Source organism: Stegodyphus dumicola, chromosome 6 (genome assembly GCF_044657685.1).
Source record: "Stegodyphus dumicola isolate Sdum_Otavi_A_Nest chromosome 6, ASM4465768v1".
NCBI classification, from domain to species: domain Eukaryota; kingdom Metazoa; phylum Arthropoda; class Arachnida; order Araneae; family Eresidae; genus Stegodyphus; species Stegodyphus dumicola.
In genome coordinates, this window is record NC_140773.1 from 1,616,373 (window position 1) to 1,719,389 (window position 103,017).

The following is a 103,017-nucleotide window of genomic DNA, read 5'->3' on the forward strand; positions in this document are numbered from 1 at the left end:
AAAAGAATAATTCATTTATTACATAACAGTAAATGGTTTAGAAACATGTAATTTAAATCAGAATTTTCCGAATTCATTTAGTAGGAAAAAAGTCCATATCAATCATGAAATTGGTAAATTATCAATTGTAAAACAAGTTAAAAAAATTAAGGAAATGTCGTTTTCCAAATAATTCTTATTAAAATTCTGGATTGACAGTCTCGTTAATTCACAATAAGGGGGAGGACAAAGACCACAACAAAGTTTTGTTCACATCTAATACAGCAAATGCTTTATTGTGTGCTGCTGCAAAAATAATCATTAACGGTTTTTGTAATAAAATAGTAACCATAATAATACAACATACTACGGAATCATAGCACCCATATAGTGCCACCTATTCCAACTGGGCACAAAAATAAGAAAAACTAAAGCAAGTCACAATTTTTTTTTCTGCTGTAGCATTTTGTGAACCAAAGTGGTCCTTTCATTTATATCCAACAATTTAAATATTTCCATACATTGGTAAGATTTACATTTTCATACATTGGTCAAACATTAACATTCAAGCATATATTACTACAAACTGACAAAACAGCAGTGTGTGTTATGAAGCATTTCAACAAAGGTGTGTTTCTTCGTCACACACGTATATACATACATAAAAATATCTTTCTACATTAGTAATAATAATATTATTGCAAATAATATGATTCAGCATCATAAGCATAACAGTATTTTTTTAGGGGAACAGCTTTAGTACAATACATAAGTAAGAAATTACATTAAACAAAATGGTCTCGCAAAGCAGATTTAATTCATTAATTTGAATCAGTTTTGCCAGCAAAGATTTTTAAAAGTAGAACTGAATAAGATATATTCTCATGTACTTTTAACTCAATGAATGTCTGAATTAATATAATTTATAAGTATAATATGGGCATACTATATATGTAATATATACAATCCCTTTGTTTTCAAATAATTTTCAATCTACAACTAAGTAGTTTTTGAAGCAGCTGTGTGATGCCATTTGTAATAAGCAAACTATGACTCTAATGATTGTATTCCACAAAACATAGAATTTGTTATTAATAAAATAAATATACTTTAAATAGTTTTTGACACACTTCAATCTGTGTATCGCTTCATTATGAATAAATAAATTTCTTAAACAATTTTTGTGTTAGATTAATATACAATAACAAAGTTTTGTAAAGTAGGGAAGAAACATAGTAGAGGTTTTGTGGATTATTTCTCTAAAATCCCAAGTATTCAGGAATGGTACTTTCACCTTTTATAGATAGAACTAAGAACAGCTGTACATTGACAGCAAATTTCGTGTTCAGTACTGTAATTAAAAAATGAGTTTAGATGTTGCAATAAATTTTACTCTTCACCATTTAACATGTTTTGATAAATTCTATCTAAAAGCTCTCAAAAAATTGTCCATGGTGTCACTTCACTGGCTTTCTTTGAATTATAAGCAAATTTCAGAATTATTCATACCCTACCCCAAAACATACATTTTTTTACACTTCAGTTCGTGAATTTGTAATACATTTTCTGGTATTGGTCTGAAGGTTCACGTTCCTGCACAATGAAAGAACACAACACTGCACAGAAATCACCTCTTCTTCTAAAATGCACTTTTCAGAGAGTTTTTTTTTTGGGGGGGGGGGAAACTTTCTTTTTTTCTCTTAACCACAGTAAGTGTTTGACAGCAGTTTTCGTTGCCTTTTTATGTTTTCCTTTATTCTTTCTATGATGTGTTGGTCTTCAGAAAAAGATCGCGACTGCAAAAATGCTGGAATGATGGATAAGAAGCCATTGCTAGGTGGACCAATGGGAGCACCTGATTTGGTAAGATCACGCCTCATCATCATTACACGATCAAATCATGTGTAGGGCGCCATTGACAGTTTACACATCTGGGCGGACGATACGAGCTTGACGACCTTCCCATTCCAACAACAGTTCACCTAAATTCAAAGGAGATTCAAATAAATATTTAATCAAAATTTAAATAAATACTCATTCATTCATTTAAATAGAAAGAACAAAACGTTATTAACAGAAAATTGCTAACGGAACATTGTTAACGGAACAGTGTTACATAATGAAACACTGTTACATAATGGAACATTGTTAATATTGTTATTTAAATTATTAACTTTGCTTATGACAGAAAATTAAGATATTAGCTGAGAAGCTAAATATAGAGATACTGCGAGAAAACTTGGAATATCATTAGGCTTACCAGAAGTCCTCTTTTGACTAGAAATGATCTCGTCTGGCGATGCGGTGCCTGCCTCTCAGCCAGTTATTCATATTTTTCCACTTATGTGTTTAAATTTTAAAAGTCCAGAATACACTCAAATGATATTAATACAAACCTAAAAGAGCTTACAACATTCTACAATGCATTCATTATTACACTAAGGCACAGAAAGAAGTTTTGATGGAGCAGAACCTCTTATATGGATATACAGCAGTGAATTAACATGGTCTGAAATTGAAGCTTCAGGTGTAATTAAAAAATGTTGTCTAAATAAACAATTAAAACACAACTTTGAAGCTTTAGAACAGCCATTTTATTTTATTTTTAACAATAACAATGGTAAAGCAAAAACTGGTAACCATGGTAACGCTTTACGACTGTGCAGATAGTCTCGCAGACGAATACAAAAATTTTAAACAAGGTGAAAGCATTAATGAAGTTCCCGCAAATAACGCAATAAGCATGGATCATCCTTTTGATAATTGATTAAGTTGATGATTGCAAAGGCTTTTTGGCTAACTAGTTTGAAAATTTGGAACGGGATTATTTGGGAAAATAAATACTGAGAAGATGGATGGATATTTTTCGGGCATTTCAAAGGAGTCTGATGTGTACACCACATTGCTTCCTTGTAAATATTAAATTATGCACATTTTTCTTGCATTCCATTTATACTTAACCTAAAATTAAATTAAACCTACTTCGTCGATAGCGCATAAAGCAAAATAGAATAAATGCATTCTTTAAAATTCACTGTATTTATTTACCATAGAGACACCCTGGAGCTAGTTTCACTTAACAGCGTTACATTTCATTCATTTTATAACTCGGAATGCACAAAAATGATATCATCTCAAGAATTAAATTATATTACCTGAAGAAATAAATTATATCATCTGAAGAATTACATATTTTGCCTAGGCTTTGTGTATAATGCATAAACATTCTATAGAATGACAAATGCTCTTTATTAAAAGATGTTCATTCCTCAAAAGTACAAATGTTATTTTGAAAAAGTAATGAAAGAGTCCCATTAAAAATCTGTCATTCAAAATACGTAAAAAAGTAGCGAGATGAATTTGATACAACATTATAAATTTGTATTTTTTATCTGGTCGAGACTGGGAATCAGTAAGACAACAATCTACCTGACAACGGAAATTAATTTCAGAAATAGTCATAAGTTTCACAACAATGCCCTTTATTAATAACTTTTTGTTTTTTCCGGCAGAGCTCACAAAGGTGGTTGTACAGTTCAGTATCATTTATGTGCAATGTTTTTGTATTTGGTTGAAAGTTCTTTCAACATTCTGTCGCTTCGCCCATGTCCAGTACTCAAATGAGTTTTCATGAAGTACGGGAAATAACTCGGCATCCGCAACGTAGTACTGTACAGTATTGACGCTTCCTTTAAAATGATAAATCAATGTACTTTTCTTTTCCACAAATACACATCTTAGCGATTCAGGAACCATTAGTCCCATGGTTCCTTCTTAGTAGTCATTTGGGTTTTCATACATGATTTATTAACTTCTAGTAAGTAGTTTAGGTTCTTCAAAATGAATCAAAAATGTATTTCATGCTTTGCCTGTTTCTCATTTGGTATTCCTAGGAAATGTATGAAATATGAATAATTTCATACATTCCCAGCTAGTTATAGGTATTATGTACAATGCCTTTTAATTTTTTTATTACTACGGAATTCATATTTCATGAATCATCTTCAAGAATTAGATATAAAAATATACAATTTTAAAAAATGTGTTTTAGTAATATAATGCACATGCGAAATTTCATGTGAACAGATGCCTATGAGGGCTGAAAGTTTACATAAGAGAATACTAAATCATTTGTTCGAACCATTTTAAATAAAACTAATAGAAAACAAAACAAAAGGTGCTATGCCATTCAATTGACTTCTCTACATAAAAACAAGCACTAATCTGCTGCAAATAACAGGAATGATTAAGCATTCAGCAATATAATTGAGATAAACATAGTGAGCAGGGTGCATGCACAATGCTTACTCACCTAACGGAGGCTAGTCTCCAGATATATTGCTCAACCCTGAATGCAGCACAAGAAAGATATTAAGAATGCAGGCATAATAGAATGAATGCAAATAACACTGCTTAAGGAATGATCGAAGAATATGCAAAGAAGCACACTGCACAAAATAAATAAAAAAGTAAAATGGGACAATGCTATATCTGCCGTTCTACTAGGGAAACCCGTAGAAAAGATGAGTGTTCTTAAACGTATACTCTAATATTTCAAGTCTCGTAAACTAGCGTTAGTCCTGCATATACTCTTAATATTTTCTAGTCTCATCTTCAAGTGTTCGCTACCAGTAACCAGTTCAATATGCCAAGCAGATATAAAATGGTGCTCCGTGTAAAAGTGAACCGCACATGTTTTTCAATGAACACAGTTTTCAACTCAACACGAGTGAGTACAATGAACGTGACAAGCAAATATTAAATAGGAACTCTGGAAATATGTGAATAGCACATAGGATGCACATTAATATACCCAGTTGATATTGTTCGTTTTAATGCATCAGAATAACTTCTTATATCCAAACTCTACAGTCAACATTCTCTATAAACTCACAATCACAATGCATAAAACACTGCTAAAATACTCATTCAGCACAGGCTTTCTTTAATAACCCATCTTCCAGAGTAACTTATAAATTTCGCTACAATTTTTAATACTCCACGGAAAATTTTGGCTGGGCCTAGTGATAATAGAATGCTCCATCAATTGAGTCATACAACAGGAGGTACAGCAACTGAGCTGGTGGTAAGTAAGTAAGCGTACACTCTCTCTAGGGTAGAAATTTCTTCTTTTTATGGGATCAGATGAGTACCGGTCACTCGCTGAAATAAACCGGTTCTTATTTATAACTTACAACTCACTAATAATAACCTTGATGAAAAAATTCGAGAAAAAATGTAACCTTATTCGGGTACAGTATTATATTTTAATTACGCTAAAGCCCTCCAGGAATATCTGCCTAAAGAGAGTGATGCCTTCGTGGAGGATTTTCGAAGTAAAACTGGTTCGTATACATGTTACACATCAGGAAAAGCACGAAAACGTCATGCAGCCAGCCCGTTTGCCGGGATTCCAACCTACTAATGTTCAGCGACTTTACTGCTCGGCCAAGTTAGGCATAGATATTTTCAGAGAATTTCTTTGCTCCTGATTTTATTTATTGAGATGATGGTAAAGCCTTGAGGGCTATCTAAGGGAAGGATGCCTTCATATAGAGGACTTTCTAAGGGAAACTGGCTCGTATACACATTTCAAATGGTGAAAGCCACGAAATGACTCATGCAGCCAATCCATTTGCGGAATTTGAACATCGTATCGAACTACCAGTGTTCAGCGACTTTATCGCTCGGCCGCTGGTGGCTGTTTGCTCCTGAAGAGAAGAGACTTGTGTCCGATGCTTTCAAAATCAACAGAGTTATTGAAAATCTACATCAAACTAAGGCTGAGTTTGCACCTAATATGTATAACTGAAATTTCAAATTAAAATTACAAACCACGATGTTTGGCGACATTTTGTTGTTTGGCAATTTTTATAATGCCTTTTAAATTGTTTTGGCAGCTTTATTTTTTGTTTGAGGAATTTATTTCAGTTTAAAAAATTATCCTACAATTATCTAATTATTATAATTCATATTAATATAATTATTGATCATGATAGTGATGTATTTACAGCAATGAAAATATTACTCATCTTAATTTTTGCTCAAACTCAGTCTTGAGAATTTTAGATTAAATACTGGAAAATTGCCGCGAATTCGCAAACAGATGTTTTGAACAGATACAATCGAAATTTATTAATATTTTAAATCTGTGCGTTAGCCATTTTTTTGTATGGTTGGAAAGTGCTTTCAAGCATCAAAATTCTAAGTAATAACTTCCATTATTGAGATTTTCAAGGAAGCGAGCAGAATACAGTCACTTGAAAAAAAAAAAAAAGACTTATGCGAGATTATCGCTTAAAATGCACAAAATGGTTTTTACAATCAATGTCATTTGAGGCTGCAGTTTTATTAATTAAAATAAAAATACTAAATTTCAATTTCCTTTTTCTGAATTTTTCATATTTTTAGCATTAAAAGATGCAAAATCTTACTGCAGTATGCTTCGACTGAAATTTTTAAGAGTCTGCATGAGATTATTCTCTCTTTATAGATGCACATAATCATTTTTACAATCAATGTTATTGCGATGTTGAGATTTTCTGTATTTAAACAAAAATGTTAGTTTTCAGCTTTCAATTACTGATTCAGATTTTTACAGCAACAAATGAAAACTTTTATTGCAGTGGCTTTCCATAATCCAAGCAGAATAAAGCTGCTTAAAAATGAGAGACCCATGTGAAATTATCGCTCGAAATGCTAAAAATCATTTTTCTAATCAATGCCACCCTCACGTTGAAGTTGTACTAAATTTAAATAAAAAAGTTATATTTCAAATTTAAAACACTTCGATTTCTAAATTTTAAACATTTCTATTGCTTAGAAATGCAAAAATTAAATGTGTAAAATAAAAGATACATATAAAAATATTTCAGTAGTTTTAATTGCATCACAAATACCTTTTCTCCCCCCCCCACTTTTACGGTCGGGAAGAAATCAAAGTGAAATTATGTTTACAAATTATGTTTCAGTGACTTGTTTTATTTTCCCATGTCTTATTTCCTATAGCAGGTAACAATCAAATCCTAAAAAGACTTACAGATATGATAGGACATAACACTGTTTTCTCTACCAAGAATCCATTCCTTGTTCCTATCTATAGGCTTGCTGGTGGGAGCGAAGACGATGATCAGATAACGTTGCAATAAACTCCTGCACAATTCATCCCGGTTGACCCTTTCATGGAACTGAAATGAAATGAAGAGCAATTTCTTAGATCATTTGAAAAAGTAAAAGCCGGAGAACATGTCACATCTCCTTTAAACGAAATGATTTGAATAGTCACAAATGCAGATTCTCTTTTGAAACGAATCAAATTATAGAATTTTTTTTTTTTACTTCCAACCGCAGCGTACAAACAGAACAAAACAAAACAGAATGCACACAAAACAAACAGGATATTGTACAAACAATGCAATAGAATGCAGTATTGTGCAAACAGAACTCAGTGAACATATAATGCTAAAAGCCAATATCTCATCATTTGCCCTCCTAGTGCTCCAGTAACTTTGTTGTTATTACTTATGCTCACTTGTCTGACTGTAAAATCAGCCCAAACCCACAAAATTCCTCTTGGCAAGGAGTGCAAGATACGCCTGTCGTTGGCAACAGCATTGAGCACCTTACAGGTGACGGTGCTATTTAGCTCAGTTCCACCCCCCATCTTGATGGAGAGCACCCCGGGGGGTCTCCATTCCTCTTCCCTTCCACCAAACCGCTTGTCGCATATTTAAAAAGCAGCCATGCGTTTACAAACATCTATACATCTTTTCATTTCGTCCTGACCTGCTTTCATCTCATTTTTAAGAGATTTCATCTCTTCCTTAATGGATTCCTGGCCCAATTTCATTTCTCTTTTGAGGGATTCCTGGCCCAATTTCATTTCTCCTTTAAAAGATGTTTGGCCAGCTTCCATCTTTTCTTGGAAAGCAGCAAAATCAGTAATGAGCTGTCTCAATTGTTCTTCCATCCCTCTTGTTATTGGCATTCAAATCCCACTTCTGACACCAAAAATTGTTGCGTGCGTACGGGCTCGTTATGAAATGAATGCACAAGTCCGATGAAAAATGAACAAAAATTTATTATTATCACAACAAAAATGCTTAAATTTTCTCAAATTATCATGCAGTATTACAATATCTCACAGTAGTTATCTTTTAACTACTCAAATATCCAATAGAACGTAATTCAAAACAGCTAAAGAACGCTAATCCGCGAATTCGCTACAATCAACAAGAGCAGTTTTCTAAACAACAAACTAAGCAAGCAACTACTACGAACTGAGATGTTTTCCTCCTTTTATAAGATTTTAAAATCACGCGCTAGAATTTTCCAGTACTTTCTCGAAATCAAAAAGAGATATTTATTTATTAAATGCACATGCTCTTGTATTTTTAATTTTCAGGCATAGCCTTTTCTTAATATTCGTCATGCGCTTCACTGCACGGGGAATAAAACAATTTAATTTATAATTCTACTAACATTAGCTATTTCTATACCAAATCCGTAACAATATGTAATATGTTGTACTTTAAATGCGACATGGTGTATGAACCAAAGTATTATTGTATGGCAATGTACTATCTGCCAAGCCTCTTGTATGGCACTGTATTTCAATCAGCGACTGGTGTTAAGGCCTCTCACCCTTTCCCATACCATCTTGGGATGCTCTGGATAAGGGGAATGCTAATTAATTGTAGATGTGCGGTGCCTGTCACCTCAGAGGCTCCATGCAGCACCGGGCACATTACGATAGGGGTCCTGTCCATTTTTCATTTGAGCCACAGCTGGGCAGTTTGGGTTAGTAAAAATACCAGAACAATAGAAGTGGCATGCCCAGTGCTTAAATTGTGGCGGAGCCCAGCTCCGGTGCTTCTAAATTTTTAAGATAAATTACAATTGTAGCCAGAACACACCGGAGCCCTAAATAAGATGAGCTCCAGTACTACTTTTATAAAACTAAACCACAATTTCAAGGACAAAAATTAGAATTCCTAACGTTTTAGTTTAACAATAAGCAGATCTTGCAATACTCTATTTCCCTAGAAATACGAGCTCATGAGAACATGAGACGTTCAAGTAAAGTCCTCTCACTCACAACTCACATGTGGAAACCTTTCCGTTTAAGAAGGGCAATAAATTTGGGGGAGTTTGTTTAGGAACGCGTACATTTCTCGCCATGCCATCTTATCTAGTGCATTCTTATCGATGCTTACAGCTAGTTACCCTTCCAGGAAAGAAAATTTGTGTTCTTAAATGTGCATTAAGTGACAGCGAGTACAGTAAGGGGAAATACTGAGATAAACTGCTCAAGCGCATCCTACACATCGTCTTCTCAGAGTATCCACTAATGTAACCAAATACGGAGGTGCAAAAAGCGTAACCAGCAACTTCGCATTCATTCTTAACAGATTCAGATTCATTTTACCCCTGACATACATCGCTTGATGGCTATAATTGTTGGCTTTAGTTTTTCCTTATGCAAATTTTGATCGGAGTTCAATCGGTGGTAAGCTAACGTGGTTGCCGCTGATTGGCCGAGTATTATATGTACGCCGGTATTGGCGAATGAGTTATAATGAGTTAGCATAATGCTAGTTTTCTTTCACTCAAATGATTTTAAATGTAAAGGCTACAGTACTAACTTATTTTATTTTAATTTATGGAATAAAGCATGAATTTTATTTAGATTAGTCTTAGCTTTATTTAAGGGAAGCAAAATATGATTTGCATTTATCTCCACTGCCATAAGGGTTATGGGCCCAGAGCCAACAGCTAACCTGTTACCCAGTTCAACTCAGCATTGAATGAATGTAGATGAAGAGGGCCGTTATCCATGAAAAGAAGCTGACCTGTCTTAGAAGTTTGTTCAAGTCGTTGTGCTCACGCTTAATTGAAGATGTCATTACTACCTGAAAGTTTTGAGCTGCTAAACCATGACAACTGGGATCGATGGAAAGTCGATATTAAAATGCTGGTACTGGATAGAAATTGTTGGATCTTCATAGAGGATGAAGAAGAAGAATTAGATAAAAGTACAACAAGACGTGAAAAGCAGGAATTCACACTGAGAGAGAACAGAGCCTCCACTACATTATATTATGGAATTAAAACTGAGTTCAGGCCGCTGATACAAGAATGCTCAAGTGGTAAAGAAGCATGGGAAGTTCTACAGAAGCAATTCGAACTCAAAACAAAAAGAAAGGATAATTCAGTTACTGGATGAATTTTTTAGCATTAGATATACCCCAAATGAAGAAATAGGATTATTCATCGCGAGGATAAAAATGACTGCAAAGTTGGCTGAAGCTGCACACAACTTGCCAGATCTTTTTAAAGGATTTCAGGCAATAAGGAGATTACCCAAGGAATACGCCGGCATTGTACAGTTGATCTAAGGTGGAAGGACGAAGATTTTACGCTGGAAAGAATTGCTGAAGAACTGGTAAGGGAAGAAAGCCGACTTATGGTAAATGCTGATTTAGAAGACAGCAAGGTAAGCGTGTTCAATACTATTAGTTCAAATGCAGGGAAAGATACGCAGGGAAATGGGGAACAAATTCAGAGAAATGGGGAATATGAGAATAGGACCTTGTTTCATTGTCATAAATTTGGACACTTAATCGCTCAATGTGAAGAAAATGTAAGTAAAAATCAGAAATTTAAAATAGACGATAATAATGGACAGTTTAAAGATAAAGAATTAATGTTAGTAGAAAATTATGTAACAACTACAGATAAAGGAGGTAACGCAGGTAAATTTAATTGGGTCGTAGATACTGCAGCTACAACTCATTTCTGTAATAATAGAAATTTAATGACAAATTTTGAAGAAATAGATGATATACGTATGTCTTTAGCTGTAGGAAATTCTGAAAGTAAAGTACAAGGAAAGGGTACCGTCAAATTTGCAGTAAAAGTAGGCAATCGAATAAATTGGATTGAGTTAGATAATGTGTTATATAATCCAAATCTAAAAAGAAATTTACTATCGGGAGCAAGGTTAGAAAAGGCAGGTGTTCATTTTGTGATTTCAAAAGGGAAGATGTGGATATATTTTAATAATTGGGATAGATTATGCTACGCTAAACGATATGACGGACTTTATCACGTAAAACCATTTAGATATGCAACAGATAAAAAGGAAGCTGGTTACGGTACAGAAATTGGAAAGTTAAATAAAGTAGACAATACGATGCTATGGCTTCGGAGATTTAGCCACGTAAATTTTGATTATGTTAAGAATACTAGTAAGAATCAAAGCGTGAAATGGTTACCAGAAATTGAAAAACCAATGGAGAGGTGTGAACCGTGTATTATTGCTAAATCTAGTAGAATAACTTTTAAAACTGTTCCGAAGAGATCAAATAAACCATTGCAGTCGGTTTATTTAGACGTTTGTGGCCCACTCCCAGTTTCATCTAACGGTGGGAGTAAATATTTCCTCACTATTGTGGATGACTATAGTAGATTAGTAACAGTGTATTGTATGAAAAAAAATTAATCATTCTACAACTTTAAGAATTATCATAGGCAAATGGAAAGACTGACGAATAGGAAATTAATAAGTATATGCACCGATAACGGTGAGGAATTCTGCAACAGGCAATTCGAAGGGTACTTAGCCGAAAATGGAATTAGTGTTGAACGCACAAACGCGTACAGCCCAGAAGAGAACATTGTGTGTGAACATTTTAACCGAACGGCATTAGATGCAGTTAAAGCTATGCTTAATGATGGTAAAATGGGAAAAGAATGGTGGGCAGAAGCTCTTGGCTGTTTCATACATACATGGAACAGAGTATGTCATAAAAGCAACCGAACCCCTTATGAAATGTTTCTAAATAGAAAACCCAACGTTGTTTATTTTAAAATATTTGGTAGTTGGCATGCGAAAACAGATTAGAAATAAATTACAAATGAGGTGCAAAGAAGAAATCATGGTAGGATATGTGAAGGAAACTATGGGTTATAGGATATGGCTACCAGAAGAACGCAGATTAATAGAAACCTGTAATGTGAAGTTCGTTGAAAAATTGAATTTGATGATACTTTGATTTCTGTTCCAGGATGCCATTTGCTTCCTGGAACAGAAATCAGACAAAAACTGGGATCGATGGAAAGTCGATATTAAAATGCTGGTACTGGATAGAAATTGTTGGATCTTCATAGAGGACGAAGAAGAAGAATTAGATAAAAGTACAACAAGACGTGAAAAGCAGGAATTCACATTGAGAGAGAACAGAGCCTTCACTACATTATATTATGGAATTAAAACTGAGTTCAGGTTGCTGATACAAGAATGCTCAAGTGGTAAAGAAGCATGGGAAGTTCTACAGAAGCAATTCGAACTCAAAACAAAAAGCAAGGATAATTCAGTTACTGGATGAATTTTTTAGCATTAGATATACCCCAGACAAAAACTAAGTTTAAAAGACTAGAGGAACCTGAGCTATTAGCAGAATCAGATGAAGAACAGGAAACTTCTAGAGAAGAAATAAAGTTCTCAGATGATAAATTTACCCCGAAAGAAGAATCAGACTTAAACTGGCAAAGAAAAGCAGTTAAAAGGCCAGACGGAAGATGTACAGACATATATTATTATGTAGAGGGAACAGACACCCGTTTTAGATCCTATAATGATATTGAAATGTATTGTGAGGCAAGAAATATTAAATTTGAAAAAGATAAGTTTGATTTTATTGGAAAAAACGAATACTCGGGTTAATTTATTATTTATTAATTTTGTAGAAAAGGAGACTAGCTCCGTGTCTGAAGAGGCAAATTCCGTAGAAATTGTTATATCACAAAATTTTAAAGAAGCACGAAAATCAGTAAATGCCGAAGAATGGGATAAGGCAATGAAAGAAGAAATTGACACAATGAAGAAAAGAAAGGTTTGGGAATTAGTCGAAAAGCCAGAAAATAAAACTATGCTAGGAAACAAATTGTTCTATATGCTAAAAAGAAATGAAAAGAATCAAGTGGTTAGATACAAAGCACGTTCAGTAGCACAGGGATTCAGGCAGAAAAGAGGTGAAGATTTTCATGACGTTTACAGTCCTGTAGTAAATTTTTCAATCATAAGAATATTTTTCACTATACTGGTATGTTTATATATGGATGGACTAATTGTCAGTTAAATGTAAAGAATGCATATTTATATGCAAACCTAAATGAAAAATATATATGACCTAACCAAAGGGATTTATTGAAGAGGAAAATAAAGTGTGTTTATTACACAAGGCCATTTACGGTCTACATCAAAGCGGCCATGAATGGTTTTGTGAATTTGAAAGTACTTTAGAAAATCCACATTTTAAGAAAATACAATGGTGTAATTGTGTTTATAAAAGTTCAGATGTAACTCTCTTGTTATATGTAGATGATATTGTGATTTTTAGTACAGATCAATATGGTATAAAGTAATTTCACAGCTGAGTAAGTTTTTTGATCTTAAAGTATTAGGCAAAACTGAAATGTTACTTAGAATTGAATTCTTAGAGAACGAGAATGAGGTTTTTATATATCAGCAAAAATATATAGAAGAAACTTTTGAAAAATTTAAACATTTTCTGATACCAATAACTTCACTTCCCATAGATAAAGGCATTATTCTTACCAAATTAGATTGTCCATCTACAAGTGCAGAAATTGCGGAAATGCATACATTACCCTTTAGAAATCTGTTGGGATGTTTAGTTCTTGTAGCTAACAGGACAAGGCCTGATATTACATATGCAGTGAATATCTTATCACAGTTTCAGGAGAATCCTGGAATTAGGCATTGGGAAGCATTGTTGAAATTGCTTGGGTATCTCAATAGTACTAAATTATATAAATTAAACTTATCGAAGATTAAACATCTAAATTTATATTGTTATTCAGATGCTGATTATGCAAGTAATAGGAATGACAACTTGTCCATGGGAGGATTTATATTATATTTAGATGAAGTACTGGTAATCTGGAAAACTGTTAAACAAAAAAGTGTAAGTTTATCAACCATGGAAGCGGGGTATATCGCCTTATCTAAAGCAGCGAAGGAATTAATGTGGACAAAAAATGTCTTACAAGATGAAATTTTAAAGTTTAATTTAAGAGAATATAAACTATTTTGTGATAACAAGTCTGCCATTGATTTTTCTAGATCGCCAATAGAAAATCGCCGAACTAAGCAGAGAGACATAAAATATCACTTTATTAGAAGACTAGTAAATGATGGAGTGTTTGACCTTGAATTTATCACCAGTAAATTAAATACTGCGGACTTATTTACAAAAGCGGCGACTGCTGTTAATTTAAGGAAGTTTTGTTTAGATGTTTTCAGTGTTTAAAGACAATAAGTGCTTTCGTATAATAGAATTGAACTATGAACTTCTGTAATTCTGTGTAAGTTTTGTTTTTCTATTTGCATGAGGAAAACAGGGCCGTTTGTTGGCTTTAATTTTTCCTTATGCAAATTTTGATCGGAGGTCAATCGGTGGTAAGCTAACATGGTTGCTGCTGATTGGCCAATGACGTCAAGATCTGCGGGTTGGTCGAGTATTATATGTACGTCGGTATCGGCGAATGTGTGTTTTTATGAGTTAGCATAATGCTAGTTTTCTTTCACTCAAATGATTTTAAATGTAAAGGCTACAGTGTTAGCTTATTTTAATTTACGGAATAAAGCATGAATTTTATTTAGATTAGTCTTAGCTTTAAGGGAAGCAAAATATGCTTTGCATTTATCGCCACTGCCAACACTACATATATATAAAGAAGAATGTTTGTGTATTTGTTTGCAATTAACTCAGCTACTACTATAGCTATCGTCACTAAGCTTTCTACAGTTCTTTTTTGGGTCCTGAGAAAGGTCGACATCCACTGCCTCCCCAAAAATAGCTAAAATCTGAGATATTAATTAATTCTGAAAACTCTAATTTTCGACCTCATTTTTTCGAGTAGGAACAATCTCGCACGTTGGAGATAAAAATCTGCTTTCTTTCGAGAAGTGTTGTCACTGCTTGCTTTCAAATCGTAGAGTTTGTTAAAAAAAAATTTGTAAGTTTTACGATGAAATAAAAATAGCTTTGCTCAACTTTAAATACATTTGCTAGCTTTCAAATCGCAGTTTGTTAGTCAAAAATGTGTAAGCGTTACAATATATATATATAAAGAAGAATGTCTGTGTGTGTGTGTGTTTGTTTGTTCGCATTATTGACTTCTAATAAATTATGATAAACTTTTTGTCACATTTAATGGACTGAAATTGAATATAGGTGACATATTGGACGGAACTTGAGCTTTTACGACCTTTTGATTAGAAAGACGAAAATCATTAAAAACTGTGTGCGATTGTTGCCAATATAATGGGAGAGAATTAGTTTATTTTTCTACAGAAATTTATATTATTCTAAATTTACAAGATACATTATTCTAAATTTAACTTAACTGGCATCGGATACTTCCTCTAGTAAGTAAATAAATAAAAATGACTCATTTATAGTTTTGATCTCTGAAAGAACATGTAAAATATGTAAAAAATGCTTTTTTCTCGAAAACGTCTTAGAATAGACTGCTGTTAGTAATTAAAAAGATGTAGAAAGGAAGACAAAATCTTCTCAAACCTCTTTGAGTCAAGCAGAATAAAATATTACGGTAGAATTAAAATATTCTCTCAAGAGGCAATATAAGTGGATAGCTATCTTGGTTAATTCTGACTGCTCTGGTTCATTAAGCCTAATTAGCAAATTCTGTGTTAGGTTTTTGACAAGTGAATGTCAAGCTACTAATTTCTTTTAAATAATGGCCTTCCTTTTTCTTTCCAACATTGAGTTGGAGTTAGATATTTTTCTTAATTATTGGTCAAACAGTTGATTCGAAAAAGAAAACTGAACCAGGAGTTTAATTGCCATCTTGGGGCACGTGAGTGAAAAAGCGTTACTACTATTTTTTTTTTTTTTTTTTTTAAACTGAGGAGGAAGGGAAGTAAATATAAAAATTTAAAAATCTGGAAGCTTTTAGATTTTGCATTACTCCCAAAAGGGCGTTTTTTAAAGTTTTTGTGTGTTACCATTATTTATTAAATATGTTCTTTATAATATAAACAAATTCCAAATTTGGGTATAAAACAAATTCCAAATTTATTCTTCCAGATCCCCATATAGGAATGGAAGACTACGTTATTCAAAATTGGATGTCTCTAGGTACCGTTGTTTTATCACAATGCCAGAAACATACATACATTTGTGCAGATTCGTCATTATTTAATTTTTTTTAAATATAATACAGGGCTCTAATATTTGGTGGCAACAATTTGAAAAGTGATATGCTGTTTATAGTGAATCAACACAAAAATGCCAAAAACGAAATGAATGGCCCTCCTCGGTAAATTCCCCTTTGGGACAATAAAATGAAATAAAACTGAAAGTGTTCAGATTTTAAAGTCACACAAGAGAGTTTATTAAGATTTTCTACACACTCGCTGAGTTCGCAGCTTATTAGTCTGCTCTTGAACTCACTTACATAATTTGTTTTGTTATACACATTGCTTTCTTCGCTTTTACTCCGTGTAAAATTCAATGGTAAAATGACAAAAGTATTATTTTACATTTAATGCAGCATATCTTTAGAATTTCCAATACAGTAACAAGTATTGTTATGCAGTTTCATATTTTTTTCAGTCTTTAATCAGTTCATCATATTAGTATTCAGTTTTGATAGCAAGATGGCTTACAAAACATTTTTTTAACATTTTGTTATTAACATTGTGTTATATTGCTATGTGCTAACAATATTGTTAATTTTTTCTTATTGTTGTGTATTAACCTTATCTATTAAATATAAGGTTCTTCACACTTCACCACATAAAATTCAATACCAACGACAAAATCACTAAATATTTAAAAACAGCATACTTTTAAATTGGTGATACAATGGAAGAAGACGCCATGCATATTTTTATATTTGCTATACTACTTCTATAAAAACTAGTTATCATGAAAAGTTAGAGTCGAATTTGTTTATTAAAATTGAAAGATAAATAACTTCCACTTTTCTGAATGGCAACAGCTTCGCACGCTGGAGACAAAAATATTTAGTTTCGAAGTTTCGCCGTAGGTTCCGTGGTTTCAAATCAATGAGTTCGTTAATGAAAAATTTTAAATTAAAAGTTTTTTAAAATATGAAATAAATAATAAAACAAATTTGAAATTCAAAAATCGGGCGTTCAGGTGCGAATGTTTGCATGCAGGACTACGCTATTCAAAATTTGCAAAAACATATGCTAGTATGCAGCTTTTAAAAATGTGACATTTTTCTGAAGTGTAAGCGGCGTAATTGGGAAGAAAGCAATGCTTAATAACAAAGCTTTAAAAATGGATAACTAGTAGCGAGTGCAAGACTAGATTAATAGACTACAAGCTGAGAGAGAGCACAGAAAACCTTAGCAAATTCATTTAAGCGACCGTAAAAATATTAAACCTTACCGAATTTTAATTTCTTCTAAATATATAAAAAAATTTTACACAAGAAGTGCAATATAAAAATGTAAAAGGCAGGAACACAAGAAAACACAACCACGAAAATTACAAAGCACTTAAAACTTCCTCAGAAGATATGTGTTACGTACGAGCCGCTTGCAAAATTTGAAAGCTTTTAATATTCGCTTTAATAAAGTGAAAACTTGATTGTGTTTGCATAGAACCGCTGAAATGCCATACGTTTCATTTTGAAATAACTATCAAAGAAAAACTGATCGCATTGAAGAAGGATTGGTTTCGAACAACAAACATCATTAACATTTCCCTTTTTCTTACCTAGTAGAAGCAGACTTCAGATAAGTCAATAATTTACCATAGAAACCAAGAAACTATCATGTTAAGCAATTTTATGCTAAATATTTAAAATATTACATCAATACCTCAAGCGCAGCCATCGCGGTAATAAAAATTGAGCCATTGTGCAAATAAAATCTGTGATTCTGTTTCTGAAAACTTGTGTATATTTGTAAAATCAAAAACAATAACAATACAAAAAATAATAAGGCAAGAACCTAGTAAACCATTTTTCATATTCTAATTATTAAGTTATTTATGTGCCATAATTTTTATTACATTTATGTGGTATGCTGTATATTATAGAGAAGAATATAAGGGGTTTGCAGAAGAAAACCATACTTTTAAAAGCAGTTGTACAAGTAACAAGTAAAAGGTCATTCTTTCATGGTCAAGACAACAACAATAAGTAAAAGCTGGAAAGCCTTTTAATATTAAAACATATTTTTATTTTTACTTATTACGTGCTCCGCCTTTAGGCATTACACGGAAATGAAGGAATGCCCTGTGGAGGTCATTTTAAGGGAAACTGGCTCGTATCTGCCTTATGCATGGGGAAAACCACGAAAACGACCGGGCAGCTAGCCCGTTTGCTGGGAATCAAACTCCGAAATGAATTACCAGAGTTCAGTGGCTTTTACTGCTCGGCTGCTGGTGGGCCTCTGAACATACTAAGAAGGGTTTTTATGAATTTCAAGAAGAGTTATTCTAGTCTTTTTTTATTCAAGAGAAAATTACTCAACTTCTTTCTATGAATATTTCATGAATCACTCGAATATTTAACTTTTTTAATCAATAACTGGATCTAAATTTTAAAAGTTTAAATAAAACACATCTCCCTATTCGAATGAAACTAAGAAATATTTATCATAATTTAAATTCTCTCGAAAATTAATAAAGTCTTAAATTTCACTGAGTGGTTAATCTAATATAAATGTACTATGACAAAACAATTAATCTACTAAACAAATTAATGTATCATTTAGGAAACGCCTTTTTCATGAAATAAGCTTTTATTTGACTTAAATTTATTTTTAAATCTAATGAGAATATCTTATTTAATTTAAAAAAGGCTCAATAAATATTATTTCTATTTTCAAAGCTGTACCAATACTCCTTTTGACTATTTAATTCCTGATCTTATTTTTAAAAATTATTTGCTATTACAAATGAATTTCTTATGACGTATTTTTCTTTTTAAATATTTCAAATGAAATTTTATACATTATGTGAAAAAGCATTTTTTTTTTTTTTTTTTTAATCAATGGATTTCTTCAAAAGCCCATAAATTGCATTTAAATGTGCTCGTGAAACTCTTGTATACTGTAAAATTTATTTTGGTTAGCTTTAATTATCTCATTCATTAATTAAAGGGAAATACATATTATTAATCTACTTGGTTCTATACATTTACAAATGTACACAGTTGTATATTAAGAATTTAATTTCTTAATAATAGGAAAAGTGTTAAAAATTAATATTTAATAATAATGGCACCTGGTGTCAAAACCTGAAGTATTCCTACAGAAAAAATTTCAGTCAAATGTAAATTGCTTTTCATTTGCTATATGAGATTTTTACATAGTAAATAATAAATTGCAATTTATTAAACAGAATGATTTAATGATTTGTAATTATGATTACAAATAATAATCATGCAATTATGATTAAAAATCATTAAATAATCCATAATTAAATGGAAATCATTAAATCATACATAATTAAATGGATTAATAAAATATGTAATTTAATGATTATTTAATAATAAAATGTAATTTATATTAAAGAGCATTATTTCATAAACAGGATTTTGACTTAAATGTTCACAAACTTCCCTTAGAAAAGGCTTTACTTATAAAATTACCCAGAAAAGCTACCTTATCTGAGAAGATTTTCAATAAATGTCTATCGATTTTGAGGGCGATCAGGCACAGTCCCTCATCTTCAGGAGTAAAACATTTTTGCGAACATCTCGCTATCTTAAAAATAGCTCTATAAGTCTAAACTGCGTCCTTCAAATTAATCATGCGATCTTACATAACACTTAATGTAGATGCCTCTTGCGAAATCAAAAAGATTGTAAATCAATAGCAATAATAATAAATAATTGTAAATTGAAACTTTTTCTAATTCAAACTGAAACTTTTGACTCCCTTCCTTCTTCCTCTGAATCTTTCTAGCTTTCATCCTAGCAAGACGCTGCTGCAATCATCTAGACTCGCTTTTATTGCCATTGTATCATGTATTGATTAGTGCTCCCTGCTGATGAAAAGTCAATATGGCTGCTCTCTGTGTTATTTTCCCAACATCAGTAGGATCAACAAGATTAATATTATCTCCTGCTTTCCAAAGTATGAAAAATGAGCTCTTGAATAATTTGACCAAGGACTCTTTTTATTGCTAGATTTTACTCAGATAAATACTACAAATGGAAGGATGAATTGATTAAAATTCAGGAAATTTAGTGGTACGGAGGATGCAGAAATCAGTACTCCCAATAATCATAACTCATTATAGCAGCTGAAAGGAAACTGAATGTTACCTGCTATTGTTTTTGTGAGTCAGACAAACTTCGGATGGCAGTCATGGGTACAAAAGTCCACCTGTGGTTTCAAGGTCTATGCTAGAGTGTTGCACTGGCATGTAAATATTGTCGTTTCAGTCTCTCTCCAACTGTTAATTGGTGAGAAATCTTGAACATGCATTGTGCAAAGCAGGAGTTGAACATCCTGTGTATAAAGAATATGTAGGGCAATGTGAGGAACATTGGTTTGCCCATTGTTCTATTGAAAGGAGAGGGGACAGAAGCCCTGGATATATTCATAGCCATGGGCATTAAAACCTCAGTAATATGATAGTGACTGGTAAGAGTACCAGATATGCACACTACAGGTAAACAGGATGTGCATCCAGTGCACCTCATACTGTTGCTGGGCCAGCATAATGATGAAAAATGCAAGCTTCGAATATGCATTCTCCACACATGGATATGACTATCACAACATTCTAAAAGAAATGTGGGACTTATTCGAAAAGGTGACATCACACTTTTCATGAACCTGTGTTTGGCGCTGAACACACCATCAAAGGCATTGATTCCTGTGTCAGAGTGTGAAAGAAAGCTGAAGTAATGCTCACTTTACAAATAATCTACAATGCTTCAGATGCCATTGAGCCATACTTGATGTTAAGCGATATATCCAGTTTCCTATAAAAAATTCCTAACAGTCATGTGGGCAAGATATCTGTCATTTGGGGCAATAGTGAGAGAAGACCAATGAGATTCTCAGGCCAATCTCTGTGGTTCTCCTGGAGTTATTAACTGCAAAGGCTAGCAAAAATCATTAGACCAAAATGATTAGCAGTTGGGATACACAGTAATTCACAATACTGAGTCCCCTTGCAACTGAATTCTGAGACATGTTAGTATGAATTGCTTCTTGTCTTATGAGACATTACATGACCCCCAACCTTCAAAATAACAAGTAAACATAATGTATGGATGAAAAACTGGCATTTTAGTCTGCCTTTTTAAATTACTTTGTAGTGTTATTTACTCTTTCATATAATGTACACATGCTGTGGAATACTGAACATTTGCATATCCCAGCATGTTCTACTTTTTATGCAAATTTCAGATTTGATGTATGATTCTGTCATGGTGTAATGATTCAAATGGCCAACAGCTACAAATAACAGTTCATTACATATAAATTTTACAACCTTGGTAAGCATTTCCAGATAAAAAATCTTCATCTGAAGAAAATACAAATTGCTGTTCCTCGAGCAGTGTTTTTTTCAGTGCCTTTTGATATTAGACAATGATCAAACTATTGAATACACTGAAAACAATACATTCAATACAAAAGCTCTGAAAAGGACTCAGTAGTGAATGGCATTAATTGATTGCAAAAGATGCTTCCTGACCCAGTTAAAGCAACACCTCTAACAGTTTAGAAACTCAACAAATTAAAAACAGCTTAGGAAATTATTTAGGACATTACTACTTAAATAATTATTTAACTCATAATTATTAATTTAATGCAATTCTAATTCTAGAAAAGACTGGTCCAAATTCTAGAACCAAGTGCTTTTGTTAGATCAAATTGAGTCGATTTTATGTCAATTTTCGGCAATGACTCCCCAAGTCTCTGGGCTCATTCCAATGAAGGCCAGGAAAACACTAAAATTATCATAAAAGGCACAAGGATCTTTATGTGCTGTAAGTTTTAGAAATTATATTAAGAAGTGGAATATTCCACAGATATACTTTACACTTATTGTTTTGGGCAGTATGCTAATATCCCATGTTACGATTGCCCTGTTTGTTAGTGATAAAGAATGAAAAAAAAAAAAAAAAATTGTGCTAAGTTTAAAGCTTATTTTAAAATAAGTTTCATTTCTCAGCTTGATGTGTAATTAATTTAGTCACCGTTATGGATTTAAGCACCCAGCAAGTATCTGACCTTTGGAGGGTAAGAAAAAGTTTATTTTGAATGTAGTAGTTGATTAAAATTAGCAAAATTGATTCATAGCTGTAATCAGAAAGAAAATAAATATTGGAAATCAAAGGAAAAAACTTGTTTTCCTATTTGGGTAAGAAAATGTTCAACACATTGCAGAAAAATATGTGTAGCTACTAAACATATTTTCCTGATAAATGAGCAAGAGCAAAAAATTACTTCTTTGTGTTTATTATGAATGTGCGAAATGTGAAAAAATGAACACGTGAAAAAAAATGTGTGTAGCTACTAAACATATTTTCCTGATAAATGAGGAAGAGCAAAAAATTACTTCTTTGTGTTTATTACTATGTGATTTTATGAATTAAGAAATGTGAAATATTATTAAATTACTTCAAACACTACTTTCTACCCTAAATCTGGTTTACTAATTTTAAAGATAATATTTATTACTTTTCAATCCTCTTCAGCTCCAATATGTGTCTCCTACTAACAAGAAATTAGCCACCCCTTTTTACTGCATTGTCTTCTTCATATAAATGCAATTTTATATACTAATTCCAGCTATTACATTATAAAGAATTTAGTCTACGGAAAAGTCACTTCATGTTCTCATTATGCTGCCAGAGTATAACTTTGAAATTTTAAATGAAAAAACTGAGAATGCAAATGTCCTTTTAAAACAAATGCTAACAAAATGCAAAAAAGAAAACTCTATTATAATACAGAAATAAAAAAACTGCAAGTAACTTCTTTTCTTGATATTTTCTGTCACATTGCAAATATTAAGTAAATCTTTCATTTTCTAAAGTATTAATCCTAGAAATGATTTCCAGTTACAGAAGTTTTTAAAATAAGATAGAGAAAGTTATTGAAATAAATTCAATTATGTATATCAAAGAAGTCTATAAATATAAAATCAAATATTGTATATGGTATCGGTAGCACAAAAATTCCAAGTAAAATATTCATTATGCCTAATCATGTATATATGCATGTATGTAGGTGGGTACCTATATATTTATTTAAACACATAAATATGGCTGACAAATTCACAAAAATATTCAAGAATGAATTTTCTGACTTAGATACCATTTCAATGCTTAAATTTTCAAACAAATTTAGGGAGCATTTAAAAGACAAAAATGCTTGTTCGGCAATTAATGGTTCTATATTATAAAATGGTATCATATGTTATGAAATTTGTAGCTTGCTCACTGAATTCTTACATCACATAGAATTCAATAGTAGATTCACATTTAGAATTCTCAATAGTGTGTTAAATGTTGCCATAAATTTTCCTACTTTCTATTGTCATTTCTGAATTCATCATATCAATGCATAGCTTTCTTAACAAAATGACCTGCACAACTATCTTTGTCTTTTTAACTTTATTATTAAGCATCCCTTTCTTTGCACTTACCCCACACAAAATTCAATAACAAAATCACAAAATTTTTAAAAACAGCATATCATTAGGATTCCTGATATAGTATTAAGTGTTGCCAAAATATTTTTTTTAATTCCCTATATCATTTCTTTCAAAATAATACATAACAATAACATTTAGAGGCAGTATCATTTTATTTGAAAAGTAATGTGAACATAAAAGTGGTGCGGAGAAGAATGAGAAGCGAGCACATCTGGTGATAGTAAAAAATTAAAAATAGAAACATCTACATAAACCTACCATCCCAGAGTTCAATTTTTACTATAAAAATAACCATTTCTCTCATAAAATGAGTCAATGGTTAATAATTTAACTTAAATGGGCAACACAATACCTAACAGAACTTAAAAATACACTCAATTTTCTCACCTCAGAGTATGGCCCAAACCACCAGTTTGTAGGATCAAGTTCCTTGCTCTCAAATCATCCAATAACTCAAATGCATTGATTTCAGAACCATCAATAGAAATGTCATCATCTAATGCAGGCATCTTCAAAGAAACCTGATGGTTGCCACCAACGACTTCCAGTTGATGCCATTCTCAGGAAGAACTATAGGATAAACATGAGCATGAGAATAATTCAGTTCATGTAGTAGATGCCATTGTATGCCTGAGAAATGAGCAAAATAATTGAAAATTTTAAAAAATTAATAAAAAGTGATATAACTAAATATTACTGAAATAGTGAAACCATTTTAATGCATTAAAATATTTTTTGTGCGTATGTGTGTACTTATAAATATTTATGGGGCAAGAAAATAAAAATTCAGCACTAGAAATTGATGGATGATTGTCAATCAAATGGTAACTTTAATGTACATTTTAAATTGCAACAATGTATTGTTCAGTTAATGAAGCAAAGAGAACTTGAATGATTCTTCTTTTTAGTGGCAACCAAATTGCTGATAAAAAATCTGAAATTTTAACAACTGTTTCTATGCAGTGGTTTTATTGTTATATATAAATACCAGCATTTAGTTACTTTCTTCAAGTGTCTTCTCATAACAATGAAGCAGGAAATGAAATAAGAACTGGATAATAACAAAAGCCTTCATATGCAGAAAAGGTTTCATTCACCTTTTTTGTATATTATATGCACAATGAAGTGCATATGCATATCTACACAATGCTATTCATCCCTAAGGATAAATATCATTATGCAGATATTCTGGTACTGCTGCCTCATTTTTGAACATGTGAAGATATTCCCATAGAATATGCACAAGTGTAAGTTTAGCATCTTGAAGCAATTGCTAAAAATCCTGATCATTTAAGAAGCAATCTTGAATGATCATGATCTTTGTAGTCTCAGCCATAATCATGTGTAGCCAATAACACTAAACCTTAGTTCAGGTGATCACCTAACTACATGAGCAATCCAGACAGGGCGCCTCATTTAGTTGACTCTTTACACCTGATTAGATAAATTGTGACTACTTATTTCTTTGTACAGACTTCAGAAGCCAAAGAACTGTGATAGTACCACATCCAACAGCATGCCACTGTATCAGCATCTGCCTTCTACGAGTTGTAGAACACAATGACTGGTTCATTGATGAATGGAAGCAAGTGGCATGCAGGTATGAGTCTTGATTCCAAATGCATTAAGCTGACTTTAAGGTTAGAAATACGGTACTATCCTTATAAAGCCAAACTTCCAATGTGCCAGTCTGAAAATGGACAAGGTCATGATGATTGTGATGATTCAGTGATGGTTCGAGACAGCTTCCTTGACAATGTTTGGGATCTTTGCTATTTGAACCAACAAGTATGTGAAACTGCTCAAAAGTCACATTTCTTATCACTTTTCTGCTATCTGGATGAAAATAGAGTGCTCCAAAAAGACAATTTCTCTTCTGAGGAGCATTTTACAGAATTCTCTTTTCTGAAATGGCCACCAAGAACCCAAACTTATTAAATGATTTGGTATATCTTGAAGGAAGAGGTGTGATCCAATCATCCAACATCACAGTGTTCTTAATTTATTCATGGGAAATCCTAGATGTTTGGCACGGCTTACCCCTGAAACATTTCTGCTGACTTTTTGAAAGTAAGCCTCAGCATGTGATAGACATTGTCAGGGTTAACAGAGAAATAACTTATTACTAATCAAGTATCCATAATACAGTGACACTTCAGCAGACATGTTATGATTACGTGAATACTATGTATAATATTTTAATAATTATAAATGCATTACTTAATAATTTCTTTAAAGTAAAGGAAGAATGGCATTATGTAAAAATAATGGAATAACTCAAAAACATTTTCAAGCATTTAAATAATATCTCATGTAATATTCAATTTGATAAAACATATTTACCTCCATTTGTAAAAAATTGTAAGTATGCACTGTGGTTCCTAGAAGTTGCACCAATGCATGCCAGATTGTCTCCATATCTTCCAATTCGTACAATAAATCTAATGAATCAAAAAAAAAAAAAAAAAAAAAGTTTTCCTCTTCTCCAAGTTATCCATATGAACAACTTTACCTGAATGTCTGCTTTTCTCAGTTTTTTGCTCATTTGGTCAAAAACTGTTAAATTTGGCATATTAATGGACAGTAATTCTTTCTTTGATAGAACAGTCAAAAATCTCTAAAATACAATTCATATGAATTTGATCATGTTTAGAATAAATTTTAGTTTATAATTAAAATTAAAGAAATACGTCTTAAGTTTGGCTATAGTATTTCAAGCAAGAAATTATCCAACAATGATGAGATACATTTATATGAATTTGAGATAGATTAACTGTATCACTTGTCAAATTGTTGCCACCAAATATTAGCATCCTGTATAATAAAGAAGGATCTACATGAATTTATGCATGTTTCTTGCATTGTGAAAAAACAACCGTAGAGCAACCAAATACTAAATAATGCAGTCCTCCACCCAAACATGTGCATCTGGAAGTCCAAAATTTGAATTTGTTTTATTATCTATTTCATGTTTTACAAAAATTTAATATATTTTTGGTTAACAGACTCAATGATTTCAAACCAAGCAGTGGCAACACCGTACGAGTTTGGTGTTTGGCTGCTTTTAAATATCTTGCGATTTTGCTGTCAAATTGAATTTAATGTGGTAAAACTGAATACTGATATACAGCTGATATAATAAACTGAGAAAAGACTGAAAAAAATTGAAAAATTGCAGAATGTATTCCTAATATATGTCTTTTATACTGTCTCAACAGTTAAAGCCCATTCTAAAAACAATTTGCTCAAAGTCCAGAAATGAATTTTCTGGTCTTTTATTAATACTTCAAAAATTTAATGTATTTTATGCATTTTGAAATTATAATATGCATTAATATACTATGAAAAACGAAGTTGATGATACGTATAAACAAGCATCATAGCATGATATTTGAATTATACATTTAACTTAGTTATATATTTAATTATACAAATTAAACTACTGCTTATTATAAAGAAAACTATACAGTCAAAAGTCTTTAATCCGGACTCGTCGGGACTTCGGCGATTCCGGATTATAGATCATCAGTTTAAATCTGGTAAGATGGCATGCAGAAATTATAAAATTAAAAATATGAAACCGTAATTTATAAAATAATGAGCAATTATGATCTAAAGGGTATGAAAATTTACCAAAAAAGAAGCCTAATATTTATTTGTTTACTTTATTAAACATTTCTTTCAACGCGTGGATGCGTAAAGCATACCTTACGCATAGCCGAAATTAGAAAATTGCAACCAGAAAACTATTTGATTTGTATTCATGGTATTTATAATGACGAGGAATTTGATTTAAATCATATCAAAGACGGAGTACATCGAAATTAAATACTACATTTAGTAAGGAATTATAAGCCGAATAAAATAAAAACATCTGCTCTGAAGATAACGATAGTGTTGACAAATAAACTTCCAGTTCATTGCGCGCCGGCCGCGATGTCTCCCCCCCCCCCGCGCACAGCAGCGTGAAATTGATAAACAGATTTCGGAACGGTTAGATAAACAAAGAATGTGCCTTTATCCATTTTTTGTAGCAATTCGTTTTTTGTTTGATGGACATCGAAACATACTTTCGTTTTCTAGATCCTTTGGGAGCTCCAGCATCGGAAATTCTATTTGACATAATCAAAAGTTCAAGCTTACTTTTAGAAAATTGCTCTTACAGTCTTCAAAAAATAATAAGCCGGATCCAATTCGAAGATTAAGGAACAACGCAATCATCAACATTAACTGAAATAGATAATTAGATAATTTTAGCTTATAGCGTCCGTTATACATTAAACGCGAACGCGAAAACGTATTCTGCACTTGCGCAGACGCATATGCGCAGTCGTAAATGTCTTGGGCGCACGAGTAAAACGCCTATGCGCATGCGCAGAAAGATTTTAGCTTTGAGGTCCGGATTATAGATCATTCCGGATTATGGGTGTCCGAATTAACGACTTTTGACTGTATTTAAGGAGGCAAAGAGTTGCATGTGGCTGTTCAGTTTACTGGAGGAAATTTTGATGAATTATAAAATTTCTGACCACACCCCAAATTATGACAAAAACTTAACAGTGCTTTGTATTTTCAGTTTGTTTGTTTAATGGTTTTTATGGGGAAGCACAATATTCTTAAAGTGAAGATGCCTTAATGGAAGACCTTTTAAGGGAAACTGTCTCCCACTCACATTACACAAGGAGAAAAGTAAGAAAATGCCCATGTAGCTAGTTAATTTGGGAGCATCGCATTTTCTGAACTGACGAAAATTTTAACAAACTGAAATGAAATTTCAGAAACATTTCCCTTGCAAAATGCATAAAAGAAAAATTAATCTTATCCCTTAGACACATTTTTTAGTAACTTTGCTACTCAGTCATTTGAGCAGCTTTCTCATTTTATTGGAATGTTTGTATAATTAATCAAACATTTTACTTTGTGTTATATTCATATTTTACATATTTTTCATTTAAAATTTCATATATTTTTCGCTTTTCCCATGAAAAATGAGTTCAAATCAAAATTCCAAATTGTCTCACATGTTGAACTCACAATATGATCTCACAAGCTTTTGAGATTATGTTTTAATACTATTTATAATGTCTTTAAAGCTTTAACTATTCTAATTAATGCTGATTGCAATTTATGTATCTAACACAGAAATATCAAATATGAGATTAAACTACAAAGTCAGAATGTAGCCATTTGCCATGTATGTTATGCTTGCTGTTTCATTTCATTTTAAAATAATAATTTAGAGGTATATGCATCAGTGAAATTTTTTTTTATAATTTATCCTATGAAATTTAATTTAATTAAATAACTGCAAATTAAAATGAAAGTACTGTCTTCCAGGAATAGAATTTGAATTTACTGTTGTCTAATCATTTTTTAAAATAGTATGTTGAAGACAGAAATCTCAAGCTAGCTGAATAAACTAATTACTTTTAAAACTTATTAAGGAAGAGAGTTATTTATAAATCCATGCATTTTAGCTTTCTTTAAGTTAATTTGTCTAGATTCTTTTTAAATCAAAATTATATAGAATAACATGTTTAATTTTTCCTCTTCAAGTAAGAACGCGAGTAAAATGCAAATAGAAGAAAACACAAATAGCCTGCTCTGTAGAGGCTAAAAGTTACCGCTGTTAATTAATATGCAAAATTTGGCAAATAGTTGCCAAATATAAGCCAGTTGAAGACATGCAACTTAAGCAAAAGTTAACACTCAAGTAAGACAGGTAGAGATGCAAGATATTTCCTCAATGGAAAGGTATTATTTACTTGCAACCTGCCTCATTTCCCTTTCTGTGTGTGGGGGGAGGGGGAGAAATTTCTGCTCTGAGTATACTAATTTCCCTTTCGGCTAATCTTCCACTGACTGAAAAGACACCAAATCATTCAAAATATCTCACCAATGTTCAGAAAAAATATGTTTTCTGTAATATGCAGAAACCGGTTTATTTGATTATGACAAAGCATGTCTATGTGCATATATCCCAAAACTAAAGAAACAATTAGAAATAAAATTAATCAGTCCATTTTATAAAAAGAGCCATAAAGAAAAAGGTGTTACTTAGTCTTCGGTGTCTGAAAGAGTATTGCTTGGCAGCATTGTTTTACGCCAAGCAGAGTTTGGCTTTAGTGTAACCCTAAAGTTATTTCGTTTTTGCCTTATTAGTATGTATGATTTTTGACTTGATGTGGGAGCATATGGTTGTTCGCTTTTAACTAAGTTACATAGGTAACTATAAGCACATGCGTGTGCTAGTATTCAATAATGTTGTTTTTGTTAAAATAAATTTGTTATTGTTAATATTACAGTCCACTTACTGAAGTTAAGTTTCATTAAATAAGTTGGAGCTATCTTCAGCAGGAACAGCATCTCATAAATCTAAATCAACTGCCACCAGAATTCTTGGGTCTGGACCACAGAAAACAACAGCAGTATCTTCCACAAGAACAGAACACAGGTATGCTATTCTTCCACCTACTACATAATTGCAATATGTTGGATCAAGACTTGCTTCATGGAAACTTTCTTTTAGAAATGTCTAAAATAAAAGAAATAATAATAATAAATATTTCCACCTTAAATATACAATGAAAGACACAGTATTAATAAACATTAATTCCCTTTTGTATACTAAATTTTTTGATGAAGCAAGTTCTAATCAGATTCAGCAAAGCCACACAAATATTTCCACAAAAATAATTATTATGTTATTATTATTTGCGGGTAAACAGCCTCAAATATTTAAATAAAGCATACAACTAAGAGGTCCATGATGAGTAAACCAGGTGTAATTATGAGTGTATGAGGGTAAATTTACGTATAATAATTTTTATCAGTTTTTATTTATTTACGGTGTCATCAATTACGATTTTAAAATAACTGTGTTTGTCTTATTGAATAAAATTCAGGTACACAAATAAATGATTACGACAATGCATGCAAGGATTATCCAGTCCTCGAGGCTTCCTTTTATTTAGCACTTTTATTTAGCACTATTTATTTAGCTTAAATTAAACTCATTCATGTTTGCAACATACAGAGAGAAGTACATGAGGAAAGCAATGAAAATATTCACACAGATAATATTTGAACTGAAATAGAATGAACTGCCAATGTACAATTACTTTATCCACTTGATTTATGACACATAAATAAATTTGTGTTAACAGTTGAATATTCATCCAGAAAGTTGTATTTGTCAGCAATTTTCAAATGTATTTTATTTTTATTGCACGCAAACATTTGGTCATGAACCTCAGTAGTAATTTCTGCTTAATTAATTTATTGCGTTCATACATGTACTGAATTACAAAAGCCCTAATATAATATATTTAAAAGAAACAGTAGACTACATATATAGTTGCTAATTTGTGATGCAATGAAACTTGTTAATAAATGATACCTAAATAAATTTAAAATAAAAAAAAATTCTCATTGATGATGACTAGAAGATTCAGTCAATTTAACAGTACAATTTTGTTCCTACAATCATAATTCTAGACATGGCAAAAGAAAAACTCTGGCACTTAGGAATTTTTATGATGAATGGCTTTCAAAATAGCTTTGTTTATTTATTTAGATTTATTTGCCAATGTATGCAGTAAAAGACTATACATAGGTGAATGAATCTAATAAGGATGCATTTTCTTATATTTAGTAACAAACAAAATACACAAGTTTGTTTTCAATACCTGACAAAATGTAGGCAAAAGCTATTCCATAGTGATTTAAAAAATTGACTGGACAGCTATAGCTACGAAGCATGGACAGTATAGCAACATTTAAAAAAGTTTTCTGAAGTCAATTAACTTCTGTCCCTTTAAAAGTAATCCTCTTCTACATTCATATGTCATTCTAGCATTAGAATCATGCCTGGAATGCCTATGCCAAAAATTATTTAGCCAAAAATTTCATGCTACACAAGAACGTAAATTTAACCAGTTATGATTTAGAAATTTACACTTCTCCTTTTCATTTCCCTATCAGAATGCAAATTAGTTCGAGAAAACTTGAGGATTACAGATTTTAAGACAAAGCCTGTTTCTGCTTCTCGAGGCCACATTTACTAGATTTCACTATCTCAGTAATTTATTATTATATCTATCTCACTATCTCAGATAAGATCACAATCCAAAGTCTCTGGCTTTGGATTGTGACTGCTGACATTTAAATTGTTATGCTGGTGAGAAGTTTGAGCCAACTTCCCATTAAATGAATTGTGCAATATTTGATTACTGGATTAGTTTTAATTTGAATTTGAATGTGACTTTTAAGATAGCTTGCGACAAGTCATTGTTTGACTTTGTTAAACATGAGATGTGCAGTTCAAGGATCTGATTTAATAAAAAGGTTATATTTTAACCATCAGAAGTCTTTGTCAGTATCTTCAGCCAAGCAATAATTCACTTCAAGTCCATTAGGAGTTTGAATATCAGTTTATGCTGTGAAAGAGCATCAAACTCTATACACTGAAGAGAGATTTTTTTCATTCCTACCTTCAAAAAGTGAATACAGCAAGCTACTGTGTATTGTGTAGGTTGTATTTTATGCAACAAAAAGCAAGGAAAAGGTGGGAGCATGAAACCAATGAAAATGTACCTTTAAGCACACTTCATGAAGATTTTATAGGACCGTTACTATAAACAAACAAGAATTGACCCCTGTAGATGCTTTTATAAAGTTTATCTAGCTGTATCAGTAAAGCTGACATCAGCCCAAGATTCATCTTTGGAGATCCTTTTAGAATAATTACAAACAGAGATACGGCTTTCACCTCAAAGAACTGCCTAGATGATTACTGTGCAAAAGAAAAAAAACCAGTACATATTCTAAACTACAGGCATTCTGTGAGGAAATGGTCAAGCAGAAAGTATCCATTCAACTTTCATTCTAATTCTAGTCTTAGCCAAATTGTCTACTGAAGATCCAATAAAATGACACAAGTATGTTGCAGATGCCCAATGCATGTTAAACAGCCCTAACTGCAGAAGCACTAAGAGATCAGCATTTGTCAGCAATCTGTCAGCAGATCTGTCAGCAAAATATATTTTATTAAAGCAAGCAATTCATACAACAGCAGAATATTACAAAGACTACTTTTTAAGGATACATGTGCCCTCCCCCTCTTATATTCTACGGCTTCTGGAGCCAAACCTCATGCAGACATAAGGAAGAAACAGAAATAAGTGATTATCATTTACAAGAAAATTGTTTTTAACAGCTTATTATTTTTTTCAATTCAGTGTGACCATAACATTAGAAATGTAAAATTATAAAGAGACATAGAAAGGTGAATGCATTTCAGATTTATGATGCCATCTAAACCAATAGTAGAAAAAAAATTAATGAAAATATGTCTTATAAAAAATTACTTTTATTCACCCATTAAATATTAAAACTGCTAATGACGTGATGTTTGGTTCAGCAAAGTTTAAAACTGATTATATTTTATTCATTGTTACCTCAATAACTCCTCCAGCAAAAAAAAAAAAAAAAAAAAAAAGATCAGTTGAATTAAAATTTTCTTCTAACAGATTAGCACGATCTGCAGCACTGCTTATGATGGTCTTGTCAATTGCCCAACATACCTTAAAAGTTCTTCTACCACTTACAGATTCTTGATACCACTGAATACAAATATCAGTTGATTTTGCAGAGGCAGGTAAACCCAGTATATGTATTGTTATTTAAACTGCAGGTTAAAATATGAAATAAAATTATGTAGAATAATTACTTCAAATTATTATTAAAACTCTATCTTTTTCATCTTTATACAGTTTCAAGGAATAAACATAACTTCAGGAATAGACCATCCTTAGATATACGAAATACTAATAAAAAAACAAATATTTTAGAAAATCAAAGTTTCTTACATTCAAATATTATTTTAGCTACAGTAGCTGAGAACAATGGGGTGCCCATTTGTTCCAAACTAACTGCAGCAGATTTATCTTGAATAATGCTGTTGTGAATATTTGTAAACATCTGAATCCTTTCTGATTACACTTTTTGTTTTTCTGCATTCTTGTGGTGTTCTATTCATTTATTGTTTTTAGGCTGATAATTTTGGGGTTTACTTGATTTAATAATTCATTTCCTTTATTCCTTGGCAGCAATTTTTGCTACCCATTTGGGAATAAGAACTTGTCAACTTGGTGCTTTTATGGGAGATCTGCAAAAACACATTTTCAAAGCCAGGGTTCGTACACATTTCTGCACATGGAAATTAAGTACTTTTAAAGACTTTTAAGGACCATTAATGAAAAAAAATTAAGGACCTATGAACAAATGGGAACTGAATAAATTCAATTAAAAATATTATCTATGCCTGAACTTCACTTTTGTAACACCATCCTATAAATAATATATAGATCCGTAAGTAGGATGCATTATTATTAAGCATAGCTTAATTAACATTATAATTAATAAGTGTGAGAATAAAATTAACTTTATGGAATTTATCAAGTAGCATTAAATATTTTACACTTATAATAATTGGACATATTTGAAAGAAGATAAGTGGCATTTTATTTATGTTTTACAAATAGTTAGCTTTATGTTTTTATTATTATTAATGTTTCATTTTGTAACATACTCACTCAGTCTAGAGATTTAATAAATAGTAAACAGATTTTATGTCAAGGGGCATAGGTTAAAATGAAATCATAATCAGCATGATTCATAACAAAAGACTGGTTGTTGTCATTGCCTAGAAAGAGACCTGCTGATCAAAACAAACCTGAGAGGCCTGATGTAGGCACGGTTGGCAGGTTCTGAAAGTTAGCTGGGCTCCGTCTGACGCAGTTACTGTCATAATTTCATGTAGAGTTTCAGGGGTTGCGACTCAGATAATATACTTTAAGGTTCTAATAAGCCAATAAAGCATCAGAGGTGATAAGTTATTTTTCAGTATTTTAAGTGTCACTAGATGCGAAGAATAAGTTTTACATAAGTTTTTACATTTTTGTGTTTTATGTTGTGATCACGGTAAGGGTTAATGAAAGGCAATAACTCGCTTTAATATGCAGAGATAATTTTTAAAGGTAAGCAGTTAGTTATAAGTAATTAAATTAGGTATTAGATAACCTCAGTCATTATGGATTTACATGGTCACTATTAAATTTTATTTATTTTTTAACAATATTTGTTAAAAAAGGCCCTAGTAAAATCACAATCTCATGAAATTTCACAGTTTAAAATACCTATAATTTATGACATTGATTCTAAAACGATATTAGGATAATTACACATTAAAAGCTACAAAACCATTTATATTTTGTAGCAACAACACTCAACAAAATAGTTATGCATCTTTTTAATTTGAAGCCTTCCCAGACATTTTGAGTAATTTATATCGATTTCCTTCTCTTGAACCATCTTTACTAACAATTATAAATTTGTCTCAATATGCGAAAGAATGTCCTCACTAGTTTCTGCGTGTTTTATCTCCTAACCTGTCAACCTCTCCACAATGTACTTATGAGGGTTTATTTGATCTGGTAAAAGTTAAATAGCCCCCAAACCCCTGACAGTTGTGAAGCAAATTATTGCTGTGTCTGAAAGTAACTACAAAGTCAGACAAAGGTTTAAATAAGCTTCTTATTTAAAAAGAACTTAGACATAGAGGCATGTTCTTATGCTAACAAAATCAACTGCAGCTCGTGGTAATGTAATTAAACAAGAAGAATCAAATTCAAACTAAAAATATCAACTAGCGGTCAAAGACTATGCAACTTAATTTCATTTAACTCACTCTATCGTTGTAACAAACTCAAATGTCGGCAACGGTAATGCAAAGACAAATAATTACAAATTATGAGAGCTGGCAGGAACTAATGCAGGGAGCAAGTGGAGGTCAGAAACACTCTTGTCTTACATTCCAAAAACCTCAGTTTAAAAACTGTCTAAGTGATTTGCATTCTGGTAAGGAAATAGAAATGGGAAATTAGAGTAAAGGCTGAAATTGTAAACAACTGGGTAAGTTACATAATAATAACTGTACACATCTTTGAAGAATAATTTTCTTTCTCTTTATGTATTCAGTTTATTTCTTCTCCATTTCCTTTTCATTTTAGAATTTTTAGATTTAATTAAAGATTTCTGTTATTCTAAATAAAATAAATACATTTAGAATGTATAGAAAAAGCAGCTAATTTTATTTCTTTAGTAATATGAACATTCAGAAGAAATATGAAATATAGATGATAAGGTTCGGTTACAGAGCTGATGTGGCATAATTTTCAGAATTTATTGACACACCGAGCAACAAAATCTAGAAATGGCAAAACTTTTAGCATTTAGAACAGGCACTGGAAGCAGTATTTAAGATCCACAGAAACTACATCAGGTGAGAAAATGCTTAGTGCCAGCCATGTATATGATGCATTAAGACATATTAGATGAATCTTTTAAATTGTCAGTTTTCAATTTCTTTATTAGTAAAAAACATTTTCTATAATGCCTGTCCATATGATAAGATTAGAAGCATTTCTGATATTCTCCATGCTCATGTCTAATGAGAAGTAGAGAAAATAAAGGAAGATAAAAATGTTAAGAAGATTCTAGTATCAGAAGTAAAACTTTCAACTATAAAACCAATGTTTTCACTTTTCTTCCAGACGTTCTCCATAAAGTAAGAAACTGCGTGTTAATACCATCGAGACATTTTTCATTTTGTCACATTTTTCTGGAATCTTCTGTAATCGTGGGTCTATCAATCTTGCCTTCATATCTTTCTAAACTTTCCAAGCTGCAATGTCTAAAATCCTAAAGCAAAATTACCCCTACCAATTCTGTAACAGCATGACTAATAAAATCATTAATAATTAAAAAATTAAATAATTCACTAATCAATGCTTAAAATAATTACCGTATTTGACGGCATATAAGACACACTTTTTTTCCTAAATTTGGTCTCAAAAAAGTTACCTGCATCTTATCCATGAAGGACACTTTCAATACTGAATGCTATTTTTAGCCCGGATAAAGATCTAGACACACATAACTTTTTCTACATCTACATGTGTGTGGCCTTCTAAATAAGGGTGCGTCTTATATGCCAGTGTGTCTTACATGCCGTCAAATACGGTAAATAGTGCAAATTAAAATTTAACAAAATACGAAGAGATAAATTAAAATTTAATATGATTTTTAATATAATTTTATTAGTAAAAATAAAATTTTCAAGATGTAATTTCTACTGAAATTTTGCTCAGGTACATAAAAGAAGTGTAGGGCTCCGGGTAGAATTATGATTTAACTGCAAAACTAAGAAGTACCGGAGCTGGGCTCCTGTGGGCTTGGTCGCAAATTAAGCTCTGGAGAAAACTGATGCATATTCTGAGAATTCTGAATACTCTGAGACAATTACATGGGAAAAACTCGATAAATACCATAAAAAATTTTAAAATAGATTTTTAATTAATTACATAGCTATTTTGCTTTTGCTAAGAAATGTTTCAGAAAAGGTGCTTTACAGCATTATACCTTGCTTATTTTTCACATTCAAAAATATTGCATAATAAGTGGCCAAAATGGAACTTTATAATATGACAGCGAAAAATACAAATGCTTTATTTTAATGTTATTTCTTAAATACAATTCCAAAATATTACCATTATTTAAATGAAATTTATCAATGTTACAATGTTCTGAAAAATATCATTGAAAAATTCCCAGATCTCGGAAATAAAAATTTTCTATAGAAACTGATCTTAAAATCGCCAAAATGTTGATAAATCGGCAAATTTAGAACCATTTAATAAAAAAATTCACATCCCCAAAAAGTGAAAAGTTCTTTAAGAACTCTTCATTATAAAAAATGAAATAATTTCGAAATGCTTATGTTTCACTTCGTGCTCAGAAACTTGAGTATCCCACTATTTATATTAGAAATAGGAACAAATTATAACCCATGAACCCATTCAAAAGATAACCAAAAGATTATCAGCTCCAAAAATATTCCTCCAAAATATTAATTCACACTCAAAATGGCAGTCATAAAAACAGACAGAAATTTCAGATTAAATTTCAGGACCTTCTCTCGATTTTGGTCGAAATTAAGGACTTTTAAGGACCAAAAATCGATTCAAAAAAACTTAAGGACTTTTAAGGACCATACGAACCCTGAAAGCCAATTCTTTAAGATATTTCAGAGCCCATGTCCACTGTACATAAACACAGATCAGAAAGCCTGAAAGTTCAGTCATGAATCAGCTATGATATTTAGCAGTTAGCTGAATTTTAAGTTAGGGTCCACCCTGACAGGTATTTGAGAAACTTCACAATATATTTTGCATACTAAGAAGGAATACTTAATATCTGCATTTCTTTGAGTAATTTCTAGCTATTGTTGTGTTGTGTGTGCTACTTATTGTGCTTCATAATAAATAATAAATTATTCATTTCTTTCAGCTTATCTGCACTTAGTATTTAAAGAAACATCAATAATCTATAATTCACAAATCAATTATTTCAAATAACCCATGGGCATATTCAGGGTCCATACACAAAGCGAAGAACGAAATGTCTGCATTCGGATCAGACTAACAATAAAATATCAGTTTTTCTGATGTTAAGAGATTTAGTGACCAGCATTTCTATGCAGATTATTACAAAAAATAATGATCAATATTATTATTTCCTAAATGTAGATCTTAGTCGTATAATTGTATAGAATTCATGCTCATTTATATTGGCAGGCTTCAGTATTGGCATATAGCCAATTTGTAATATTATTTGCAAGTGTTAAAAATGAAAAATACTTTAAATTAGTTTTTAACGATTATCAGGTTGTAATTGTAAAGAAATAAAACTTCTTAAAAAAATGGCTTATTAAGAATTAATCAAGTTCAAGTCAAAAAGAGGATCTGATGACATCATGATTATTCATTATCGGAGTTAACCCTTTGTGGTACGGTGTGCCTGGTCTGGGCACATCTAAAAATTTCCTTCTGTAGGCACAGAAAAATTGAATGAAAAATGATTTATAGATTACTCTGAACCTTTTTTATTTAAACTAGATGGCAGAAAACTAAATGAAAAAGGATTTATAGATTAATCTGAACCTTCTTTATTTAAACTAGATGGCAGCCCAACACAAATCAGTCCATATATTTTAGCAATGTTTAGTTTTTAAAACCCCTCATTTTTCAAAAACATCTGGTTGATCTTTGGATTATGGTAACTTAACGACTTTTTGGCGAAAATTTGGCGACCAACCCTGCTACAGCAACCTGCTAGTCATTTTTTTTTTTGGACGCCATTTTGTTTTCTCGAAGTAAAAGCACTTTCCCCCCCCCTCTCAACATTTGTTCCAACAATCTGCTAGCCGAATTACGCATATGCTCGAACTTTTATGGAACAAAAGTGCTTAATCATGACGAAAATTAGGTGCGAAATTGGGAAAAAGTGCAGAATCGCCCACTGCTTGCAGCGTTTTTAATATTTGCACATACACGATATCCATGTACACGTCGACCTATTTTCACTTAAAAAAACATCCCAGAATTGCACAAAAATGGCATTGCACACACTCTTGACTTTATCCATGTACATTGCTAAAGCCCTAGCTAGTAACCTTTATCGCCTTACCAAAATGTTGCCAAAATACCTGTTACCATATTCCAAAGATTAGCCTTTCCTTCGAAAATGAAAAACTCTCCCATTTTTCAACCAAAGTTTTATCAAGCATTATCATTTATATTTCCTGTAGTAATAATGCTGACTTACTGTGTCCGATTGCATTAAGGCATAGGATTTTAAAATTAATGCCTCAATGAGTTGTAAATACGAATTAAATTCTTTAAAAAATTTTAAAGAATTTAATTCGTAAAATTTTATTGTTTATATGAGAAAATATAAAGAGATGGAAAAAATTGTATGCAAGGAATAAAAACTGAAAGTCTCTGCTAAGTATTCATTCGATAGTAAGCTATTATGAAAATACCTGCATCAGTTTATAGTTTTATCATTAAAAAAAAATTTGGCAAGCCACGTATTAAAGTCTCCAAATTAGATTAATTTAATTAAATATCTGCATTTGATTTTCACTTTTAACTACCGATCGTTGCAATACTTTCACGTGAATCCGCAAGTTATTGCTCAAACATGTCGCCAAGCTGAGGCAGCGATATTTAACACAAATGATTATTAAATTTCATAAACTCTTACGTAAAAAATAAAATGATTTACACAAAATAAAGGAAGCACTTCCACAGAGAACCTGGTAAATGTAAACATCGCCAACTTTGGCGATAATAGTTTAAATCTGGTAACCCAGCAGATTTATCCTATTCACTTGTTTGAAGTTTGCAACCATTCCTCTTGCGTTCATTTTGTTGAATTATCACTGTCGTTATTCGCATTTGCAGATTTTCGTAGATAGATGCCGGTTCTCGGTTCGGGATGAAAGGAAGAAAATACGGTGGTGAATGCTAATTTGTAACATGGCTGTTTACATTGTGTTCTTAATTATTAACAGCTCTAAGAACTATGAGGTTTCCAACCTCTAAAATAATTTGTTTCCGTAGGCCGCAAAAATGTGCATGTGCATTTTAAATAACTAAGTAATGCTTTTATTTTTATTATTGTTTATTGTCATCTAAAATTATGAGAATAAATCAATTTTTATAGTGTAAAATTTTAAAAGGTAATATATTGTTAATGTTTTTCTAACAATAACCTTTCAGAGGATGGCAGGTGTGACATAAATAGATGATTAAATTGAAATAAAAAATATTATTGATTATCTAAGATGACAGAATAGTTTGATGTATCACCATAGTCATCAAAATTAGCAAACCACTGCTGGTGTAAGGAATATATTGTTTTCTGTGTTAAATGGAATTTAAGACAATTTTTTTTTCGCTTATCACATTTAACCGGTTAATTTCAGTATATTAATACTAATTTATATTTATTAAATGAATTTTTATTTCCGTTATAAATGCTTATATATTGTCTTATGCTTAATATATTCTTTTCTCTGCTAACTTGAATTTAATACAAATTTATTATCGTATATCACGTTTAACCGGTTAGTTTTACATCTACATGCTTATTATCTGTGAATTTTTACTACCATATGCTTAATATATTGTTTTGTCTGCTAACTTGAATTTACATGCAGTAAAAATCACGTTTACAGAATATAACGTTTACGGCTCGGCTCATCGTCGCTAAACCGCTAGCTTGGCGAGTAAAAATGCAACGGCGCCAACGGGTTCTCTGCGGATGAAAACCAAAAATAAATATTTCTAAAAAAGTATTTCATAACAAAAAAAAAAAAAAAAAAAAAAATACAATTTTGCAGGTTAAAGGAATTTTAGAAATGCGAGAAATATTCATATTTGAAACTTAATTGCAAGTCACTATGAAGTTTTTAATGTACAAAATAACTTTCAAGTATAGTTTTAACTTATGCTGTTTTTCAAGATAAACATAGCGGAATCGAAATAAATATTAAAAGAATAAAACAAGTATTTAGTGATGATAAGAAAAATGATAGTAAATAAAGGTTCAACTGTTCAACTGAAATCTGGTTTAATTATATTCTTTTAATCATGCAGAAATTCTAGACAGTAGGGTAAAAAATAATTAAACTTACTTGTCTTATGAACAACTTACTCAGAGTGGCTCTAATCAATTTTCGTATTTAAACCGCTCAAAGCATATGTAAACAAAACATCACTGTTGCCATAATAATTTTACATTATCATGAACATATTAAATTATTAGTCCAAAGAGGCTTTGTCCCTAAAGGACGATTGTTTTCGTTTTGCAATTCTGCGTTGAATGAATATAAATGTCCGTTTCACTTTTCAAAATGTTGCCACCAAATATTAGAGTATATATTATATTTGAAGAAATTAAAACATGAAAAATTCGAGTGGCTCCTAAACACTATACCATCTGGGGAAAAAATCTTTTTATTATAAATTAATTTTAATATAAAAGTTATTTTAACATATGTGCATTTAAGAAAAAAGAGCAGTGAAAATTTCCCAAAATCGCAAGCAGATAAATTTTGGCAGCATAGTTTTGTCAAAAATTGCGCGATTTGGCAACACTGCGTTGCAACTTGATTCGCTGTTTGTAGCTGCGCCAAAGAACTAACTTTTAAAATCGTGTATTTAACAGCTTTTGACACTAACATATTTTCTGAAGCAGGGCAGAATTCGAAAGGTAAATCCTCTTGAAAAACCAACAAAGATGTCTTGTAGAATATAATACAGTATTATCAATTAATTACATAACTGCTTTTCTCTTACTTGAAGCAGAACTTTATTAATCTTGTGAGATATTTAGTCTAAGGCAGTTTAATTATAATATTGTTTTTGAAACTTTTAATATTAGGTATATTTATATTGTAATAGATGAGTAAGAATTAAGGATACAGTGGATATTTAGCTGAGGTATGCTAATCAGCCTAAATGCTACTATTTATCCTGTGATCCGTTCCATTTTATTTCTCGCTTCCTGTTAAATAGTCTTAAAATTTGTTTTAATTAAAAATAAATAAAAGTTGATTGATAGAAGCTTTCCATAATGTGAAACAACCTTTCCATGAATACGTTTCTTCCCATAATGTTATGCAACTGCAACTTTAAAATATTAGATTATGTTAATTAAAATTTGGGTAAAATCCTAGGAGAGCCCTTGGCGACAAACTGGGAAAGTGCAGAATCTCTGCGTGTTTCTCAAAATTGCCAACTTGAAAATGGCAAGTAAAAAAATTGCACAAACTTGGTATCCATGTACACATCGACCTATTTTCATTTAAAAAAACATCCCAATATTGCACAAACTTGGCACTGCACACTCTCTTGACTTTGTCCATGTACACATCGATATGCGCCATATAAATATGTTATATATGGCGCATATTGTATAATATATGTTATCAAATGTGGACTTTAAATAAAATTTTTAGAGTCCACATTAATAACATTGCAACAGCAAAAATTGCAAATATGGTGCAAGTTAGATCATTTTTAAATGCATATATTTATATTAATTGCACTAATTGTATATGTTTATTATATGAATATTTTAAATGTCTGTTTTATCATTCAATATTAATATATTTATGAACATTTCTGTTTTGATTGTTCTGTTCAATGTATCTTTGATTTTAATTTCACTTTTAAATTTTAGCACCATAATTTTATCAAAGTCTTCTGAAATTTAGTCACAATTTCACTCAATCAAATCTAACAGTGTAGTTCACAGATGCAGCATAAAAACTATGTCAAATAACAGTCACTAAGGTGTATGGATTAGGTTTTTCATGCCATCTGTTTTGTTTATTTCATGCTTATGACTGCATAAGAAGACTTACATGAAACAAATGTGTCACAAGCAGTGACACTGAGATGTTGTTTCACATAAAACTTTGAAGTACAGCACTAATTAGCACTGTAATTGTTAAAGAAAGTATCCTAGCTTTTAAAAAGCTTTGTTGCATGTAATGTGAACTTAATTACTTTATCATTTTAAGAATAAGAAGGGTTTGTGTGTTTATTTAATTCATAATGCAAAGCATGCAAGGGGTGGCTGAAAAAGTCATGCTTTCGTGAATAATTTCTAGGGCAATTAGGCTCATATTTACATCACTTAAGGAAAACCATGAAAATGTCACAAAATTCACAAAACACATGCGAAAAAAAATAACCTGCACAGCCAGCTCATTTTTCAGGATTTGAGCCGAGATTTAACTACCACTATTCAGCCCTCTGAATTACTAAGACTAAATATGTAATATGTAATATCATGTAATAAAAAGTTAACTGTGTGTTGTGTGGCAGGATTGCTTTCTCAAGTATCAAGGTAGGAAATACTATTCTTTTCTAAATCTATTCTTTTTTTTTTTTTTAAGTGTTTGGTCACAGTATTATTCATTACATGTACTTTCCATAATTCATATAGAATACTAATATTTCTACTACAAGTGTTTTTTTTTTTAAGTGTTTTGCTTGTTGATATTCTCAAAATTGTATCTGATAATTAGTATAGTAATAGGTATAAATACAATAGACGTATATAATCAATCAGGAGTGGCCACAACTGCATATTTACATTATTCTAAAATAGGTGAAGTAGGTTTCAGGCAACAAGAAATGTGGATTCCAAACAATCATTCAGTGACAATGTTAGTTCAATAAGAGCTATGCGCCTGTAATAAATTACTGAATGCATGAATTTTAATACATCCATTTTACATAAACAGTTTTTCAGTATTATTTTTTTTTAATTTACTAGCGGTACAACTCTAATATATGCCCTAATTTCACCAAATGTGGCGATATGTGTTCTACGCTGGTTTTTGGCGCGATTGCGTGTTCTATGGCAACCCTGTTGACGTTGAAAAATCTTTCGCTGGAGCTCGTTGATTCGCCTCTGTGTCTGAGAAGATGGGAGGGAAACATAAAATGGTAGTTGTTGAATTGGAAGTTCGGCAAAAGGAAATATCATTGTGGCTATCCTGTTGAGGGGTAGTGGGTATTTCGAAGTGTGGAAAGAGGGTCTGGGAGGTTATTTTTAATGGCAGTGCATGATAAAAGTAGGGATTTGTGATTTTATTTATTTGTGAACCATAGTATAAATTTTCTGGATAGTGTGTCTGGCTGTCATGTAAATACGATAGTGATCACGTGGCGGCATGTTAAAGGCGGTATGAAATTTATATTTCTGCTATTCGAAAACGCATAATTCATGGTAAGTGCATTTTATTTTATCCTTGTTCTTATTTTGTAGAATGCTATGTTCATTGGTTCTTTAGTATGAATTTCTGTCGTTATTGTTGTTTTTTTAAATTGTTTGAAATTTATTTTAGTTTACTTTATTGTTTAGTGTCTAGACTGTGCAATTCGTAGATGTTTTTTAAAGTTGAAACAGAACGCTGTGTGCATGGTATTATTTGAAATTTATTGTTGTTACGTTATTTTATTAAAGCGAGGAGTGCGTAGATCGTAGATTCCTTCCTTGCCTAAATTGTGCAATTCGTAGAATTTTTTTTAAGTTTAAACAGGATGCTGTGTACATGGTATTCTTTGAAATTTATTGTTGTTATGTTAATTTATTAAAGCAAGGTCTGCGTAGTTTGTAGATTCGTTCGTTGCCTACATTGTGCAATTCGTAGATTTTTTTTAAGTTAAAACATGTCGCTGTGTACATGGATTCTTGTCAAATATTTTTGGTTAGAAACTTTACGTTTTTGCTATCTAAATTTTTTGTTTTTGTTTCGGATTTTTAGCTAAATTGTGTGTTCAAAACGTAGTTTTTGCATGTGCGAAAACCGCGTTTTTGGAGACATTTTAGGCTAAAAGTTCAAAATGTAGACAAAAAATTTAGATAGTAATATAGCAGCGTGAAGTTTCTCACCAAAAATATTTGGCGACTTGAGGGCGCATATCAGAGTAGTTCCTTACTTGCAAAACAATTTAAAGCATTTTATGTTGAAACAACTGCCTGTCTTTCATAGTATATTTGACAGTAGCAATAATCTTCAGGAGTACTGAAATTCTATTCGGTAGCATTGTTAATAAAACTAGAAAATTGTACATTTTATTACTTTTGAAGAGTCATTTGCACTTGGATTCATTACACAAGTAGTGGTTTGCTAATTTTGATGACTTTGGGGATCCATAAAACTATTCTGTCATTTTAGAGAATCAGTAATACTTTTTATTTCAATTTAATCATCTAATTGTGTGTCACACCTGAAATCTTCTCAAATGTTATTGTTGGAAAAGCTTTAACAATATATTATCTGGTTAAAGTTTTAGGACATAAATACTGTTTTTCTCGTTATTTTAGATGACCATAACCAATAATAAAAGCATTAATTAATTATTTTAAATGCATATTTTGGCGGCCTATGAAGTCAAAATATTTTATTGGTTGGAAACCTCATTCTGCTTGCTTAATGCTACGTTAACAGCCGTGTTACCAATTATCATTAACCCCCCTCCCGCCATATTTTCTTCTACGAACTAGCATCTGTCACCGAAAACTTCCTTAATTATATGAAAGTATTTCCATCTATTTTGGAAAAGTTCATAAAATATAACGTGAAAATACGAAAAAATAATTATAAATAAGTGAAGAATAATTTAAATCGGCAAATGCGAACAACGAGGGTGATAATTCAACAAAATGAATGTTAGAGGAATGGCTGCAACCTTCATACAAGCGAATAGGTTGAATCCGCCGGATTACCAGGTTTGAACTATTATCGCCAAAGTTCCCGATGTTTACATTTGCTTGGTTCTTTGCAGAAGTGTTTCGAAATTCTAATTAGATGTAAACAAATTTCATTTAATAATAATTGAATGCCCCGGAAAGCTTCAAACTTCTTTTTTATTTATTTATTTTTTTTTTAAATTAATCTTTGGATTATGGCAACTTGGCAATTTTTTGGCAAAAATTTGGCAACCAACCCTGCTACAGCATCCTGCTAGTTTTGTTTTCATGAAGTAAAGGCATTTTTTTTTTTTTTTTTTTTTTTTTTTTTTTTTACTCAACATTTTTTCCAACAATCTGCTAGCCGAATTACGCTTATACTAGAACTTTTATGGAACAAAAATGCTTGGAACTACTCTGATATGCGCCCTCAAGTCGCCAAATTTCTCGCCCTTCACGCTGCCATATTACTATCTAAATTTTTTGTCTACATTTTGAACTTTTAGCCTAAAATGTCTCCAAAAACGCGGTTTTCGCACATGCAAAAACTACGTTTTGAACACACAATTTAGCTAAAAATCTGAAACAAAAAATTTAGATAGCAAAAACGTAAAGTTTCTAACCAAAAATATTTGACAAGAATTGACGTACACAACGACATGTTTTAACTTAAAAAAAAATCTACGAATTGCACAATGTAGGCAACGAACGAATCTACAAACTATGCACACCTCGCTTTAATAAATTAACATAACAACAATAAATTTCAAAGAATACCATGTACACAGCATCCTGTTTAAACTTAAAAAAAATTCTACGAATTGCACAATTTAGGCAAGGAAGGAATCTACGATCTACGCACTCCTCGCTTTAATAAAATAACATAACAACAATAAATTTCCATGTACACATGTAATAAATAATACCATGTAATAAATAATACCATGTACACAGAGTTCCGTTTCAACTTTAAAGAACATCTACGAATTGTACAGTCTAGACACTAAACAACAAAATAAACTAAAATAAATTTCAAACAATTTAAAAAAACAACGATAACGACAGTAATTCATACTAAAGAACCAATGAACATAACATTCTACAAAATAAGAACAAGGATAAAATAAAATGCACTTACCATGAATTAATGCGTTTTCGAATAGCAGAAATATAAATTTCATACCGCCTTTAACATGCCGCCACGTAATCACTATCGTATTTACATGACAGCCAGACACACTATCCAGAAAATTTATACTATGGTTCACAAATAAATAAAATCACAAATCCCTACTTCTATCATGCAGTGCCATTAAAAATAATCTCCCAGACCGTCTTTCCACACTTTCCAAATACCCACTACCCCTCAACAGGATAGCCACAATCATATTTCCTTTTGCCGAACTTCAATTCAACAACTACCATTTTATCTTTCCCTCCCATCTTCTCAGACACAGAGGCGAACCAACGAGCTCCAGCGAAAGATTTTTCAACGTCAACAGGGTTGGCATAGAACACGAAATCGCGCCAAAAACCATCGCAGAACACATATCGCCACATTTGGTGAAATTAGGGCGTATATTAGAGTTGTACCAAATGCTTAATCATGACGAAGATTAGGTGCGAAATTGGGAGAAAGTGCAGAATCGCAAACTGCTTGCCGCGTTTTTAAGAATTGCACATACACGGTATCATCCATGTGCGCGTCAACCAACTTTCACTTAAAAAAGCATCCCAGAATTGCATAAAAATGGCATTGCGCACACTCTTGACTTTATCCATGTACACTACTAAAGTCCTAGCTAGTAACTTTTATCGCTGTTATGTCGTGGAGCAAAAACAATTTTATTTTGCACCTGACTGCCACTGGCTCCGACATAGCAATTTGAATACTCTACATCTAAAATTTGAAACATCATTCCAGAATTTTAAATGTTTATTTAATAGAAATCTATTCATATATTTGCAAGTTATACACTATAAATACAATAAACAAAATTTGAACTTATCTGTGCCAGCGTGAATAAGCCTGGCATAATATTCTGAACTCGACGCAACTTTAGCAGGAAAAATACCGCTAATTCAAACACAAGGTTTCATCCTTTCCAATGCAGCTAATTTTCTAAATATATTTTACTAATATCCGTAGCGGGACAGCGGATTCCATTTCATTCACCCAAAACTCAAATGTTATAACGTAATAGTATCGCAAAAGATGCAAAAAACATCGACTCAAAATCAAAATATTAAAATCTATAGAATATCATCCGCTGTTGCCATTCCAGCACTGCCAAGTTTTTCTTCCTGCAGCTGTTGCCAGACTTATTCTCGTTGTATGTGAGAGGTACAACAATCGCCTTACCAAAATGTCGCCAAACTACCTGTTACCATATTTCAAAGATTAGCCTTTTTTTTTTACTAGTACATAAAAGATCTAACATTGTGGTTCTCAACCTATTTTGCCCTATTCCACCCCTTTCGTCATTGCTAGAAGATCATTCTCATCATGCCCTTCCTTTTCAGTACTTGAAAAATGCATATGTATATTTATTTAGATTTCTTAACTTGCTTTATAAATTAAACAACAAAAAGTACAGAAAATGTTGATGTACAACCAGGATTTGAATAAAAATAGTTTTTTATATTCATAAACCACAGCTCCCAACTGTGGTTTTTCTTCTGGTCTCCTGGTATATTACCAAATCTCCCAGTTTTCAGTTTTTAGCCTTTATTAAGGAACATTTTCCCCAGAAATGAATAAATTTCATTGAATGAATTAAACTTAAATTGTGCTAATTCGATCTTTTCACCTTTAGTGATTTTCAGAATAATTTTTCTTATTAAATTTTATTATACTTGAATTGTATTTTTTATTAATTTTATTAAACATCATCTGATCTGAATTATCTTAATCTAATGGAGATATTTGTAGATGTTTACATCAGGGTTCAAGCTCTGTTTAATCAATTAATATTTACGTCTAATTTAATTTTATTTCGATCTACAGTACATTACCAAGTTTATCCGGATTTAAAGTACTTTGATCAGTAAAAGCTTTCATTCACTACTTGAAAATTTCTCAATTCATACTCTATTTCGATTTTATTTTTGCCATCAGTTCGTACTCTATTTTGATTTGGTGTTTAATGTGTGAGCTACAGTTGAACACTTTTTTATAAAATCTTCATTATTTTTCTGTAGATGACAAAAAAATATTTCAATTCAGAAAAACTGTAAATTTCAACATTACACTGATCGATACATTATGTAAGTATAATCAGACATCAAGCTGGTCTTTACCGTACGGTATCCCTTGGTTTCTGGAAAAATCAGAAAGTAGTATTGGTTGTTCGTGAAATCTAAAAACCCCAATGTTGGTAACCGTAATGTTGATAATGTTGGCAAAACTTGCCTTGGAGAATTTTTTTTTTTTTTTTTTTTTTTTTTTTTTTAATCGTTAAGAAGCCGTTTTTCTGCGAATATCACCAAATGTGTTGTGATAAATTGAGATTTTGGCTATTTTTTGTAATAGTATTACTTCAGTATGGACCGGGATTTTTTTATACTTACCATTCTTTTCAATTGATGTGTTCAGTTGCACGTGCATTAGTGTTGTATTTTGATGTGGGTACCATCATTTGAATATGTCTGAGGTAAGTAAGAGGATGAATGTTGATGGTTTGGGTTCTATTATGTGTATTTATCCACCATTAACAGCAGATAGCCGAAACAACCAAAAATTTAATTGAATTGCTTACATGGAAGATGGAGAAGATGGTGGTGGGAAGCTTGAAAGTATGCTCATGATAAAAAGGTATGTTAAAAAATTGACGTTTCATTTATTTATTCGTCTCCGTATGTTAATTTTTGTTAAAAGATTTGTTGTTTAATGTTAGGAAATATGCATTTTCGGTTATTTGTTCATCTCTGTGAGTTAACGCAGCGGCAAATTTTTTCTGGTTAACATGATAGTTTTAACTTTAAGTGAAAATAGGTCGATGTGTTCATGGACAAAGTTAAGGCAGTGTGAAATGCCTGGTTTGTGCAATTCTCTGATTTTTTTTTTTTTTTTTCCAAAGTTAAAATAGGTTGATGTGTACATGGACACCGAGTTTGTGTAAGTCTTTGACTTCTTGTTTTGATTTTGTGTAGTGGGGGGAAAGATCGGCACCATCTTGAAATTGATGTAGATCTGTGGTGATGGCGATAAGGAGCGCGCCTTGCGCCCTCCGATAAGTGTGGCAACCCTAGAGGAGAAGTTTCTTACGAGTAGCGAGCAGAGCGAAAGAGGCAGGCTGTCGGGCAGTGTGCGCGAAGTTCCTAAATAAGGCTTAATTTTTATTGTGCACTATGTCTTGTTAATATTTATATTAATGCAGTAAGAACATAATCTGTGATATGGAATTCGAGGATTGGTGGTAAAACATAACAGGAAATCACCATAGATCCTTCCTGACGAAGATCTTGGCGTCAAAAAAGAAATGATTCGCCAAGGGGTACTGTAGAGTAAATTTTAACCCAGAGCCATTTAAAAATTTAGCCATTTGAGCATGTTGCATATTTTTTTGTTAGTAGCATTTCAAGGGTGTTCCCCAAGACATGACTTTCCTAGTAACTTTCTGTATCTCCACTTGTAAGTTCAAGTGTTTTTCTAAAAATTGTTAATGGCTTTGTCGAGACTCTGCTGCTGTTGGTACAGGACTGGAATTTCATCTTCCAACTCACTTTCATTTTCACTGATTCCTTTGTTTTCCCTGATAACTTGGATGATCTCTGCATCACTCTTTTCACAGCCTGATATTTTTTTGGCAGGTCTCATCATGCATTTCTTCATCGCCACCCTTGTCTTCTGGCACATCTCGAGAGTTTCCAGGAATTTGCTTTGGATGAAAGCTGGCTTTTTTAAAGCAATTTGAAATCAATTGGGAGTTACTTCATCCCATGCATTTAAAATAACATGCATAGCATCTAAAAGAGAAATCGACTTAACAGCTTCTCTAGAAGAACAAACTGTGTCAGCCATATCAATTTCATGGTACTTTTCTGTTATCAGGACCAGATTGAGAGATGTATGTATGAATGTGTTCATGTATGTATATATGTATGTATTTGTCTATACACACATACACATGTATGTATATATATGTATGTGTGTATACACATATTGTGCATACATACATAAATCTGGATTGGATAACAGAAGAGTACCAATTTCATTAATAACATTTTAAACCACTTCCTTCCTGTAATGGGTCTTCAATGCTTATATAACATCCTGATCAGAATGAAAATTGTAATAGGAGGAAGGAAAACTAATTTTATATTCTTCAGTGAGAGATCATATGGATGGGCAGTGCAGTTATCTGACAAGTGTACCACTTTTTCTTACTGAAGTTCTTTTTCCCACTTCATAAGTAAATCTCTAAAAATCCTTCTTGTCATCCAAGCATTTTTATTGCTATAATAGGCACCCTTCGGACAACGAGATTTTCTACTTGCACCGATGACTAATGGAGTCTTAATTTTTCTGTCTGTATTACACGTTAATAACATAGTAACACATTGTTTCATATCTCGCTGATGACTCACTTTTTAATATTAAAATGTGCTAAGGTAGGGCTTAAAAAATATATTTCTATTTCAGGCAAAAAAAAATTTGCTGATTTGTTGGCACTGTTCCTATTTCCAAGTAAAATAACATCCAAAACATAAAAAATTTATAAACTCAATAAACTGCATTTTAAATCAAAATAAAACAAGGAAATAACATGAAAATAGAAATACATGATGTCTAATATGTACAGTAACAAAAAGGAAATATCGACTTACTTATTTAGAAATTTCTGTGTCTAGTAGCGCATAAAATTCCTTAACATCCCAAAGAATCTGTATACTGCCGTCGCCATATAAATTCACAAAAGTGAAAATAAAAAATATCCTCTGTACTGCCGGAGGCTTTCAGATATTAATTAAGGCTAATTGAGTGTATGAGATAGGATTCAGTTTCCCTCATCCCTTCCTTAGCAGGTAGACTTAGCTTTGCTATAATTAAAATGAAAAACCAGATATTGTTTAGCTTTTTAATTCATTTAATTCTTTAAAAAAGTACTTTTCTTTCTGTATATTTTCAGCATTAAACAGTGATTTTTGTTGCTCTGATTTTTTTTTTCTCTCTGAGGAATCCTTTTTTTTTTTTTTTTAAATTGATAGAATGGGTGATTTAACAGAAATTTTGGATTTTTGGCCTGGAATTGAGTTTAATGAAGATTGGACAAGTGAAGATGATCCTCATGACAACAACGATGAAGAAGTTCCTCCAAATAGGTATGTTTTAGCTGAGCCAGGAAGATTTCTAGTACATCTTATACATATATGTATTAGCGGGCTGCAGCCAAAGCAAAATTTCTAAGTTCTATGTTCAGCTGAAGAAAAGTGTATAAAAACATTTCAATGTGATAAAAATTACAGTCAAAAGTCGTTAATTCGCACACCCATAATCCAGAATGATCTATAATCCGGACCTCAAAGCTTCAAACTTTCTGCGCATGCGTCGGGTTGACGTAAGGCCTTTACGGCTGAGAATATGCTTGTGCGCGTGCGCAAAATACGTTTACGAGTGCACGTTTAATGTATAACGGACGGTATAAGCTAAGCTAAAATTATTTAATTATCTATTTCAGTTAATGTTGCAGATTGCGTTGTTCCTCAATCTTCGAATTGGATCCGGCTTATTAATTTTTGCAGACTGTTAGAGCAAATTTATAAAAGTAAGCTTGAACTTTCGATTATGTCAAATAGAATTTCTGATATATATTTATTAATATGTAAATGATCTACAAAGCGAAAGTATGTTTCGAAGTTCATTAAACAAAAAGTGGAATTGCTACAAAAACTGGATAAAGGCATATCCTTTGTTTATCTAAACTTTAATGTTTGTTTATCTAAACTTGCAAATTGTTATTACCAAATATTATCGCCCTGTATTATATTTAAAAAAATTAAATAATGAAGAATCTGCATGAGTACATGTATGTTTCTCGCACTGTGACAAAAACGGCAGAATCTAGAGCCATCAAAATTTGAATAATGTAGACCCGAACATGGGCATCTGGACGGCCGAATTTCGAATTTGTTTTAATCTATTTCATAGTTTGTAAAACTTTAACGAATTTTTGATTAACAAACTCAACGAGTTGAGAGAGAGCACTGTACGGAAAATAACAGTTTTATCTCCAGCGCGGAGATTCTAAAGATATGCTGTTTTCAAATGTATTTGGTTTACGGTTGAAGAACCTGATATTCACTAAATATAGATAACACATAAAACGTTAAAAAAAGGTTCCTTTTGGGCATAATATAAAATCTGAGTGCTTCTAGATTTTACTTTAGCTTTTTTTTTTTTCTTTTCATTACACTTAGAAAATTTAATGCTTCGAATTTTATAAATTGCTAAAATAAATATTCCACTTTAATGTCAATAAGTTAATGATGATATAATCAAATAAATGATTGTTTTGCAATGTTATTATAGTTTTGAAAATCACTGCCTGAAAATGGTCGTTAAATTAAAAAAAAAAAAAAAATACGGAATATTAAATTATACGCATTTTTTCTTGCATTTTATTTAAAATTATTAGATTGAATTAAACCTACTTCGCCGACAACGCATAAATCACAATAGAATAAATGCATTCTTTAAAATTCACTTTGTTTACCATAGCGACACTCTGGCGCTAGGTTTACTTAACAGTATTATATTTCGTTCATAACTCAGAATGCACAAAATTTATATCATTTAAAGAATTATCTAATCGTTGCCACATGTTCTATTCAAATACTATAATAAAGCTAGAACTATGTATTAAAGAAATTAAGCAAACAAAACAAAAAAAGAAACAATTTTTAACAGACTATTGAGTATTTCTCATTCAATTAATTCAGTTTTTACTTCGCGACAAGGCAAAAATACATAAAAACTCAAAATATCTGTATTAAAAATTACGAAGTAAATCTTAAACGCTTATTTCCTCGAAAAAATTCCAGAAAGGATTAAGCATGATTTAAATAATAAATGAAGGCGTTATCTTTTTTGTTGCGAAGCTAAGTTTCTCTAGATTGGCAACAAATCCGCTACTCAGCTGTTTCAAATGTAAACAAGAGTAATGGCCGCCATCAAATTAGGCTTAGCGGCACTTAAAGGCATAAAACCCTTAACCGGAAGATAAAAACAACATAATTCAATCATTTTTAAAGCCAAAAATGTACAATTTACAAACATATAAGAGTAAAGAAACTGAGATCACTCAGCTGGGTAACAGAGTAGATATATTTATAAATATATTTATATACGTTTGGCGCGGCCGATTGAAACCAAAATACGAGTTGCACGTCTACGTGTTATATTAGTCTTATATACAAAATTTCAACGTTCTGAGGCTACTCTTTTTGAGAATCTTATTTAATTTTACGTTATTTGTACGCAAAATTAAGTTCATAAATTTTGTGCTTAGAGCTTTTACCGTTTTACCAAAGTAAAGATGTTTGTACAAGAATTACGCGTTAAAAAAATGCGCGAAATGCAGGGAAAAGTGCTTTAATGAGATATATTAAATCTTATTTGGAAAAAACTGTGGCTTTACAACTATACAACGTACCACATTTAATAATTAAAAAGAGTTATGTGATATAAACGCCACAGGTTTCAGTGTTAACGTAAACCAGATCGTCCGAACTCTTTCTTGCCGACATGTTGGTGACGCGCGCCCCGCCCACTGGGTTAGTCTATCTCTTATAAGTCCATGTACGAAATATAGGTATGTAGATATTTTCCCCGCCCCTTGACCAATGCATGATTAGCAAGATTAAGCACGTACTTTCTAGGTACACAATTGGACCATGTGACCCAGTAGCTCCACCCATGTCACCGAAGTTCTACCCTCTTCCTTCTCCGCCCTGTTGAGGGCTAGTCAGCTGTAAAGGTCGCATGCGTCTGCCAAGATATGCGATATTAAGACTTTCGCCATGACGTTTGGTTATTCTTCGAAGCATCTCCAGACATCAGAAGTAACTGACACGAAGATACGTATAAGCGCAAGGCTCATTAATGCTTTTCACGAGATTTTTATTCTCAGATAACCTTTGCCATGTTATGTTAGGGAAGCCATGTCACTCCTTATTACGGCACTATACGCAGGTTGAGGCCTTTTAAGCCCAGGAGCCTGACACAACATAACCGCACCCCTGAGGCATCAACAGCAATATTACAAAATAATCTTAAAATAAGCATATCTTTGGAATTTCCCGTACACAGTCTCGCGCGCTTAATTTTCCATACGAATTAATCCCATTTATCCATACGAAAGATATTTATTTAATACGTAAATAAAGTTTTAAAATAAATCCTTCCGTTAATTATCACTAGATTGATATATTTATATTAATGCCATTTATTCAATTATTTTCTAAATAAATTAATTACATTCGTAATTCGAATAAAAGAATTATATTTTTATAATAAGAAATTTACAAAATAAGCTCCTCTTCCTACTTATGGCTCGCATTACAGATCATTCGAATTTAGCGATAATTAATTTTTAATTACAATAATTTTTTTTTTAATTATACACCTTACTATTTGAATATGTGGGAATCACTAATCTAACCATGAAAAGTAGCCATTAATTTCTAAATAAATATATTGTACTTCTAATAAGAACGCATTTTTTTAATTTATGGAAGTCATCATCGTCTAAAAATAAATTGAATAAAGGAATTAGAATTTCTTAATTATCATCTTAAATAAATTAATACCACATTAAAACAAAATAAAGAGATTTTATAATCATAGCGAAAATATATTTTTCCTACTTATCGCTATCATTACAAATGTCTCGTCTTAAGTGATAATTACTTCTTAATTAGAATGAAATTATTTTTAATTACCTACTTAATATAAAAATGTATGTCATTTATCTAGCCACAAGGCGAAATTAATTGTAATTCAAATACGAATATATATATTTTTTTAATTTTTGGAAGTCATTTGTTAAATCGAAACAAACGCAGTTTTTCTAATTATTTTCATTTAGTAATAGGATTCCAGAATAAGCAAATACACTCGCGGGTTAATTCCTTAAGCAGGAAAAAACCATGTTAGCCGTGAAATGACTCCGGGACGAATTACCTGTGTGCTGCAGGTTTACTGCTAGGCAGAGGATAAACAACATGTATCATAAAAACAATTTTTAGCTCGTATAATCGATTTTATATTAAGATTCAATTATTAACAAATTCCACAAAATGCCTATCAGACTTTAAATGCGAATAAGATAGCATAAAATAATAAATAAAAGTTATTCTGCTATTTCTTGATGTCAAGTACATTTCGCAGATTTCTGTAAATACACATTATCGAGGATTCTTTGTCCGGTATATCAGTAAAAATCTAAATCAAGTAATTAAAAATATTGAATTATTAATGCCGTATTTGTAGTATATTAGCGGAATATAATTGATCAAGTTAGTGGTATATACTACGGCACTCCTGTAATACAGTAAATTCCTGCATTGATTTTTATCATTAACTCAGGCAGTAGCGTTTTTAATAATTTATGTATGTTATTATGAAATGCGTACCCATATATATACTTCACCTGCACGAAAAAATGGTTTATTTTTGCTGACAAATTTTCTCACTTGATAAATGGAGTGTAATAGAAATTCTGCGAATACTTCTCAAAAAACTAAACAATTACACGCGCCGACAGAAATATTTGACGAAATTTCGTTCTGCTCAAAACACTTTTTCATTATTTTCGCTCATAACTCTAAGGACATAAATGGGGTTCTCAGATTTTTTTTATGACATGAAATACTGAATATTAACCAGAATTAATATAAACCACAAAGAAACATATAATATTTCTCAATAACTCTTTATCGAAGTGCTGTCTTTTAAGAACTGGCAAAAATAGTATTTATAAACTTAACTACCTAAAAACTAGATATGCAGAACTTAACATTTATATATATTAAACCTTTTAATAAATATTCTTTAATTAGCTATTATTTTGTAGCAGCATCAAGATGTAGCATTATGGAGTGTGATCTAACATTTGTAGCAATAATAAATATTAACCCAGATACACTCCAACAAACTTCTGAATAGATGTATTCTGCATCCATATATATCAAGGCAAAAAAATTTTCTCCTTAGCTCTACTTTACATACTTTTTAGCGAGTAAGCTCGCAAAATAAAGAAAAAATGTTGTTTGATCGAGAAGGTTGTTGCAAGCTTGGTATGTAAGTGTTTCAGCAAAATATATGCAGAACCGTACCAGGAATACTTGCCGATTTTCGTCATTGCACAGGTTTCGAGGAGGCAATAAATAACATTGAGATAATATGCTAAAAATTTGACTGGCACTTTTATAGTATATGTCATATCTCAGCGTTTATATTAGTAATATTATCAGTAAAATCTAAACTACTTATGAAACTAAATCAGCCACTGGCAACACTAATTTATTGGAAGCCACGTGGTATGTATGACATATTTCAGAACACGTGGTTATGTCATGCATGTATTTAACACTCAAGTACACTCTATCTCTTTTTAACAGCTCAGAAGTTGGGTTGTTTTCATCAGTACAGATTCGTGTTCTGACAAAATAAAATATTTTCCTACTAAACTGAAATATTTTTGAAAACCTCGGGAACAAATATTGCAATGAAATCAATGCAAATGCATATAAAATTGATTAAAGTATTTTAGGATTAAATAAGGACGCCGATTCCCACGTGGCATGCGTTTAGAACAAAATAAATGCGCAGAGAATTTTCCACAGTCTCGAATTATTGTTTTTATTATTTTTATTGTATTTGTAACTTTAAAACATTCCAAACTTTCAAACCCTAACCGGGAATTTTAGATTAAATTTAACTTTTAAAATCAAAAAAAAAAAAAAAAAAAAAGAAGGAAGCGGAATATTCTAGAAATTTTTCAAAGATTATACGTATATTATTTTCGTATTAAGAAACAAATTTACTTATAATTTTATAATTTGTTTTCCTATACATGTTATCAAAATTATATAAATCTTTAAAATTTTGCTACGTAAGGAAAGTTAAAAAGTATCTACAGAAATGATTAAAAATTTAATTTCAGTAAAATTAAGTTCTTTAGGAGTAGTAAAATTTGGATTCTACGTAAATGTTAAAAATATCAGTACAGATTGATAACGTACTATTAATAAGTACTATTAATAACGTACAGTGATAACGTACTATTAAGAAGGAAAACAGTAAGCAAATTAGAATATGCCTGGTTTGATTTAAAAGCAATTTCATTTTATTATACATTGCTCGAAATGGAATATCCAATTACGCAAGTGCTATTAATTTACATTCAGTTTTTTTCCAAAGTTTCTGCAGAATAAAACAGAAGCTGAAAAGCTATTTTCTGAAATAATATATTTTAGTTTTAAAAATTAGAAAAAGATGATTATTTAAACAAGTACCGATTTATCTTGCTTATTGAAAATTAGCATGTAATATATTTCAGGAGTTAATATTAGAATGGTGTTTGTGTAATTATGGGAAAGCTCACGAGGGCTATCTGAGGAGAGGGATGACTTCAGTGGAGAACTTTCTAAGGGAAACTGCCTCGTATACACGTTACACGTAGGGAAAACCACGGAAACCCCATGCAGCCAGCCCGTTCGCGGGATTCTAACTTGAGACCGAACTACCTGTATTCAGCGATTTTACCACTCGGCTGCTGGTGGGCCTAATATTAGAATGAATTTTGTTATTCGTGTTTTACTCTGTTATCAAAATTAAGATATTTTATTACAAAGAGTTTTTCAAATGCAAAGGAAAATTTTGTGCTGTATACAGTTTTTTAAAGATTGGGGGGGGGGAAGTCACATGATAATTAGTTGTCTTTAGTATCGTGTATTTATCATTCTATGTTTTATTATGCTACATAATTTAGCATGTTATGAGAAATTTTCAGATGTTTTCAGGTTCACAGTGAGCGAAAATCTCTCCTTTTTCAAATCGTCGTCGCATGTCAGTTTTTCTATTGCCTAAACTATTTTGTTTCAGCTCCAGACTGTGTCGTAACAGGTTGGACATGAAAAATGCCGACATATTTTAAATTGTGCAGTTAAAATTTTACTACATATTTGCAAATATCTTTATGTAAAATTGTTCATCACTTCATTGTCAAGTGAGCCCTATACTGATTCAGTTGAACTGACTTTTTTTTTCTTTTTTTTTACTTTTCCATCGAAAATTTGGCAAGCTATTCATTAGCTTTATTAGCATCTTGTTCATCTAGTTCTTGCCTTATTATCAAACCTCTTTTATAATTGTGTGGCCACTACATTACCGAGGGATCTACACTTCAGCGTTATTTCCTAGCTACGTGAAGAATGAATAGCAATCAGTAAAAGATCAAGGTTGAGAATTTCAGATGGGAAACACACCTGCGTCTTTGAATAATGATTCGTATATTCTGTGAGAGATTTTGCATCATGTTTGATTCTGGGAGATAAACTGACAGTGGTGTTTCACAATGAGAAACACAATGAAGCAATTCATCTCTTCTTCTAAGGCAAAAAGCTTTGAAATCACTTGACTAGTTTTAATCCATTTACGATTTCGAGGTTTGAGGCTGAAATTGTAAAAGCTATTTTTGTTTCTCTGACACAAAAATTTACATTTGATTGAACAACAATACTTTCACAGTAAACTTCCGTGTGGGAAGGTCACTTCAGAATAAACAGGTATGGAAATAAAGACGGGCAGTGGAATGAGCTAATAAGAATGTAAAAAGAACTTGCTTGTATCTGTACGCGTCAGTGCGTGGGAATATATATTTATTTATGTAAACGTATACCTACATATCTATACAGTATTATGTTACGCATTTATATAATATATATAAAGCATGTAAGTGTATAAATAAAGGGAATAGCTTGCATGCACATAAATGGGAAATAAATATATACATACAGATAGATACGCACATTGTCACACATATGCATTTATACATAGTATGTGTGTGACTGTGTGCTTATGCTTGTACATAAGCACACACACGCACACATACATATATATATGTGTGTGTGTGTGTGTGTGTGTGATTATGGCAAAGCCTCGAGGCTATCTGCCTAAGAGGAGGGATGCCTTCGTGGAGGACATTCTAAGGGAAACTGGCTCGTATACAAGTTACACATGGGGAAAACCACGAAAACGCCCATGCAGACATCCCGTTCGCGGATTCGAATTTCGAATCGAACTACCAGCGGATTATTCGTGTAAATTCAGAGTTGTTAGAGAATTTGAGACACATTCGGTATTGGCATTTGAAACAGATATTAAATTTCAATAGTTTATATTTCAATAATTATTAGTTCGTTTGTTAAATAAACAGTCCTATTATAACTGGTTAAGTGAAACTGTGTTCAGGTGTTAAATTGAAATTTTATATCAAGATCAGGCTGCAATTTCTTAAAAGATCAGATTGCGATTTCCTAACAAAACGGTAATTTCCTAAGATCTTCATGTGTAGAATGCAAAATCGTTAGACAAAAAATCTTGTGATTTTTATAATTCTTTCTTTAAAAAAAATTTCACCATTTTGAAATTTTGAATGTAAAATGCAATATGAATTCAGATTCTATTATTTTTTATTTGCATTTATTTATTTATTTACTTTCATTTTTCTATTTTTATTCAAAATTGTATTTATTGATGATTGTTTTATTGACTGATTATTATATTTATATTTTTTAATAATTGCAAGATAGCTTTCTGTTGAATAGACATTTAAACTGTCGTTCGTGTTTTTGGCTTTCGATGACGTATTCCGAAATCTACCAAAAATGTAATTTCCTCAAGTGTTAGTCTGAATATAATGCACAGCTCTTTCATAGAATGTAAGGAATTTCCTTCGTTTTATTGTTGTTGCACTTTTTCTTACAAAAACTTGATTATTTCTTAATTTATCCAAAGGAACCAGACAAATGTTGAGTTCACACAAAGGATAGTATAGATTACAGGAAGGTCCCTACTATATTAAAGAACCTTGGTCCCTGGCAAATTTATTGAAAGGCAAACCACAAATGCATTGAAAATCCCCCCTCCCCAAGGTGGCGAAACCTGCCCTTGCAGGTGAAAACTATTGAAAAACGTCCCTGCACATGCGTAAATTCTACGAATCATGGTTCTCTAGCACCACCGGTCAAATGTGTTACTGATCAGTTCATGTTTTACCCTCATGCGTACTAGGACTAGGAGTCGTGGTTTGCCATTCTTATTTCGTCATTGTGTATGGATTTTTAATACCTGGGATCATTTTACTGGAAGGTAAAAACTCATTTTTAAGTACTTGACTGGTTATTTTTAAGGATCAGCAAACGCTATTGCATCATAAAATGTTATTTGTACATTTTTCGCTAGCTAAGTTCCACTGCTAAATAAAATAACTTACCTAGTTAATTTATTTAGCAGTGGAACTTAGCTAGGAATGGTAACTAGAGATATAAAATTTTGAACAACGTAATCCTTCACTCCAGTATGGGCATCTGAAAGTCCAAAATTTGGAATTTGTTTTATTATCGAATTTTTGATTACGAAACTCAAGGATTTCAAAGCGAGCAATGGCAACACTTTACGAAAAAAATGCATTTCTATTTATAGCTAGCGAGACTGTGTATCGGAATTTCTAAAGATATGCTCTTTTTAAATTATTTTGTGGTATTGCTGTTGAATTAAATTTTATGGTTTAAGTGCGAAGAACGTGATATTTATAATAAAGTAACACAGAAAACGTTAAAAAAGCCCCTTTGTGCGTAATAAAAACCTGAAGACTTTAAGATTTTTTTTTGTTTACTTATTTATTATTTTTTACTTTTCATTAAAAATATTTTACAACCAAGTTATATTATTAGTGTAGGTTATACAATATGAGTAGCTTGAAAGATACGTAAATAGTAACGCGCCGTCTTTCGTTTCATGACAAAATTGTCAAATCGCACAAAAGCATTATTAGGAAATTTGCAACGCGTGTTTTGTTACCAGTCATTAAGGAACATCGAAAACATAGAAGATTATTTAGGAATATATTTTTTAAACATTTAAAAAAATCTAAAAGATTTTAGATTTTATACTACGTCAAAATGGACTTTTTTCATTTACAGACACAAACGTTTCGAGGCATTTGGGCTAATGTCCCTTTAGACTAAAAATATTTAAAAACATCATATCTTCACAATTTCCGATAGAGAGTCTCGCTCTCTAGATAACGTTTCCTCCCGTTTTATTAATGCTCGCTTTGAAATCGTTGAGTTTGTTAATCAAAAATTCCTTAAAATTTCACAAAATATGAAATATATAATAAAACAAATTTGAAATTCAAAAATTAGGATTATAAATTAAAAAAAATTGAAACTTTCCTATTTAAATTCAGTGAAACTCGTGATGCTGACCACTTGTATAATATTTTTTTGCCTAACAAGAGATACAACGAGCGTCAAATATAATAAATTGCTGTCGTCCAAGTTTTTATATTTCTACTGCGATTATATAAGTTGTCTGAATATTATCGCACACATTTCTACACTGTGGGTCCAAACTAAATGTACTGACGTAAAAATAGTAACTTAAAAAAATAAAAATCTGAAAGCTTTCAGATTTTCTGTTACATCCAAGTGGGCGTCTTTTTAATGTTTTGGTATTACTTTATTGGTTAAATATCATGTTCTTCGCACTTTAAACACATAAAATTCAAGTCAAGAGCAAAATCACAAAATAGTTAAATATAGCAAAACAGCATACATTTAGGATTTCCGATACACATTTTCTAGCGCTGGAGATAATTTTTTTTTTTTTTTTTTTTCCGTCAGTGTCACTACTGCAAGCTTTGAAATCGTTGAGTTTATTAGTAAAAAATTCTATAAAGTTTTACAAAATTTTTAATACATAATAAAACAAATTCGAAATTTAAAATTTGGGCTTTCAGGTGCACATGTTCGGAAGAAGATTTACATTTTTAAGAATTTGATGTCTCTAGGTACCGTCGTTATTTCACAATGCGAGAAACATGTACGTATATTCATGCAGATTCTTCATTGTTTAATTTGCTTTAAATATACTACAAGATGATAATATTTGGTGGCAACAATTTAAGAAAGCGAGTACCGTTTATAGTGAACAGGCACACACACACACACAAAAAAAAAAAAAAAAAAGTTTCGACACAAATATCGCTTCTGGGCAAACGCTCCTTTGCGTAATTATGCAGCTTATGCCCAGGAATATAACTTTAAACAACTCGAAAGAAATATTTGAGGTGTTTACGGTTTCAATTAACAGGTTTTGCCTCTTTGTGAATTAAAATATTCTGCTATTTGATTGAAATGCTTGTCGCAGTCCACTTTAAAATGACACCTATTAACATTTTCTGATTATTTAATTAAATACTTCTAATGATCGCAATTAATTTTCATACCTGGACGCGTTCTCTTGACAATAAGAGCATCAGACAAATTTCTATTCCGAATCATTGCGGTTATAATTTTTTTCCATTTTAAAATATGCCATTCACCATAAAAAATTCAGACCTCTCGATGAGCACGTACGTGACGAAAAGAAGCCTACTATAAAAAATCGACGTAAAGTTAATAGCAAATGAAACTTAATTAAAATCTCGCAGGACTTTGAAAATAAAATGTTATTTACTAAGGATTTAAGCGTAAATTTCAAATGCCAAAAAATAAACGTAAAGCTATGCCCAAAATCATTAAGATTTTTTCCTTTAGTCAATAGGTTCATCAGCCTCCACATGATGATGGGTTTAGGTGACATGGCTTTATGGTATATTTTTTTAATTATATGGTTTTGAAATTTTGAATAGGTCATTTTAAATATAAGATTTTGTGTTGCATATCCTTAACTTCTTAAGTACTAATTTTTAAATTACTAAAAGTGTCACAATTCCTTAAGTCAAAATTTTTTTCGGTGTTTATGGTTTTTATTTAAAAAATTCAGTTTTTCAAGCACTTTATCTTAAACTGTTCGAAGGAACGTATTGCAAGCTTAGTGTGTCAAACAACGTGTGTTTATTTTTTATCTTTAAACCATACCCCCACCAAAAACACATTATGTATCGGATTTTACTTGATGATTTGGAATGATCTTGAAGTCACTTCGTTTAAATTTACATTTAGCGGGCGTATTTAAATAATTGATTCGTATTCAAAAGCTAAGTAATGTAACTTTGTGTATATAGTCGAACCCTGATATAGCGAACTTTAAGAGATCGCAAATCTGGCTCGCTTTATCCTATCTGATCAGAAAAAAATAGATCCTAGCTAAAAATTGTTTGAAAATGGATTGATGAGTTACACAGAAAGAGTGATTTGCATTGCCACATCTCCCAAGAAACGTTAACAGTAATAGTAATTTAAAACCAAAATGCATTAATTAATTACAGGTGTTATTATGAGCGATTACTCAAACTTATTTTTGTTGTTTCTCATTTATCCCTTACGTTAATAATTTTTACAAAAGCTTACTTAGCATAAAAGTCATGATTTAGCCCGTCCGTCCAATTACATATTTTGATCAAACTACGCAATTAAAATTACGAATAATCTTTCGCCTTCAATAGAAGGCAGTCTGAGAGCTTAATCAGTGAACTTAAATGGAATCAAAGAATCCATTCAAAACCTATTTCTCCATCAGCACTTCCTCCGCTCAGTGCATAGCACAATACATTCTCTCAATGTATGTTTATTGTGTGCACTGGTTTTCCAAGAACCGAGTACTGCACCTGCCTCGTGTAGCATTCTGTTTGGAACACAAAGAAACGTGAAGGGCAATCGAAAATAAAAGAAAGGTGACCTGAAGGTGTCTTTCGTTGTTCTAATCAAAGAATCTCTAAGGAGATTCTTTGGTTCTAATACACTACGCAGGCTGAATTTATAGGTTACTAATTTTCCAGTTGAATGCTGCAGAAATTCTAGAAAAATGTTTGAAAATCCAAGAACTTTTCAGTCGAAGATATTTAAAGTTCGTTATATCCGATTTTTAATAATTAGGTGATATAAAATAGGTCATATAAAGGTCTTGTCATATAAAGTAATATTAAGTCTATACGAAATTGCAAAAGATCTGAATATAAACGTGCGAGCAATAAATTCACGGGGAACAGCTTGATATCTCTTAATACGCAGTTTACAGCAAGGGAGCTGTGATTCGATCGGTATTCTGCATTCGTTGTGTCCACGGATAAGGTACTTAAATTGTACGTATTTATTTTAAAGTTATTTGCTTGTATCCATATTAGGAAGGGAAAAAAAAAAGGTAATTTATTGATTTTGAAGCTTTTATTTTGGATTTCGCACAGAATGACACCCGTCGTGAATATTTCAAGCTTCTTAACATGCAAATAAGTATGTATTCATTGACCCTTAATTATATGTAATAAATAAGTAAAAAATAAAGTGATATGGTGTAAATAATAACAAATATAATTATGTTATATAATAGTTATACAGTAAAAAGCGAAGTATTTGCGCAAAATTTATTCAAGATATAGATCCTAAAATAAACCAGTTTAAAACATAAACGGAAACTGCTGGCGGAATAAACGCGTTTATAGTCACGTTTTAATACTAGTAATGATTTGTATGCTTAAGTAAAAAAAAAAATTAGAATAAAATTCATGCAATTGCCTTCTACCATAAAACAGACATCAGCTTCAAAACTTTATTTTCATTTATTAAATTTTAATCGTTATTAAAAGCAGGTTCACGTACTTATAAATCCTCATTTAATTTCCCGGAACCACTCTCTCTTTTAAAATTCCTATCGAACACATTTATCCCCTTAAATCGATAGTTGTATTTTATCGCTATCAGTTAACCAACTATGGGCAATAAAATTAATGCCAAGTATTTAATTTACCTTTCTCGTGGTTTGACAAATAACTGTTTTTTAGAATGTTACCGTTCTAGATTACAAAAATATTTAAATTATGTCTCAAAATTGTTACTGATCAACAATTTTAAGGATTTTAAAGAAATGAATGCACTTTTTAGGTTTAAACTTCATATATGTGGTCCGATAATTTAATGACGATAAGTAAAATTAATAATACTCGCTAAATTTCATTTTAATTCCTCTTTTAGTTATTTAATAGAATCTAATCTAAATATTTGACAGGCGTTTCATCCTTTTCGCATGTTTATTTCATTTATCATTACATACAATTGCAGGACTCATCTGTTTAACAATTCATTATTTAATCGCTTATTTGTATGTGAGTATTTGTACAAAAAATTGATAAATATAGCAAAAATATTGATGTGTTTTTTAAAAACTTAACATTAGGACAGCAAGAATAAAATGTTGCGGAATCAATACGTCAGCTTATTTCCACTTTATTGCACCATCCTCAATAACAGAGCAATTAATTTCAGTTCTTCGCAACGGGACAGAATTAGCGGCAATTGATTATTTACATTTATCAAGCGATTGGATTATTTAGAATCCTTTATTTCTTCTGAAATAAATGCAGGAAGGCATCCGGCCCTGCAGAGAATGGCACATTTCGAAGCACCCTGCTCTTAACTATTCACTCTCTAATTAAGACACAATAATTCATTTGCGCTTCCACAGCTGAGGATAGTGGTTCGGTAAAATCATCGAAACTAGTCCTGTAAAAATTTTGAAAATATAACGCTGATTTTTGTTGTTTGACTTCTGAATTAGTATTCACTCTCTGTCAGCAAACATTGTGATTTTAATCATATTCTTTATCTGTTAGTTCGTGCACTTCCATTGGAGTCAGTCTGGTCAGTCCAGGTATCGCCGAGATATCGCGGGTAGCTCGACGTATCCGGCTCAGTAACAATTTTGCCATAGGCCGATGACGTAGAGTAGTCTGGACAAGTGGTGGAAAGGTCAAAGGCGAGAAGAGGGACGTGACCATGCATCATCACAAAGGCTCTAAGCAAAGAATGAATCTGTAAATCTCTCTTACAAATTCTGTGCTCTAATCAGTTTAACGTCATCTGCGTAATGCTAATTTACGTTGGCGTCAAAAAAGTTGCGTCAACTACGTCGCGAGCGTACTCGTGTGGATGGGCCTTAAAGAGCCAAGCCAGATAGAAAGCGAACGATGGAAGGCAAGACGGTGAATCTAATAGCTGATGTAATCTGCTGTGAGGGTAGAATTTGAAGTAAAAATTCAAACTTCAAAATTCATTTGTGGATCTTTCATGAGTTTTGCCAATTTCATGTTTAGGTAGTTTGAAAAATGATACTTTCTAAATATTACCATCAAAATGATAGCATTAAATGAATAAATGTATTCTCTATTAGTAAAAGATGAAGAATTGACGACGATATGAATTCTCATGGAAGCACAGATATTGATTCTGGAATTTTTTTTTCTTTTAGATAAAACACATTTTGTCAGAAAATAACGAAATTTTGATTAGCAAACTCGGTGATTAAAAAACTATGTTTTGCGATCCGGCACAGCGAATGTTGTTTATATTTCAAACTTTTTGGTAACTTCTGCCATTTCAAAGGAATGTATTGCCACTACCCGAAACAAAATATTTTTACCTCCTACTCGAAAGTGTATTGTTACCGGCAAAACGTTATTATTTGATTGAAATTTCTTCTGTCTTTTACGGATTAAAAAAATACCTAAGCTATTTAAAAGTAATAAAAACAGTTCCTCATCTCTATTGTCTCTTTTTCTCTCCTGAACTCACGAAAATCTTTATATAATTTTTCAGTTTTGGTAATGTAATAGTAAGCTAATGTGAAGAATCTTTGATCATGTGATTTCGTCGCATAGAACAGAGACGGATAGACACAAATATACGAAATTCAGACCCTATATGGGTCGGAAGATGAAGGTGTGCACTCCGAAGCTATGCTTTTCGAAACTGGATTTCGATTTTTTCCATTTCATATCAAAAACGACTTTTTATCCATTTTTCGTATCTTTTTATATTTTTTCGTATCATTAAAAGAATCTCCAAATTTTACAATATGCATCATCGGACAGATTTGGAAAAATAATTTTAAATGAAGATTTCACTGAATGTTTAACATAATTTTCTAATTTTATCGGTATTTCAAATATCGCTAGATTTTTTAGATTCATTTTATTGCGATAAAATTCCACAATTGAAAATTGTAGCTGTTATAAAAATCTAAAATTTCCGCAGAATATAAAATCAATTCTTAAAGCTCTTTTAAAAGAAGGTGCATAAAATATTTAATTAGGTATTTTTTGCAATATTTATAACTTGACATGACGAGGAAATGGCGTGCGAAATATATCGAATCATTATTTTATCACCATGTTGCTTTCTCTGACATATGTATTTCTCTAACAGTCATTACGTGGGTTTATTTACTTATCTCTCTTTGTTGAAAAGATTTTTTTACGAAATAATTAGGCTGATTATTAGTCCACTGCTATTTTTATATTCTGTTTCGTTACTTTTGTTATAAAAAAGGATATTTTTTTATCATTTTGTTTCTTCAATCTGTATACCCTGAGGTGTAAAACCGTATAATTTTAGTTAATTTTTTGCGGTGGAATTTCTTCGCAATTTTAACGTTTTATACACATTTTCACATCACTTCCTTTTGAAAGATACTTTTCTTAATTTTATTTCGAAAATCATATTATATTCCTTTTTAACGCATTTAAATTTCAATATCCGTTAAAGAATAAGTTTTGAAATTCCCATAGGTTATGAAACCTTACCTCAAGAATGATAAAAAATATGAAATTAACAATTTTCTAAATTTTGTTTAAATTAGCTCCTTCCTGAACTGGTCTTCGGCTGGCATTCGTCATTCGTCAGCTTAGTAATAATTGAAAGAATAGTAATAAACGAAGAAAAGTAACTTAAAATAAATTTTAAAAAAATAAACGTATTCTTCAGTTGAATTTCACTCCTTCTCAGTCAGATTTAGCACTCATATATGCTGTTTTATTTAGTTTGTTTCTGCATCGTTTGGGCAAAATTTTGATCACTTTGCGATGAAATGATTGTCTTGAAATTTTGCGGGTTTGTAGATGCTGCAACAATGCAATACTACATTTCTACTTCCTTGTGCGAAGTAAAAAGGAAGTATTGTAATCGCGAAAAGTTTCAGGCAGCATATTTGAACGAAAATATCCATTTTGACCGCAATCGAATGCAATTTAACGATGTTTTTGCGTGATATCTGTACGTAATGACAGAATAAAATACTCTTTTCCTTCAAAAAAATTATGAAACTGCTTTAAAATTAATTCTGAACAGAATTTTTCGTGGCGTCTGTACGAACGTATGTACGTACGTATCTCGCATAACTCAAAAACGAGTAGCCTCAGAACGTTGAAATTTTGTATATAGGACTGCTATAACATGTAGATGTGCACCTCGTATTTTGGTTGCAATCGGCCGCACCGAACGTATATAAATATATTTATATATATATCCACTCTGTTACCCGGCTCAGTGATCTCAGTTTCTGTACTCTTATATGTTGGTAAATTGTACACTTTTTGTTTTAAAAATGATTGAATTATGTTGTTTTTATCTTCCGGTTAAGGATTTTATGCCTTTAGTAAATCTGTGTGCAATTGTTTTAGAATTATCAGCAATTTTAAAGTTGTTTAATTGCCGCTAAGCCTTTTTTAATGGCGGCCATTGATGTTTACATTTGAAACAGGGGACTAGTGAATTTGTTGCCAATCGAGAGAAACTTAGCTTCGCAACAACAAAGATAACGCCTTCATTTATTATTGAAATCATGCTTAATCCTTTCTGGAATTTTTTCGACGAAATAAGCGTTTAAGATTTACTTCGTAATTTTTAATATAGATATTTTGAGTTTTTATGTATTTTTGCCTTCTTGCGAAGTGAGAACTGAATTAATTAAATGAGAAATACTCAATCGTCTGTGAAAAACTGTTTCTTTTTTTGTTTCGTTTGCTTAATTTCTTTTATACATCATTCTAGCTTTATTTTAGTATTTGAACAGAACATGTGGCAACGATTAAATAATTTTATTCTTTAAATGATATAAATTTTGTGCATTATGAGTTATAACATGAACGAAATATATAAGTTAACTGTTATATAATCATTGGATTAAATAACAGTTAACTTAGCTTCCGTTATAAAATTATTATATAAGTTAACTGTTATATAATTATTAATACTATTAAGTGAATCTAGCGCCAGAGTGTCGCTATGGTAAACAAATACTAGAGTGAATTTTAAAGAATGTATTTATTCCATTGTGGTTTATGCGCTGTCGGCGAAGTCGATTTAATTCAATCCAATAATTTTAAATGAAATGCAAGAAAAAATGTGTATAATTTAATATTCCAATACAAGGAAGTCATGTGGTGTACACATCAGATTTTTTTAATTTTAATTTCTTTAGTACTATAATTTTCTCTTACATACTTGCTTAGCAACTAAAATAATGATCGAAAAATTTCAAACACGCGTGTGGAATACTTTAATGAAATTTGCGCAAAGATGCAATTAAAAATGTAAAAGTATAAGAATGGTTTACTTTTAAGTTAATAACTAAACTACATAAGCAAACCCAAAGACTACAACATGAACTAAAAACATAAATAAAGTGATAAACAGGAGGATCATAAAATATAATTTTTTAAAATCCTTTCAATTTGAAAAGAAAAAGAAACACCACATTTTCCTGCTACCAATCGACGAATGCCATATTCGTGATTATAATAAATGTCGTGATTCATAATCTTTCGTCTTTTGTCACCAACGGTCTTCTTGACATGTCAATGTTGTCTTAGCAAGAAAAACAAAAACAGTCGTTTAAAGGTTTTACCAAGTACAAAATTTTATTAAATTATTTCAAATGTAACTGAGATATGTTGTTTCTGAACCAAAATACATTTTTAATGTTCGAACAAAAGTCTCTTGATATGTAAAAATTCGTTTCTGATGATTTTGGTTTCCTATATGTTTAAGCACGGTAGATTCAACCAACGTAATCAAAAATGTTATTATTGTGTACACAAATGATATAAATATTACTGCTCTTTTAACATAAATTTCTATTCTTATTAGGATGAAGGATTATAACAGCTACATAAGTATTTTTGGCTGTGTTGAAAATGCCGGTGAACGCAGTTGACTTGATCATCATTGTAAACGACTCTTCCTAACTTGAAAAACTAAATATAGAAGTCGCCTTTTGGTAAGGAACTGACCGACGACAATTTTATTTTGCAACTAAAACTCTCCTGATAAATCCAACACACAGTTCCTGACATGGAAAAGAACAAAAACCGGTTTCGTGTGAGTACCATTCTAGATCAGATTCTTTTCTTCAAAAAATCTTCCAGAAAATCTGCTCCCAACAGAGAATGCATACAAGAACAAATTTGCAGTGAAATTACTTCCCCTGGAAAAGCAAACCAAAGCACCGTTTCTCAAATAATAAGAAAAGAAAACAACGAGAGTACCTGTAGAATTAGAAGCATTTTGTCAAAAAACCAGAAACAAACGAGTGTGTATGAAGCGGTGTGGATGAAGTACCTGATTTATGAGAACGTTACTGCAGAAAAATATCGTTTCTCAAGAAATCCGGAGTGGACACCTGTTTCTCGGATGAAATGGGTAAGGAACCCAGTTTACGAAAGCGCCATTGAAAATAAAATTCTTTCTTTAAGAAACACGACACAAAGGTCTTTTTCTGAAACGGAAGAGATAATTGAGCATATTTATGAGAAAAATATGGCAGATAAATTTTTTTTTTACCAGAAATCCCAGCCGGATGCCTGATTATCCAATGAAATGGATCAGAAACCCAATTTACGAGGAGGCGATAGAAAACAAAATTCTTTTGCCGAAAAATTCGAAACAAGGGACTGTTTCTGAGATGAAACAGTTGAAAAATCCACCTTACGAGTATGAAATAATAGAAGATATACGTTTCCCAAATAAGCTTTCCCATAATACTGTTTACATCAAGGAAAGGGACGAAAACCCAGTTTGTAAATACATTACTTCACGTAAAGTTCGTTTACCAAGAATCTCAAAACAAAGGATTATTTCTAATTTAGAACGTACTGGAAAGCAGATTCATAACGGAGCTAATGTGCATAAAATCTATTTCTTCAGAAACCAAAAGCAGATCCATGATATGGCGTGGGTTGAAAACCCAATTTATGAGCCGAAGTGCAATTCCTAAGACAAGAGGAATCGAAGGCTCGGATTATAAGAATGTTATTCCAGATAACGTTCCTTCCCAGAGGAGGCTGAAGAAAGTTAAGATTACCGAGTGGATCAGAAAGCTGATTTATGAGAGCACTGTTAAAGAAAGAATTCTTTTCTCGAGAAAACTAACACAAACTACCCTTTCTATGAAGAACTGAATCAAAAATACTGGTTTTATAAAAGCTGTGTAAAAGAAAAAGCTTCTTTCCCAAAAATTTAAACAAACTTTTATTACTATTAATCAGTCAGTCTACCTTAAAAAGTTCTTTACGAAAGCATCCCTGGTCTTGGGCAAACAACTCTTGCGTGCTTTGCCGTGCTCTAATAACCTAACCATTAAATGAGCAGCAGCCAAAATATAGGCAAGCACGTTATTTACAGCAGCCTTACACGATTAACCACCCAAAACATTATGACTCATTAACGTTTCGATCCAGACTCGTGGTTCGTACGAAATTTTAAGGATGACTAAAGAGGGATTTTACGATCCGACTTTGCCAAATAATAAAGACTCTGTATCTGAAATCTTACAAGAAAAGGAAAAATTTACTTTATTTTAAAGTGCTAAATGTAAGTTCGAAATGGACGACCATGCCAAGAGAAAAAAGACTGCAAAAACACAAAATTCGTTGAATGTAATTTTTCATTTCACAAAATTCTGAAATTTTTTCACCTAATATCCAGGTACGACTATATTTCTGAGCAACGTTGCATCTTGAGTCTATCTTCAGCATTCTCATAATTATTTCAATCCAAATTTTGTGCCAACATTTATATTTGGCGACAGCTGCTGCCTTGTAAATGTATATATATATTAATCGATTGACACAAAGTAACTCGAGGGTTATCTGCTAATGAGAGGGATGCGTTCGTGGAAGGCTTTCTGGGAATATTTTGGTCTAGTATATAAAAGATCAACTTGTAAAAGTTGAGAAACTACATGAAGTAAAAATGAACTGGGTGAAAGCCCATATTGGCGTTTTAGGTAACGAGAGGGTAGACATGCTGGCCAAAGAGGCTGCTATGGGTAATATCGAGGATGTGTAATATGAATATGAGGAAGTTTCCAATGTAAATCCTCCACGACAGCATAACTTGCCTTTGGCAGACAGCCATCTTGTGCTTTGCTAAATTCAAATAAATTAACTTACTTAATTTGCTATTTTGTTTATTTCAAGTACAAATTTTAATTTTATTTCCCATTTAGTTCCGTTCAGTGTGTAACTTCACTCATATGATCATGTGCAGATTAAATGAAATTTTTTATTGTATATTTTTAATAGAATCTTTAATCTATTCCTAAATCGATTAATGAAATGCATGGAAATAGTAGCTCAATAGTTTTAAAAATATAATATATCTGAGAATATTTAAGGGAATTCTCCGAGAGTCTTAATATTTTATTCATTTTATTCTTATTAATCTTCCATTATAGTTTAATATTTTATTCTGATCATAGTTTTCCATTTTCTAACAAATAAATTTGAATCTTTTTAGCATTAGAAAAAATCCTCTCCAAAAGCAATTCTAAAGGTCATTATTAAGCAACTAATTAGATATGTATTAAAGCAACAGAATTAAGAAAGAAGTAGAATTTCCTCATGACGCCCATACCTTTCTTTAACAGCAATTTTTACTTCTACATCTACTAATCCAAATCTTACTGAAATGTGTTAGATTAATTAACAGTATACCGTATTTCTAGATTTCAAGCTTTGAAATAATGAATCAAATTGTTGTTTGGTTTTCAAATTGTCAATCAATTGTCAAAATTGTCCATTTTGTTTAGTCTGGATTGTTAAACAATCTAGATCTGTTTAACAATCCAGACTAAACCAAATGGACTCTACTTTATATGGGACTAAATAATTTAAGAAACCAGAAGAGTGACAAAATTGGTTTTAAAAAATATATAAAAAGACATATTTTCAAAACTAAAGTATTCAATTTAAATAGTATTTAATACCTGGAAGAGCAATTTTTAATTTTTAATGCAAATTGTTCAAACATGTAGAAAAGATATTTCATACTCTGTATCCTTTAAATGCAGTTATGTAATCAATTTTAGTACAAATGCTAACAGCAGGGTCAGATTTTGTACACGTCAGTTAGCACATATGCTAATAAAAATGTGTATCTTGTAAAATTTATATCATACTGTTAATAAAGATTTGTACTGTCATTAACACTGGGGCTAATTTCAATCTTTGGTTTAGAAATAAAACTAAAAAATCTTTCCCTTTTGCATTACTATGGGAAATTATTAGGATAGCCAATCATAGTTTTAAGCAATATTTATTGTATTTTGAATTTCCATTATTCGGGATATCTAATTATACATAGCAAAATTGCCACTGCAGTTCATTCTTTGAAACATCAGTATCGCCACATTTCAAAATGAAAAGAAATAAAATTTGAAATCCGAGGGGGGAAAATAATATTTTCTCGAGTTGAATTATGTGCTGCGTTAGAATGTAAAATCATTTCCTTGCTAACTGGAAATCTGAGTATCACTACAACATTATTATATAATTTCTTGCTCCGAAACTTCGATTTGACGAATATGGCAGCCTCCATATTATGAAACTCAAGAGTAACTTTAGTTATATGAGGAGGTAGCTCGTTATTGTCACGAAACCAGATGACGAGCTATACTCGTCACAGGATTAAATTACTGTTGAATCTGATAATAATAATAGGGGGCTACCCTATTTCTTGAAACGAAACTAGCACCCCAGTTAGACTGAAAGCCAAAAGATGGGGACATTTTCAGAGCACATTCCTACAACTCAAATTAAAATAAAACCTTTTAAAAGAGGACGTAGTGTTACAAGAATAAAATTAGAAGTGAGACACCTTAACAGTATAAATAATGGAGGATTCCTTTGCACCTACCGGAACGTTTTCAAAAGTATCACACGCTTGAAGACTATTGGGTATATCTTATTTAAGATTAACTTTACTTTTTTGTCATTTTTGATATTACGCAAGAAATAATAATTCTAATTAACAATGTACCCGAGCTATAAAATTAAACCTTTTTTTTCAATAATAATTAAACGGTTAATTTAGAAGTCAAACAACAAAAATGAGCGTTATATGTTCAGATTTAATAATATAACTTTGATTTTGTGACTGAAATTTGAAAATATAACGCTGCTTTTTGTTGTTTGACTTCTAAGTTAATACTTGTTCGGCGTGTTATTGTATCTTAATTAAAAGGTTATTTCGCGCAAAATTTTTCGTTCATAAATCTTACAGCAGAGGATTAATGAAACGTATAAATTACACAGTTGTAAAAAGTAATTTTTTACAACTGTGTAACGCATTTTAACTCTAACGCATTTTGTGGCCGTAGTACTGATAGGAGGAAAAAAAATATTAAAAGATAAATCAAACTGAAATCTAAAGTTTATAATAATCAGATATTCGAAAATGATCCAAGGTTAATTATTGCATTAACAACATTCTTTTTCGTCTTCTACGGCACAAAAGTCCACGGTGAGTTTGGTTTTCTTCTCCCCCTCGTTTCCGCATGCCTTCGCAGTACAACTGGAAGCATACACAACGTGTATTCGGAGGTCTGGAGTTCGAATCCGGCGGGGGCATTGAACATTTTTCACGTCTCCAGCATCAAAAAATCTTAACAATTCTGCAAGTCACACCAGAACTAAAAGGTGGTGGATGATAATTCACAATCACCAGTATTTGACGACTGGTTCCCTAATCACCATTCGTCCTTTAAAAGGGGGAGGATGTAAGGTATTTTCTTCCTCCTTTCCGCATGCTTTGGTGGTGTAATTGGAAGCCTACAACCAAACCATACTCGGCTTTCCTGCTATTCTGATTGTTTTTAAATTGTTTTATAGTTAAATAATGTAATGTTAAAAATATTCAGATTTATTCAGCAAATTAACAATGCTAATTAATTAAAAATTTCTCGAAATTTAACTTAAGAGAAAATAGGTTTCGAAAATAATAATACATCACCATTCACCGCTTCTTCCCATACCTTACAACTGCTATGCATTTATATTATTATATATACAATATAATTTATATTAGTATATTGTACAATGTGTACATGGTATATGCTTTACAGATAGCATTTCCAATGCTACATGATAATAAAATAAAAACATCCTTAATGTATATCGGAAAACAGTTATATATAAAATTTGGAGTCCTGTGTTAACTATATGAATTTTTCAAAAAGTTAATAATATTATAAAGAAGCAAACATCTTTTCAGATCACTCAGTTCGTTATAAGTATTGCTATATTACTGTTATAATTTGCAAACAAATTAAAAATATGTTGTTTCATGGAATGTTAGCAACTCGTAACACGGACAGTCGGCCAGACTTTAAATGAGTTATTGGAAACAAAACTTTGCCATAAATATATAATAGTCTCTTAAAAATGTGCTTGCACCATATGCATAATTAAAGCTAAAATTCTGCCAAATTCAGGTGCTCGAATTCTGTTTATTATTCTGTTTATGCAAATGAATTTATATGTTAAAAACATATAAATTCATTTGAATAAGTAACCTAAATCTAAATTTTCTTGAATTTGAGCTCTGAACAATTCGCGAATCCATCAAATAAGAATTCGAGAAACACAAATAAAGAAAAATATCACTCAATTTCTAAAAGTTGCTTAATAAAAAAAAAATAAAAAAAACTTAAAAACCTGCATTTAATGAAATATAAGTTCAAGAAAATGATTTAAAAAATATTTCTGCATTTCTTAAAACACAAATTAGAAAAATAAAACGTATAATTTAATCTTTTGAATCCTGGGGCTCATTCCCTCGTTAAAATTTGATAAAGAATTCGAACAGCAATTCAGATTTTAATGAACATTTCAAAATTCAGCAGCCGTGATTGAGCTGTTTATCTGATAAACAACACGAATCGTACGGGATGCAGCACTTTCTATGCTACTTATGCCTTAGCGTGAGTTGTTGAAACCATTCAGAATTTATTTGTTGATAGATTATTGATGTCCAGAATTATCGTCAAGATTTAAATTTAGTTTCGAGCAAGGGCAGGGCACCGATTGCTTGGAAATTCTCATGCATTTCATAATATTGCAGACTCATATACAATCAAACTGCAAAGGGCCGTTACCACTGGGGTTTATCTGAGTTAACGGAGACAGTTGATGTAACCGACGCATCTCCAAAACCAGTTTTTTTTTCCGTAGGGCCTCAAGTTGAAAAATCTGAACTGCAGGCATAGCGGAGCTAGTCCAAAAAATATGTATTGTCAATTATTGAATTAAACATACACGTTCTTCGGCTAGTCGACACATGGAACTGACTTCGTTAGCTCAGATAAACCCCAGTGGGAACGGCCGTGACGTTAGAGAGGGAGAAGGCCGTGACACTTAATAACATGGCGGAGCTTTCCGTCCGATGTTATCGTCGGAAAGTCGTCTGAATTCTTAAATTTTCGTCGGAAATATAACTTTATCATGTTGCTTAGTTAATTAAAATAGCTGAAAGAAAGGAGGCTTTATATACATACACACTTTTTAAGCTTTTTACAGATATTTTAATTAACTTTGTGCATAAATATAATTGAAAGAACCGAAAAACAAACGAACATTTTACAAAAATTTAAACGCTAATTGAAAATTGCCACTGTCATGATAAATTGGGAAGAGGCTCTTAAGATAATAATTAATATTTTACCTAGGGTCAAGTATTTAATTATTCGCGTTTCAGAGCAAAATATATGACCATCAACTTCAGCGTATGTAAAGGAAATACTTTGACATATTTAGTGAATGTGGCAATATTTTAAAAAGCACATAAACTATGCAGTGTTTGAAAGTTACCAGAAAAAAGAAACAGAACTACTATTTCCATTTAATATATAAAAAATCATTTAATGTTTTTTAAATAGCAAGCTGTTAAAAGTACAATAATTAGTAGCAATGCTGATGATTTTTAACATAATTTCTTTCGATCATATGTAAATATATTTATATACACTAAATTTAGACAATGGCAGATTCTCACGGTCATTTTACTCCTTTTTCCAAATCTATAACATTCCTTTGGGTACTTTACCTTGGATACTGGGCAGAAATAATTTGAATAATATACACAATAGTAAGAACTGCACATTTAAATCTGCTCTTCTTCAAATAGCACACAACAAAATGTTTTTTCTCATTTGTCTTGAGTCCCACCAGCGGCCGAGCGGTAAAGTCGCTGAACACTGGTAGTTCGGTCCGAGGTTCGAATCCCGCGAACGGGCTGGCTGCATGGGTGTTTTCGTGATTTTCCCCATGTGTAACGTGTATACGAGCCAGTTTTCCTTAGAAAGTCTTCCACGAAGGCATCCTTTCCCTTAGGCGGATAGCCTTAGTGTGCTTTGCCATAATTCAATACCACACCACCCATTTATCTTGAATTTTTTTTGCTATCACAAGCATGTACAAAAATTAAAAATGAAAATGGAATGTATTCAAATGTAATAATTAAAAAACATAACTTGCAACATTTGTATTCATACTAAGAGATATACTACAAATTCCAAAAGAAAAATAACAGAACTGCAATTTGCAGTTAATGTAAAATTTAATGTTTTTAAAAATTGTATGATTAAAAATGAAATAATTATGGGTTACAATATTTAGTAGTAATGCTGATGTTTCTTAGCACCATTTCTTTCAATCATATACATATTTTTAGGTTCTAAATTTTAGGATAATGCGAATTATGATTGTCGTGTATATGCTTTTTATTGCCAGTTGTGTATGTTGTTTGTTAGGTTATTTCATTTCAAATATGAATGTTGGAAGGCTTTTTTGTTATAAGATTTAGGTATGTTTCTTGTATGAAATATTTTTATCACATTTATTAGCTAATTTATATAGCATTTCATTTACATATGCTGGAGATATAGAAGTTGATGGTTATATATTTTGCTCTGAAACGCGAATAAATTAATACTTGAGCTTAGGTAAAATATTAATTATTATCTTAAGAACCCCTTCCCAATTTATCATGACAGTGGTAATTTTCAATTAGCGTTTAAATTTTTGTAAAATGTTCGTTTGTTTTTCGGTTCTTTCAATTATATTTATGCACAAAGTTAATTAAACTATGTGTAAAAAGCTTAAAAATTGTGTATGTATATAAAGCCTCCTTTCTTTCAGCTGTTTTGATTAACTAAGCAACATGATAAAGTTATATTTCCGACGTAAATTTAAAAATTCAGACGACTTTCCGACGATAACGTCGGACGGAAAGCTCCGCCATGTTTATTAAATGTCATGGCCTTCTACCTCTCGAAGGTCACGGAACGGCCCTGTACAGCGAACCCAGTTTATACTAAACCCCCAGATCTAACAAACTATCTGGTCCCGTCCAATTTCCTATACATTTTACACTTAATGTTACTTTATACGGTTATCTACGGTTTCAGTTGTTCAAAAATCAGATAACACACTTTGTGGAAATCTTGGACTGAAAAATTTTGTATAAAACATTTTTGCGGTCTTTCTGCAACTTTCAACTGGAAAATTATTAACTCTTAAATTCCCCTCTTTGCGGTTAGAATAGGAAAAACTACGTTTGGATTACTTCACCTTTGGCTGTGTTCTAAACAAAAGGCTATGAGAGAAAAATATAACACACCTTCTCGTAAAATCAGAATACACAATATATCTTAGGAAAACCTATTGTGTCACGCACCAAGCCAAAGAAACTTTGATCCATTGAGATAAAATGCTTTTAATTTCATTCTAGTTCTCTGAGTAATCAAACAGCACTCTGTTCAAGCTCGATGTTTATTTATAATTATAAATACTCGTTTTAAATGGAAAAGTGTAATCGGAAAGACACGTTTTTATGCTAAGTAATGTTTCGTGTAAGATTATTAAACTTTTTTTTTTTTTTCCTTTGAGAACATACAGACTCCCCGTGCACCACATATGTACAACACGGGGCTTACAGAAGTAAGTTAACTAGAACATTAAAGGTTACATGTATAGATAAACATTAAAAATCACATGCATAAATAAAGCGAACAAAAGCAGAGAACAGCAGTCTGGACTTCACGAAAACAGATAAGTTCACTGGCCAAGTCACTCCGAACATTTTCAAATCGTTCTGTAAGCATAATATAGGCCCATCAAATGTAGGGCACGAGAAAATCAAATGTTCCACATCCTGAGGAACTCTTTTTGAACATTCACATAAATTGTTTGATCGTAGATTAAAACGAAACAGATAACTTGCAAATTTACCGTGACCAGATAAAAACTGAGACACTTTAAAATTTAACGAGAGGAAAGACTCGGAATTCAGTCTATGGTAAATAGAAGGAAGGAACTTTTTGGTGACTTCAGCATTACAAGATGAAATGTATTCCTCATTCCACATAGCTAAAAGCTTTTTATAATGAAAGGACTTCCAATAACTCTTTGGAATGCTAATGTTGATATCAATGGGTAAATTTAAGGCATCTTTAGCTAAGAAATCAGCTCTTTCATTTCCGTAGAAACCATGATGAGCACGCACATAAGCAAAGCAGATATCAATTGTGTTGAAACCGAAAAACAACTAACCAGAAATTTAGCTGTTTTGCATAATAATAATTAACTTTTAATGCATTTTTTTAATTAAAGTTACTATTAACATTTGTTTATGACAATAATAATTATAAAGAAGCAGACGTTCTTATGTAATTTATCAATCAACTTCGACCCTTCAGATCGGATAGAGTGAACCAAATTCTCGGCACCTTGAAGTTTGTTAAAGAGGAGTTCGACACCAATATAGCTTTCATGGTCGCTAATGAGATGACATGTAGTAGTACTGAAATTGTAACAATCTTGTTTGTTTAATAATAAAACTCAGTTTTTCAAAATTCTGCGTTGAAACATATAATGGTTTTTCAACTTAAGATATGGAATGATCTCAATGCCCCCCCCCCAAAAAAGGCTCGAATCTTGAATCCTTTTTAAGATTTGCGGTATTCAAAACATCCCATCTCTATCATGCACTATTAGTTCTGACACAAAAGCAAATATATATCCTACATTGCTAAAACTCTATGCTATTTTTGTCTGTAATATTCAAACTAAGAACTTCCGCATTACGCTTTTAAAGCATTAAATTATGAACTATAAAAAATTAAATTTGAGAAAATGTGTTTAGAGAGGTTGCACATCTCTTAACACTCTTGCTAGTGATACATTCAATTCTACAAATGGACAGGAAAGTGTAAGCTTTAAATTTAGCCAAACGTTTCACTTAAAATTTTAAACGCAAGTTTTTGTAAAGATCTGTATCTTTAATTAGTGGAAAGAAGAAGAGGGAAAAAGACCATAGCTTTATGCGGTTAAAATATTCCAAGGATATAGTAATTAATATTTTCAATAGATAATTAAAATTACATGAATTTCTATAAAATAAGTTTACGAGGGTTGAACGTTTTTTGTAGAATACTATTTAAATTTGAGAAAGTTTATTTCTATAAATTTTATGATTATCTTAAGTCTTACGAAATTTAATTTCTATGCAACCTCTTAAATATATGTTATCACTGTTTCATTTAGTGTTTTAAACTATGCAATTTTGAGATTCTTCATATAAAATCAACAGGCCAAAATTTTTTTTTATCAAAGTGAAGAATTTAAGTAAGAAATTGTATAGAAAACGATCGTATGAAATTTAGGTTTACAGTAATTTATAATAAGCTTGAAATTGCCGTAGTAATAGTTTACCTTAATGGTTCACTAATTATACTGGAATCACGGATTTATAGCCAATAATTGAAACAATGCTTAATCTTTCGAATGTTTTAAAATATCGAATAACTAGATATCAATTACGTTCAGATAGCTTTGAACTTTGTTCTGAACGTGAAACAAAAATTTTGTAACTACACATAAATTTCATGCTATCTAGTGATTAAAGGATAATATAATAGTTAACAATAATAACAATGCTGTAACAATTTATTGTAATATCTAGAATCACATGTGATTTATTTGGAAAGAAAGAAGGCCTTTTGCCATACATTATAAAATGCATAAAATTTATTCTTCCATTAAATTTGTGCTGCAGGAAGTCATGTTCTAAATTAGTAAAATGTATTGCCAACTAAAACTTTTAACATGCAACAAATAAAACACTTGATAGTAAGGAACTTAAGTGAATTTTCCGAAATAAAAGATAATTTCATACAGCGGATACATAACATCTTGGCTGAGAATTTTATATGTCCTATTATTTGTAATAGTTAACACTTTTTGTTTTTCTCTCGATAAAATGTAGGTATTAATGGGTTTCGAAAAAAATGTGTGCCTTTATCCAACATTTGTATATTATACTTACAAATTTAAATCCAACTACAAAATCTAGTGCAGAAATTCTTCCAAGGCTAAAAATTTTGATAAGACGCGCAGGAATTCCTAAAATTACATGAATAACCTCGCAAAAAAGTAGGCATAATCATTTCTGCTAGATTATTAAATGCTTATTAGATTACTTAGAATAAAAAATGTTTTATACTTACCACGGGTGAAGAGATTCTGCTACTCCCTGAAGGATTCTGCTAGGAAACGTTTGGGCAGCAAAACACACAACTCCAACACGGCTGAGAGCAAATGCTTTTTTGCATTGAGGGATTGGATATTTCATGAAGGTTGCATTTCCTCCGATTTCTGAGGAAGTCAGAGAAAATGATTGCATTAGCGGAAACCAATACTATCCAACAAAGGTACTGTTACTTGACCTTGTCACAAAGGAGACAGGTGTTTGCTAAATGTCAAAGAGTAGAACGGGCTTAGAATCCTGAAGACCCTACCCCAAGTCGAAAACATTTTTTCAATAGGTTGCGAAACAATAACTTTTATAAGGCGCATAAGTGAAGCCCCACACCCGATAAGAATTTTGCCCCTAGGAAATTGTCGAACTGGCGACGAAAAAAAAAAAAAAAAAAAAAAAAAAAAAAAAAAAAAAAAAAATAGGAAACGCAGCTTTCAGAAATTAGTTTCCACGAGGCAAACAGCTTTTTACGAGAATCGAAATATCCTTTTATTGAATAAGAATCTAAAATATTATTGTTGTTAATAAGATCGTAAACATTATTGATGATTATAAACGTTAATGAATATGCCAGTTCTGATGAAAAATTGAGCTTTTGGCCCTAGATATGGAATGTTCCATAATAGGTAAATCCACATAAATGGGAGGTTGAGTGGGTAGAAAAGAAGAAAGTGATCCATTGTTATGGTGTTTCAGATTATTCTTGCCAAAGCTGGAAAGGGGGCTGAGATGTGACCTTCGGGAACTTAGATTTCCTGGTCAGCTGCAAATTCATGTGATATGAGGTCATGAAAGACATCTGAAACCTTTTCCTAACATTACGTCATTCGGAGTGGGGACACTGAGGAAAGCAAGGTTTAGCACAATTTCGATTTCAACAAAATAAATCCTGGATTAAAATATGATTTTTCCAAGTTTCATCTTGTTATCGATTTCTTAAAATTACATTTTATGAATAATTCATTAAATATTTTACATAGAATAGCACATTTTGCATAGTGTAACAAACCCACAAATCTGAAAGTTTGCCGCTTGAGTATTCTTAAACTGTATTTCTCGTTCTTGTCGCCATCCAAATTGTGCAATATTAAAATATTGAGATTCTTAATTTATACTTTCGTAAAATTGTAAGGTTATTGTTGACCTTTCTTATTCTTTCCCAGATTATCATGTTTACATAAAATCACTAAATACTAATTCAGAATTCTGCTTTCAGTACTGATCGCCCACTTTTTCTGAATTTTGGACTGTAAATGGTTTCCCAGCCCTATTCCAATTAAAATAATTTTCAATGAAAATATCCACTATAAAACAAATACTCATTGCGTAAATTGTTGAGCTTTACTGTCTAAATATCCTTAATAAATTCTCTGAACAAAGTTTCAGTATCATATGCTGATCTCTTTCCATATTAATAATTATATAACAGCAGTAACATTTCTAATTATCAAAAACAATATTCGTACAAGGAGTGCACTTATTCATTTCTTCAAAGAGAAAACAGATCATCGTGAACTATACTAGAAAAATCTATTAAGTATACACAGTGTGTCTCAGATACGAAGCTTTAGCTGTATTATAAACAAATTCTGCTTTTTAAGTATATAAATGTATAAACAATTAAAATTTATAATAAGACATACACAGTTTTTTAGTTTTGCTTCAAATAATCTTCTAGACAATCGCTCAAAACCAAAATACAGATAATTAAATCGAGATTAAACTTAAAACTCTTCTACAACTTCTCTTTTAAAAAATCTGAAGCAAATTTTAAAAAATTCCGTTTTAAATTTTACAAATGAAATTTGTGAAATTTTAGATCTTTAAAAAATAAGAAAACTTTATCATTTGGAAATCTATACACAGTTATACCAGTTTTGGAAATTACAATAATTTACTTTTTTTTTTTTAATTTATTCTTGCGACTTACAACTTGAGACTTAGTTAATCCAAATTCAAAATACTGCTTGTGTTATTTAATGGTTATTTAATGAGAATGATTACAAATAAGGTGAAATTCTTGATGTTTCCTGAACATTTTATAATATAATTAACATTGTACAGTTTTATATGCAGAATCTGAAGTACTGTTCAGTTACTGAGAATTATTCTTGGTGGCAAGTATTGTATGATTATTTCCACCATACGTAAATTTCATTCTCATTGTGCATAAATTTGTATCTGCAATTCGATTCAACATTTAATTTAAAAACTGAAAGGAGTATCTAAAGTATGGTCATCAGAATGCAACAGAATATTATAAATGTAGTTTCATGATAGAAATTTATTTTAAAAACCAAAATCTGTTTTTCATATTTCGTATTATTTTATAATAGCACCAATCAAAAATGTTTTGAAATGCTTTTAGAAATTTAACGCTTTTGGAATAAGATAGCTCAAATATTTTTTATCCATTTTTAGTGTAGACTATACCTTTTAGAATATAAAATCATAAGAATTCCAAACCTTTACTCTAAAATATTTTCAAAATTAATTAAAATCTTTATTCATCTACTTTTTAAAATTTTTATGTTTTGAATGCGCACTCATCGTTCAGTGGATAATACTTTTAATGGATGGACAACAAGAGGTCATCCGAAACTCTAAAACGAACGACGTAAAAATTTTAAAATATGCCATTATACGAATGATTGATATTTTATCGTAAATTATTATTCAGTGATTTAAGAAAATAATAATTTTAATATGATTAAATTTGATTGAAATTGAACTAAGGATTTACATCTTCTGTATTACACACTTTTAGACAACAGATAGGAAATACAAAATATCAGAATTTTTCTTTAATGTGAAAGCTTAAAAAATCCTTCACAAGGAGAAAAAAAAAGGGGGGACCAAAACGTTACAATTATTGCAACGTAATTTAGATGAAGGGACAACTTCTCCAGCAGCGCGGGAAATTTTATTACCCTCAGTCACAATGAAACAGACAGAATGGGAAAGAAGAAAAGGCAGGGACAACCTACTGCAGGGTTGTCCCTGCCTTTTCTTCTGTTCCCCCCCCGCCCCCGCCGCATTCAAGCAATTTTGACTTGGCCCTGTATCCAAAAGGAAAGATGCAGACGATATATATCTTTGATTTTCGGAATCGTGAGAAAGTATCTGTCATTTCATTTGAAGATTTTTTTCAAGCTTTCATTCATGTTTCAAGTTAGAATCACGTTTCAAGAATAAAACTACAGTTTGTTGCAACAATTTTTAGAAACAAAACAAAAAACTAAAAACAAAACAAACAAAAAAAGGATAGTAAAGATTTTTTGACACTGTATGATAAGTGAAACTCTTACGTTATCCCCTAAATTCTTTCCCGCGCTGCTGGAGAAGTTGTCCCTTCATCTAAATTACGTTGCAATAATTGTAACGTTTTGGTCCCCCCTTTTTTTTTTCCTTTTGAAGGATTTTTTAAGCTTTCACATTAAAGAAAAATTCTGATATTTTGTATTTCCTATCTGTTGTCTAAAAGTGTGTAATACAGAAGATGTAAATCCTTAGTTCAATTTCAATCAAATTTAATCATATTAAAATTATTATTTTCTTAAATCACTGAATAATAATTTACGATAAAATATCAATCATTCGTATAATGGCATATTTTAAAATTTTTACGTCGTTCGTTTTAGAGTTTCGGATGACCTCTTGTTGTCCATCCATTAAAATTATTATCCACTGAACGATGAGTGCGCATTCAAAACATAAAAATTTTAAAATGTAGATGAATAAAGATTTTAATTAATTTTGGAAATATTTTAGAGTAAAGGTTTGGAATTCTTATGATTTTATATTCTAAAAGGTATAGTCTACACTAAAAATGGATAAAAAATATTTGAGCTATCTTATTCCAAAAGTGTTAAATTTCTAAAAGCATTTCAACAAAAAAAGGATAATAAAGCAACAAAAAAAGGATAGTAAAGATTTTTTAACACTGTATGATAAGTGAAACTCTTACGTTATTCCCTAAATTCTCTCAAAGGTTAATCTAACGAATAATGCTTAACAATTTAAAGAATAATGTCCAAGTCTTTTCATTAATATTCTTTTTAGTCCAAAGGGCCTTTGTCCTTGGAGGCTGTTGTTTTCGTTTTGCGATTTCGCGTTGGTTCACTATAAATGTCAGTTTAAATTTTCAAACTGTTGCCACCCAATGTTAGAGTCCTGCATTATATTTGAAAAAATTAAATGATGAAAAATCTGCATAAATGTATGTATATTTCTCGCATTGTGATAAAACATTGGTACATACAGCCATCGAATTTTGAATGACGTAATCCTACTGCGGATATGGGTATGTGGGAGTCCAAATTTGAAATTTGGAATTTGTTTTGTGATCGATTTGATATTTTGTAAAACTTTAACGAATTTTTGAGTAGCAAACTAAACGATTTAAAGGCGAGTAATGGCAATGTTGTACAGAAAAAACCTTTTTATCTCCAGCGCGCGGAACTGTGTATCGGAAATTCTAAAGATATGCTCAATTTAAAACTACTTTGCGATATTGCTCTTGAACTGAATTTTATGGTTTAAGTGCAAAGAACGTGATATTTAAGAAATAAAGGTAACACACAAAATGTTAAAAAAAAGTCCCTTCGGACGTAATTTTAAAATCTGAAACTTTTCAGATTTTTCTTTTATTCTGCAAATGTAAATAACTTGGATAAATAAAAAAAAAAAAAAAAAAAAATCATTTTGTGTAGTTTCATTTTAGCCCAAAGGGCATTAGCCCAGAAAGGATATTAATTTCCTTTTGGCATTTTGCGTCTATTCACTTTCTGTGTTGATTCACTTTTCTGGAAGCCCTAATTTGGAATTTGGTTTACTATCTATTTCATATTTTGTCAGACATTAAAGAATTTTTGATTAACAAACTCAACAATTTCAAAGCGAGAAATGACAACATTGTAAGGGATTTAAAAAAATATATATATATATATATATATATATATATATATATATACCTCCAGCGCGCGAGACTCTGAATCCGAAATCGTAAAGATCTTCATTTGCGGTTTTGCAGATTTTCATTTGCGGTTTTGCAGCTGAGAGGATGGTGGTTCGGTAAAACCATCGAAACTAGTCCTGTGGAAATTTTGTAAATATAACGCTGATTTTTGTTGTTTGTCTTCTGATTTTGTAAAGATCTGTTTATTTTAAAATTATTTTGCGATATTGCTGTTGAATTGAATTTTATGGTTTAAGTGCGAAGAGCATGATATTTAATAAATAAAGGTAACGCACAAAACATTAAAAAAAACTCGCCTTATTGCATAATTTATTATTTTAATAATATATATTATTAATAATTATTTAATAATATATATAATATTTTATAATTTTTTATTTAAATATTATTTTATTATTATTACTGTTTTATCAGTAATGTTCACAATTTGGAAATTCTAAGTTCCATAACCGACAAAATAATTCAAGCTTATGATATTTGTTATTCTTCTACAAAATCGCTTATCCTACGCGCTTTTTAATTGCAATTCCACACCTGCGTCGTTAGATATCGTTTTGAAGTCCCTAATGACGGAAATGCTTTTAATCTCATATAAATCCGTGAACTCCATTATATAATCAACGCATTCATCTTTGATGTATTCCTAGAGAATATATGCATTGATTGCAGATAACTGAAGTGAGTTCTAATTTGTTCATTGTTTTCATGTATATCTGATATGATAAATTATGTTTCTTTTTCCTAGTACATTGATCTCAGTAAACAGTACATCGTGTATTTTCCTAAAAGGAAAAAAAAATTCTTTAAAATAACTATATTTTCAAACGAAGAAAACTCAAAATTCATTACAATCAAAGGACATAATATTTCAGTAGTTTGTTTTCCTTTACTTCGAGAATAAGAGTTTCTGCAGAGCAACTTTCTTCAATGCCTTGCTTAGAATAGAATAGTAGAGTTTGGACACTATGATAGTTAGTTTAATTAATAAGGTATTTTCCCCCTCCTTTACGTAATCCATCGCGGTGTAATTAGAAGCATACTCGACGCGTATTCGATAGCTCCAGGGTTCGAATTCCGGCAAAGGGCAATGTACATTTTTCAAGTGTGCAGCATCAAAAGCCGTAATGACTCAAAGTCCGTAGAAGAACAGGTTAGCTCACTTGCATTCCAATGATTATGCTATATAAATTTAATAATATTTGTGAAATAAAAAATTAATTTTACAGTTACGTTCAAATTTACATTAAACTTAAATCAATGCAAAAGTTTATAAGAGCCAATATAGAGCGAGAACTCGCTTTCGTTTGTTTACGCAAGTGAGGTAACCTACGATTCTTCTTAATTAAGAGACTAAAACTATCTGCCTATGAACAAGGATGCTTTCGTGAAGACTTCTGAAGGGAAAATATCTCGTATTCACGCTACAGTAAAGGAAACCATTAAAACTTCCATGCAGTCCACCCGTTCACTAGGATTTCAGCCTAGGTCAAACTACCAGTTCAGCGACATTACCGCTAGGTCGATACTATGAAATTGAAGATTTCTTAAAGAATACAAAAAATTTACTGCATTTTTCTCCTTCTTCACAATCAAATTGAAAAATTGAAATATTTTCCTCTTTTGATCTTGTTTTTGTTATAAATACGTATTTTTTATTTAAAGATTTGTCCATAACATTTTGAAATGAATGATAATGTGGAATTAATTGTTTTTCTTTAATGCATAGCAAATAGATTGCAATTTTCTTGATCTAATTTAATCCTATCAAAAATTCTGTTCTAGTAACGCTTACGAAAGGAACAAGTAGTATGTTTCTTTAAGTCTTGAATAACTTCTGAAACATTCATAAACAGTATTATTGGGTTTGATTGCTTTTTTAATTAACTATAATGAAAGAACATAAACTTTCCCGAGTTTGCAGCGCACCTGATATAGCATACGAGGGCTATTTCCCTAAGGCAAAGGACGAATACGAGGAGGATTTTTTAAGGGCAACTAGCACGTGTTCGCATTGTTCATGGGGGAAAAAAAAATACAAAAACGATAAAGTAGCCACCTCATTCTCTGGGATTTTAACGCCGGCTTAACACAATTACAGTAGTCTTATTCACTCTGCCAGTGGTTGGCCTTTTACTGAATTTTAATAATATTAGTATTTAGTATTGTAAAACATTTACAAATGAAATTGATGCTTTCAAGGAAAAGTTTAATTGAATTACGTATTCAATCTATTAATACCGAGAAGAAGATAAAACCGAAAGCATATTGATCAAATATCAGGTCTGTCTTTTAAATTGGGTATTAAATATCATTCAAGTGATTGTTATAGATTTGTGCATATTGTATGGATTTTTTAAAATGCGCAAACCGAAATTGCGGTAACACCATTAATTTCTTTCGACATATTTCATCCTCTGAAAATTCTCTATTCTGAAAATTTCGTTCTCTGTTTACGAAAAGACAATGACCTCACAAAGACATACTTTTTATGGAATATGACATTATTTAAAAATTTGTGTTCGAAATTTGAGTTCTGATATAGGAAAGTACACGTTACGTAATTAAATGTGGGTATTCGTGTACATGTTTGTAAAAACAAATATATAAATTTTTAGCAAACTTTTGCATATTTTTCTATTTTGGTAATAATACTTTTAAGTTAGGAAAATATTCTATACTGAACATATGTGTCTATGAAATTCTTTGGAAAAAGCGGAAAGTAAATAATCATTTCGATACTTCGCTAAAAATAATAAAAATGAAAGCATGGCTCCAGTTCAGCAATGCAATGCAAGGTGTTAAGGGAAAAAAAGTTTCTAAACTGAGTTTTTTTTGTCACGTATGAAATGTATTGAAAGAGCGAAAATTAGTAATATATTAGCAGTGGACTAGGAAACAAATTTTTCAAATATAATACTGTGGTTTGAAAATTAATCAAAAAGTATAATATGTAAAAATGTTTCTTCGCAGTAAGTTATGAATGCTTTCGTTTCAGTAGAATGAAGTTAGAAAGTACAAATTTTGTAATGAAACATTTAAGCCTTTAAGATTTTTTTAAAAGGTGCAATAAAACATATTCACTTGAAATGTAATGCAGTAAGTTAAAATATAACTTTGGTTCATCAATACAATATATTAGTTATGTACAGTTAATTGTATATTTCGAATATGATAAAGAAGAAACTTTTGAGTCAAAAACAATGATTCTTATTTTATTATTAATTTCAAGCAAAGCTCTGATGTTTCTTATGAAGATGAGGTATTTTCTTAGACATGTTTCTAATGAAATTAGTATATAAACTTTTCAGAAAGAAATAGACTTCACGAGAAAAAGTCTATGACAATGCAAGTCAGTGATTGTGGTGACTTAGAGAAAATATTCCAAGTCTGTATGAGCTGTGTTCAAAGTCTCTATTATCTACATACGAATACGTCAATGTCAGAGAAAATTAATCTATCCCCATAGAATACTAAAATAACAATTACATTTCTTTTCTTAACTTCTGGTTTAGCGTGAAAGTGTTGTTGAAATTAAATCTTCCAAACGTGTAACAAAATTATTAAATCAAATAATATAACTATTTAGTAAAAATTTGTTCTCATGACTTTACGGGGCATTCTAAACATAAATAGGAAAATATTTGAAAATTTAATGGTTTTCAGTGGCAGTAAGGTAAGAAATGGTAATATTCAAAGTGTTCTAAAGGTTACCAATAAAGTGCTTCACAAAAACGGTTTATGAAAACACGAACACATCACAGCCACCCACAAATAACTTCTGTCGAAACTGAAAATTCTATACTCAAAATTTACTTTGAATGCAGGAAAAGAAACATTAGGGGTTTCGAAATGAAAGTACTCATGTAAACTTTCCGGAATGAAATGTACAATATTTCAGGAAATATTCATTTAACTTCTAACTTGTTTGCAATTTTGTTAAATCATATGTAATGAGCGTATGTGAGACAATGCATTCGTATGCCAAAAAATAACAAACATTTAACTATCCGACAATGAATCAAATTTCATTGGAAATGTAATGGCATGAAAAGTAGTACAATATATCTGTATGGAAAATCTTAATGATAATTTCTGGTGTGTTTTTTTCGAATAAAAAAATAGTTAAAGGCTCCTAGGTTAGTAATGAACTACTAAATTCGGTCAATTTTCATCAAAAACGCCGTAAGAAGTTCTCCGTACTGGTAAAATATTACTTAAATTCTCTAGCTTTGTGACTTCCCTCAGACATTGGCAGGACCAACGGCTGTCTGGTCAATACAAGATAACTATGTGTTTAATAGGTTATTTCAAAGATATGAAAGAAATAACAGTTCGGCAAAATTATGGATATTTTCAAGAAACAAATGTTCTCTTATGTCCTTTTGGCATTATATTTATAAACAAAATGCAAAATTTAGTAAATACGTAGATAAATCCCAGGAAAAAATGGTAAATTAACATGAGATGTTTACTTAAAGTTTATGTAAAGTTGGAAAACGGTGATCGTAATACATTTGAAAAATAGTTCATATACTATGCATTAAAATTTTGCACCCGATCTATGAATTCATGAAAAATCAGCCCCAAAAGTCATTTATCACGTTCGCTTGCTTGCAGTATATTCTCTTGTCGTTTTAATCTTCTTGCTTTTGAGTTGTAGTATTTCTGAATTTTAAGCTTTAAAACACAAAATCACTCTGATATATCAACTCGTGCCTACCAAATGAAACCAAATGAAAGATTTTAGCATAAGTAAATGTACTACAGACAAAATAAAATTAAAAAATTCATCATTATTTTTCATGCTCTGTTCATGAAACTAGTCCTGACTTATCCCATTCGGAACATTTTCAGAAAAAATATTCGCTTCTTGTTCATGTTTTTGCAAACTCAGATACTAATTTTGTTGGAAATATGGAATTTTATTATTCCCTTTTATATTTCACTGTTAAAGTCTGGCTTGCGAAAATTCTTTTCCGTGGAAATGGCATACTTATCCTTTATATCTGCGACTGTTCTAATAAATGACATTACTAACAAGTGTGAATAAAATCCACTTATACAGGAATTATCTTGAATGTTTCCTTAATCTAAAATGCAAAAATAGAGCAAGTTTATCTTCTCTTTTATCTAATTTGTGAAGTATTACTGTTTGAATTCTAACATTTGAATTTGTTTAACTGATTTTAAAGTACATGTATATTTTGGTCAATGCGTGGGGAAATGAGGAACTGTGGCACTGAGTGTTCTAAGCATTCCATACTGCATTTTTCTTAAGAGTACAGTCAGTTAAAAGAGAAATGTGTTTCGTACTTTGTGAAAATTTTAATTACTTATTATGTGTCATGCTCATAATAAATAAAAATGTTATACATGTGCGCAGGACTGTGTGGTTCCGATGTTTAATTAAAATAATGCTTTTCAAAAAAGTGTGGTCTTTCTTATGACATATTAAAAAAAGCGTTAAAATTTTTAAAGTTGGTGACTATGGTAGATCTTTATATGGATTTTCTGTCATTATTACCTATTTTGTATAATTATTTGTGTGTAATTTTATTTACTATCTATGAGAAGTTAAATGTCAAAAAAGATGTAAAATCTCATTATTAAGGAATGTCAGTTTGAAATTTCTATCTTAACATTATTTGTGTTAATGCGTTTTACGTTAATTACTATGTTAGATCATTATTTGGAACTCTACTCAATATTTTGTGTAATGTATCATAACTATGTAGGAGTCATTTGTCAGGTATGGTAAATTAAATTTCGTTCTCGAAAGGCTGTAAGAGTTCAGTGCTAAATAAATTATTGACAATGTGAAATATGGGTATTTTTCAGTTAATTTACAATGAATACGTTAAAAATATTCCAAGTTAACAAATTTTTATATTCCAAGTTGGAAAAAAGGCAATAAAGTTTCATTTCCATGGCTGAATATTAATTTCATGTGTATTATAGACTTTAAGTTCTCCTTCACAGTATGAGACTATAATTCAAATTTAAAATAATACGTTACAAAGTGGATATTCTTCTCTGTAGTTAAAATATAATTCAACCTTCTGTACCTTGTTAAGAGAGTAAGGCTGTGATAAGTTCAAATAGAGTAGTGTTTATAAATTTCTGCGGTAAATGGTGGAATCATATTAAGAATCCGAGTGACGTTTTTACATGAAGGAAAAATCAAGGTTCACTGTATGTTTAGTGATTTAAGTAGGATGTGTGTAAGAAAAAATTTTTGTAAAATATTTCAAAGAGTTAACAAAATTTGTGTTAGTAGTATAAATGAATCTTACTGAATAAAAGGGAGTGTTCTGAATATATATGCATAAATGCCTGTAGAGTAAAATAAGAAGAAATGAAGTGCAATTGGTACGTATCTAAACTTAACTGGGTAGAAATGCTCCATGCACTGGTTTGAGTGGGCTTCATACCATGAAAATTTATTGCTCGTTATAAGATTTGCTTAAAGTCAGTAGGTCTTACAATAAAGAAACATGTGTAAGTCTGTACTTATTATGGGGAAAAGGAATCAGAAATACAGCATGAATATGTTTTATAAGTTCAATATAAGGGTAAATGTGTAAATGGAAAGTGTAAAAATTACATTTGTCAGACATAGTTTGGTGAATCCTTTGAATAAAAGTAAGACGTGTAAAAGGGAATCAACAAAGTTTGTATAGTTTTAATAACATGAAGGGGTAGCCGAGCGGTAAAACGCCAGCCTCCCATCTCATAGATAGCGAGTTCGAATCTGCGCTGTGGAGTTATTTTTAAAATTCAGGGAAAATGGTATTAAATTCCTTAAAAATGGATTAAAATATAATGGAATCAATTAAAAATAATAACGTATTAAACAATTAAAAATAATTAAAAAAGCATAAATAAGTAAAAATAATAAAATAAAACGGATATCATGCCAAACACGTGGTTCAAGATACCGTTGCCATAAACATAAAAAATAGTGTCGTTGCCACAAAAAATAAAAACTTTGAAAAGTAGGATTGTTGCCACATAAACGAAACTTTGATGATGTTATTCCGTCTACGTCATCCAACTCGTCATCCAACATCCAACTACGTCATCCAACATCCAACATCCATGATGGCGGAGGCCACGCCCCTTTTTATGACGTCACTTCCGCTGGCTGAGGACCGTGGCTTACTACTGACGTTTCCTTTGATTATATGAAAAAAGTCATAATTTTTCCTCTATCTGTCCAAGTATTTGCTGCAAGTTAGTAAGTCTTGAAGTTAAATTAAGTGTATCGTTACCAGTTTGGTAGGTTATGACTTCGTTCCACCAAAAAGAAATCATTCATCACTTATTACAAAGAACAGTATAATATATGAAAGTACTTTTGTATACATTTCTGATTCATTTTCAAACCATTTGTTTAACGGGGGAATTTTGTTCGTACTCCGGTACTAAAACATTACTACTTTTTGCTTTTTAGCCATTTCGTATTTGACAAAAGCTCAGTATAGAAAATTATACTTGCTGACACTTTGTATTGCACTGATGGACAGAGAGTCAAGTTTTAATACTTTATTGCATATCATGTCAAAAAAAAGGGCTTTTTTTTTTTTTTTTTTTTTTTTTTTTTTTTTTTTTTTTTTTTTCTATTTGCGCAGTCTCAAGCAATATTCTACTGTTACATAGATCGCTTTACAAATAGGTAAAATCTTCAAAGGCTGAACTGAATGTTTCATTAGTAATTTGGGAGGTTCTAGCAATCGCAAACTCAAAGAAAAATGTTTGTAACTTAATTAGAAAATAATTTATACACGTATTTATTGTGATCCTGTTATTTTTTAAACTCCTATTTATATATGACATTCCCTTCTTGCTAAAATATTGAAGTGATTATTAAATTTTCTCTTTTCCAATGCATTTCCTAATCACTTAAGCTGAATACAGAAAATTCCTTCGAGTTGTCAATAATACACACAAAACAGAAAATATGAAAAAGTTTCCTAAATGTTTCATATGTTTGTTTATTTACAAAAATGCACACGGCTATCCGCATTTAATCCTTTAATGTTTATTTTCCTGCATCGCAACTAAACTTTCAAACACAAATTATGGAATATTTACTTATTCCGCAGAAGTTACATATTTGCGATAACGTTGTGTTTTCAAAGAAAACTTTTCATACTGGAGTTTAATTCCATGTTCCATAAAATGTACGTACTCGAGACTTCATTTTACTTTTACGAAACCTATTTTAGACTGCGCTGTCGATAGCCTTTTGGCTTTTTAAGAAAATAATTACTCTTTGTTTTTGGTATATGTCAGTGAATTTCCTTTACTTTTTGTGTGAATATTCATGTTTTGATGTCTTAAAAATATATTTATAGATCGTTCATGAGGGATTCTGTGATAGCGAGAATAACTAATTTTTTCTGCTCATGAGAAGGAAACTGATATTTCATTTAAAGTACATTATTAAAATTTAATTTACTGTCATTTGAATGTATACTTACAATTTATTTCTCATTAAAACTATTATTAAAATAAATTTATATATTCAAAAACCTCTTAAATAGTCATAAAGTTGCCTTTTCATGAGTAATTGCTATTATACGATTTTCTAAATTAATTAAAAATCTGTATTTAGATAATATACCATCACTTGCAGAATCTGCTCTTCCTTTATTTCTTCTGAACATACATCGGTTAATTGTTATGTAAGAAAGACTGTATTCATACCAAATTGTATATACTACATAGAATTTAAAAAGCATTGCGCGTGATAATCTTGACCTAGTTTCTAGTAAATTTAACCTTGTTTCTAAACTGTAGGCTTCAAGCATAGCAGAATACTTAATTATTGCTTATTTCTTAACGTGTGAATTAATATAAAATATATGGGAAACTTTATAAAGTACATTAGCGTTAGTATTCACATCCATGTATCATGAAATACAGGGATATAAGGTTAACAGAGAATAGCAAAAAGCCTTGCATAGCAAATTTAAAACACAAACTTTTTTTTTTTAAATTGAGGTGTTTTTCGTCATTCGGTGTATGTATAACAAGAACCATTTTGACTAGTAACTTGGATATAAGGAATTGAAGAATAAATGTCATATATTTGAAATTTTAAATTGAAAATGATGAGAAGTAAATAAGAAACTTAGGTCTGCGATAAACAATTAAATCGCCTTTAGTTTTTTAAGAGAAGCAATATGTTGTATTCGCTTGTAAGCTATTTGTTACAATGTGCGGTTGGGTGACACAAGAGACTTGTAGAGGAAATAAATATAAACACAATTCGGTATATTAATTCTTGCTTAATTACTAATCTATCTTAGTCGTGCGTAGTAAGTTTAGATTTTTTTGTCCGTATGAACATATTAGCATAGGAATATACTTTGCAAAAATTGTTTAATTTATTCAGAAAGTTCGGATTTATGAATAAGAAGTAAATAATATAATTATAAAAATTAGTTGAATAATATAATTATTCCAAATTTTTGTTATTTATTATTTGGAATATCATAATTATTGTTAGACTATTAATATTTTCGAAAATCCTGCACCGTGCAGAAATATATGTTATTAGTTACATTCCTGAATATATATTAAAATCAGTTAAATTATATTTAAATTTCTGAGTTAGTTGCTACTTTTTTCATAAATTCTTCAAAGACTTTCAGTAAAGCTGTAATTTAAACGCTTTGGCCGAAACACATTAACAAACATAGCATTTAACTCATAAATACAAGCGTAAGCACTAAAGATGCAAATAATTAAAATAACTTTATTACCGCACAGTAATTAAAAAATTACATAGAAAAATTGTTTTAAATAGTTGAAAAGTTGATTTTGTATTTACAAATCACAGGTTTGAGAAGTTGGAGAAAAATATGGATTGTTTTCCTAATTGAAAGGTCAGGTTTCCCACACTGGAGGAGAAAAGTTTTTCCCAGATCTGGCATGTTGATCTGTATGATACAGCAGGAGAGGGACTTCTTTAGCGGCCAAGAAAATTTACCTACAAAATAAGCATAAAGCTTAAAACATAAAAAAGTCACAAACAATAACCATCATATGTTAAAGTAATTTAACAATGAAAAAAAGCTGTGCATGTAATTAACACACTTTTAAAAACAATATGAGTTAAAACCTGTTATTTCCTAAATTATTGTCCCTGATAGAATTCCATTATAAAATTCACAAGGAGAAAATCTCAATAAAGTAACCACGCGCCTATAAGGTTTTAAGAATGAATACGTCAAACATTGAGGGCTGGAGGAAACAATATTGTCACTTTTCACAGTTTTCCCAATGCACTGCATATTTTTGCTTCATAAAAATTCAACTATTAGCCACCATTTAATTCCCTTCTAGCGATAGTCTAGATCAGCGATTTTCAGCCGGTGGTACGCAGGGGCAAAATAGGTGGTACGTAAAAGAAACTAAATAGCTTTAACTATTAAATTCAAAAATCGTGTGAAAAAAAGAACACTTGATATAAATTTCCTGTGATCGATCTTTAACTGAAGATTTAAAAAATAACATCTATTAACGTTTGGCCGAACACACACACACACACACACACACACACACACACACACACACCAAAAAAAAAAAAAAAAAAAAATTAAAGGCATTTAAAATAAAGCTATTATATTTTTATCACCTTTTTGCAAACCTATTTGTGTGAACAAGGATTTTCTTCCGTGTTATATTTGAAAAATAAATAAAGAAGAATATTAAAAGTGGATCATAATTTACGGTTAAAACGAAGTGAAATTAAGACCACAAATAAACAATTGATTTCCGTTTAACAAGGCCCAAATTTAACACTAAATTTTAGAATTTAGTTCTTATAACTGAAGTTGTAATAAGTATAATGGTACCCAATTTTCAATCTAATCTTGTTATTCGTGCATATTTAATACGAATAGCCAATACGTTGCACAAATGGCAAAATATATTTATTGAGAAATTGAAAAATAATCCCTGTAAAATGTAATGGTGGTTCTAAGGTTTTTCAATTTTGTTTAGATGGTACGCGTTAGCCAAAAGGTGAAGAACCGCTGGTTATCTGTTATAAAATTTTATACAAAATGCTGAGTTCATTTATAAAAAACTTAGTTAATTTTAGAAAACTATGTTTAAAATAAAAGTTCAGTAATAAATGTTTGCTAGACCTTTTAACACAAAGTGTATAATTTAATAAAAATGCATTTCAAAAATACATTAAGTACTTACCAGTCAGTTAACATCACCGCTAACTTTTCTCCGTTTATGAGCTGATTTTTTTTTGTTTCTCTTGGCTTGAACCCTCATGTCTAAAGGTATGTTTTCCAGTTCGGAGAATCTTCTTTTGCAATTTCTCTTCATCAGATTCACGTGATCAGCAATTGATGGGACTGATTTGACTCCGTGGTCGTCCTTAGACTCGTCAGGGCTGCTGCTATCCTGTTTGGGAAAGGAAATAAGCTGTTGTTAGAGTACGGTTTTGAAAAATAAAATGTTTCTATTTCACTTAAGCTAAAATCAAGAACTATAGTTTAGAAACTGTTTTATAAGCTATGGTTGTGATTCAAATTATTTTCCTATGAATATTTGAAGTTTCACTGAAAATAACTGCCGTAATTTACTTAAACATCAAAGAAAATGCGCTATTGAGGCCAAACTCTCTATCCACCTTTTCGAATATACATTTGTTAACGCTTGGTTTCCAAATGCTCGTGAATAAAAAATTCCTTCAACAATTCTATACTCACTTAAATAAATTAGAATATTTCGCAGAAACAAATCGCTTTAAATCATCTTCAGCGCAGTGCCATTGTAGACACAAATTTAAAAAAAAAATAAAGTTATTTGTCTATTGATTTCTGGGAAATGCACAGATAGTTATTAAAAATGCTAAGAATTTAAAAATTCTCAAGGGTTATAAAATGATGTTAAAATTTCTGAAACATGGTAAGATCAGATACAGATATATTTGACATTTTATATTTTCAGTACAATTTAAGGCAAGAAATTGAGAATTAAGCCATTGAAGGCAACAAATTTAGTTTAAGAATGATTTCAATTTTTAAACGTCTCACATGGCGGAGGGGTAATTCGTAGTAATTCAGTCCGAATTCAAAATCCAGCCAATGGTAAAACTGAATAAACAATTTTTGGCATGTATAGTGTGTTGAAAAATTTCAACAATAAAAAATTCATTTCTTACAATCCAAGTGTGTTAAAAATTTAGTGTATTTTTCTAAATTATTTGTTTAATATTATAAAAATCTGAGAAAAAAGTCCCATTTAATTCACCGTGCGTAATTTTTGCCGATTCGAAGCATTCGTAGCCGATTAGAGGCATTCGTTGACTCAATGGTCATGGCTCATACAATCATTGCTTGCAAAATAATTAATTGATAATTTATTCCAACAATTATTAATTAATAATTAAAACCTTTTGGTGAATCATAACAGTTTAACATGTAATTCTTTTCCCCTTAAATTGAAATCCATTGTGAAGATCAGATTACAAATTATACGAATGCATTTGAACGTTCAGGAATAACGTTCGCGGAGTATGAAAATCCTGGAGTTGTTCTCGCTTTCATTAATTGGTGCAAAAGAATTCTTAAAACTTATTGGATAAATCGCAACTAATTAGCACAGATTTTCCTCCCCTTAAACTGAAGTGTGTATAAGAAGAAAAGATTAAGATATTCGAGATTAAATTACTACCTAACAGAAATTACCCTCCTGAAGATAGAATGTTTTTTAGAATGCTTTGTGAAAGCGGATATGTACAGTGCATTTAGAACTGTAAATAATTCTGATCGCAGAAAATATTTACTTTTTAGCAAAAATATGCTCATGAAATTTTCATCATCAATTTTAAAATGTGTACATGAAAGTCAATCTAAAATATTCAACTTGAGTTAAACAAACAAGAGAAAGAAAGTTAAAAATAATCACTTTCAGAAATTTTTTATTCGTTATGCGAAATGAGAACAAATGGAATCTGAAAATAGAATTTTATCTTACAAAAAGGAATGTCAATAAATTTCGCATCTAACTGGAGGGAGCACCGATCCAGTCTTAGTCAAATTTTACTGATAATTATGAATCACAGGACTATCTACCTATCTATGATATTGATGGTAGTCTTAAATCCTCATTGACGTGTCTTCAAAAAAAAAAAAAAAAAAAAAAAAAAAAGGAAACTATGTAGTTAGTTCACATTAAATAACTCCTCCTCTTGTATCTCTGGGCCTAAATCACATACATACACATACGCGCGCGCGTGTTCACACCCACGCAAAGAGGAAAAAAAAAAAAAAAAAAAGAAGAAGAAGAGGGGGGACATGTGATATAATGTTATTAAGTGCCTAGTGTACGTGTATTGTCTTACTGTATTAATTACATGTGGTTCTAAGATAATTCAACGCATATTAAAATAGGTTTAAATACAATTCTAAGTACTAATAAAAATATTAATTTGGAATTATCAAGGGAAATAAACATCTGCTATAATTAAAATGTCTTAAATGAAATACATAACAGTAAGCTGATAAAACATCAGTAGATTAATTCTTACTTGAACATCACTGTTTTCCATCAAGTAGAACAAATTAGAGTTAATTTCGTCAGAAAAGTCACTCGTGTAACTTTCGTAGACCTCCTTAATTAAGAGACGAAGTTCCGTTGCCTGAAAAAAAAAAAAAAAAAAAAAAATTAATATTACAGGGACAGGTTATTCACGTAAATATTAAACGTAATAAAGGCATCGTCTTTCTTGTACAATGAAAGCTGGTTTCTTCCCTTATACTTAATAAATTTATGAGACAGGCAAATAACATTCAATATCACATATTCATCATTTCCGTCAGACAAATTCTAAGAAATTCTTTATAAACTAAAATATAAGCAAAGATATGCATGATTTATGTAATTTAAACTGTATTTACTTTGTGATATATTCAGTATTGAAAGTATCGGTTAAACATCATCGAAGATCTGGGTGTATAATCTCGCGTTTCGCATGCCTTTACTTTTATTAAATGTTTTTGGCACGTTTATGTTTTGCATAAGAAAATGACTGCTAAATAATAAGTACCTTGCATTATAACAGGAAACTATGTTTTTATAATAACCCTTAAAACTTATGAAAATGTTTAGCCACTGTAGCCCCTGTGCCGATGATGACTCTTTCATAAGAAACTATGCTATTGTTAACACGTAACATCCGACCTACAAATTGAAGATTCGTCGCTTCAATCCGGCAATAACACAGTAAATAACATTTAAATAACATTTAAATAATTTAAGTGTTTCTAGAAGAGTTCAAAGACACTGTCTGGTGATACTGCTTAGAAATAATTTTGTTGCGCTTTCTTTATAAATGTATTTTAATTTTGAAAGCTCGGTCACAGAACTTCATACTTTAGGTCACTCAGACCTTCAGTGCTTACTAAATACTAATAAATACATGCAGAGCAGGTCAAAAGGAAGAAATAATCCCATTTCTCAAAAGTACACTGTTAGTCCCCCCCCCCCGTTTTAATGTTTGAAGATCAGATTTCTACGGAACAGCTAGGAAAGTTTACTGCTTCTTTTGTCGTATGCCCCTAGGAATACCGTTAATGTAAAAGATGCCCGTATGGCCCTTTGTTTTATTTTTCTGCATTTGCATTCTAAATTAGACTTTAACCACTTTGTAAAATGATATTCTATTGACATTACTTAATGTAAACTTTTGCCTAATTTTAATTTTAATGTAGAAAAGTTGGTAATATATAAAATTTCATCCAATCAATGAGCATTTTATATATCTATATTAAAGAAAAATATTTTATGCATAATAATCGTGTTTAAATTTCCTGTATGTTGGGAAACGATTTTCTTTCATAGGAAATCATTTATCATCACAGTGATTTGATAGGTTATCATTGTCTATGATGGCAAATGATTTCTTTGATTGATTTCCCTTCAAATGGCAGTATTAAGTATAATAATTTAAAATGTTTTTTCTAGAAAATGAAGTACTGCCACTAAGTCGTATTGGATATGCTGCAAGGTAATTTTCTATTCTACATTAACTCAAACTTTATGTCTTGTTACAGATATATTGGCAGAAATAATGAAAACCTGACATTCAAAAAGAAAAATAATAACGTTGAATGTAGTATATTAGATGGTTAACTGCGGTTTGGCAGCTCATTAATAATCTTACACATATTGTATACGAATAATTTTGACAATTACTGGTATTTTCAATAGTATAAAATTAGGCAAGAAAGCAGCTTTAGTTTAGCACCGATTTTA

The 103,017-nt window shown here is 31.2% G+C and overlaps 2 long non-coding RNA genes across 10 annotated transcripts; one reads left to right on the plus strand and one right to left on the minus strand.

Moving 5' to 3' along the window:
• Positions 1 to 243: 243 nt before the first annotated feature.
• LOC146996643 (uncharacterized) lies at positions 244 to 47,495 on the minus strand. Of its 9 annotated transcripts, none has more exons than XR_015041542.1 (5): positions 47,466 to 47,495; positions 30,008 to 30,228; positions 26,037 to 26,134; positions 24,081 to 24,263; positions 244 to 1,961 (listed from the first exon to the last, which is right to left on the minus strand). It is a non-coding gene; the product is annotated as an uncharacterized LOC146996643 (long non-coding RNA). The 9 variants fall into 9 exon arrangements; XR_015041539.1 differs by lacking the exon at positions 47,466 to 47,495 and adding an exon at positions 7,019 to 7,166 and having other exon boundaries at positions 30,008 to 32,356; XR_015041540.1 differs by lacking the exon at positions 47,466 to 47,495 and adding an exon at positions 13,654 to 13,752 and having other exon boundaries at positions 30,008 to 32,356.
• On the plus strand, positions 41,753 to 73,429 carry LOC146996644 (uncharacterized). Its single transcript, XR_015041547.1, has 3 exons — positions 41,753 to 41,873; positions 52,083 to 52,196; positions 71,025 to 73,429. It is a non-coding gene; the product is annotated as an uncharacterized LOC146996644 (long non-coding RNA).
• The last annotated feature ends 29,588 nt before the right edge of the window (positions 73,430 to 103,017 follow it).